At 41.7% G+C, this 144,179-nt stretch overlaps 2 protein-coding genes and 2 long non-coding RNA genes across 8 annotated transcripts; 2 read left to right on the top strand and 2 right to left on the bottom strand.

The window, feature by feature from the left end:
- Positions 1 to 19,809: 19,809 nt before the first annotated feature.
- LOC142836003 (uncharacterized) lies at positions 19,810 to 28,464 on the bottom strand. Its single transcript, XR_012907982.1, has 2 exons — positions 28,267 to 28,464; positions 19,810 to 20,358 (listed from the first exon to the last, which is right to left on the bottom strand). It is a non-coding gene; the product is annotated as an uncharacterized LOC142836003 (long non-coding RNA).
- Positions 28,465 to 28,621: 157 nt separating this feature from the next.
- On the top strand, positions 28,622 to 43,085 carry Trim13 (tripartite motif containing 13). Its single transcript, XM_075949904.1, has 3 exons — positions 28,622 to 28,740; positions 29,029 to 29,128; positions 36,788 to 43,085. Exon 3 carries the CDS (start codon positions 36,794 to 36,796, stop codon positions 38,015 to 38,017), a length of 1,224 nt encoding a protein of 407 aa, XP_075806019.1. The 5' UTR covers positions 28,622 to 28,740; positions 29,029 to 29,128; positions 36,788 to 36,793; the 3' UTR covers positions 38,018 to 43,085.
- On the top strand, positions 39,882 to 47,732 carry Kcnrg (potassium channel regulator). Of its 2 annotated transcripts, XM_075949906.1 has the most exons (3): positions 39,882 to 40,459; positions 44,514 to 44,564; positions 44,666 to 47,732. In XM_075949906.1, the coding sequence occupies exons 1-3, from the start codon at positions 39,882 to 39,884 to the stop codon at positions 44,898 to 44,900; spliced, it is 864 nt and encodes a 287-aa protein (XP_075806021.1). In that variant the 3' UTR covers positions 44,901 to 47,732. The 2 variants fall into 2 exon arrangements, with proteins under 2 accessions (XP_075806021.1, XP_075806022.1); XM_075949907.1 differs by lacking the exon at positions 44,514 to 44,564.
- An 896-nt stretch (positions 47,733 to 48,628) lies between these two features.
- LOC142836002 (uncharacterized) lies at positions 48,629 to 108,516 on the bottom strand. 4 transcript variants are annotated; one of them, XR_012907980.1, is made up of 8 exons: positions 108,168 to 108,516; positions 95,603 to 95,674; positions 76,570 to 76,605; positions 76,113 to 76,243; positions 70,809 to 70,904; positions 63,031 to 63,094; positions 57,857 to 57,930; positions 48,629 to 53,154 (listed from the first exon to the last, which is right to left on the bottom strand). It is a non-coding gene; the product is annotated as an uncharacterized LOC142836002 (long non-coding RNA). The 4 variants fall into 4 exon arrangements; XR_012907979.1 differs by having other exon boundaries at positions 48,629 to 52,770; positions 76,490 to 76,605; XR_012907978.1 differs by having other exon boundaries at positions 76,490 to 76,605.
- Between the last annotated feature and the right edge of the window lie 35,663 nt (positions 108,517 to 144,179).

The following is a 144,179-nucleotide window of genomic DNA, read 5'->3' on the forward strand; positions in this document are numbered from 1 at the left end:
TCCCTTTTCTGTTTAAATAAAAAGGAAAGAGGACAATGTGCCCTCACCATGTGGGTGGGCATTATCAGTATGTTGTGGGTGGAGAGACAGTAAGTTTTCTTCTGCAACATATACTTTCTGTGGTGTTTAGACTCCAGGTTTGTCCTGGGCTAGTTTTTTGTCAAACTGATACAGGCTAAAGTCATCTGGGTAGAGGGAACCTCAGTAGAGAAAATTCCTCCTTCAGATTGGCTTGTGGGCAGCTCTAAAAGGCATTTTCTTAATGAAATGATTGATTGATATGGGAAGGCCCCATGAGCTGGTGGTTGGGGGTGTAAGAACACAGGCTAAGTAAACGGCACATCTGCATGGCCTCTCCTTCAGTTCTACCTCCTGCCTAGTTCCTGCCTTGCTTGCATTCCTGCTTGGGCTGTGAAGGCCAAATAAATGCTTTCCTCCCTGAGATGCTTTTGTTCAGTGTTTTATCCCAATAGGAAACAAGCTAGAGCAGAGATTGGTGCTAGGGACTGTTGCTGTGACAGACCTGACCATGGTATGGTGGTAGAATTGCGAAGGAGTTTAGAACTTTGGGCTGGAAAAGCCAGTGAGTGTTCAGAGTTTATGAACGTTTGTGGGAATTTGAAAGATAAGAACCCTGAAAGCGGTGGAAAGGGTGGTTTGTGATGTTTCACGAGAGGCGTTTGAGAACCTTTCAAAGACTCTATTGGGGCCCTTCCTGTGATATTTTGAATTAAGAATCTATGGTTCTGATGAGCTGAGGCTGAAGAATCAGGTGTGATTAAGAATAGTCCAGCACCAGCCAGGTAGTGGTGGTGCATGCCCTTAATTCCAGCACTCAGAAGGCAGATGCTGACAGATTTCCGAGTTCAATGCCAGCCTAGTCTACAGAGCTAGTTCCAGGAGAGCCAGGGTTACACAGAAACCCTGTCTTGAAAAACGAAAACAAAACAAACAAAAAGCACCCAGCATCACTGAGGTGAAATCTTCTTTGAGTGTTTCCTCGGGGTCAGCACCCTGGAGCTGTGGTCCAGAGTGGGCCAAGGCTGCATCTTGTACTCAGAGCTGAGCTGAGTGATGTGTAAGAGTCTCCCACATGATTGTGGTACTGGTTCTTAAAGCATAGAAGGGTCTTGAATAATAATTGAGGCTTGGCACTCTGGGAGGCCAGGAGAGGCCACTGAAGAAGATGCAACCTCAGTTGCAGTGGAAATCCAGGATTTAAGGTCTTAGAGAGAGAGGTTAAGGCTTGGCACCATGAGGCAGAGTCAGAGTCCCTGAAGAGAACCCAGGAGAGGCTACTGGCAAATAGCAAAGCCTGTGTCAGATAACTGAAAGAAATTCATCCTTACAATTTTGTTTCTCTAGAACCACTTCAGGTACCACAACTGTATTCATCAGGTAATAACAAAATCCAAGGGGAGTCTAAGACTGTTAGACAAACTCAGGTAATGGACTTGCTTTTATGCACAACTACAGGAATCCAATGTTACACTTTAAAGCAGCATGAAGTTGTGTATGTGTGTGTGTATGTACATGTGTTTGTGTGTTTGTGTACTACGTGTATTTATGTCTGGTGTATGTGTGTGTTCTATAATCTGTAAGAGATGAGAAATTGTCAAATAATTGTATTAACTTTTGCTGCCCCCATAGTAGGGAGTGAATCCACATTCAAGATGGGTTTCCCTGCTTCAGTTAATCCTTTCTCAAAGTGTTATCGTAGTTAGACTGGTATGTTTTCTTGGTGAGCCTAAACAAGATGGCAAAGAAGGTTAACCACCAAAGGAGCTGTTTCAGTTACTGTTCTGTTGCTGTGCAGACTCAGGACTGAGACAACTCACAGAAAAAGCAGTTTATTGGGCTTACAGTTTCAGAAGGTGAGTCCGTGACCATCATGGCAACAGGCAGGAATGGGGCTAGAACAATAGCTAAGACCTTACATGTTGAGACAACAACCATTAAGCAGATAGAGGACTAACTCTGAAGAGCATGGGTTCTTGAACCTTAAAGCCCACCCCAAGGGACACACCCCCTCCTACAAGGCTACACCTCCTAATCCTTCCCAAGCAGATAGCTGTGGACCAAGCATTCCAATATACAAACCTATGAGAGCCATTCACATTAAAAGGACCACAGTGGCATTTCAAATTCACAATGGTTCCCACTGATGTAACAACTTAAACATGAAAAAAGGATGAATGAGAGAAACTGATGGAAACATGAACTTTATAAAGTCCTGTTTGTTACTGTTCATAATGATACTAAGAGTCGATTGCTCACAAAGACTACTGCTAGGGCATCAGTTGGTTATTTGTTTTTTGTTGCTGTTTTGGTTTGGTTTTTAGTGGTGCTGGAAATTAAACCTGGGTTTTTTTGTTTTGTTTTGTTTTGTTTTGTTGTATTCTAGGCAAATACACGACCACTGGTCAACCTCCCCAGTCCTCACTACTGTTGAAGAAGCCGTGTTTCCTGCCTTTCTACTAAAATACATTCTAGGCAGGGCTAACTCCAGGGACTGTGAGGCTCTGGGTAAATACTTTATTGGGCCCTGTCTATATGACATAGAAAATATAATACAAAAATCCATGGGCCCACATGAGGAACAGAAGTGTATTTATGAAGATAAACAATTGATAGGTAATAGGCACTTACATATTTGTTTATTCCTAATCAATATGTAATCAAACATGTAATCCTCCTCAAACATGTAATCCTCCTGCCTCAGTCCCCCAATCGCTGGGGTTATAGGTGTGCCACCATACTGAGGTCTCTTGTAGATATTCCAATTAGAGGCCAAATGATACTTTAATAATTCATTAATTTTTTCCTATAAAGAAGCATTACAAAGCAATAGCCCTTTTTATAATTGCATGAAGGATATTCTATGCTTACTTATAAATATTACCCAATATGAAATAGTATTACATTATACATGCATTTGCATCTACTACATAGATATTCACTTAGAGTCAAAACTAAGGGAGAAGTCTCAAGCTGGGAGGAACAAGGAGTTGCATCTCCTCCAGTGCACTGAGCTATGTGGCTGTGGTCACATAAAACACTCAGTGTTTACACGGAAACTGGCAATCCACACAGTAGAAACTGTCAGTGAAGAGACAGGTTAATTCATCTACTAGAAGACATCTTAAAGATAGCAAGACCATTTGGGGGGCTGGAGATGGGACTGTGGGGGTTAATCATTATCCTATTTTTGTATGTGATGAAAATTTTGCAAAATAAAAGCATTTAAATGGTATTTTAATGACATCACAATGTCTAGGCACTGCACAGATGTAACAACCGGAGTCGCATGTTCTAAAGCCAGAAACTGCAACTTAAATGAAGACAAGTATACTAGTGTAAATAATTATATTATTTTGTGAGAGATGTTAGAAAACATTTTTAATGGTTTCTAATGCATCTTTAGGAGAAATGGCCCCTTTGGTCTTGGAAATTTGACTAGCCTGAGGATTAGAAAAAAATGCAGAAAATACCCCAGGCCAGGAGCCAGTCACATGCGCCTGAGTGGGCAAGCAGAAGATGGGAAGGCAGGAGTACATTTCCTCCTGAGTGTCGGTCAGCGGAGGGTGTGAGAGGGAAGGGGAGGGCTCTGCTAAAGCTGTGAAGCCTGAGAACTGCAGTCAGCTTTTGCCTTGATGTAGTGATTTAGGGTGATTTCGTAAGACAGTGCCCGTATAGTCCTGTTTACCTTTACTGTGACACTGTGAGTTCCCCTAGATGTTTAAACCTGTGCTCCAGACACTCTGAAATTCCAAACCTTTGTCACCCTCCTCCCACACAGAACCTTACCTTCTTAACAGTTAGGAAAGGCTTGAGTTGTAGATCTGTAGAAGAGCACGGGCCTAGCCAACTCTAGGTTTGATGGTTAGCACTGCCGAAATGAATGGATGGATGACTGGATGGATGGATGGATGGATGGATGGATGGATGGACGGACGGATGAATAAAATTACTGGGGTTTTCTAACATAATAGTAATAACATTCAGTATCGTAGCAGGAAATCGGGATACACAGATACAAACATTTATGACAACTTGAGAATTTACACTCAAGAGTTATACACTTAGGTATATATAAATATAATTTTAGTAGAAATAATTGTAGCATATATTTAGCTCTAGTTTATAACATACATACATTAATTATTTAGGGAAATGTCTGCTGATGACTATAATTTACTTTTGAATGCATAACATAATATGGATTGACGAATGCAGAGGGAAATTAATAGACATGATAGTGCAAGAAGAGTTATGTTTGTCGGCTAGATGGTATGCACAATAAAATTCCTTCAACTTTGCCTATTTGTAACCTTTTTTTATTGGTCTTGAGACAGAGTCTTGTGTAGTCCAGACTGGCCTAGAACTCAGTATGTAGCCAACGATAGCCTTGAATTCCTGATCCTCTGGCCTGTGCTACCCCGGAGCTGGAATGACGTGTGAATGGTCCAGCCTGGCTTATGTTTGCAAATTTATATTCATGTATCAGGGAGGGGCTGCTTGTTCTTCCCAGCCACCGGACTAGCTTACACCTGAATTGATCACACAGAAACTCTATTAATTAAGTCACTGCTTGGTCCATTAGCTCTAACTTCTTATTGGCTAATTCTTACATCTTAATTTAACCCATTCTATTAATCTGTGTATCACCACGAGGTTGTCTCCGGAGGCAGGTCCATAGCATCCCTGATTCTGCCCTTCTTTCTCCCAGCATTCAGTTCCATCTTCCCCGCCTAGCTGAGTTCTGCCCTATCAACAGGCCAAGACAGTTTCTTTATTCATTAATGGTAATCACAGCACACAGAGGGGGTTCCCACATCACATTAAAATGTTGGAAAAAGATTTAGAAGTATGATGTCACCTTAGATAAGCAGGAAAAAGAGGTCATGGAAGTAGGCTGTCTTCTGCTTACAAGGGCTCTGGAACATTATATAGTTAGTGCATTCCGAGCACTGATCTCTTATCCTCTTTCTGTTTTGGATTTTCTGGTTTATCTACTGATAGTTAATTTGAAGTGGCTCTTGACCATTACCAAGACCATGGGTATGGATGAGGGATACGGTTCTGTTTGTACTCCTGTGGAGCTTCTATGGTTAACCCAGTGACCAGTACCACTGACTCCTTAGAAACAGAGGAATGCTGGTTGCCATATTTTTTAAATGAATCTGTTTGACAGACAGAACCATCTTTTATAATTAAATTTATTTTTATTTGGGGATGGAGAGATGGCTCAGTGGACAAGAACACATTCTGTTCTTGCAGAAGACCTGAGTTCAGTTCTCAGCATCTAGTTGGGTACTTATAACTGCCTGTAACACCAGCTCCAGCATATCCAGATGAGGTTATCCACACACGTTTTTATTTTTTTTTTATATTTATTTATTATGTATACAATATTCTGTCTGTATGCCTGAAGGCCAGATGAGGGCGCCAGACGTCTTTACAGATGGTTGTGAGCCACCATGTGGTTGCTGGGAATTGAACTCAGGACCTTTGGAAGAGCAGGCAATGCTCTTAACCACTGAGCCATCTCTCCAGCCCCCCACACACGTTTTTATTTGTGTTTATGTGTATTGCCTGCTTGTCTGTATGTGCACCGCCTGGTTCCCTGTTCACCAACCAAGGTCCTTCTGATTCCCAGAAAAGGAAGTGGTATTCCTTGATTATTTCTGGTCGCCGCTACAGTGGCTTCTCAAGCAGCTAACAGTCTTATGACTAACTGCTTTGTTAACTACAGAGGTCTAGCTCCCTAGGAAAAACAGTACTGGTATCCTTTTCCTATGTACAGGAGACTAATGACAGCTCCTTATAAACGCTGAGTTGACTCTGAATCTTCATGACCCTTTGCACCTCTGTTCTGCTGTATTCATCTCAGTGACAATGAAGAAAACGAAATGCTTCTCCGATGGAGACCCCACATCTCACAGCACAGGACCTACCCCTTTGTCTTTGTATTTTCCGGTATTTTTATATTACTGTTTTTAAAAGCTATAGGGTGAAACAGGTAGGTAGATAGGTATATAGATAGGTAGATAATAGGAAGATGTGTGAACATGTATTTCCATAATATATATATATATACATATATATATATATGTATATAAATAAAACAATCTTATTCTGGAAAACTGTGACTAACCTTAATTCATGACCTCTGGATGACGACAAAAGGCACATCAGTTTTGAAAATATGTTATGTTATGTTATGTTAGTAAGATGAGAATGTGAGACAACCATCTCCAAGCTCCTGAGTTTTGTGTAGTTGCTGTGGTTTTCCAGCACTGGCACTTTTGCTATCTACCTATCTCTCTGTCTCTGTTCATCTGTCTCTCAATGTCTACTCATCTGCCCCCATCTCATGTTATCTATTTATCTCTCTGTATCCTTCTCTATCTAGCTCTATCCCTCTCTCTATATTATATATATTCCATATATATCCATCTGTCTCTCTTCATATATGTATTTATGTCTATCTTGCAATATCTGTATCTATCTATTTATCTATCTTTGTATATGGTATCCTTTTACCTATGTGTGTGTGTGTGTGTGAATGATCTCCCCACACATAGCCTCCATCCCATGTGTATCTCTTCACAGCAATAGGACAGGTGTGTTCCACCTTCTCCTTCTGCTGACCCTGCCCTCTGTTCATCTCTGGTGGCTGCGCTTTAGGAGTGTCCGACAGATGCTTTCGTGCTTTACCGTCCACTCTTTCAGAACGTCTGTCTTCTTAAATGCATGCATGTCTTACATTTGAATTGTAAATTTAAGATGTTGCTGATGTATCTCCACTCTTCTGTTTGGCAACTCTCTCCCTCCTTCTTTCATTCTTTAACTGCCTGTATTTACCACTTCTCTATTTTCCATCTCTCTCCTTCCTTCCTACTTTAACTACCCATATCCCTACCTTTCTATTTTCCAACCCTCTCCTTATTTTTGACACTCTCTCTTTTTGAAAAAAAAAAAAACCAGGTGTTTGGGGGCTTTGTTTTCAGACAGGTCTCACTGTGTCTCCCTGACTAGCCTGGACCTTGCTTTGTAGACTTGGCTAGCCTTGAACTCACGGAGTCCCACCTGCTCCTGCTTCTGGAGTCCTGGGGTTAAAATGTCAATCATCATACCCAGTTGTTCTCTCTCCCTTTTAAAGTGTGTTAGCCAGGGTTCTCTGGAGTAACAGAACTGATAAATCCATACATTAAAGGCTTACACAATGTGGTCTAGGCAGTTGTGCAATGGTTGTTTCACACTGAGAGGCCGAGAAGCCACAGCCAGTGAAGTCCCAGTATTGTGCTGACGACATGGAGGATCCTTAGCTGCTTATCTTTAGTCTGTGTAGAAGCCCAAAGAAGTTGGTTCTACCATCTGTGGAAGGATGCAGCAGCAACAGAATAGATGAATTTGCCAGCAAGAGTGAGGGCAAGCAGGCAAAAAGCAACACTTTCTGTCTTCCATGTCTTGATCGGGGTTGCCATCAGAAGCGCCGCCCACATTTAAGAAAGGTCTTCCCACGTCAAATAATCTTATCAAGAAGTGCCCAGGTTACCTTTTAGTTTATTCCAGATGTTCAAGTTGACACCAAGATTATTCATCACCCACTCACACAACTCTTAATGACTGAGCCTACATCTAACCTTTCTCTGCAGTGCTTTTGTCTTTCCTGGGGGGTGGCTGCCAGGACTGCAGGGCTGCCAGGACTGCAGGGTTGCCTCGGTCCGCAGGGTAGCCTCGGTCTGCAGGGTAGCACCCATGAACTGTGTTGCCCTTAGGCAGCATGAGTCATTCCTAGCGACAGAGCCCTGCATTGAGCTGTATGGTTCTTGAATAACTTGGAATAGAAAACTAATGGGAATTCGCGAGGCAGAGCTCGCCCTAACTCTCAAGTGTCAGGATGCTTGGATTGGGCGTTCCCCATCACACTATGAGACCTCTTAGAGCTGGGGAGCTGTCATTTGTCTTCGTATGCCCAGCCCTAAATCTGCCTTCCTAGTTTTGGGAGCAGTAAGTCGCTGTTGCTTGAAGGCAAAATGAAAATTCTTTGCTCTACGGGGAGCGAGGCCCCTTGCTGCCGAGTGTGTGCTCGTGGCCGGCAGAGGGCGCGCTTGCACCGGTGGCGGAGGCGCTACTTGAGCAGGTCAAATCCAACAGGCTGAGGCTGTCCAACGTAAACCTTCACAAATGCATTAGAATAATCGGTGTACATAAAAAACCTAAATTATGATTCCTCTAAAAGACACAAGACCCTCATAGGATTATTTTAGAGAACACAAAGCCATAACATCTCACCAAGTGCAGTATGAAGTTTCCAGGTCACTCCTCCTGGAGATTTTAATTTCTAAGTTGGAAAGCTCTCGACGTTCTCTTGGTGAGCCCCTTCATCTTGCAGAGGAAAATGGGGTTTATGAAACTGGTCCTTTAGACTCGAAAGGATATAAGTGCAAAAAAGGAGAAGCTGCTCTCTGAAGTGGAGAGGTGGCTAGCGGGAGAGGAAGTCAACCAAGTTCTCTCGCTGTTTCTCTATATATGTGCATTTAAGTAGACCTGCCCTTTCCTTGTCACAGCCACCCTCGTCCCTCAAGGAATGACGCGACCACTGGAGCTCTTCTTGCTGCAGTTTATTCCAGGACCTTTATTCTCTCTCTCTCTCTCTCTCTCTCTCTCTCTCTCTCTCTCTCTCTCTCTCTCTCCCTCTCTCTTCCTCTCTCTTTCCTTCTCTCTCCGTTGACCTCTCTCCTTTTTTCCTCTCTCTCTCCTTCCTCTCTCCTCTCTTCCCTCTCTCTCTGGGCAAACCTCTCCCAGCCCTTAAGTAGGCATTGGCTGCCAACCCTGAACTGCCAGGTGGGCACTGCCCATAGGTTCACGCATATGCAGGCAGCTGATAATCATTGCGTGATCATAGCATAGGTCAGGCCTTAGCCATCTCAGGAGTTGATTATACATCTCCATCAGGTGTGACACCACGCAGCTCGCTACATTTCCTGACATTCCTGGGATGTCGTCCAGGAATCCCCCGAGGATGGTGTTAATATCTTGTTAGGATTCTGACTCTCTAGGGCCATGCTGGGAGGAGGAACCAGAATTTTCCATTACTGCTTTGCCAACAAACTCCTGAGGCTGCTGGTTCTTAGATTCCTGTCGTTCCTACCTCAGGATGGAGAGAACTGAACAATAGAGGCCATGACAGAGATTCAGCTACAAAGCAACTATGTGGAGGGGGGACCTTGAAGCACAGACTCAAGGCTGCCTTCCAAAGTCCCAAACAGTCAAAAGGATTATAGGAGTCTTAGCGTGAAAGCCCCAACTCCAGGAGTCCCAAAAGAGCAGGCGTGGCACCCAACCCAACCTACTATGCCATTAAAGAGGGGATTGATAGTGAAGGACAGTGACCCCAGATAAGACATGGACGCGGTATGGACTTGATCTCAGTCAAAAGGCTGAGACTCCGTAAAGGTGCCGGCTTTGAGATGGTACCTAAAAGTTGTTTTTAAAGATGAGACGCAGGGGCAAGAAGTGTGCATAAGTAAGCAGCCCGGCCCAAGGTGTGGCCCGTGGATCCTCGGCACGTGGTCCAAAGAGGCTGTCTCTGTCATCACTTGGGGCACAGCCTGGTTCCCGCAGGATGACTGTGCAGCTTGGGCTGATAGAATATGGAGATCTGTCTGATAGAATATGGAGATCTGTCTGATAGAATATGGAGATCTGTCTGATAGAATATGGAGATCTGTCTGATAGAATATGGAGATCTGTCCGTGAGGCTGTGCTACTCCTACACTCCAAGGTAAGCCAGCCTTGAGGAAGGAGGAACTTCTGGGACAGGCAGCCTAGCTTTCAGTGCATGCCAGCGGTATAGGCAGATGCTACAGGCAGTCAGGCAGGTGACTGACCCTAAACAGAGATTTAAAAATGAAGGCAGCCACGTCAGGTTTTCAGCTTCGTGGGTTCCTGTAAGGAATCAGCACTTTCCAGCCAAAACCGGTTCTAACCGGCCATTTTCAAAAGATTTGAGAGGGCCAAACAAGTACAAGAAGGGATCCTAGATTTATTGAGTCCCATTGCCACCTCCCTGGGGCTGAAAAGAAAAAGAGCATCTTTCATTGCAGTGGGGGCCCAGATCTCCAATAATCAGCGAGATCTGGTGAGACAGAGAAAACGTGTCAGAGCCAGGCCTGCTGGCTGGTGTCTGTAATCCCAACTGGGAGAAGAGAGAGGAACTGAGACAGGAGGATCAAGAGTTTGAGGACAGCCTGGACAGTAATGTGAGACCCTGTCTCCAAAATAGAGGGAGTGGGTAAAGCCCTTTCAAGGGCTGTCTCTCAGAAAGAAAGAATGGAAGAGAGAGGAAATCCCTCAAGGGCCCAAATACTGCTGAAAGTCCATACAGACCACCGTGGGGAGGTTTGAAACTTCCAGGGTTACCCCAGCCAGACGGCCTCCTGAGAAGGAGCTAATGGCAACACAGGCTGCAAGCAATTGCACTAACTTTAGACCAGCGTTCAGGGCAAATGAGGACAACAGCAGCCAGGGAGGGCTGGGCGACGGAGCGCAGCCGGCGGGCAGATTCTCAGGGAACAGGTAGCTAGCCGGTATTGACCTGGATGGGGCTGCTTTAGCTCTTAGCCTACTCAGTGCGGCCTGTTTTAAAGTCTCGTTGTGATTCCAGGTGTATGTTATCTGTTTTGGCTGATTTTTTTTTTAATCAGCAGAAGTTTGTAATTTCAGCTTTGAGTCATTCCTCCGAAGTGCTCAGTGAACAAGCATGACCCGAAGGAGCCTCCAGAGCCATTTGCAATGTGAGGAGGCCTTTCATTTATCTGTATGAAAGTTCCGTGTTCCCCGACTACACAGCAGAAATGTCCTCCTCAGGAGGGGAGGGCTCACAGAACAGCCGCGTTGTCCCCTCAGCCAGTGTGGGATGAGTATTTCTGTCATCCTGTTTACTGACAACGCAGGGAAAACACATTTCTCTTTGGGGCAGCGGCATCTCCGGAAGGGAAGGTTGGCCCGTGTGCTCTACCTCCTTTCTCGTGGCGTCAAGCTCATCAAGGCTCAGGAGGAGACCCAGCTGGAAGATGGCGGTAGCTCTTTCTCTTCCTCTTAGGCCCAGTCAAGGTCCTCACAAGTTCTGGCAGTCGCCACCTCAAAACACAACATGGGGACTTCACCTTCCTTCCCTCCTTCCTTCCTTCTTTCCTTCCTTCCTTCCTTCCTTCCTTCCTTCCTTCCTTCCTTCCTTCCTTCCTTCCTTCCTTCCTTCTCTTTCTTGCTGTTTTCCGATTTTCCAAGCTGCTGCTCATGCTGCCCTTGCCCTCAGCATCCCCTCTCCCCTTGGCCACAGAGGTCTTTTAAGCTGTAATCTGCTCATTTGCCTTGATACCTTCCTTCACATGCAAAAATAAAGCCATCAATAGGAACAGGGCCGAAGGGCGAGAGACAGACACAGCACTCAGTTGCCTGGTGGCCTGAAAAGCTCCTTCATCTTTTAGGCCCCTCGACCAAGTAGAACTGGCTCCTTGGCTTGGACACAGAAAAGAACTCCAAGGTGAGCCAGTGTGAAGTGTGTTGGGGTTTATTAAGATTTTTTCAGATGTTTATTTTTATTTTACTTGTACGCAAACTTGGCCTAATATGTCTGTGCACCACATGTGTGCAGGATCCCAAAGAAGTCAGAAGAAGGCATCAGAATCCCCGGGACTGGAGTAATGGGGTTGTGAGCTGTCACGTGGGTGCAGGGAAGCAAACCTAGATCTTATGCAAGGGCATCAGTTGCTCGTATCTGCTAAGCCTTCTCTCCAGCCTCCTTAAAAATATTTTTAATATGGATTTTAAGCATGAAGATTAGAAGAAAGAGAGAAGCTTTGGGAAGAAAGTGACATGTCAGAGCATGGGCTTCTCTGGGACAGGGCCTTATAAAGGATTTGAGGCTGTTGTCTTCAATGGCTTGTTCGGAACCTAAATGAGATCACAGAGTGGATTCCAGAGGAGCGTCTGATGGAGTTACACCTGCTAGTGAAACACTCTTGCTCACGGGGATGCAGAAAGGAGACATGTCTAACTGGAAGCCGTCTCGGGCTCACAAGATGGCTCAGCACGTAAGAGGTACTTGCCACACAAACCTGGCAGCCTGAGTCCATTCCTAGAACCTGTATGTGAAAAGAGAAAACTGACCACACACACACACACACACACACACACACACACACACACACACACACACACAAATGGTTTCAAACTTTCCAGGAAATTCCTAGGGAAATGAGTGAGGCCCCACTCAAGGTTGTGTGCATTTAGGTGTTAAGCCTCTTTTGTTAGTATTTTAATATAATATACCTACCTATATATAAAAGAAACACTATCTCTGTGTCAGCAACCGTCCCAACAAATGATAATTGTATGGAATTTTCTTCTAATCTACTACTACTCTTTTTTTAATTGACAAAAGTTTTTTCATATAACATATTTTGATCATGTTTTTCCCCTCCCCAAGTTGCTCCCAGATCTTTCTCATCTCCCTACCTACCCACACAACTTTATATTGTTTTTTCTCTCTTAAAAAAAAATTAATCAAACATATACAAATCTCTACAAAAACTCAAAAGCAGAAATAAAAATAAACATTTGTATTTTAATAAGTGAAACTTGCCTGAGGATCAGAAAAGTAAAACAGCCACACTGGCCAGCCTTACAGACCAGGCAGCAATGACACACACCTTTAATCTCAGCAGCCACACTAACTTGCCATAGAAACCAGGTGGTAGTGGCGCACGTCCTTAATCCCAGAACTAGAGAGGATGATAAAACAGGAGGAGACAGCTCTGAGGCTCAGTCTCATTTGGAGATTCCTGGAGGCAGGGTCTCTGTTTTGAACTGAGGTAGAGGTAAGAGCCAGTGGCTGGCTGTTGTGCTCTTCTGACCTTCAAGTTAAATCCCTAGTTCTGTCTCTGAGTTTTTATTAATCGTGCTTCAGACTAGTGTGAGATAAAATCCCCAAATAGTTTTAATTTACATTTCCGTGATGACTAAGGATGTTGAACATTCCTTTAAATATTTTTGAGCCATTTGTGTTTCATCTTTTGAGAACTCTGTTTAGTTCTGTACCCTGTTTTTAAATTGGGTTATCTGAGGTTTTTTGATGCTCACTTTTTTAGTTTTTTAATATATTATAGATACTAACCCTCTGTGAGAGGTATAATTGGCAAAGATCTTTTCTTATTCTGTAGGCTGTTGTTTTGCCTGACTGATGGTGTCCTTTGCTTTTCAGTTTCATGACGTCTTAGTGTCTGTGCTACTGGTGTCAGGCTAAGAAACCCCTTTCTTGTGCCAGTGAGTTCCAGACTGTTCCCTTCATTCCCTTCTGTCATATTCAGGGTGTCTGGTCTTACGTTGAGGATTTTCCATTTGGAGTTGAGTTTTGTGCATGGTGATAAGTATGCATCTTTTCAGATACATATACATGCAGCCATTCAGGCTGACAAGAACCATCTGGTGAAGGTGCTGTCCTTTCTTCAGTGTGTAGCTTTTACTTTCTTTGTAAAAAAAAAATCAGGTGTCCATAGATGTACTGACTTATGTATTGTCTTCAATTTAATTCCATTGATCAATATGTATGTTTTTATGTATATGCTATACTATTCTTACTACTATAGCTCTGTAGTCAACTTGGAATCTGGGATGGTGATAGTTCTTTTATTATTAGCTCTTTTATTATTAATTCTTTTATTATTCAGAAATGTTTTAGCTATCCTGATTTTTTTTATGTTTCTATGTGAATTGAAAGTTGTTTTTTCAATTTCAGTAAAGAATTGTGTTAGAATTTTGTTGGGGTTGTGTTGAATCTGCAGATTTTTTTTTTAAGTAGAATGGCCATTTTTATTATATGCTTTCTACTGACCCACAAGCATGGGGGATCTTTTCATCTTCTGGTGTCTTCTTCAAAGTCTTAAGTTTTTATTATATAAGTCTTTCATTTGCTTGGTTAGAGTTATCCCAAGATATTTTTTGAGGCTATTGTAAAAGGTATTGTTTCCTTGATTTCTTTATCAGCATGCTTATCTTTTATATAAGATTTCTGATTTCTGTGAGCTAATTTTGTATCCTGCTACTTTGCTGCAAGAGTTCATCAGCTATAGAAATTTTCTGGTGAAATTTTCAGAGTCTTTTATTATGTATAAATAATACCATCTGCAAATAAAGATACTTTGACTCCATTCTTTCCTATCTGTATCCCTTTGATTTCCTTCCATTGTCTTATTACTCTATCTAAGACTTCAAATACTACATTGAATAGGTAGAAAGAGTGGACATTGCCTTGTTCCTGATCTTAGTAAAAATGTTTTGATTTTCTATCCATTTAAGATGATTTTAACTATGGAATTGAATCAGCTATATTATATTGAGGTATGTCACTTGAATCCTTATCTAGGACTTTTATCATGAAGAGGTATGAGATTTTGTCACAGGTCTTTTCTGCATTTAATGAGATGTTCATGTGTTGTTTCTGTTTAATGTGATAGATTATGCTTACTGAGTTGCATATGTTGAACCATCCCCAATATCTCTGGCATGAAGCCTATTTGATCATGGTGGAAAATTGTTTTGATGTGCTCTTGGATTCCGTTTGCAAGAATCTTGTTGAGAATCTGTGCATCTGTGTTCATAAGGGATAATGGTCCATAAGTTTCTTTGTTTTTGTTGGACCATTGTGTGGTTTAGATATTGGTGATTGTGGCCTTTTAAAAAGAGTTAGAAAATTTTCCTTCTGTTTCTACTTTGCAGACTACTTGAGATGTATTAGCACTGATTCTTCTTTGACGGTCCGGTAGAATTCTGCTCTAGATCTATCTGGCCTTGGGTTTTGTTTTGTTTCCTTCAGAGACTTTTCCTTGCTGCTCCACTTTCACTAGAGATTAAAGGTCTGTTTAAATGGCTTATTTGACCTTGATTTAACTTTGCTAGGCTGAATATATCAAGAAACTCATCTATTTATTTTAGACTTTTCCAGTTTTGGAGAGTCCAGCGGAAGAGAGGCTTCTCCTAGGACCCCAGAGGAAGCCCTTTTATTATCATATTTCCACAGTTTCCTGTTTTTCTGTCCTGTCTCATTTGTGAGGATTTCTCCTCTAGGCCACTTCCTGTTGCTGTGTGAACTCCTCCTCATTAGTCCATTAGCATCTTCACTCACCAGATGCTTGCTGAGGGCCTACTTTGTGCCGGGTACTGTTCTAGCCACGGGCATGCCGTTCCGGTGCAGAGACTGGAATTGAGATAAGTGCAACTGCCACTTAGAACATTTCCTGCAAAGTAAATGGAGCAGGGATGAAAACCAGGCAGTGTCCAGTGGCAGGTGAGGATCATGGAGGGAGAACAGGCAGTGTCCAGTGGCAGGTGAGGATCATGGAGGGAGAACAGGCAGTGTCCAGTGGCAGGTGAGGATCATGGAGGGAGAACAGGCAGTGTCCAGTGGCAGGTGAGGATCATGGAGGGAGAACAGGCAGTGTCCAGTGGCAGGCGAGGGTCATGGAGGGAGAACAGGCAGTGTCCAGTGGCAGGTGAGGGTCATGGAGGGAGAACAGGCAGTGTCCAGTGGCAGGTGAGGATCATGGAGGGAGAACAGGCAGTGTCCAGTGGCAGGCGAGGATCATGGAGGGAGAACAGGCAGTGTCCAGTGGCAGGTGAGGATCATGGAGGGAGAACAGGCAGTGTCCAGTGGCAGGTGAGGATCATGGAGGGAGAACAGGCAGTGTCCAGTGGCAGGCGAGGGTCATGGAGGGAGAACAGGCAGTGTCCAGTGGCAGGCGAGGATCATGGAGGGAGAACAGGCAGTGTCCAGTGGCAGGTGAGGGTCATGGAGGGAGAACAGGCAGTGTCCAGTGGCAGGTGAGGATCATGGAGGGAGAACAGGCAGTGTCCAGTGGCAGGCGAGGATCATGGAGGGAGAACAGGCAGTGTCCAGTGGCAGGTGAGGGTCATGGAGGGAGAACAGGCAGTGTCCAGTGGCAGGTGAGGATCATGGAGGGAGAACAGGCAGTGTCCAGTGGCAGGCGAGGATCATGGAGGGAGAACAGGCAGTGTCCAGTGGCAGGTGAGGATCATGGAGGGAGAACAGGCAGTGTCCAGTGGCAGGTGAGGGTCATGGAGGGAGAACAGGCAGTGTCCAGTGGCAGGTGAGGGTCATGGAGGGAGAACAGGCAGTGTCCAGTGGCAGGTGAGGGTCATGGAGGGAGAACAGGCAGTGTCCAGTGGCAGGTGAGGATCATGGAGGGAGAACAGGCAGTGTCCAGTGGCAGGTGGGGGTCTTCTCAAGAAAGTAACATATGAACAGAAACAGCCCTCAGACAGTCTCATCCTGAGATTCCTGGAGGCAGGATGGCCATTTTAGACTGAGGGTGAGGTAAGAGCCAGTGGCTGACTACTTTGCTTTTCTGACCTTCAGGTTGAACCCCAATTTCTATCCCTGAGTTTTATCAATCTTGCTTTAATTGGTGACATTGTTGATGCATTTATTGCCTTTATATATTGTATATAGTTATTGTACTTATTGTATATAGTTTTCATTTATTAGTTACAGCGTTTTTTATTTTAGACAAAAAGGGGAAATATAATGGCATTTCATTTGTATTTTAATAAATAAAGCTTGCCTGGGGACTGGGAAAATAAAACAGCCACACGGGCCAGCCTTACAGACCAGGCAGCAATGACACACACCTTTAGTCCCAGTAGCCACACTAGTTTGCTACAGAAACCAGGTGCATGCCTTTAATCCCAGAACTAGAGAGGATATAAAATGAGAGGAGACAGCTCTCAGACACAGTATCATTCTGAGATTCCTGTAGGCAGGATCGCCATTTTGGACTGAGGTAGGGGTGAGAGCCAGTGACTGGCTGTTTTGCTTTTTGGGTCTTCAGGTTGAATCCCAGTTTCTATCCCTAAGTTTTTTATGAATCGTGCTACACACTGGGGAGAGGATAGAACAGGGAGGAGCTTACAGTCCCTCCTGCCACTCTCAAACCAGGGCCTTGGACTTTGAATTGGAGGGAGGTGGGAGAATCTGAAGCAGGGCAGGCATGGCTGCAGACAGGCTCAGCATGTCAGTCAGAGCAATACCTGTGTCTTGGCCAGAGTGGTTTGGGGGAAGGAGAGAAGGCTGGGATGTGGCTCAGAGCATAGTGAGCGGATGACACCTCTGTGCTGCTCCCCCCACCCCCGCCCGCAGTGACGGAGCCAAGATGCTCACTCACGCAGCTGTCTATCAGCCCCTGATCTCAGCCACCCTTGTGCTAAAAGAAGACTAAGAAGGCCGAGGAGTTCAGAAGCTTCCTGCCTCTGAGATGCTGTTGGAAAAGACAGAAGTAGAAAACCAATTCCAAGACAAAAACATTAGGAAAGATTAAAAAAAAAAGAGAGAGAGAGAGAGAGAACTTGTGTCTTAGTTAGGGTTTCTATTGCTGTGAAGACACACCGTGACCACGGCTGCTCTTAGAAAGGAAAACATTTAACTGGGTGGCTTACAGTTCAGAGGTTTAGGCCATCATCATCATGGCAGGGAACAGGCAGACATGGTGCTGGAGAAGGAGCTGAGAGTTCTGCTCTTCATCTGCAGGCAACAGAATCAACTGTGTTGCATTGGGTGCAGATTGATTATCTGAGACCTGAAAGCCCGCGCCTCAGTGACACACTTCCCCCAACAAGGCCACACCTCCTAATGGTGCCACTTGCTATGGGCCTCTGGGGCCCATTTTCTTTCAAACCAGCACAACAAAAATCCAAATCCTCCACCACAAAAACCAAATCCCTAACTATGTGTCTCAGTTGCCTTCTATTGCTGTGATATACCCCATGATCAAAAGCAGCTTGGGAAGGAAAGGGTTTATTTCAGTTTCTACTTCCACACCACAGTTCATCATTGGACTCAGATAGAAGCTGACGCAGAAGCCATGGAGGGGTGCTGCTTTCTGGTTTGCTCCTCATGGTTTGCTCAACCCACTTCCTTTAGCAGCCAGGACACTGGCTGAGGGGTGGCACCACCCACTGTGAGCTGGGGTCTCCCCCATCAATCATCAATGATGAGACCTCCTCTCAGTTAAGGTTCCTCTTCCCAGTTAGCTTTGTGTTAGGTTGAAAACAACAAACAAAACCAAGCACTCTGTGTGACAGGGTACAGTCCCGAGACTTGAGTGTTGGCCTGTGTGTGATTCGTTTTCAAGGGAATGCAATAAACAAAAAAGGATGCGACTTTAAGTTATCCTTCATGGGAGAGAACCTAGATTAGAAGATTAAGGCTCCAACACCAACCCCCCATGACCCGTGCCCTCCACCCCACCAGCCTGCTAGGACATCTTCAGCTTCCTTCGGTGCCCCTGGCCCGGGGTGGGGGTGAGGTGGGGGCGCTAAGGCTGCTCTTACTGTAAGCAGTGCAGAGCCGACTCCAGGTGCTGCTTTTCCTGGGCTATCAGCTGGATGCACTTGAATCCTGTCTCTGTAGACTTGTTTGCTTCTTTTGGAAGTATTTCTTCCTTGAAAGAGGCTTCAGAAGCCAGAGCCGAGGGCTGCAGCTGCAGAAAGCATGCTCCTTCCAGACAAGATGAAAACCATGAATGTTCAGAGGATAGCTTCCATATTGAAACCAACCAACTTGGTTAAGTTCTATTTCTTAATACAGGATCCTGGGGGTAGGGTGAACACACAGCCCAAGCAAGGAGTCAGGGAGGTCCCATTAACATCCTGAAGTGGATCACTCAGAGGCAGAAAGCTATTTGGCCTGTTACTTTCCTAATCTGTGAAATTTGTGTCTCCAATGGTGGGATCCCTGTGGTAAACTGGAAGGCTGCGTTTTTGTCGCAGGGCGGCTTGCAGGTGAGAGTCCCTGGCAGAGCTCATCTTGCTCTGCTGCCGTTGCTGTTTAAAGTCCAGATCCTGACTCCAACTCACTGTCATTAGGACTGAATGAAAGAGAATGGCAGACACACGCCGCGGGACAGGACAGAGGACAGGACTCTGTCTATGGGACTGGTGTATGATCCCTTACGCTGGAGAACAGGGAAGAAGCAGATGGGTGGCCAGGATGTATCCCTGTGGTAACTGTTGCTGTTGGCTAGTTAGGAACTTCCTCTTTGAAAATACTGGGAAAGAAAGGCATTTTTTCCCCTCCTCCTCCCACCTTGTAATTTGGTAACAGGCCTGTCTGTGGGCCCAGGTTTTTCTGAGGAGACGAGCATAGCGTGGAAGCCGGGCTAGGCTGAGGTCCCAGCATGGAATCATAGGAAGGCTTTCCTTGTGAGTCAGACCACAGAGAGCCATAAGAACATGCTCTTTCTTTTTGTTACTTTCCAAGCTAGTGAAACCCAAACTTACAGGAATTTAAGGATAACTGGCATTATTTTAAAATATCTATTCCCAGGTCCTTACTGCAGATTTTCTGCCTCCAAGGTCTGTGGAGTTCTTTTTTTTTTTTTTTTTTTGGTTTTTCGAGACAGGGTTTCTCTGTGGTTTTGGAGCCCGTCCTGGAACTAGCTCTTGTAGACCAGGTTGGTCTCGAACTCACAGAGATCCGCCTGCCTCTGCCTCCCGAGTGCTGGGATTAAAAGCGTGAGCCAATGTGTCAAGGACATCCCTCTATGACTTTGCAAGGTTGGGGGGATGTTGCCTTAGGGCATGTGTGCATGTGTATGTTTGTGCATGCACATGCATGTGTGCTTATGTGTGCGTGTGCCTGGGTGTACATGTGGTTGATGTGGGGTGTCTTTCTTGATCACTTCCTACCTTATGAACTACTGACACAAAAAGCATAACTCTGCCTCAGAGGGTTAGATAGAAGAGTTTATTCTGGAACTAAATATGAGCGGCCTTGGTCTGGGAACACAGGTTACCTCAAATTCCATATTTCTCCACGGTAACAGTTTGATGAAGTTTTTAGTAACAGAACAAAGAAATCAAGGTGCTTCTCCTATACGTTTGTGGAAATATAAATTAGGAGGTTACAGCAGAGCAGAGAAACTCCCTGGTGTAGCCTCAGGTGCTGTCTGGCTACATTCTTACCATCTGGTTGGTGGAAATGAGGGTTTTATCTTTTAGGCACAGGATGTGAGCTGAGGAGCAGACACAGGTGGGTGGGGATGGTTGTGGGGATGAAGGTGCTCTCTGCAGCATGCTAACCCTTCTGGTGTCCCTGGAGTGCGAACGAGTCCATCAGTCTTCTAGAACAGTCAGCTGAAGGCTCACATTCTCTGATCCCCAGTGGGGACATCACATTTTGGGCATGTGCGGCCAGGGGAGATATAATACTATTTGACAAATACAAATGATCCATTTTACATCTAGATGAGGCCAAGTGGTGGGCAGGAAAGCGGCCTGCAGGAGGGAAGAATAACTGGTAAAATGATTAAGGAAGAAACTTCTGGCTCATATCATTAAAATCTATCAGCCTTTGTGGGCCACATTGTATTTTTTTAATTCTTTTGATATGATATAACATGACATATATTAAGAGTAATATACCAAAAGTTAAAATAATCAAGAATACTGCCTGGCCTAATGGAGTGAAGGTAACAAGTAAAGGAAACAGGCATTTAAAGAACCACAATTTGCACACTGAAAAAAACTACTGGATGGAGTAGCCAGCCTGACCTACACAGTGAGCTCCAGACTGCACGGGCTCCACGCGGGCCAGCCTGACCTACATGGTAAAACTCTGTCCCAAACAATCAATCAAAAAGTAAGCTCTCTAAGAGACTAGACTGACTCTGTCCCCTGCATTGCAGTCACATGCACTCGTGACTCCTCCAATGATGACCCATGCCATGGCAGTGTAAGCCCAGATGCACCCTTCTCCTCCCCAGGTGGCTGTTGGTCATTCGTTTATCATAGCAATAGAAACCCGACTAAGACACATAGTTAAGGATTTGGGATTGTGTTGTTATTTCTTAACTTTCCAAATGTTTTCGTATGTTGGAATTAGTTTTTTTTTACTAATTTCTGTCCTTTTTAACAGCACCCCAGAGGTCCCTCACTCTTCCTTTACCCTGATGGTTGCTAGCAAGAGATCATCTTACTTACACTGGAGTATGTAAATAAACTGTTAGGTTTTCATTTCAGTTTTTCTTTCGTTCAGCTTGATCTTATAGTTGTAACTGTGTTGTGGGATAATGCTGCTGTACACTGTAAAGATTTATCATTTGTATTGGTTTAATAAAATGCTGATTAGCCAGTAGTCAGGTAGGAAGTATAGTTGGGGAGACCAGACTAAGAGAATTCTGAAAGGAGGAAAGGCAGAGACACAGTCATCAGCCAGACACAGAGGAAGCAAGATGAGAATGTCTTACTGAGAAAAGGTACCAAGCCTTTATTATTAATGGCTAAACATTAATAAGAATTATGGGCTTATTTAAGTTGTAAGAGCAAATTAGCAATAAGCCTGAGCAATAGGCAAAACAGTTCATAATTAATATAAGATTCTGTATGTTTCTTTGCAACTGAATGGCTACAGGACTAGGTAGGAAAGAAGCTTCTGTCTACATAACTGCATGTTGTGTAGCTAGCTCTCCTAGAAAAAAGTTAGTCTTTAATTTTTAAATTATCTTAATTCTTACCTGTGGATACTGATTTGGCCGTTGTTTTATATTGGTATTATACCAGATTTAATTTGGAAAAGTGAAAAACTACATTGTAGAAGAAATTACAGAAGAATATAGTATTCTTTTAATCTGTTTGAACAAGATTGTCTTTTCTTACTGTGACAATACAGATAACAGTGATAGAAACAAGAGCTCAGACTTGTTAGAAGTCAGAACTTTACAGTCCTTATAGACATAACCAAACCTTATTTCTTATTTTAATGGTTAGAATTTGAAATAGGGCTTTACAAGGAGGCACTTCATGCTTGATGCCTAAAAAGTTCAAAAGAGGCCATGAGATCCCCTGGAATTGGAGCTACAGATGGTTGTCTGTAGCATGAATTCTAATTGTTCTTAATAAAAACCCAGAGCAGGTATTAGGGGGTGAAAGCTGAGAGATCAGAGAAGCAGAGCAGCCACTAGAGACCTTTCACTTCTACCAAATCCTCAGACCAAAGGGGCGATGCTAGCCTCAGACTGTGTTTCCAAACTGTATGAGCTCTTGTCTCTTTCCGCCTAATATTCCTCTCTCTGCCCAGCCATATCCTTTTGTGTCTGCACCTCCCTAGTGCTGGGATTAAAGGTGTGGGCCACCACCATGTGGCCTCTAGTGGCTTAGCTCTGCACTCTGATCTTTATTAAAGGCAAGTTTTATTTTTTAAACACAAACAAAATATTACAACATTGTAAGCCACCACCATGTAGATGCTAGGAATCATACCTGGTCCTCTGCAAGAGCAACAAGTGCTCTAAACCATCTCTCCAGTTGTGTATCTCATCTTTTACAAAGAGTTTTTACTGTTAATTTCCCTTGTAAACAGAGACTGCTCCTTCGTTTCCCAGCTGTCCGTCAACCTCTCTGAAGTAACTGGTGCTGCTAGAAGCAGACATAGCTCATTATTGAGAAAAGTCTAAATTTTAAAAACATTTTAAATGCCATATTTCTTAGTATACCTATACATCTCTTTACATCTAGAAAACCTAACTAACATGACAAGTTTGACTATTATAAATGACTATTAATCCATATTTTTAATTGTACATTGTATTTTTATTTTTTATTTTTTTATTTTATTTTATTTTTTTTTTTTTTGGTTTTTTTCGAGACAGGGTTTCTCTGTGGTTTTGGAGCCTGTCCTGGAACTAGCTCTTGTAGACCAGGCTGGTCTCGAACTCACAGAGATCCGCCTGCCTCTACCTCCCGAGTGCTGGGATTAAAGGCATGCGCCACCACCGCCCGGCTACATTGTATTTTTAAATGAGCTGTACAAACACATGATACCTTAAGCAAGAGTAGAAATATACATATAACAAAATTGACCTTAAATTTTGTATCAATAAACCAAAGTCCATACCAATGCAAAGTATTCATTTCTATATCATATTCCCCATATTTTTTTCTTTTTTAGAAATTAGCAGAGATCATTAGACATTTACAACCAACCCTTCTAAAATGAAAATAAACATTTATAAACAATCATTTTGGGAACTTGGTCACAGTTTTTTTTTTTCAAACTGCTTTCTTCTGTTTGTTGGGTGAAGTATTTTTAGGGTTTATAGAGACCTTTTCAGGGGGTCTTGTTTTATCAAACCATATTAGCCTGGAAGGAATCCATAGTTTCTCATCTTTTGTAGAAACAAAAGCAGAGGGGGCTGGAGAGATGGCTCAGTGGTTAAAAGCACTAGCTGCTCTTCCAGAGGACCCGGGTTCAATTCCCAGGAATTGAACCATCTGTAATGAGATCTGGCGCTCTTCTCTGGTGTGGGGGCATACATGGAGGCAGAATGTTGTATACATAATAAATAAGTAAATAAATAAATAAATAAATAGAAACAAAAGCAGAACCTCTTTCTCAAAGCAACATATCCTTAGATCCAAATTTTGAATTCAAGTTACCTTTATGTTGGTTTAGCTTAGCAGCCCCCAGAATTAAATGTTTTTCTGCAGTCAAAAATGTAAAGAAAACACAATAATATACATAATCCAGACTCTCTGTGTATATTTTATCTTTGTGTGGCTTGTTTTTGTTACTCCTTTAATCTATGCCTGTCTGTACTTTTATGTATTTTACTGTCTCTTTAAAGACGTTGCTTTATTTTTTATAACTGTCTATATTTTTCTCTCTCCCAAGCCTATGTACATTTGTTTTTAACACACTGTGTCTCATTTAGAGGTCTTTTATGTCTGAATTTGTCCTATTATGTGTTTGAAATCCTTTTCTGACAAGGAGCATTTGAAAATGGTAAGCAGTGTGGTCGTGGCAGCCCTGGATGCTGGCTCTGCCTCTTTTGGCCTAAAATACAATGGAGGTTTTTTATTGCCTCTGCAAGCCATGCCCCCTGCCCCAGCTCCAGGGACGCAGAAGGTCTATGTTGCCTTTAAGCTCACAGACCCCATCTACGTGCTCTATAGTTGGATCTCCTGAAGCGCCAGAGCTGTTGGTGCTGCCAGTACAGACCAGGAAGCCAATTTTTAAAGGAGCTGCTTCTCTGCTTGCAGCCCGCAAGCAGAGCCTATCAGAGTCTATTTGAAAATGAAAGATATAGCTACCAAAAAGCTGCACTTGGCTCCCGTTTTTGTGGGTCCAGAAGCTGCCCCCTTTTTAAGAAAAGCTTTTTGAGGCTTTATGTGGATGTACATTGCCCACCCTGGGTGCCATTCTGTAAATGGAGACTGCTCGTTCATTTCCCGGCCACACAGAAACTGTATTGATTACAACACTGTTTGGCCAATATCTCAGGCATATTTCTAGCTAGCTCTTATAGTAATCTGTGTATCGCCATAAGGCTGTGGCTTACCGGCTAGGTTCCAGGTCTCTCTCCTTTGGCAGCTACATGGCGTCTCCCTGACTCTGTCTACCCTCTCTCTATATCCTTTCTAGCCTGGCTATATTCTGCCCTGCCATAGGCCAAAGCAGCTTTATTCATTAACCAATAAAAGCAACACATATACAGAAGAATATCCCACATCATCCCCAAAGAATGAGCTAGGACCATTAACCACCTCTACTGGTTTTACCAAAGTTGTCATATTGATGATTGATATTGATATTGGTTATTGTGATGGCTATTCTTGGTTGTCAACTTGACTATATCTGGAATGAACTACAATCCAGAAATGGAGGGCACACCTGTGGACCTTATTTTGAGACAGGCAGACAACATGCTTTTGATCCAGATCTTGAGATAGAAAGACACACCTTTATTCTGGGCCATACTTTCTGTTGGAAGTCTCTATAAGGACAATACTTGTTTTTCCTCCATTGCCAGCACATCCATTCCTGCACTGGCATTGGAGCCTACTTCCCTGGGCTTCCAGCATATACTGAAGACCAGCTGAGACACCTAGCCTCATGGGACTGAGCAACTACTAGATTCTTGAACTTCTATTTATAGCTAGCTGTTGTTGGATTAAGTGGAATGTAGCTTGTAAGTCATTCCAATAAATTTCATTATATATAATGCACACATATAAATGTACATAAACACATATAATATATATACATATAAATATAACACACACATATATACGCACACATATATGGAGAGAGAGAGATTCATTCTGTAAGTTCTGTGATTTTAGAGAACCCTGACTAATACAATTATCCTTTCTGTTATTTTATCCCTTTAATCAGCATACTGGACATGTGGCCAAGCTACTTAACCTGTTTGGACAACTGGGGTTGGGATTTTTTTTTTTTCCCTTAAAATTTTACTTTTACTAGAAGTCAAAAGGAAGTTGGGCCAGTTTAACAACTTTTGTTTACATGGGCACTTACAAGCCAATTTAGTATTGAGTAAATGATATAAAAACATAAACACATATAGACAGTCCATGTAAGGATAGATATTTTTACATTATCAGTTTGTATGAGGAATACATATATTGGAGTCTCGGCCATCATTGAGATGATTAAGACTCTTAGTGCTCTGGACTGGGCCAGGGTTGGGGGCTCTATTTCGGACCCTTGCAGTCACTTGGGGATACTTTTCCAAGTGTGGCTGTGGAGCTGGCCTTTACTATGAACACTATGATGTCCCCATATCCGCGTCCTATTGGTACTTCTCGGTCACATACTTACTTCTAGCCAGCTCCAGCAAGGGCTTTCTCAAGCCATCAGTAACACAACTGGAAGATTTTAGTCATTTTCAAGGCCCAATCACCTTTTCTTCTTTCTGTATTTTTAAATTTAAATTTGAAAAAGAACAGATCTGTGTCTGTACATTATTCCTGGGGAGTCTCATGTTTAGATGCATATACAGACATCAGGCAAGTACACTGTTCTCTTTAAGCATGGATGACAATGGTCTCCACCTGTTGACGTTCCCAGGGCAACACTGTTCCCTGTGATAGCAGACCGGCTTGTTCTTGTCATCTCTAGGCATTCTGGTTCCACCCCCCCCCACTTATGCCGCCTTTTCCTGTTTCTTCTTCCTGGTTCCAAGATTATTCCTGTGCCCACACAGAAGATCACTCATTAGATTTCGAAATCTCTGCCACATTAGTGAATTTTAAAAGGCTGTATCAGTGCTTTGTTTTGCATTTGATTATCAGTAATAAAGAACTGGTTTCCTCAGGATTATTGCTAATTTATATTTTTATAGATGTGTGATTGATCTATTTTTGAAAACTTGGCCTTTATTTTGTCAACCATTTAGCGAAGTTTAAATATATATTTGTTCCATTTGACTTTTTTTTCTGGTTTCTTTTACAAATTTACCTTGCTTTCTTTTTTGTTTACATTACAAAAGTAATAGAGTCTGAATGCAAAGTTTTGTTTATTTGCTTGAGGCTATATAGGCCTGATAGGCCTCAAACTCAGAAATATGCCTGCCTCTGCCTCCTGAGTTCTGGAATTAAAGGGATGTACCACCATACCCAGATTTAAACATTAAAAAAATAAAAAAAACAGGCCAGGTGGTGGTGATGCACACACACCTTTAATCCCAGCACGTGGAAGGCAGAGACTAGTGGATCTCTGTGAGTTCAAGGCCAGCCTGGGCTACAGCTGAACTAGAGTTTCAGGACAGTTAGGTCTACACAGAGAAACCTTGTCTCAAAAAACAAAACAAAACAAAACAACAACAGATTTAGAATAGGCCTATATATGTTGAGAGTCTCATGTAGGTTTTACTCATTGTACAGCCAAGGCCAACCTTCAGCTTTTAAGCCCCCTGCCTTTGCCTTCAACACCCAACAAAATAATTTTTAAAATACTGAATGAAGCCAGGCAGTGGTGGCACATGCCTTTAATCCCAGCACTCGGAAGGCAGAGGTAGGTGGATCTCAGTGACTCTGAGGGCAACCTGGTCTACAGAGCGAGTTTCAGGACAGGCTCCAAAACTACAAAGAAACCCTGTCTCAAAAAACAGAAACACAAATAAACAAAATACTGAATGAAGTGGGCGTTTGTGGCACACTCTTTTAATCCCAGCACTCAGGAGGCAGAGGCAGACACGTCTCTGTGAGTTCAAGGCGAGCCTAGTAGTCTACAGAGTGAGTTCCAGGACAGCCACCGGGTCTACACAGAGAAACCCTGTCTCAGAATACTGAATGAATATTGAAAATGTCTCACATTTTAGTATAATTTCTTTTAGAATTTGGCACATATATATGTTTTTTCCTACCCACATTCTACCAATTACATTTCTTTTCCAAACTGAAATTATAGCATAGCTTTTAACTTGAGTCTTCACTAACTGTCCAGTCCATTGTACCCTGATTCGTGCAGCAATGCCTTGTTTCTTTATCTAAAGATTATGATTACTAAAGTGTGCGTGAGTGTGGGCAGGCAAGTGCCATGGCACAAGTGTGGAGGTCAGAAGACGGCTTTTAATAACCGGTTCTCCACCTACTGTGGTTTCCGGGAAATGAACTCAGATCGGCATTCTTGGTGGCAAGCACTCTTAATCTGGCTCTTTATAGTCTTTCTAATGGTTATATACTATTATATGATACGTTTAGTTTTTAACATGTTTTTATATTTTACCTCTATATCATTCAGTGTTCTTCCAGTCATTCAGGAGATCAGTTCAGGGTCTGAAATCGCTGGAAGCACTCTATCACTGAGCCACACCCTCAGTCTCGTTCAGCCTTTTTGTTTTGTGTTTTGAGACAGGGTCTCACTTCTGTAGCTCTGGCTGTCCTGAAACTATGTAGACCAAGGTGGCCTCAAACTCACAGAGGTGTGCTTGCCCTTGCCTCCAAGCCCTGGGATCTAAGGCACGTGCCACTATACCCTGCTGCCAGCATATTTTCAGTGACGTTAATTTTGTGCTGGTCTGGGATGAAGTTTTTATTTGCACTGACGTTTTTGGTGCTGTGGGAAATTCCTGTCCATGGAATTTGATGTCCTCAGAAGAGCTGTCTCTTGTTTTGTTTTTCTCCCGTGCAGAAAATCTGTTCGTTTAAAGGATAAGGCTCTCGACTCCACTGTACAGTGCTCTCATGAGGACTAAGCTAGAAATGACAGGGATTTTGTTCTGCGGAGAGGTGCAGCTGGGGATATACGCACCGGGGCAGCGGTGGGGCGAAGGGACTTTTTATTGACCTGGAAATGCACTTTTTCCAAATTTGCCCTCCTAAAAGCCCAGACCTTCCCAAGCAGAAGTGCACGTTCTCCTCTGCCACCTCACCCCGCATTACCTCATTTCCTCGGGCTTTGAAGTTTGGGTAGGAGCCATTTTTTTCATCCTTTGTAACCATACAGAGCCCCTACATAAGAGATGGACGTCAGGATAGTCAGGGCAGTTGCTACCGACAGAAATTTAGAAAAAAAAACACTTAAAAGTTCTTTCTTGCCTCGGAGGGGAACCTCAGTAGTGCTTTTTCCTACAGTTTGGCCAATGGTGTTCGACCTAGCGATCGCCGGGCCAGCGGGTCCTGAGACGCAGGCAAAGCGGTGTGAAGGGTTCGGTTTTGTTTTTTGTTGTTCTCCCAAATTCAAGGATCAGCAACCAAAAGTACAAGAATCGAAACCGTCTCCTGTCTCAGTCACGGGAGCGCTAGCAGAGGTGGGACGAGCAGGGCGCTGCGCAGGCGCGGGGCGGACGGCGGCAGAGGGCGTGGCCGCCGTGTCCATTTTGCTGCGGGCCCGCGTGGTCACAGCAGTCCCCGGAGGTGAGCGGAGTCCTGGGGGTGGGGGTGGGGTGGCCGAGCCGCTCGCCGTGGGCCGCGGACACCTGCGTGGGCGGAGGCGGGCAGCGCGGCGTGGCCACAGTGGCCGGGTGTCACCGTCGGGCAGGTCCGCTGCTGGGGAGGCGCCCCGGTCAGAAAGCCGAGATGCCGCGAGCTGGCTTTTTTTTTTTTTTTGGTTGTTGTTGGGAGGGGAGATTAAAAAAAATAATGAAAATGAAGGGTTAAAAATGTTGATACATGTGTATAACACCCTTTCTCCTTTCTCTACAGCATTGTCTAATTTTACAGTTAAACGTGGGGGAAAAACAAAACTGGCTTTTCCCAGAGAAATAGTAACCTTGCCGAAAACACCTGCTTCCCGGGGACAGAGGTAAACGTATTTTCCTTTATGTTCTGGTGTTTATTTTATTATTATTATTTTTAAAAAGCCACATTTTATTAGTCCTGGGACCATTCCAGATCGAACTGCGGAGAATATGTCCACATCCACCCTCCTTCAGTGATAGGTGGTCTTTGTTCTTTCCATATTTCAGAACTCAGACAGAATCCATGCTTGCCATTCTTTTCTTTGGCAATTACTATACATAATTTAATACAGCTATGCCGTAAAGGAAGAGAAGGGATTCGGCAGCATTTCTTTTGTGAGGTTTTTCTTGAGTTGTCCAGCTACTGGGGCAATAGAATGGTGTGAGTTTCCTGCAGCTCTCGCTACCTTTGCATGTTGGGCACTTTAAAAGTAGAATGCCATTGTATAGACATTCTTTCTGCTAGAACTCTGGCATGTTGGCTGGTTCCAGGTTTTGCTTTAGAGTGATCATTTGTTGCTGGGGAAAGAACCCAGGACACCTTGGGGTATGATAGCCAAGTACTCTACCTGTACCTGAACTACACCAGCCAGCCATGGTGGATTCTTGATGGAGCCTGCTGTGCTTTGTTGGATGTCTGAGTATCAGTTTGACACAGCCTAGGATCACCTGAAAACAGTCTCAGTCCAATAGTTTTTCAGGTTGGTCTGTGGATATGTCTGTGAGGGACTGTCTTAATTCACACAGGAGGGCCCAGCACATTGTGGGCAGCTCTATCCCTGGGCAGATAAGAGGGCCAACTAATGAGTTTGAGGTCAACTTGGTCTACAAGAGCTAATTCCAGGGCAGGCTCCAAAGCTACCCAGAAACCCTCTTTTGAAAAACCAGAGGTGAGGGGAAGGAAGGGGAGGAGAGGAGAGGAAGAGAGAAAGAGTGCCTGAGCCAGCTAAGCCTGTTATGGGCCAGCGCACAGCCAGCCAGCCATGGTGGATTCTTGATGGAGCCTGCTGTGCTTTGTTGGATGTCTGTGAGTTCCGTGGTAGAAGGCAGTGTTGTGTGGAATAACAAGCAGTCTTGCCTTGAGTTCCTGCCCTGACTTACCTCAGTGATGGGTTTTATCATAGTGACAGACATGCTCATCCCCAGGAGATACGTTTCTTCAGGCTTCTTTCCTCCACTAGTACTTCTTTAATTTATGTGTTTCTTGGTTTACCTTCTACTTTGTATCAGTTGACTTAATTACTGATGTGTCCTTATAACTGCAGACTGCTCTTTCCATCTGTGGGCTTGCTTTTTGTTGGCGCTGGAATCGCTCACACTGCAGGTGCTTTCCTCGGCCTCAGCTCTGCCCTGTGCATGTGTGACAGGCTATCTGGCTACTGTGGACAATGGTTTGTACCCTGTCACTAGTATTATTTTAATGAAATGCTGATTGGCCAGTAGCCAGGCAGCAAGTATAGGCGGGGCAATGAGCACAGGAGAATTCTGGGAAGAGGAAAGGGTCAGTCTGCTGTCCTAAGCCAGATGCAGAGGAAGCAAGATGAGAATGCCTCGCTGATAAAGGTACCCAGCCACGTGGCTAACACAGACAACAATTATGGATTAATGCAGGATGTAAGAGTTAATAAGAAGCCTGAACTAATAGGCCAACCAGTTTGTGATTAATGTAGACAGATCTCTGTGTGTTTCTTTGGGACTGAACGGCTGTGGGACTGGGCAGGACAGAAACCTCTGGCAACATCTGGCCCTTCTTTGGTCATGCTTCTGTGTAGCTGGTACCCAATGTTTTTGCTTTGGAATCATTGTCTAGGAGTATTAAGCTCTGTTGAGCCCTGTTCTTTTGCTCAAATATAACACTTTATATGTCTATAATTTCCATAGTATTTATATACTGGTATAGTTGAAGTTTATATTATGGTTTATGTAAATTTATAAAATTTCCTTTGTATTTATTTTCCAGTAATATGAAGACAGTACTATAGATAAAAGTTATGTGTGAAAACCATAGAGTTTTAGAAGAGATTTTTAGAAGTTTTAGAAGAGATTTTTAAACTTTGTTTTTTTAAAGATACTGAACTAATTCCTCCACCATGTTAATCCTGGGGATGGAAACCAATGCCAAGTACATTCCCTACCATTTGCTATACTCTTAGCTCCTAGAATATGAATTTTTTTCTTTTTTTGTGACAATTACCTACGCTGACCAGGCTAGCTTTGAATGGATCTGCCTAACTCTGCACTCTGAGTGCTGGGATTGGATGAAAGGCGTGTGCTTCTGTGCCTCTGCTGGATACTGAATTTTTGACTTTTGGATAGGGCTGCATCCTAGAATTTTGAAAACCTCAAGGTCTGTGCTTTGGTGGTAGAGGGGCTAAGTGAGTTGGGCTCTATGCTTTTATTTACAAAGTTAGGGGTTAGCTACATTGGTTTTGAGCCCACAGTTTACATTTCATCCCTACCCTTTTGTTCTCAAGATCTATACTGTTAGGATTTGGGCATTATGCTGGCCCCTGTCACCTGACAGGATGAACTCAGGCAGTACCCTAGCCAGCTCAGGGGTCCTATGGCTGTTACTTGTGCTCAGGTGCAAAGGTCCCTTAAGAGACAAGCTCTGCCCACTCCTGATCTCTTTTCCACTGCCCTTCTGAAGAAGCTGGCTGGTCTCTTTCTCTCTCACTGTCTCTTCCTGTCTCTCCCTTCCCTTCCCCCAGTAAAACTTCCACTTCAGTTCCATCTATCTGCCTGGCCATGTTTGTCTCACCCGTGTGGGCTTCCCACCAGGATTCCCCCTTGCACTGTTTACAACATAGAGAGGATGTGTAGGTGCACACTAGTGGTGACTGATTTCAATTGTTTTACGCTTAAGCCCAGGTGAGTAATCCAAGTGCTGGGATGAAAGGCATGCACCATCATGCCCAGCTCTACACCCTTTCAGAAAGACACTTGGCAATCTGTAGAGTTTGCAAATGGCTTGCTAACACTGTTCCCAGGATCTGAGCTCCGTCTACAGGACTCAAGTGGTAGAAGAGAACCAACGCCCATAAATTTCACTCTTTTTTTTTAAAATTTATTTATTTATTATGTACACAGTGTTCAGCCTCCATGTATGCCCGCACGCCAGAAGAGGGCACCAGATCTCATTACAGATGGTTGTGAGCCACCATGTGGTTGCTGGGAATTGAACTCAGGACCTCTGGAAGAGCAGTCGGTGCTCTTAACCTGTGAGCCATCTCTCCAGCCCCATAAATTTCACTCTTACTTCACACATATGCAACATGCATGCACACGCGCACGCACATACACAGAAACGTACAAATAAAATTTAAAGATGGCTTATTCCTTGATCCGGTATTGCTCTAAGGGAACTATCTAAGGAAATGATCAGAAATTAAGAGGTTTTAATTAAAACTTTTCTATAAGGCTTTTAAACAGTACCATTCTAAAAGCAAACGGAATGACAGGTAAACAATTAGAAAGCATATCTCTAAGGTGGGCTATCGTGTGTTTGAAGAACAGACACTGAAAGGGAAAATGTATATTTGTAAGTAAAAATGGCAACAGAATTGCATCATACTCTAGTGTTAAATAACAAGAACAAAGGTGGTCAGAATGAAAGAAGAGAGAGGGAACCAGAGGCAAAGAAAAACTTGTGGGAAAATGGAGAACACAGTAACAGGGAACCGGAAATTTTAAGGCAGTCAAATAAAATGAGAAGGGAAATGTGAAATTTACAGTAGTCATTCAAAGTCATAAGCATACTGTAAAGGCTACTCATGCATTCATTCTATCCTAAAACTCGTGATCTTCTTGCCTTAGCTTCCCAGGTGCTAGGATACAGACTTACCCCACCCTGCTCAGCTTCGCATTCATTCTTACGTACAAGTTAATCTTCCCCTTAAAAAATCTCTTCTGGGAGCCTGTGAGGTGGCTCAGTGGGTGGAAGCACTTGCAGCCCAATGTGGCAACCTAAATTCCATCCCCGGAGCCCATGTGGTAGGAGAACTGACCCCCGTAAACTCCATCCCTGGAGCCTGTGTGGTAGGAGAACTGACCCCCGTAAACTCCATCCCCGGAGCCCATGTGGTAGGAGAACTGACCCCCGTAAACTCCATCCCCGGAGCCCATGTGGTAGGAGAACTGACCCCCGTAAACTCCATCCCCGGAGCCCATGTGGTAGGAGAACTGACCCCCGTAAATTCCATCCCCGGAGCCCATGTGGTAGGAGAACTGACCCCCGTAAACTCCATCCCTGGAGCCTGTGTGGTAGGAGAACTGACCCCCGTAAACTCCATCCCTGGAGCCCATGTGGTAGGAGAACTGACCCCCGTAAACTCCATCCCTGGAGCCTGTGTGGTAGGAGAACTGACCCCCGTAAACTCCATCCCTGGAGCCTGTGTGGTAGGAGAACTGACCCCCGTAAACTCCATCCCCGGAGCCCATGTGGTAGGAGAACTGACCCCCGTAAACTCCATCCCTGGAGCCTGTGTGGTAGGAGAACTGACCCCCGTAAACTCCATCCCTGGAGCCTGTGTGGTAGGAGAACTGACCCCCGTAAACTCCATCCCCGGAGCCCATGTGGTAGGAGAACTGACCCCCGTAAACTCCATCCCCGGAGCCCATGTGGTAGGAGAACTGACCCCCGTAAACTCCATCCCCGGAGCCCATGTGGTAGGAGAACTGACCCCCGTAAACTCCATCCCCGGAGCCCATGTGGTAGGAGAACTGACCCCCGTAAACTCCATCCCCGGAGCCCATGTGGTAGGAGAACTGACCCCCGTAAACTCCATCCCTGGAGCCTGTGTGGTGGTAGAACTGACCCCCGTAACTTGTGATCCCCCCATGTATGCACACAGAATAAACAGTAGTTGTAAAAAAAGAGAGTAAAACTGGGAACAAAAAGAAAAGCTGCTATATTATGCTTTGTGTCTTTGGGGTTTGTTTTTCAGTGCTGGACATTGGACTCGGGGCTTCAAGCATGCTAAGCAGGTGCTCTTCCACATAGCCAGAATCTAGGCCTCCCGCATCTTGGGGATTTCCATCTTGTCTTAAGGATTTAGGAATTTCAAAACTGTTTAAATTTATCAGCCAGGAAGGCATCTTGGAAAGTAACTAAGTTAGTAAACTACTTGGCTTATAGAATAAAGGACTGAGTTCAATTCACAGAACCCACCGATAAACAAAAACAAAAAGCCATGTGTCTCTTGAGTGCCTAGATTTATCTCCAGCTTCCCCTCTTTCTGCCCAGAAGTCCTGCCTATACCTCCTGTCTAGCTGTTCCCTCTTTAGCTCTTTATTAAAGATATATCCGCAGTATATCTTCACAGTGTACACATACCCCACAACATTGGCCTGTGACAGGCACGTGCATGTGTACCTGCACACACACCCATGGATAGAATTACTGTGGCTGGGCATGTGTGTAGCTCAGTGGGAGACTCTGGTCAGCACGTGCACTGTGCACTGAAGGCTTTAACCCCAACTCCGACCCCCAAATTATCTGATGACCAGTACAGTAGAGAGTGTTCTATCCTATTTTGTTATTTCGGTAGTTTTTATGTATCCCTAAGTAAATTTGGGTTAAGAAGTACTGATTGCTGATTTTGGTTTTAGGTCTTTAGGGATTAAGGCTCGTAACAGATTTGCATTGAGAAATAGTGTTTTTGACCTCCACATACTTAAAGACTGAGGATTCCAAGGTTTATTATGTACAGAGTCTAGTTACTGACTATATTAGAAGTGAACTGAGGCCTTAAAAACACGTTAACTCATTCAAAATAGCACCGATAAAATCATTGTATGTCACCAAACAATTTAGTAAAAATACCTCCCCCCATTGTGATGAGACATTCTTTATAGGTCTGTAGCTTTCTGCCTTTGGGGGAGTCTCAGGGGTCTCCACCCATGATTAGCCTAGGGCCTTGAACATGTCAAGTGAGCTTTCTACCAACCTTTGTGCTATAGCCCCAGCCCTGGATGCTTATTTTATTGAAAACAACTGTTCTGATTATTTTGATGAGCATATACAAGGGAAAATTTGCATCACACAAATTTGTGGTTGATAAATGGAGTAGTATTTTAGTAGCTTGTTGCTCTTCTTTAGTAGTGTGCTGAGCCTCAACAAATAGCACCATTCCTTGCTATACTGTAGTGCATGGGGTCATATTTATTGTGAGCCTATTTGTCTGTGTTCCTTTTTAGATTTATTTCTGCAGTGTTAGGAATTGACCTCTGGGCCTTAGCAAGTGTTCTACCACTGAGCTACACTCCAGTCCTTTCTAATATTTTAAGAGTCTTCTCTCTGTGAATGATTTATAATATTGACTTGAAATAGATCACTGTTTCATAGACCTGCAGTATTGACTTATTTTATAGTAGCCTTCATATTTATTAAGTTCACCATTTATCAAAATCTTTAATGGGATGCTTACAAGAAATAGATATACTTTGCAAAAATATGAATTTTAATGTAAAAACCAAGCGTTTCCATTGTTGAAGTACTGTGTTCTGGAAGTAGCAACTCCTTCTCAAGATGTTCATCAGCTACCTAATCTGCATAGTGCTAGCTTACTAATAAAAGCAGCTGGCCTCTCTTGTAGCTTGGCCGTGCTTTTGTGTACAGCTCTTATTTGTCATACATGTTTAAAAGCCATAGACAAGAATCGGGATTTGACAAAATGAGTAATTTTTGCTGAATCGTCAAGATTTTATTATTTGTTTGTTTTTGAAGTCGCATCTCATAGTCCAGTCTAGGGTGGACCTTGCTTTGTAGCCCTGTTGCCTTGAACTCATATCCTTCCTTCTTTGTCCTTCTGAGTACTGGGATTCTAGGTGTGTGCTTGAATCAGCCTGGCTAAGAGCCTTCTCCCTGACAGTGGCTCCTCCCCTCTCCTCTGTGCCCCTGAAGGACAGTGAGTGGGGATGCCCTTCAGTGCCTCTTACAGTCTGGCTCTATTCCTGTTACAGCTCAGCAGGGTCTACCTCCGTTGCTTTGACAAAGTCGGTGCAAACATCAGTCAGCAGGGCACATCAGTATGGAAATTCTTTTGGTGAAAGAGGGACACTTAGGTTTCTGCTCGTCATAGAGAGAACTACTGCTGTAGTGTAAAGGATATAGGATGAATTTGTTTAAAAACAATGAATAATAATTAAAAAAAAAAAACCCACCCAACCAATAGCAGAAATCCACCTCATTCAATTCCCTAGGCAAGGTTTAGTTCAGTTCTTTTGTGCTTTTTAAACTGTGGTTCTCTTAAATGACTGTCATCTGTTCTTTGAAATAGAAAATATGCCAGTTTCCAGTAAAAGCTGGAGTAGAGTACATGCTTGGATTTCTATTGTGTGCTTCTGTCTTTAAGTAGCATACCATTTTATACTTGTGGGCCCAGCGTAAAGAGCCCATTCTGTTGCAGACACTGAGACTCTGTTTCTGGCATCTAGTAGTCAGCTCTGTTTTAAAACAATGCTGGGTCCTGTTGGCTCAGTGTGCAGTTGTCCCAGTCCTAACCCTGTCTTAGCTAAGGCTGTTGTTGGGAAGCTCTCACAAAGGCCTTGTGTACAGGAGTGTGCTCTTGTCCCAGTGAGTTCAATATGCTTTAGTATGCATGCCTTCCCCAAATTTCTTAAATCCTTTGATTATGTCAGCAGATCATTCTATTGGGAAGATAGTGTCTTGTAACTACTTTAGAGGGGCTTTCCAGAGCTAAATGTTTCTTTCTCTGTGGCAGGATGTAATGGAGCTACTTGAAGAAGATCTCACGTGCCCCATTTGCTGCAGTTTGTTTGATGATCCCCGAGTTTTGCCCTGCTCACACAACTTCTGCAAGAAATGTTTAGAAGGGCTTCTAGAGGGGAACGTGCGGAATTCACTGTGGAGACCATCTCCGTTCAAGTGTCCTACCTGCCGGAAGGAGACTTCAGCGACCGGGGTCAACAGTCTGCAGGTTAATTACTCCCTCAAGGGTATTGTGGAGAAATACAACAAAATCAAGATTTCTCCCAAAATGCCAGTGTGCAAAGGACACTTGGGACAGCCTCTCAACATTTTCTGTGTAACTGATATGCAGCTCATTTGTGGGATCTGTGCTACCTGTGGCGACCACACTAAGCATGTCTTCTCTTCTATTGAAGATGCCTATGCTCAAGAAAGGAATGCCTTTGAGTCCCTCTTTCAGAGTTTTGAGACTTGGCGCCGGGGAGATGCTCTTTCCCGCTTGGATACTTTGGAAACAAACAAAAGGAAATCCTTACAGTTACTCACTAAAGATTCTGATAAAGTAAAGGAGTTTTTTGAGAAGTTACAACATACATTAGATCAAAAGAAGAATGAAATCCTGTCTGACTTTGAGACTATGAAGCTTGCAGTTATGCAAGCCTATGATCCAGAGATCAACAAACTCAGCACTATTTTGCAGGAGCAGCGGATGGCCTTTAACATCGCCGAGGCTTTCAAGGATGTGTCAGAACCTATTATATTTTTGCAACAGATGCAGGAGTTCAGGGAGAAAATCAAAGTAATCAAGGAAACGCCTTTGCCACCCTCCAATTTGCCCACAAGCCCTTTAATGAAGAATTTTGATACCAGCCAGTGGGAGAACATTAAACTAGTCGATGTGGATAAGCTCTCTTTGCCTCAAGACACCGGCGTGTTCGTTAGCAAGATTCCCTGGCGCTCCTACCAGCTGTTCATGGTGGTGGTTCTGCTGGGTCTCCTCGTATTCTTTGGTCCTACCGTATTCCTGGAGTGGTCTCCATTCGATGAGTTAGCAGCTTGCAAAGACTACCTTTCAAGTGTCAGCTCTTACCTGACTAAGTCAGCTGACTTTGTACAACAGTCTGTTTTTTTCTGGGAACAGATGACGGATGGGTTTTTCATTTTTAGTGAAAAAGTCAGAAGTTTTGGTTTGGTGGCACTGAACACTGTGGCAGAATTTGTGTGCAGATATAAGCTGCTGTAAATCAACTACATAGCTCTGTTTCTTGGTGGGAGTGTCAGAGAACACAGGAATAACGCAGATTTGGGCAAGATTCCAGCCTGTTGTTTCTTTTAAAAGTATTCCTTTGATAATGTCTTTTATATGTTATTCAAACATCAGCATAAAACTAAAAGTGAAGTTTAGTAGTCCCACACTCCCCTTCTTTTGAACAGAGTTCTAAAATAAGTGCTTTCCCTCTTTTATTGGCTGAATTTGTCCTGTGATAAACGGCACATGACTGTATCTGTACCTCGTATCTCTTGAGCCTGGGACTTTGAGACCAGCCTGGGCAAGAAGTAAGTAAGCAAGAGTTTTAACATGCTATCCATGACGTAGCGCACACGAGCTAACATGTCATTGGTACTGAGTCATCGAGCAGACTGTCACATTCCAAAGTGAAGACCAGGAATGTATGGGTTCCCAAGTTTGCTTTAGAGGAGTCTTTCTCATGACACCGTAAATCTTGTAAGTTTGGAAACCCAATCTCTCCGCCCTCTTCTTTTTGCCAGGCCTGACCTGGTAGTCCTACCTCAAATCTCCCAAGTACTGGCATTACAGTGATCTTTGGGAACTCTTCACTGAGGTGACACAGCTCTTAGGGAGCTGTGTATACAGGCAGGGCAGCAGTTGGGAAAGCCATCTTTAACTGGTACCCAATGCTGCGGTTGTGCTGTCAAGTGCATAGCAACTGTACAGCCAACCCAGTCCACCTGCCTGTCGTCAGACTCGGCTTCCTACATCTGTAGGCTGTAGGCAAGTGGACTGGGTTCCTTCCACAATTGCCGTCACGCTAAAGGATAAAGCCATCAGGTAAAGACTTGACCTCTCTGCTCATTAGAGAGAAAGATGGCCACAGGACAGAAGTACGCAATTTTCTCACCTTGCTTAGAATTCAAAGAAAACAAATCTTAAGACTGTTTTAGTCCCCTTGTTTCTGCCATGGGAAAATGGGCCTTCGGAAGCCCATTAAGTTGGGTTTTAGAGAGCAGTTACCTCATCCCTTGATTTGGTTGAGAAGAACTAAAGTGACCAGGGATGAGAAAAGCTGGCAACACAACAGTCAGGGCTGTTACACAGAGAAACTGTTTTTGGAGGGAGGAAGGGCTGGGGAGATGGCTTAGTGGTTAAGAACACTGGCTGTTCTTCCAGAGCTGTGTTCAATTCATCCACATGGCAGCTCATACTTGCCTATAACTCAATCAGACACTCACATAGACAAACATGTAGGCAAAACACCACTGCCCATAAAATAAAAATTAAAAAATAAAGCAGAGTATCTTCCTCAGCTACTAGTCATGAGACGGTCAAGTTGAAGGTGAGGTAAAGGCTGTTTATTCTTAGCCTAACTCACGGGTTTTTTTTTTTTTTTATAAGCCTTTCCTCAGCCACGAGGGCTTGGTAAATGTCTGTGGAGAGAGTGGTTTTCTTTTCCTAGTGATTTTGCTTGAGATACAGATTTATGTTAGGGTTTCATGGAGACTGATTTCTTCAGTGCTAGAGATGGAACTCAAGTCCTCACACATGAAGCAAGGGCTCTACCCCTAAACCACACTCCTATTGCAAGACTTTGTTTTGTATCTAGTAGATTACAGGACAGGGATCTATTTGAAATCATGAGGTATATTGACATTCTGTTTCACTTGCTGTTTCTGTTTTATACACTGCAAGTTCCCAAGCAACTCACATTTGCAAACACAGCTATGGATCCACTATTTGTCTTGACAATAGTAACCTTGGAATTTAGGTCGAGTTTCTATCTCCACTTCCCGGTTTCTTAATCATATATAACATTTATGGTAGCAGGTTGAGTTAATGGTTTGTAGCCTCTAATGAGAAGCCAGGAAGAATGAGTAGTGAGGACCTGGTCACTCTGAACGTGGGAGGGAAGATCTTCACAACAAGGCTCTCTACCCTAAAGCAGTTCCCTACCTCTCGGTTGGCAGGCATGGTAGATGGTAGAGACCCAGAGTTCAAGACAGCTAATGGCCAGATTTTTGTGGATAGAGATGGTGCTTTGTTTAGTTTCATTTTAGATTTTCTGAGGAATCGTGAGCTTCTATTACCGTCTGACTTTTCAGACTACCTTAGGCTTCAGAGAGAGGCGCTTTTCTATGAACTCGATTCTCTTGTTGAGCTCTTAAGCCAGCACCTGCTACAATCAAGACCTGCTCTCATGGAGGTGCATTTCCTAAACAGAAATACTCAAGCCTTTTTCAGAGTGTTTGGCTCTTGCAACAAAACCATCGAGCTGCTAGCTAGAAGGATTACAGTGTTTGTAGAGCAACCTACAGGACTGGCCCGGAGCGGTAACCCCTTCCCTCCTCAGGTGACTTTACTTCCACTGCCTCCACAAAGACCTTCTCACCATGACCTGGTTTTCCACTGTGGCTCTGATGGCACTATTGAGAACCATGCTGGAGTCAGGTATTTTGAATACTGAAGTGTCTCCTTTATTCCAGTTTTCTGACATTTTCTCTCAAAACTGAAAGTTCTTTATGCTTAATACTCTTTCTGGCCCAAAAAAAAAAGTTTATTCAGACTAATGTTTTGTTCAGCTAGAACAAGTAGGTATTTTCTAAACTTGGGTCCTTTCAGACTAAGAAAGTATTGTGGGACAGGTAATAAACCAAGACTGCCCAGGGAAATAGAAACTGTTTTCAGTGTAGTTATAAGAGTAACTGATTCTGTAGATTATATTCCATTGCTAGTGAATGGCTTAGACTGAATCAGCTTGTTTCTGGCTTGCACATAGGAGATGTTCTGTGCTTTGACCTGATTCCTTTACACACTATGCTTTTGTCTGTCTAGAACTTAAAAAGGATGACTGCCTCTTTATTTTATTTTAGATTTCTTTTTTGTTTTGTCTTGAGACATGGTCATATTATGTAGCTCTGGCTGGCCTGGAACTCTGCCTCTGCCTCTCTTGTGCTAGACTGAAAGTGAGCACCACCACTGCACCTGCCTCTCCTGCTCTTGGCTGATCCTAAGGCTGATTTCTGCTCTATAGTCAGGGATACACTACCTCATCCTCTGTTAAAAATGTCTTAATGCAGGCCAGGTGATGGTGGTGCATGCCTTCATTCCCCAGCACTCTGGAGAGGCAGGTGGATCTCTGTGAGTTCAAGGCCAGTCTGATATACAACAGGCTTCAAAGCCACAGAGAAACCCTGTCTCAAAACAAAACAAAAAAACAACTTAATGCTGTGTATGATTATTACCAACTGTAAAAGCTGGTTAAGTTTAGGAGGAAACAAAAAACTTTTTGTGTTCTGTACTTTCATCATTCAAAATCAGGTACTCTTGAGAGACAGACATATTTTAGAGTGCTTAGTCTTTACAGTAGTGGTCAGGAAGGAGGCCAGTGGTTGGTATTTCTCCCACAGCACACCTCTTAGTCTCAGCTACCAACTGGTAAACCATGAGCAGTATAACTTAGAATGACAATAAATCTATATACTTTCTATTTCCTGGTCTTCCAAAGAAGCTGAAATGTCATCTTAGAAATGGGTACCAATCAAATAAACCACAAAGAACATCTAAGGTCCTGTTGTTGCCAAACTGCTTTACACTCTGCTCTTCGTTTTCATTGGGGGAAGAAGTACTTAAATAAGAGAAATAATGGAATTTTTTGCTTAAAAAAAATTTTTTTTCGAGACAGGGTTTCTCTGTAGCTTTGGGGCCTGTCCTGGAACTAGCTCTTGTAGACCAGGCTGGTCTCGAACTACCAGAGCTCCGCCTGCCTCTGCCTCCCGAGTGCTGGGATTAAAGGAGTGCGCCACCATCGCCCAGCTTAAATTTTAATTAAATGGAAATGACCTTTTTTAGCATCCCTTTTCAGAAAGTTAGAAACTTAAGGACAAATGGCAACCTCAGTTTTAGGAAGACACACAGTAGGTGAAGAGAAATCTTGGAAATACTAAATGTTCTTTTAAAATTTGGAGGAACAAATTATCTTATAAAACAAGATTAGCAACTGAAATTGGATCATTCTTTTATATACACTATCAAGTGACCCCCCCCCTTTTGTTACGTTTCAGAAACAGCACAGAATGTTTTCTTTGCAAATCATAACAGATAATTCTAAAACCAGAGCTATTTCTTTAGTTACTATTTTCTAAAGGGTCTCATGTGTCCCTGGCTAGCCTGGAACTTCTGATTCATTTGTATCTGCCTCCTGAGTGCTAAGATTATAGACATATGTTCCCTCACCCAGTTACTATGTGGCGGCATTTTTGGTTGTTTTCAGTTTGGAATTCTTCTCAATTTACATAGTGCCAGTTTCAGAATAGTGATATATTATCTATTTAAAGTGACAAGGAAATAAGTGGTGATTGGGTGACAGCTCTGGTCAGAACCATTTTTGAGTAGATGTTGGCAGTTAATCTGTAATTTTTGCTAGTCTCTGGTCTGAGTATCTATTCAGATGTTTGTGGATGGTGGATATGGTAGAATAAGCCTGGCTGACTTATAAGCATCTTCAGTATGTTCTTAGCAGGCTCAGTTACGTGGTTATTCTCTCTGGTCCCTGGCTTGCATCTTTAGTTGCCCGTCATGTAACAACATACTACTTATACTTAGTTCAAGTCATGGTCTCAGAATTCTAGAGTATCTTTTGTTGTCATTTTCTCATATCTCCGTTTTATATTAAACTAGATGGAAAAGTATAGTTGACTGCAACTTTTTAAAAATAAGGTGTGATGGAACTTAGTGAAGGAGTCCTTGCCTATCATGCACTGGAAGCCCTGGGTTCTGCAACTAGAGAGAAGTGCAGATTTTCTGTTAGTTCATCCCTTTCTTGTGTCTTGAAATCCCTTTTCAGTTTGGCTTTACAGGGAATCAGTTAACATAGTTTTGGCTCAATGGTTCGTCAAAGTACATTCTACCTTTTTTTTTTAATTACTTCCTATTTGTATCTTAATAGTCTTGTGATATTCTGTAACTTTCTGACAACTGTTTCTAAACCGTATAATTTAGATCCAGACTTTGGAATAGATGAAATGCTTTACTACTGTTAAAATCTTGCATCAAACACAATAAACTTTTTTTTTGAGATGTGCTTTGTAGATTGATAATCTTTAACTGTTAGTTTTTTTCTTTGCCACTAGTGAGTTCCTGAACATAACCTCAGTTAGTAATAACTAGGGATATGCTCATTGTTTTACACTCATGAAACTACTTACAGCTTTGGTATCTGCTGGGAACTAACCTAAGCCGTTTTTCACATTTTCAGAACAAACAGCGGGAAGACAGAAAAACATCCTTGATGGCAGATATCCTCCATATTATATTGCTATTACTAGAGCAAGCATGGGCAGGATTTTCTGGAGCCATGTGCTGGCTTTGTGGAGTACTAAGAGATGGATTCTTTGTGTAGCCTTGACTGTTCTCTACTCTGCAGACCAGACTGGCCTTGAACTCAGAGAGATACACCTGGCTATGCCTCCTGAGTGCTGAGATTAAAGCTGTGAGCTACCACTGCCTTTTCAGTTTCAATCTGGTTTTTGACTACCATGTTTTGCTTTCCAATAATAGGCAATTGTTGATGAAAAGGTAGCAATAAAATGGAGTCTTAACATTTTATATCTTCAAATTTTAACCTGAAAAGGCTGGTTTGATGAATAAACCACGAGTTATAATGGCAGTACTAATAATTAGGTTCAGTAGAAAATTGTGAAAGCACAGTATTAATAAAAACAATTTAACAATCATTTAGTCAAATTGGGTAAAAGCAAACTGAAAAAAATCCTGGAAATAAGTTACACACTTTCAAAAATTAGGGCAGTTCTTTGACAAAATTGCTGCAGAAAATAACATAAGGCAACGATATTAATTATATTCACAAATGTAACAGATGATTTGGAATCAAGTCTCTAATATATTTAGTTATTGATTCAAATTTGAAAAGGAAATCTCAAAAAGAAAATCTGTTAAATGTTATGGGTCAGTTTGAGACCAGCCTGGTCTACATAATGAGTTCCAGGACAGTAAGGGATAAAAAGTAAGATTATGTCTCATAAAAATATGTTGCCAAGCCCGGAGTGCACACCTGTAACCTGTAATCCTAACATTTTGTCTGAGGCAGAGGATCATGAGTTTGAGTTTCAGACTTGGGAAACATGGTTTAGGTACCCGTTTAACAAAGCAGATGCTGGCATCCAAGTTCTTCCAGCATCCCTTATTCCTGTTACAGGGTTCTCCTGGCTGGCATACCCTTCCCTATTTAATCTATCCATTTTGGTTACCTGGTCCTTTTTGTTTACTCTCTTGGGCCTCCTGGCTGCTGTACCTGGTTCCTCTAGCCCCACTCTCCCTAGTCTCTATGCCCCTCCCCCATCCTCACATGACTCAGGGTCATGTCCACTGAACTCTCCCACTTGTCCCTGCCTCTGGCTGTGCTCTCCCTTTTATCTATAAACTTTCTCTTCCATTGTATGTAGGAGCAGTCATGTTCCTTTCCTTTTTCTCTTTTTTCATCAAGGCCATCCATCATGGGCTACACAAACCCTGTCTCGAACAAAAAAAGAGAAAGGTATGATGCCTTTATCTGAGGTTGTAAATAAGTTTATATGTGTAGTTTTATTAGTTATTAATGGAATGCTTTGTAATCAAACACTTCTTTGTATGTCCCAGGTACATTTCCATAAAGCCTGATAACCGAAAATTGGCAAATGGAACAAATGTCTTCGGCTTGCTGATCGATACTTTATTAAAGGAAGGCTTTCATCTGGTCAGCACTAGAACACCAGCCTCTGGAGACAAAAGTGAATGCTATGTCTTTGAAAGGATAAAACGCCCTCAAGTCCTTGGGGAGAATAAAACACCAAAACCAGAAAATACCACCATACCACCGCCATCCCAGAAGTAACACTGTAAAAAGACAGTAAAGGGAACATGCTCTTCTTGTTTGGAAATTCCATACCTGGAGCATGTGTGCTGTCAGATTTGGACTTGGTCTGACTTTGGATGTTCTCTTCTACCTGCTTTTTTGCCCTGGGCAACCCAGCCCGTCAAGCTTAAAGTTACCCTGCAGACTCTCTCAAAACAACACTACACAGGGGGTTTAGCACTTGCTCCTTCCATGAAATCCCATAGCTTTTAAAAATGGGCTCTGGACTGTGTCTGAGTCTAGTCTAGTCATTTATTAGCTATGTGGCTTAAGTGAGGCATTTCTGTGTTTCAACTTTATCTATTAACTAGGGAGAAAAGAGTATCCCCTCATAGATATGAGAGTGTTGGTTAAAGGGAACAAAGTTCTCATGTTGCCTGGCATGTGGTAGGCACTCAGTAACTGTTAATAATGATAATGATCATGGGTCACTTGCTTTCAAACCAATCTCTTCTCTGAGACCTTGTTTTCTCCCTTCCCCTTGTTTACCTGCAGTGTCAGTGACTGAAACCTCTATGACTAACCTGTACTCCCCAGCAGCTGATCATTCTGCTTAGACTTGTATATCATAATAAAACCATATCTCCCTTACTTAAATATAAGATGTTTGAGAAGTTTCTAATGGTACTATATATACAGTATTGTGCTAAACTTATAAATTATACAGTATCTAAATTTGGTGAAGTTTTAGAATAACATTTAAAACATACCTAAATGACTTAGTTTCTCTCATTTTATATTTGTTATTTTTAAGCAATAGGATAACACCTAAAAAAGAAATAACTTCATCAAAACTTGTAGTGTTTGCTTATAGTTGAGTGAAAAGCTGTTGTATGGAAATACTTCAAAGTTTGCAATTCATTCAAGAAAATTTTTTTAAAAAAAATATTTGTATTAGTTAGGCCTTCTGTTGAAGGAAGGTCATTGGTTAATTAAATAAAGAAACTGCTTGCCCTGATAGGTTAGAACATAGGTGGGTGGAGTAAACAGAACAGAATGCTGGGAGGAAGAGGAAGTGAGCTCAGAGAGGCCATGCTCCCCTCTCCCGGGCAGACGCGATAGCTCTGCTCTCTGAGGCAGACGCATGAAGCTCAGACTCAGGATGGATGTAGGCTAGAATCTTTCCTGGTAAGACTGATGCTACACAGATTATTAGAGATGGGTTGATCGGGATATGAGAATTAGCCTGTAAGGGCTAGAGTTAATGGGCCAAGCAGTGTTTAAAAGAATACAGTTTGTGTGTTGTTATTTCGGGGCATAAGCTAGCAGGCAGCCGGGGTGCTGGGGACACAGCCCTGCTGTTCCTATTACAATAAAATGGCGCCCGAAGTGGTAGCAGCAATTTCTCGGGTCTACTCTGCTTGCTAGAGGCAAGCAAGTGCCTCATCTAAGAGAGGCTTCCTGACTCAGCTTTAGCTGCAAAACCCTGCAGCTCATTGAGAGGTCCTGCCACGAAACACTTAAGTCAGTGGTGGCACATACCTTCAATTCTAGCACTCAAGAGGCATAGGCAGGCAGAGCTCTAAGTCTGAGGTTAGTCTGGTTGATCTATAGAGCGAGTTTCAGGACAGCCAAGGCTACACAGAGAAATCATCTTCAAAATAAGACCAAAAGTTCTATGTTAAAGATCATCACATGGAAGCTATGGTGAACCTTTAGTGCCAGAAAGACAACCCCAAGGTGGTGCTAGCCTTCAACATGGAGGATGGGGGAGTTCTGATGGGGCTCAACAGAAAACACAACAAAGAGACTGGAGGCAATGTGGAACCTCTGATCCATCAAGAGAAAAAAAAAAAACAACGTGCAGTTTTGATGTTGCACCCTGGCATGTTGTGATGTTACCTGATCATTTAATTAGAACTGCACCCATTCTGATTGGCATCCTAAGTTCTAGATGCCATACCTTGCAAATTGCAGCTTTCATATTCATGGTACCAGCCTTATTTTTGAAACATCATGGTGCACATGGCGAGGAGGAGAAAGGTTAAAACAAAACAAAAATAAGTAAGTATTGACAAGGAAGAAGTCATACCTGAAAGATTGCATGTGTACACCAGGGATTGTGGCCACTCTGGTGGCATAGTGAGACCTATTGTTTCATAATGACAGAGGTTTTACTGTGCCACACCCTTCCTGGTCTACAGAGCGAGTTCCAGGCCAACTAATCCTACACAGAAAAACAGTCTCAAAAAATGAAAAAAAAAAATTGGTAAAAATGTTGACATTTCTAAGAGTTGCTTCTGAATTCTAGGTTGTGGGAAACAAAAAAAAAAAAACCTTCAACTTTTAGTAATTTATTAAGTTAGTGACTGATAGAAACTTTCCATATGGTAACTTTTATACTACTAAACTTTGCTTTTAACAAATCTTTTTAACACTAGCAAAATTTCTAGTGATCGATACTTCTAATAATGTAACTGTTCCTGTTATTAGAATCAGCACAAGCACAAAGCAAAGTTGAAGTTTGTTAGATGCAAACAGTATAGAAGAAAAGTCAGACACGAGCAAACTAATTCTCAAGTTTGTCATAAAGTTTTCTTCTGCTTAAGACTTTTTAGTCTCAAATTAGATCCTGTTTTTTCACTATGTAAGGACTCTTTGTAGATAAAATTAAGTTCTAGTAGCACCTCTCAGAAAACTTTTACAGGAATAACTCCAATTCACTTTATATACCATTGAGTATAGTGGTATATTATTTGTGTTTTCATAAATGAGCTTGAGAGATGGCTCACAACTACCTGTGGCTTCAATCCTAGGGGATTCAACACCATCCTCTTGCCTCTGTGCGTACTGATATATACACACAGACATGCACATAAATAAAAATATTTTAAAAACAAAATAAGCAAATTAACTCAATGAAGAAGAGTTGATTGGTCCCTACATGAAAATGTTTTTTGTTCTTACACAAGAATACTGACTTTCTTGTGGCACGAATAACCTACACCATTTTATGAAAACTGTATTGTCTGTCTCCCATTATGAAAGACCCATACCTACATATTCCAGTTAGTGTCCCACTCAATATAGAGTGAAACCAAGGAACTCACTGAGATGAAAGATGTTTCCAGTTGGGATAAGTGCTAAAATAATTAATGAAGGAACTCTGCTCACAAAACAAAAGCAGAATCCATAAACGAGACGATTTCCAAATTCAGGGCAACATGAGTACTACGGATTGAGGCTGGTAATATCTAGTCTTGGTACTCTGGGGTTGGGCAAGCAGTTAAAATTCAGTACAGGAAGTATAAAGAACATAGCGAGTGTTAAGGAGTCACATCTTACTGCTGCAAAACTGTTTCTTTGTGAGGTAAAAAGAATTTCTGGTTTCATTGCTATGAAAAAGCTTACTAACCCAAGCAAGCTTGACACAAGAGTTTGAAGCTGTCTTAATAGAGAAACCACAAAGTCAATCACAGTGAAATGAAAAACCCAGCTTACTTAAATATATTTATACTTTAAAAACCCTTAATCTTGAGGTGGTAGAGAAAACTGGAATTCCTTATCTGCAATGTACGTTAACATTTTAGAAAGAACATCTGTGAATGTTATTTTACTCTGCTACACTTTCCTAAAGGATCAGATTAGATACATACTGTCAGATTCTCATAGTTTTGTAAATTTTAGCCATCTCTATTAGAAATAAAGAGCCCTTGTGTGGCTTATGAAATACTGTTCCACAAGCTTCATACTTGTCATTTCTTTCATCTCGTCTTTCAGCAAAACTGATGTTGGTAACCTATAAGTTTTACTTAAACAAGGCCTGAAAATTCTACTGCAGACACAATTTCAGCAAGTTGTTCTTATTTGGATAGCCAACTACTAGAGTTATCACTGTATTCTAATGAATAACAGAACTAACATATTTACTGATGGTGTGTGCAATTAAAAGCCCTATTTAAAACACTGATCATCAAATAAGCTAAGGTACCCTGGGCTCAATCTGATTCCATTAACAGGCTAGTAGGAGAGGACTATAGAAGCATATTATCATACTATTTATTACATAAGAAAACTAGCTGCATAATAGGTAAGGTGGCTTTTCTGAATCAAGACACCCCCAAAGAACTTCTACATGTTAAGTAAAACTTTCCATAGTATTTAAAAGTTACTGTGAAAGGCAGAAAGACAGCAGCAATTAAGCACTTCTAGAAAATGATTTTGAAAGCGTAGTTTAGCCCATCAATGGCAAAGGTATGTTTTCTCTTAGACAATGAGCTCCCAAAGAGATTTTTAAGGTAAGAATTTTCATGTTCAAGATGTGTCACATTTCAAGAGATGCCTTTAAAATGTTTTTTAAATTTTATTCCACCAATTCTAAAGACCTTATGAAGTAGTCATTAACATAATTATTCCCTTATTTGCCTCCCAGAGCTTACTCAAGTCACTTTTGTCCTTCCATGCGCTAAATAAATCTCACTCCAACTCTTTAGTTCCTTTGGCTATTCCTTAAGACATAAGCATTTCAAATTTTTTCTTTCTTTCAATACATTATTGGTTTACATCTATACATTTTACATGTGATTTAACATTAGTCATACATGAAAGACTTCCAATCACAAATGATTTGGGAAAAATTGTTTATTAGCAATATTTTAATTTGAATAAGTGAAGAATTTATGCTAAGTTTTTTAGAACCGTTATTTACAGAATTCAAATTTAATCCTTCAATCTAACCATACAGAAACCAAGGCAATCTGATTTAAGAAAGTGTGCACTATTGAAAGAATTTAGTTTTTTTTTTTTGACAGAAATCAAGTATATGAAGGTCATAACCACTCCATCGTATGACTGAGCAGAGAATTTTTATTGGAGACATGAAGGAAGAGTATAGCCAGAGGCATCTGGAAGAGTCCAGAGCAGGGAGAGAAAGCAGTGAAGCTGGGGTTGGGGTAGCTGGAAAGGAGGACTAAGACAGGGAGCCAAGAGCAAATAAATAGCCTAGATGGCAGGATTACATAGGGATGAAATGCTGAGAGAAGCCAGGATACTGCCCAGCTTGGACTCTTTTTGCATTTTCTGAAAGATCTATCTATCTGTTTAATATGTATACAGTGTTCTGTCTGCACTCCAGAAGAGGGCACCAGATCTTACTACAGATGGTTGTGAGCCACCATGTGGTTGCTGGGAATTGAATTCAGGAACTCTAGAGAAGCAGCCAGTGCTCTCAACCTCTGAGCCATCTCTCCAGCCCCCTTAATCAGATTTTTTAAACAAATAAATAGCTTATTAATAATTTTTTATCAAGTTGAGTTTGAGTTTTGTAAAATAATTTGAAAAAAAGGAATTGAAATATTTGCTTATATTCTAAATGAGTCATTCAGAGAAAAACTTTATTGTAATAAACTAAACTTACCCATTTTATTGTTGTCATGTTTACAGCTTATAACCACAATTATAGAGGTGAGGCGGAATTGGACTTTATGCATGCTATATAAACACTGGGCTGAATGTTTTTACAACACCAAATATAAATTTCATTTCACATTTTGATGAACTTAATGTGGTCACGGAAGTACAAAACTTAAGGACCTCCTTCCCCTCAAAGTACCTTTCACACCATGGGAAGCATAAGCAGCATGGTAAAGGAAGAAGCCACACAGGAAACATGTTTTACCTTTCTATATTCTCAAACTCAAATTTAGAATTATTTCACTCTTTTTACATTATGTTTACAATACTATTATATAGCTAATGATCTTTTAGAAATAAACTTTTTTCTAGAAGTTGGGGCTAGAAAAACTAGGCTGTACCTTAGGAACCTAGGAAGCATATTTGAGGCCCTAGGCTTCATCTTTAGCAAAAACCAACCAACAGGAGGGTTGGGGAGAGTGTTCAGCAGTTAAGAGCACCCAGATTTGATGTCCAGAATGCACATGGGGGTTCACAACTGTCCATAACTCCAGGAATCTCATACCTGTTTCCCATCTCTTAGGCACAAGGCACACAGGTGGTAGACAGACATGCATGCAGGCAATATACACACAAAACAAAAATAAAAAGATAAAGAAAAAACACACCAGCAAAAGAACTCCACACATGTCTAGAAGAGCCTAAAGCTAAAGAATATTAGCATTAAGAATGTGTTTGAGTATGGTCTCACTCATAAATCTTCTCCTGGGTAGTTTACACAGTTTTACTAATCAAATGTCACTTGCAGGGGGGCACCCCCAAGAATACTTTCGAAAGTACTTTTGAAGATATACTTCCAAATAACAGTAACTATATCACTTGTATCTTGCCTAATTCATTTTTTTCCCACAGAACATAAAACTATCAATTTTTTTCTTCATCCAAGTATCTATCCACTCTCCACCAGTACTGTAAACTCCATGAAAACAAGGGACTTAATCTGATTGGTTTTGTGATATTTTCAATATTTAAAAATGGAACAAAGTAATATTTTTAGTACAAAAATGGAAAAATTCTCAAGATGTCTCCTAGACTGTCTTGAACTCTCACAGATCCACTTGCTCTGCCGTGAGAGCCAAGATTAAAGCTGTGTGCCACCATGCCTGGCTATTTTTGTACCTTATTGGCTTAAGGAGACAGGGCTGGGATTACATGTGGGCACATCTGGCTTAAAATATATTTTTAGTGCTATTTGACAAATATTTAACATTTTCAGATGACTAAAAATGAAAATATAAAACTTTCATATAAAAATCTAATTAAAATTCAAATTTTCTAAATAAACAATTTAAACATACTATTTTATTTTAGCACAGTACTAGACTTCATTGATTCAAACTAAAATGACATTTTAAACTTTGCATATTAAAATTTTACATATAAGTATTCCTAAATATAAGAAAAATGAAAACTAGCATTTTCCAAAGAAATTACTTAATAGAATCACCAAAGGCAAACGGAGGAGCAGGGAGAAGCCTTACTAAAGGATGATTCATTGGACATATTAATAAGTTAAGGCTGAAGAACATTTGGCAGAAAAATAGTTTCAATAGTTCTCTTTTTTGGTATTGGGATGTTTTAGAAGTAGAGCACTTTTAGAAGTTCTGAGTTCAACTCCCAAGCACTAAAACAAAGAAGCAAACATAAAAAGAAAAGGAAAAAGAATTAAGTGAAGAAACGAGAAAAGTGAAACGCCCAGGATATATTTTATGAATACACAAGGCAAGAAGGATTACAATTCCTTAAAGTTTCTGATGGAGGAACAATCTGTGTATTAAAGACTTCAAGGTATTAGAAATAAACTATCCCTTATAACTCTTCGCTAGATGGACTGTATTAATAATGCTCTTTCATTTATTTTCCAAGGAATATATTTACTGAATCCAAATCTACCCCCCTCCAAATTAGGACCCTATTCTTTCCCTTTTTCAATAGTATTTAATGAGAATCAACTCAGAAGAAATGCTTCCCCAAACCCCTGCAAAGAGAGACAAAAAAAGCCAAAAAGCAATTTTAATTAGAATGTTAACTTGTAAAACTGAGCATGTAAAACCTAAGAGCACAAAAGAACATCCATGTATAATTTCTTCTTTGAAAGATGACTATATTATTATTAATGTAAACGGGTATAACTTTAATTTTACTACTAGCTATTTGTTTTAAAATTAGTCACAAAGATGAATTAACTCCAGATTTCCAAGTCAGTGAAAATGTATTTAAAATAATACACTTAAATGTGTATATATGAAAAGAAGTTATGTACAATTAAAGTAATGCTTAGTGACTTTTCTGTTGCTATCAAGAGACACCAGGACCAAGAGAAATTTATCTAAGTATTTAATTTGGGGCTTACAATTTCAGAGGATTCGAGCCCGTGACCATCAAGGCAGCAGACAGGCACAGCATGGGAACAGCAACTCATAACTCACATCCCCATCTGCAAACAGCAGGCAGAGAGGGAGCTAACTAGGAAGTGTTCCCAGTGACACACCTCCTCCTACCCTTCCAAACAGGTCCACCAAATGGAGACCAAGTATTCCAACACATGGTCCTATTTCTTATGCAATCCACAATTCCCTTTCCATGCCCCTCCCTCCTGCAAGGATCAAACAAGTAGCACATATTTTATCACCAAGTTACAACCTAGTTTGAGTACAATAAGATTTCTTTGGTTCTTGTTGGTTTGTTGCTTAGAATGAGCTGGAGCTGAAGTTGACTTTCAACTCCTGATGGTCCTCTCTTCTCCACTTCCCGAATGCTGGTATTATAGGGTTGTATCACCTATTTTCTTTCTAGCCATAGTATTTAAAAATTTCTTTAGCTATTTTTAGAACGGAAAACAAGAATTAAAAATTTTATGTGGACAACATTGGACAAACTATAAAGTCATTCAATAAATACTTCTAAGCAGGTTTTAATAGAACAAACTATAGATTTATAATTATTTAGTAATTGTTTTTCATATAATGGCTAAAACAAAGAACAAAGTTCAGTGATTAAAACAAAACCTTATCATGATTTCTATGGAGATCAGAGAATAATTCCGTAGGGTTGGTTCTCTCATTTCTCCTTTATGTTGATTTCACAGTTGGAACACCAGCTGCCATGCTTGTGCAGCAAATGCTTACCTCAATAGCCGACAAAGACTTGCAAAAGAACCACCATTCTCATGTAAAAGTTATTATTTTAACTCTGACCACAATAGGTATGATCTCTTACTACTTTAATTATGGACAGCCCCACCAGAAAAAAGTGGTTGTTCTTAAATATGTATTTTATAGTTAAATAAATTAGTTGAAATTAATTTAATTTTACCTTTAAATTAGAATTGAGTAGTAGTTCCTTTGAATATTAATCTTGAAAAGTAACTGTGAAATACATTAGGATTTCCACAGCACACAATATTAGTTAGTTGGAATCCATTAAGAACCTTTAATCTGAAAAGGTTAAGATGATCCTTACAGGAAGTAATGACAGTTAAATAATGACCTAAACAGTCCAAAAAAGGAATACAGATAGTACAAACATTTCCTTTGAACTGTAATTAAAATATTCTGACTATATTTACAGTCATAAAATTAATAACTAAACCACAACTTGGTTTAAATCTGAAGTTAAATATTAATAAGGTAAGAAGCCCTTCAGACTTTGCCTTATTAAATGTCCTCTCTAAGAACTTAAGAAAATATTTTAGTAAAAATTAGAAAAACAGCAATTATTAGTTAGAAGACATATATCATCTGTCGCAAATTAAATTTCAGGTTGTTTCCTCAGTTATCCAATGAAAAGGCTGGTCATCTCTAAGGATTTTCCTACAATTGAAGTTTAGAAATTCAAAACGTATTTTAATGTTTTCTCTCCATTTAAAATTAAAAATTCTGACACATTATACTAAAGATTATCTTCTAAATTCTGTTCAAAATCAGGAATACTTTAAGATAAAACTTCAAGTCAAGAGGAAAATTAATAAATTAATAAAAATTAATATTTATTTTCCTATCTTAAGTAATAATCTGAATTCACATTCATATAGGATATAAAAATACATTAAAATAAATTCTATGGTGCTTCTAAATTCTCTCAAGAAACTTTTAATGGAAATGCTGGGGAGAGATCTCAGGACTTGTCTGTACTAGGGAAATACTTTACCGCTTTAGTTAATAAGAGACTCTTGAGGGCATTCAACAATTTAAAAGACATTAAATCAGTTACAGTTAGTGCTCCATCTATAGATTCAACTGACCAGATTTAAAACACTGGAGTGGCCACCAAATGTGGAGGCACACCCTTCTAATTAAAGCACTTGAGAGGCAGTGGCAGGTTGATTTCTGAGTTCCAGGCCAGCCTTGTCTACATAGTGAGACACTGTCTCAAAACATCAAACCAACTAAACACTTTTGTTTTTGGTGGTGTGTGTGGGGGGGGTGTAGAACTGCATTTGTATGTTTTTTTTTCTTGTCATTACAGGAATAAGCTAAATAATACAATGTATCTGTGTAACATAACAGCGCATTGCACATAAAAAGCAATCAGAGATGGATTTAAGTATAAGAGGAATATACACCGGTCACCAGCAGACATACTTTTTTTTTTTTTGAGACAGGATTTCTCTATGGAGGACATTATACCATTTTACATATGGTACTCATCTGAGTATCCCTGAAGCCCTAGAATCAATTCCTCCTAGACACAGAAACAATTATCTGCTTTTTTTTGGAGACAGATTCTCATGTAGGTCTTAGACTTGTTTTGTGGCTGACGATTACCTTAAATCTGATTCTCCTGCTTCCACTCCTGAGCACTGGGATTACAGATGTGTACCTGGTATGTAGTGGTGAGACTGGAACCCATGGCTTTGTGCCTGCTAGTCAGAAGCATGCTACCAACAATTACACAGCATTTTAACAGACACAATACATGTGGGAAGCTATTACATTATTACAGAATTATACTGAACAAAATCACTAATATAGAAAATGCAATCAGAAAAACTTGAAAACATACCGGTAGAATCAATATACATTAAATTATAGTTGTAGAGTATGGCCAACCTTACTTCAGCAGCACAGTTAATACTGGAGATAATTTCAGAATCTTAACGCCAATATTTACGTGCTGCTAAGGCACTGCTGACATTGCTATCATAGGAGCTATGAACATAAAACACGTGTTTTCTTCAGAAGATCAGATCCTTGTATTTTGAGGCAGCACAATATGGCCTGCACCTTTTCAAAATCCACAAACCATTATGTGCTGCTACTTTACTCCAAGGTTTTTTTGTTTTTGAAAACACAATAGCACCTAAATACTAATTTACAAAAACTCTTTTTAGGAAAAAACAGAATATATAAGAGCCATGTTTGAAAACCCTAACACTAGTAAATGCATAATTTTATAAGCTTTGAGTAGAAAAAAATTTATGTCCATATCATAAATTTAATAAAAGCTTACTGTGTACTTAATATAGTGCTGTAATTTATAGTAATCATAAAAATGAGGAAAGCAAGCCATTTTTCTGTACCAACTTAATAAGAATGATTTATTAATAGCCAAACTTTTGAAAATATTTAACAAATGAAGCAATTATAAAAGTTGGCTTTTACCTTACTAAAAGGAACACACCTTTCAAAGCCTAAGTCATAGGATAAGGTAAGTTAACATTTCAGAAAAAACACGAAACATACAAGAACTCAGTTTCAAGAAATTTATGCCAACAAAATACTTAGAAAAAGACTAAAAGTGACTTCAAAGTATTTTCATACTAATAGCAATTATGTCTCTGTATGTGTACAGACACACACACACACTATGTAGCCTCCCCCAATTCATACATGAACACTCATTATCTCCATATTGGAATGGTTATTACTGTAAATTCAGTGTTATTTAATATATATTACCCAGAATAACATGTCTTAGGATAACATGTCAATTTGGTTTCCTAAAAAGATATAAAACAGGCATCCTGCAGCTCAAGGCTAAGTGACCATTTATTTGTTTTTCATTAAAATGGCTATTCTGTCTTAGAAATTTCTATGCTTTACATTACAGGACAAATCTGTATCAACAAACTGTGAAATTTTCATCTCTATTCTAATCAGTTATAGGAAACAGTCATATTTCATTCATTCTAATGTCGATAAGCAGTCATATTCCATTAGTTATATATTTTATCTTCTATTAAAATTATATAGATCATTTTGTGTATAAGCAACTGCTGTTTCACCCATTTCTCCATTATTGCCTAAAGTTTTAACACAATGTCTACATCTATTTAAGATAAATCAACACATACTTCAGTTTTTCAGTGTCCTAGTTTGTTTTCCACTGTTGTGAAAAACACAATCATAAACAACTTGGGAGGGAAAGGGTTTATTTCATCTTATAACCTAGTATCCATCACGAAGGGCAAAAACTCAAGTCAGGAACCAGGAGGCAGGAACTGAAGAAAAGGCCATAGAGGAGTGTTGTATACTGACTTGCAATGCTTTCTTTTGTATCACCCAGGACCATCTGGCCAGGGATGATGCTGCCCAGTGTGTAGCTCTCCCACATCAAGCATTAATCAAGAAAATGCTCACTAGATATATCCACAGGACAATCTGATGAAACTAATTCCTCTACTGAGATTCCCCCTTTCTAGATGTCTGTAAGTTGCCAAACTAATCAGCATGATCAATCAGTTACATGGAATTTTAGGTTCTCCTCAAACCTATCTCATTAAATTTTAAACATACATGCTTATTTTTCACTTAAATATTTTACTGAACACCTACTCTGTTACCACTATCCCATTTGTTACACTGTAGTTGGTACAGCAGTACACAAAATATAGTTTCTCTATAATCCCAACACTTGGGAGATAAAGGAGTAGGATCAAGATTTCAAGGCCATCCTTGGCTACACAATAAGTCTGAGGGCATCCTGGGCTACACGAGACATTGTTACAAACATACACATATCAAGCTCCCCATCAATGTTCTTTGTCCCTGTACAGAACGTCTACACATTGAATGATTATTCCAATGTCAAATGAATGATTTCAAAATTAAGTCCATCTTTTGTGTGTGAAATCCTACTTTTAAAGCCGACAGCCAAACTTGAAACAGAATGAGTATTTACATTCATGCTCATGTTTCATAAACATTAAATAAATCACAGCGAGAAATGCCCTTTATTTCTAAAAACTGGTCAAGCATATTTAACAAAATGCAACACTTTATAGATCTCAGGTTGGTGGAATTAAGTGCATTTATACCCAAACACCGTCAACTCTACCACTTTTCTCACCTCCAACCCATACACTTTACTCATTAACACCAGCTGCCAAGTCCCATCTCTTAGCTATAAGAAATTAACTTTCTGTTCTGTCTCCTGAATTTGCCATATCAGACAATAAAGTCAGGAGGAATTTATATTTTAGTTGCTTCACTTATACAAATTTTAAAAGATTTATTCTCAAGCATATACTAGAATCTTGTAATTTCTGGGAGTAAAAACATGTGTTACTGTAACCAACTTACCATGCTCTACTTAGTGCTGGAAATTAACTGAGGTCTTCTTGTTTATACAGCAAATGCTTCATTATTCCCCAGCTCTAATTAAAACAAAAACACAACACCCTTTATTTATGTGTGTGTACCCAAGTATGGGCAGTGACTAATATCCCTTAGAACTATAGCTATAGATTGTGAGCCACCTGATGTGTGCTCAAGGAATACTTGGTCCTCTGCAAGCACAGAAAGTACTCTAAACTTCTAAGTTATTTCTTCACCCCACCCCTTAAATATCTATTTATGATGCATGTATGTGTGCACCACTGAAAACAAGTGGAAGTCAGAAGACAACCTCAGGTATTTTCCTCACCTTGCTAGAGTGAGATAAGGTCTTTTATTCGATGTTACTTTATCTGGCTTATGTAGGTTCTAGGAATCCAAACTCAAGTCCTCTGTGTAACAAGAACTTTATTCACTGAGCCATTTCCTCAACCCCCAGTTTTAGTCTCATTTTGGAGCTTTATGAAATTTTTCTTTGATAATGTGTTCCTTTGAGGCAGAATCCTACTAGTAACCCAGGTTGGCCTGAAACTTGCAATCCTACTGCCTCAGTCCTGCCCCCCAACCTGGCACTACAGGCATAAGACACTATCTCTGGGGACAGTATTTCTCTATGCCTCAGTCTCCCATGTGTGTGTATTTAAACTACATTTATTTGTGTATGAGTGTGAATGTCACCACCATGCACATGTATGGAGATTAAAGAATGTCTTGTGGGAGTTGATTCTATTGCTTTTCTATTTTTCTATTCATCCATCCATCCATCCATCCATCCATCCATCCATCCATCCATCCATCTATTTGTGAGCCAGGGTTTCTCTGTGCAGCCTTGGCTGTCCTGGAATTTGCTCTGTAGGCCAGATTGGCCTCGAATTCAGAGATCTGCCTGCCTCTGGTTCCTCATGCTTCTGGGATTAAAGACATATGCCACCAATGGTGAGCAACTTCTCCCCTCCTCTCTTAAACCAAGGTTTCTCTGTGTATCTTTAGAGCCTGTCCTGGAACCTGCTCTGTTAAACCAGGCCGGCCTCAAACTCACAGAGATCCACCTGCCTCTGTCTCCTGAGTGCTGGGATTAAAGGCGTGCGCCACCCCTACCCGTCTACTTAAGGGAGTTTCAGTTTTAAACTTTTTTTAGTCTTTGACTATTTAAAATGAATTTTTATGCACGGTAATGATGTCTAGCTTCTTTTTTTGTGGGATTACCTAGTTTTCCTGACACTATTAAAAGGCCGTCTCTCCCCTTTCGTGAGGGACTCCATCTCTTGACAAACAACAGCTTTTACTATTTCATTTCTACCAAATTTTTGATTCAAACTGGACTAGTTATATAGCAACCTACTCCTAGTATATATGGTCCATGCCATTTCTCAATTCCTGTACCTTAGGTCACTTGAAATATCATACTGTCTTTAAGTCCTCAAATCTTTGCTTTCAAGTGTGCCAGCTAAAAGAAAAAGTATGAAAATCATTACATTACAGGTAAAAGTTAGTAAAAAATATTGTTCTTTATCTTTATTCAATTGTTGTAATTTTAAATTCAGTAGTTTATATTCTGGCCCAAGGACCATTTATTTTCTTTGTTGGTTTTTGAGATAGTTCAACATTTTACTTAAGTTCTTAGGAGAAAAACTAAGTAATACTGAAAGGTGAGATAAAAATAGGTAAATTAAATGTTTTGTTTAAAGAAGTAAACTCTATGGGACTTTTTATAAATACTTAAATTAATATTCCTTGTGTAATAAAATAGAATAGCAATTTAAAAAGACAGAGCAATCCGCAATTGTCTGACCTTTCCCAACTCTATTGTTTCCATTATTTGTTTAGAAATATTTACTACTTTTTTTAACTTTAAAAGACTTCTAATATTAATTCATTTCACAAAATTTAAGAGATTTTAGGAATGTTGTCTTGACTGAATTTTTTTAAAAAACTTATTAATAAGCATCATAGTTTGTTAGAGGATAATGACAGAATACAGACTGTGAGGGCAGAACCTTGGCATTCTATCCCTTAGGAGACCTTACTCAGTTACTCTAGTACACTGACCCTGTTCTGGTTCCTTTAAGGTAAAATGTGACAAATGTCTACCTCATTTAAATTTATACCTTAAACTTATATGAGCACGTTTAATAGTGACTAGATGTTCATTAAATGCCTATTCAACCTAAGTTCTCTGTTGGGTTTGCATTTCTGACGAATTCAGTGTTTCAGTGAACTATTTCATTGCTAACCTGATATAGTTCCTACATGGGAAGTGGTTTTATCGTTTTTATTTTTACCACATAATCTGAGAGTAGTCAAATTGAATAGGTTTCCTAAATTAGGAAGTAACTGGTTTCTGTCATTATTAAATTACAGGATTATCAATACTGACAGGACTGAATGTGAATTTTTCTTCATATTTCCTTTCTTTATTAGGTTAACATCTTTGCTGTTTTATATTTAAGATAAGTGTAATATTCTTTTGTTTGTCTGGTTTGTCTTTGGTTTCCCTGGCTGGAACTCACTCTATAGATTAGTCTGGCCTCAAACTCAAAGAGATCCGCCTGTCTCTGTCTCCCGAATGCTGGGATTAAAGGTGAGCACCACCACTGCCTAGCATAATATTCTTAAATGTGAACAACACACACCGCAAGGTTTTAATCAATATAAATTTTCTGTGAATGTATATGTAAAATATGCCACAAGTATGTGGGTGCCTGCAGAAGGGAGAGTGCTGGTTCCCCTGAAGCTGGGAACAGTTTGCTGTGAGCGACCTGATAAAGGCTGCTGTAGATTCTGGGAATCAAACATGGGCCCTCTGAAGAGCAGCAAGTGCTCTTAACCAAAGCTCAAATAATATATTTTAAATTTGTATAATATAAATAGGTAATTTAAATTTATATAGCTAAAAATGCCATGTGAGAAATAAAAGCATTTATAAAAAGAAAACCAAAGAGAAAAAGACTTTTGAATTTCTTTTTTTTAAAAAAAGTTTTTATTTATTTATTATGTATACAATGTTCTGCCTGCATTTATGCCTGCAGGCCATAAGAGGGCACCAGATTTCATTATAGATGGTTGTGTGCCACTATGTGGTTGCTGAGAATTGAACTCAGGAACTCTCAAAGAGCTGTCACCTTAACCTCGGAGCCATTGAGACTTTTGAACTTCTTAAGTAACCAAAATTTCCTATTAGAAATTTAAACTGGAAAGTGATATTAAAGAAATCTCTTTATGCAACTTGGAAAAATGAGAGCAACACACTACCACTATTTAATTGAGAGCACGTAACATACTAACACCATTATGCCACTTCTAGGACACCCATATTCTACAGATGAAGGGCTAGGGAGATAAAGTGCTTGCCTAGATTCCCGTAAAGCCTTGGGTGCCATCTACAGCACTGCAAGAAAACAGAAAAAAAAAAAAGCCACCTCTATCAACAACAACAAAAAAAACCTTTCTCTCTTACATATACTTCATAAAGGAACAGTTTAAAAGAAATTACTGTTAAAAGAAACTATGGTATTAAATAAACACTAAAAGAGACAAAAACCACACAGTGTCATGTAAAGTGGGTCATAGCAGGAGTCTACACTAGCAGTATAGTATCAACTAGAAAACTGTCTTTTTTAGTAACTTAAGTTAAAAGGAAGGCTGAAGCTGACTTCCAAGGTTTCAGTTAAGGAATCCAAGCCTGGACTGTGTAAAATTCTTTAGGGATTTGCAAATATTTTCACTGAAATTTCCAAGAGATAAAAATATGAAATAATTTTATATAAAAAGGTAGGATTTTGCTGCTAGTAAAACAAAGTTTTCAGTATTTAACTTATCTCCCCTATGTACCCCTCCCACTTTCCCCACCAAAGTAATTCCATCCTCACTACTTGAGTTGAATGGTTGATCATCTTGACGGTAAGTCATCTAACATACACAGGTTTTAGATTACTAATGCAATGTGTGAACAATGGACAGGCAGCATCTGAAGCACTAACTTTCATTTAAACTGGGTCACCCAACCCTTAACACCATTAGGATTAGAAATGTGAGTCTGACTTTTTTTGAGAGATGCAAAATTAGCTCAACGAATCTTTTTTATTTTTTTAGGTTTTTTTTCTTTCTTTCTTTCTTTTTTTTTGGATACAGGTTTTCTCTATAGCTTTGGAGCCTTTCTTAGAACTTATTCTGTAGATCTGGCTGGCCTCGATCTAAAGAGATCCATCTGTCTCTCTCTGCCTAAAGTGCTGGGATTAAAGGTGTGTGTCACAACCACCTGGCAATTTTACAGTCTTGAATACTTGCATAGAAATAGTTATCTGTGAGCATTAAATATGGCTTATTAATATGCTAGCTTTTCAAGAGATATATTTATTTCAGCTAACCTGTTAGCATTATTCTGCTGTAATTTATAAACTTTCCAAAATTTAAATAAGTCAAGAAAAATTTTAATGTGTGTAAATGTGTGTATATTTGTGTTCGTAAGTGCACAGACAGAAAAGGGATTGCTTTTGCTGTTTGCCCTATCTCCTGAAGTTTTAAGAGCTAAATGTAAAAAGCTTCTCACAAAGAAGTCTATTTTCAAGTTATAAAACTTTAAGATCAATAAACCTGAATAATGATAATAAAAAATACCATTACTGGGGCTAGACAGATGGCTCCTTGGTTAAGAGTACTTCTTGCTCTTGTAGATAGATACCAGGATTCCCAGTACCCACATGGTGGCTCACAACCAACACCCTAGAACTGGGGTTCTAAGGGATCTAATGTCTTCTGGCCTCCATGGGCACCAGGCACAGTACAGATATGTAAATGCAGTGAAACACATATATAAAATAAAAATATGTAAGCCTTTAAGAAAGATCTTTACTTATCTGTAAACTTTAATGATTTAATATTGTGACCCTCACACTTGGAGATAACAGGGCCTTTACTTTCCACACTAGTAAAATACTTTCCACACTAATCAAGTTGCCTAAGGCAAAGAAATAATTCTCGCTCTAAACTATTAAAATCAAACATCAATAAATAGGGAGCTAAGGAGAAATTTAAGTTATTCTAGAATAGATAGAAAAATCAGAAATGAATGGGAACGTGATAGCAAACAGTAAGTTTCTGTAGTAATAGTGGTGAGGAGAGAGCTGGAAGCTAATACTTACAAAATAATTGTTGAGCTACTTAGAGGGCTGTTTTAGTAATATCTTCATTTTATCATTGTTAAACCTAGGAAAAAAGAGTGAAGACTTTAAAATTTGAGCTTATTACATAAGCAAAAGCATTTTCAACTGGTGTCGGCACTGTTTTCTGGTTCTTATACATTACATAATAATCACAGATTACAACTTGCCAGCAGCACTGTTTGCGATTTCAATCCAGTGCATTGTCATTAAGTCTGTAAAATGTGCTTTCCCACTAAAACTACCTTTTGAATATTTAAAACTCAAGTGTGTCAAGTGTAGCTAACACTGCCGCTTTGGTGTCTAACTTGGAGTATGCTGAGTTTCTGAGGACATCATAAAATTCCAAGTATTTTACAATTTTACAATTCAAGGTCACATCCCAAGATTATTTCCCCTTTTCTCAATTCACAGCACACACAAACCCATACACACAAAGTCTACATGAACTCTAATACAATGTAGAAAACCACGAGTTTAAAATGTGTTGAAAAAAAATCAGTGGAACTAAAACATTTGTGCTATGACCACAACAAAAGAAAATATTGTTCAGAAATTGAAGCAAAAAGTGAAAGAAGTGATAAAGAAATTGTTTTCACGGCTGTACTTTACCTTGCAGAGAAAGGATTCAAAACCCTTGGAGTATAATTTTGGTTGTGAGCCTAGCCTTTAACGGCTGAGCCATCCCCCTCTAGGCCACCCTTGAAGTATAGAATACTAAAGCCCTGCCTTTAGAACATCCCAGTAACTTCGCTGGTATTTTACTTCTGTAAGACATTATAAACTGTGCTTTTATTTTTTAAGACAGTCTTGTTACTACGGCCCAGCTTGGCCTTGAACTTGAGATCTTCTTGCCTCACCTTCCCAGGTGCTGGGATTACTGGAATATGTCAACATAGCAACATACAAGTACTTATTACAAGATACAGTATAGAAAGAACACACAAAATCTTTATGATTTTGCCAGAGCATTCCAAGTATATATTACAGATTACTTTCTCACAAAAGGGTCAGCATTTTTTATTTTAAAATAATCTATTTCAAAATCCACCAATTCCCCACTCCAATAATGCCAATGTGAATCTCTACCCCAAATCCAGCTCTATTGAAATCTAGACAATATCCCAATTATACATAAAGATCCTGATGTGCCAAGCTCAGATCTCATTCCATTCTTAAGATGCAACTAGTCTTGAATTTTGTATTTATTTTCCATGCATTTTTTACACTATAACTACAAATTTAACTGTTAAACATATACGTATTTTCCTCAAAGGTTTATTTTTTTGCTGAATTCAGTCATTCAGAATAATATACACATGCAGTGTATGAGACTATGTCCATTGTATAGTGCGGGGGGGGGAGGGGTCTACTATAAGTTCAACAGTACTATGACATTGCCAAGTACTCTACAAACTAAACAAAAACTTTTGTATTTTCCCTGACATTTGAAAAATTCATTTAAGGCTGGGCAGTGGTGGCATATGCCTTTAATCCCAGCACTTTGGAGGCAGAGGCAGGGGGATCTTTGTGAATTCGAGACCAGCCTAGTCTACAGAACAAGTTTCAGGACAGGCTTCAAAGCTACAGAGAAACCCTATCTTGAAAAACCAAACCAAACCAAAATAAAATAAAAATTAAGAAAAATAGCTACTCCTGTGTAGAAATGAACATTTTTTTCCCAATGAACATTTTTTTAATGTTGAGTTTTTATTTTTTATCTTATTCTTGACATCTATTATGTGTATGGGTGTTTTGCCCAAATGTATGTCTATGTACTATTTGCATGGCTGGTGCCCACAGAGGCCAGAAGGTGTCAGATTCCCTAGAACTAGGGCTGTGAGCTGCCATGTGAGTTCAGGGAACTGAATCTAGATCCGCTGCAGGAGCTAGGCAGTTGAGCATCTCTCCAACAGTTCTCAAGTGATCCATCTCTTCTGCTCGCAAGTGTGTATCTAACATAGGGACAAAATTTGTCCCAAAACAGTTTCACAAAAATGAAAGTTGTGAAAACAGATTGCTCTTCATACGACTGAGAAAATACCGAAACTTAGAAGTGTTGTAGAAATGATAAAATTTCTAATTAGATACTGAACTTTGTTAGATCCAAGATAACCAACCAATAGCTGGGGATGGTGGATGGGCCAGATATAAATGGTTTGGTATGAATAATCCTTCCCACCCCTGCCACTGTACTGGCTCATTTGCGGTGCTCCTTAAAAAAGAGAAGGGGGGCAATCCTTTAGAGCTTGTAAAAACTGTAAATTGTAAACATCTAGGATCAGAGATTTTGATTAAGCAGATCAGGAAAAATGTTGTATTTTAGCTCATTCTAGTAGTCAGTCCACAGACATTCAGCAGGAGTCCATCAGGGTGGAAGATATTTTCAACAGAGGATTATGTAGCTAAACTTTTAGGTTAAACATGTGCAATATTAATGTCTATCTGTCAAACTACATCAACATATTAAAAACAGTAGTAGCCTAAAAAAGCAATTTCAATTTACAATTGACTATGCTTAATTTCACAATACCAGAATAGACTGTGGTCTCAATTATTAATTCAGATAATGCCATTTTTGTTAGTAATACCAAAGAAATGATATTCTGAGTTTACTCTGACTGGTAGAGCAAACATTAAGCATGGAGATGGATCAGAAGTGATTTTAATGAAGGTAACCAAGGAGCAACGATGGTTCTATCTTTTAAAATACAACTGCAAATGTCAGACTTTAAATTAGGACACTGGCTAACACAAAACTTGTAGTTTTCTACCAAAGTTTTATAAATGAAACCAGAACTTTAACAGAGGTCCACTATTAACTTATCCAGCACTGTAATTATATAGATAAAAGGGGAGAACAACATATGTAGGGTATGCAAGTTTGTGCAAATAGAAGTATACAAGTCTACAAAACCAACTTACTTGAAATTACAAAGTCTAATTTTAAAAGATGTAGAATATAACATGGTATCTTTTTAAGAACTCATAAAAATAGTTTAAGGGTTTTCACCTATGCCCTATGTTGGTTCCAATTACTGACAACATGAAGAATAGGATGTCTTTATTATAGTGAAACTAACAATAATTCAGGCTTCATTATATGAACTATAAAAGGAAGATCTATGCCCTTAAAGTAAAGGAAATACTCCTGTATGGCCACAACTTTTCTTTCTTAAACATATATCTGAATTTGTGGCATTAGCAACCTAGCTACTAATACGTTTTACTATTCTATTAGCTTAAAAGTAAAAAGTATGGAGCAGCACACATACTTCTAGAATTCTTCAACTCTAACATTAAATTTCCTGACTAAAAATTAAATACACCACCACTGAATAAATGGTTAATAAAAGTTCAAGAACCACAAATATTTACTATCCTCTTAAGGGTGCACTGGGAAGAAAGTATCTTTCAAAGGAACTATTCTGCAAACCACACATGGAAAACCCTTTCCACCTGGGTGCAAACTCCTTTGGCCACTCTTATCCCACACTGACAGGACTCTGCAGAATAGCCAGCTGACAAACAGCAGTGACTATTCAACTCCAGTTCTTAAAAGGGACAAGAACAACTGCTATGATGGTGATACTTACTTCTTCACCACTGATGCTCCTACTACTGAAAAAGCACTACTCGAGAAAAGCATATGCAGCTAACTCAGAGAAAGAAAGTACTTCAGTACAATTCACTTGCCAAGTCCATTTGTATCATTATTTAAAAAGGAATTTTAAAAGGGAAGGGTGAAGAGAGAAGACAAAATTAATATTTTGGTTAGAGAAGGGAACCTACAATGTATCTAAAAAAGCTAGTAACAAATAACAATTTCAGCTTCTATGGCTATATTTAACTACTCAGTTACCAAAACTCTCTTAAGAGTTTTAATCATTTGTCAGTGATCAAAGAGTACCTTCCCTAGTGGTACAAATTCTAATCAAGACATAAAATTACACTTTTGCTCACAAAATATCCCTGGTTCCCTCCCAGGCACCACGTACTGAATCACTATCATATGCTGACTTCAGATACTACTTAGAAAAACAAAACAAAAACAACAACCGCCCCACCCCTGAGATTTAAGCACTGGGTATATAGTTCAGTGGTAGAGAATATGCTAGTATAAGAACTTTGATTCAATCTCTAGAATAATAAATAATAAAGCATTAAGACTTCAGCCAATGACTTTTTTTTTTCCTTTGGTGGTTTCAGGGACTGTTCTGGGGCCGTGGCATGCTAGCCAAGTGCTCTAACACCAAGCTATAATATTTCCTAGACCTAGCCTAGAAGAGTTAACAAAAACTATAACTGAGGCTGGCAATGTGACTCAGTGGGTAAGGGTAGCTACTCTGCAGTCCTGACAACCTTTGAATCTCATCCCTGGAACACACTGAAGTGGAGGGAGAGACTGGACATAATGCTATTCTCTGAACTCTGTGCATACACTACCCTATCACACACACACAATAATAAAATAAAAATTTTAAAGTTCACAACTAATCAAATATTTTCAGGTGCAATCTATCTTAAATGTATATTATGTGTATTATAGAGGGAAAGCCTTACTTAAGTCCATAGTATCAATTTGTAAGAGAAATAAGTGTTTATTGTTAAAATGCTTTAAATAAAATAAAATGCTGTCTACAGATTTACAACTTTAAACGCAAGTCATCTTTCAACACTGCAAGCATTGCTTCAGAAAGACCCAAAACATAAAAGTTTGAATATTATTAAAAAATAAAAAATTAACAGATTAGAATTAGATATTAAATTTACATAATACTTAGTCTTGAATGCTAGTTTTGAGATTAAAAAATTAAAAATGTGAAATTGGAGCAAAATAGTAAATTTAGTTAGTTTGCAAAAAAAAAAAAACCAAACCCTACATGTTTTATCAAAATAAGATGTCAATGAAGAATGCTAGAAATAAAAAATATATATAAAAACCCCACAAAATTAACAAGGTAATTTTGAATAATTTTATTGTGAAAGGAATTCAAAATTTAATTTATGAAATTTAGACATATAAAAATAGTAATCGAGTGAGTGATCAATTGCAGAAATCACATTTAAAACATGTCACATTTTCTTTCAAGTGATTCTGACTTTCGAAATAGCAAATTAAATGTCCAATGTGGTTAAATAGTGCTGAGAACAGAAGTCCTACTTTAAAACCACAATTTTAAAAAATTTAAAGCCTTAAACTAATTAAATATTGCCTACTGAAAAAAGCTGATCAGTAAAATATTCAGTTCTGATTAGGCATTACTTGAAGAAAAACAATATAAATAAATTAGGAATGTTATTACTTTTAGAAAACCACAAAATATATACATGTAGAAAACTGCTTCAAATAAACATTTAAAATGTTTACCTTAATTGTGTCTATTATTAAGCAAATCTTTGCAATACTTTAAAATCTCTACCAAAGAAAACTTGCTTCCACTGATGTAAGTAATGTTCATGAACTAGCATTATATAATCAGTTAATAATTTAAGGCCCTTTATCAACAGATATTAAATTACCCCATCCTAGTTTATTAAAGTACTCTTTAAATAAATACTCCACTAAGAAATATAGAAACGACAGTACAAATGTTCTTTAAAGACAATTATTTTTCCTGAAACCCTGATAATGCCTTTAACTGAAATTTATAAATCTGTACTTGATGATATAACTCTATCACTGGGAAAAATTTAATTAAAAAATTGAAACACCAATAAATCTTTCCTCAAATTCTTACCTAATAAACTAGGTATTAAGAGGATTGGAGAGATTCGCAAATTTGAAGTATTTAAACATGTCCTTTAAAGGGTGATTAAAGGACACATAATCATATATAACTGTAATAGCTTTTATTATTAGCCAAGTTATGGTCTCTTACCCTATCAGAAGTAATCAACTATAAGAAAACTTTTAATATCTATACTAATGCTTTTAGGTACTAGATTATTTAACAAGCTAAATTCCTAACTTCATAAGCTAGTAAAGAGAACAAGAACATGATAATGTCAAATATTTGTGTTCAAACAGTAAATTCTCTGAAACCCTCAGGTATTATAAATCTTGAACTCTATATTAGGAATGACTGTGCATTTAAATCTTTATCTACACTATCAACTCATATATTGCTTTCTCCCTCATTTAACTCATTAAAGCTCTGTGAACTATCTGGATTAAAAGTGATAAATAAGTTAAAACTCAATTTTTTCCCAGACACTCCATTTACATGTTAATACTGTCTAACATGGAAAACATTGGCTAAGATGGGGCCGAGTTTTTATTCATTTTTCACCCATTAAACCATTTTGTTATAATGTTTAAGATCAAAGTTATAAAGACACTCTATTCTTCGTATTTATCTAAAACAATCACCATCTAATATAACATCAATCTAACATAAAGCACCAGAAATTGTCTGATTTCTATTTAGTTTGAGCATTTCATTTTCACCTCAACTATTAACAGATATGCATTTCTGGACTGTCTATCTCATAAGCATCAAGTTCTAGTTTTTTAGTATTTTAATATTGTCTCAATATTCTAGCATTCTTAAAGACACCTGAAAATTTGTTCTAAAATGTTTACACCATTTAAAGTTAAAAGTAAATTTATGAGCAGGAAAATTATAATTTACTCTTAAGATTACATTACACTTAAGAAAACAAGCCTTTGGGATTTTCTATTTGTTACTTACATATTTTTAGTTAAGAAATTCTAAAGAAAATTGTAGTTACATTTCAGCCACTCTCATTTTATTTAACAAATATTACTAAAACTTATAGTTAACACTACACTAGAAAAAAACCTAACCAAGTAATACTTAGTAATAATGCTCAGTAAACTCCCTATTACACCAGAATGCTACCATCTAGGAAACAAAAATTGTTTAAGTGAATACTTTCTGAAACGCTCAACTAAAACTATAAAAATCAAGTAAAACAAACATTAGAAAATGGACTATCATAAGTATTTTGGAGGTTAAGATAACAGTCACCAGAAGTTTAAGCATTATATTATATTATCATTAGACTGCTGTAACTTTTGATATTAACAATGATTGAGTATCATGAGTAAGATAGTTTCTGCTTAAGAAAGTAGGTATTTCAGTTTCAACCAAATCGTGACTTTTGGTTAGGACAGTACTTGGAATACTTCAAATTTTCTTACAATATTTTCATTAATCTTATCTAATTTTTAGGCTGTACCACTTATCCACTTGTCAAACAGCCAAGTACCAAATTCCACTTGACTTAAACACTTCATTTTGTGAGAATAAAGTCCACTACATAATTAAATACCTTACATAGCACACTGTAGTAACACCCTTAGGGGGGAAAAAAAAGACAAAACATCATGTGTACTATTGGGGGGAGGGGATAAACTGAGGTGGATCTACTACAGCACTATAAAAGCCAACTATATTCTTAAAAATCTAGAATTTGAACAAGCAAGACACTTTGATTCTGCCAATTTACCAGATTTCTGTTTATTCTTTACTTATATGACTTAAACATTTCAGCATTACCATCAATTATATTACAAATTATAATACAATGATATATGACAGGTTTTAAAACTTCATTACTACAAAGCAGACACACTGACACATATTTACAATCCCAGCACTAAGGGGAGGTCAGGGCAGGAAAATCAGTAGTTCCAGGCTAGCTTAGGATACCTAGCAAGTTTCAGGTTGGGCTGTAGAGTTTAAGATAAGTGACTTCAACAAACAAAAAAAATGAAAAATACATTAGTATACCTTAATCCTCTATCTTGTTCCAATGCATTATGTCAGTATTCAGTCAAAGAAACTTAGCTTGTTTTCCAGAATTGGTTCTCTTCTAAAGGTTAAAATCTGCAATAAAAATGTCATATATTATTATATAAAGACACTCAACAGATATAAATCTCTTGTACTTCTAGTTGATCTCTGAACAGAGTTAAATCTTGAAATTAACCCATCATGCAATGCTTAAAGAACCTGTATGAAAATGTTATTCAAACAGAAAATAACTTATTAAGAACACCTGTGATATGCATTATTACCCAAAGCCTGTTCAAACAAATAAGTTTCTGCTTTCATTTCTCTTTAAGACATTCATTTTTATGACATTCATTTTTAATCTATGGATGAGTATGCATAGGTAGCTTTGAAAGGAACTAAGGAAGATTATCAAAAAATATTCTTTGTGTTTCTAAAATCCTAATAGCTTAAAAACTATACAAGGAATAGGGATAAAATTTGACTACCTTTTCCTGAAAATTACTAAATGTATCAATGACGCCAAATTACCATTATTCTCAACTTTGGTCTTGTTATACCCGAGTGAACATTTCTAAGTATTTTATTACAGTTCTAACCAATTTAAAAATTTTAAAATCAATAGACCACTACTAATCTTTGAATGCTTCCAAATATAGGCGAAATGCAACTTCCCCCCCTTGGTTTCTGGATCTTAAAAACTGAACTGACAAGTACATTAAAATACAAATTATTAAATTACCAAAGGGATAAATGTACTACATATGAACCATAATGCTTTGTGGGAGTTAAGAATGGCTGAAAAGAATGAAAACCAAAAGCCCCTTTATTCCTCTGTTGCTAAATATTTGATTGTTTAATAGAGAAAATAAAATAAAAACTCCACACCATCTTATGTCTAAGAATCACCAGTTCAAATATCTTATTTTGAAAGGTTAAAAGAAATTTTTGCATTATATTTTTCAAAAGATAATGTCAAAAATGAGTGCCTTGAAATATAAGACCACAAATTTAAAACAACAAAGAAATGATAGAAGATTAAATGTTAAATTTTAATACAGTAATATATGTTTTGAAGTACTGTAAAAATACTAGACACAAAAGAGGTTTGGATATAAAATATAATTTGTATGACTAAAAGAAAAATCTCTGAAAGTAAAACTCAAATTATTAGTTTATTTAGAAAACATCAACAAATATTTCCTGTATAACCTTTCTTTGGTGAAATAAAATAGGTTTAAATAAAAGTACACTAAACTCAAAACTTCCCCCCAAAAGTATTAAGAATAAAATTCAATACACACACGCACACACACGTATTTACTATTAACTCTATTATTTGAAACTTTTCTCAAAGAAAAATCCTTTAAAGCATCTTTTATACAGGCAAGAAAAATAAAAAAGTTATGTATGTATCAGAAAGCATTATTTACATAATTTATGAGTATTTATATACATTAACAATCAAACATGTATTAGTAATATATTTTAAAATAGACATCACATTTAAAATAAACTATCAGTTTTAAAATTCTAATTCTGTAACCTCTTAAGAGGCTTAATTTCATTTTCAACACTTTGTTGAAATAAAGTGGTATTTTATCACTGATTTCCTTTGGTTTTTATGAGATTTGAGACCACAAAGTTACAGCAAGTCCTAGTTTGAAATCTAATTATATGCTAAAATTAATTGTAAAGCGTACAGTGTTTCTAAATTTGTGTAATTAAAAAATAAAAAGGACAAACCATGTATAGTCTTACAATTCTTTCTAAAATGTGTTGTTCTAATTATAATCATACTAATCTGTTTCTCATAAAAGGGGTTAAAAAGAAATCAATGTAGGGATTAAGTGTCATCTAAACAAAATAAAATTAAAAAAGACTAAAGCCACTTTAAGATTGGAAACATTTTAAGATTTGAGGTGAATTTTTATAAAATTTCCATAATTATAACTTTATAATCTAGTTGTTGAAAGCTTATTGAAGAAATGTTAATTTTTTTCTTTCTGTAAACTAAGTCAGTTGACCAATAGTTCTTCTATACTGAAGGTTTCTTCAACATTCTTAAGTTACTACAAATAAATACATAAATAATAGAAATAAAGCTGTACACAGACTTCAAAAAAAAACCCGAACTAAAAAACAGCACACAAAAGAGACGGAAACATGGAATCTACAATGTGAACACTACTTTGGAATTTTTATCCTTAGGTGTGGTTCCTGATAAACATTAAAACATATACCAGTGTAATCGCATACAAAAACCTGAGGCTATATTGTACAAATGTACAAGGAAGACAACAGTTTTTTAAAAATTGTCTAAAGTTAGACTTTGAATTGGAAACAGTGTGAAGAACAGACAGATGAACATCAAAGCTTCCAGGGAAGCTGCACTTTTCTTCCCTCTCCTTGTAGTATGAATGCAGCGCCAGAAGAACTGCTCCAGCAGCACCATTCTCCAGGGCTGCTTCCCTGTGCTAATAAATGACCTCTGCAGCCTTCACAACAGAATACAAAAATCGTCACCAATTTCTGCAGGAAAACACAGATAACTGCACATAAACAATTAAATAAGTAGGTATATACCTTCTGGAATTCTTCCTCTGATCTGGCATTACATAAAAGACAAACATATTTTGAATGTTGTGGAATTATATAGCTGCTAGTGTATTCTAAAGCTTTAAGTAAATTAGTTTAATAAATAAAGAATCCATTACTTCTTTCAAAAAGTTGGTAAAACAAACAGAAGGGAAAAAATAAAGCCCTTCATTCATCACCCTCAAAACAAAATAAATCCCATAAACCAAAGTGCCAAAAAGCATGTTTTGGTGGAAAGTAAAGCTTTCCCCCACTCCCAGAATTCTCCCAGTCACATAATTTGAATAAAAATTAAAATTCAAAAACCAACAGTAAAAAACAAAACTTTAGTACTAGCACTTGAGAAATAATTATATAAAATAAAAACGAGATCTTCTAAAATTTTAACTAAATTAAAATTTATAGTTAATTTCAGGAAATATCCAAACTATTTTGTGAAAATATCCAAAGTAAGCAGATTCAGAAAGGATTGTGGGTTCAGTAATAATTATTATGAAAGTAATACAAAATAGAACATATTTATTAATAGAAATGAAAATGTTTTCATTTGAACATTTCTAAATGTCCATTTTAAGACAATGTATATTTGTCTTAAAGTGAAAATAGAAATCATGTCTCAAAATTTCAATTATTTATAAAATATAAAAATTCCTTCCAAAAATCATCTGCTCTTTCAAAACCACACCGTCTGTTATCAAGATGCAGCTAAAAGAAATGGCAAGCAGGGGAATAAATACTGACGACTGTTTCAAGCAACACTAAACACTAATTGAAACCAACCAAATAAAGCAACATATATGTACTACTGTATATAACACACTTCCTCTTAATGGATTTGTCAGAGGAATGCAATAATATATAAGCTCACCTGTACATACTTACCTGTTATATTTGCAATTAAAAAACATAAAGGTCTTGTAAATTAAGTTTTAAAACACTGCAATGAATGGCTGAGTTAGAAAAACATTTTAAAATAGATTTTCAAAGTTTTAAGAATATATCCAATTTTCATGAAAAATGTGTAAGATAATTTAAAGTTTACTTTCATCAAAATGAAAGAAGCAATTTTCCCATGATCTGCATCCAATAAAAACATGAAGACGAAGACGAAAAATTTCTATCAAAGGAAAAAACAAACAGCATAGACCTTTGGCGCAGTTTTCAACCAATGAAGAACAGAGAGAAATATGTCTTGTTAACTGCAACAGCAGAAATACAGTTTTCTGAAAATTGTTTCTCTAGTTTTACTTTTTAATACACGTTTCAGAACGGTCAGAAAAGCTTTTGTGGAAGAAACAACTCTACTAGGCACCAACTTTGTAAGAAATCTCCAGTTTTACTTTTCCGTATCTATCTTGAGTAATTCTCTGACTAAACGCAATTTTCCGTAGGTGGAGAACTATCAGCTCCGCGTTCCACATTCAAACCCCCCAGTCCCGCTTCCTTCCAGCCAATCAGGGGGGAAGAAGTGCGGCGTTGGGGAGCTCCGTTAGACCCAGTTTGAAAAACCTCGCAGTGCGCTCTCACTCTCCTGGAAGGGATCGAAATGAGGGCGGGTCCCCAGGCTCCTCAGACCCGCACCAAATCCCTGGTTCCGCTCTAATCCCTGGGAGAGACTCTGCAGGGGGCCTGCCGGGGACAGCAGGTCACCGAGGTTCCCAGGGAGCCTTCTCTCAGCGAGAAAACTGAGGAGCCGCTGCAGGAGCATCTCCAGAATGTTCCCAACCCAGACCCGTGCGACCCTCCCGCGGAACATCACGTCAGCACGGCCGCAAAGGGTTAATCTAGGGGCGCTCTGGGTAAGGATGGGGTTCAGGACCTCACGGGGGTACAACGTGGACTCTTCACGAAGCCCAGTGCCCGGGGGACCTACAGTCAAAGCTGTCACTGGCGGACTCGAGTTGTCGACGCCGGCTTGACCAAAAGCCAACAGCTAAGGAAAAAAAGAAACCCCTGAAGGGAAAGACAGCCCCGCTTTCTTCCGCCTCGGCGACAAGAGTTCCCAAGCCAGGGGGAGACCTGCGGAATTACCGTTAAATCGCCGCGGCAAGAGCTCGCCCGCGGGAAACAGCGGGTTTCACACTACTTTCCCTCGAGACGCGCGTTTCAAGGGCTGGAGGAAAAAGTCTCCCAAGATCGCGCCGGGAGGGAACGGCAGGCTCCAAGCCCCATCTTTGGTCTCACCCCGACACCCCACCCCCGCGAGACCGAGCTGGACGCGAGTGTCCCGACCCCGGAGCGGCCGCCGGCCGGCGCCGCCTCCGCCCCGCCGCGCACACCGGTTCCCGCGGGCAGCCGGCCCTCCCGCGCGCGACCCGAGCTGCCCGTCCGGGGACGGCCTCGGCCGCCCTGCCGCCCCGCGCTGTCCCCGAGTCGCGGGTGAGTCTGTCCCGCGCGGGCCCAGCGCCCCGGTCGGCCGGTCCGTCCGTCAGTCGCGGTGACAGGTCGGGCGGCGGTTGCTCGGCCGCGTCCCGCTCAAACCGCGCCTCCCCTCCCCCCCCACGCCGCTCCGCGCTCGCTCCAGCCACCGTCAGCCGGACGCCGCCCCCTCGCGGGTGGACGGACACCCGAGTTCCCGGTCTCCCGGGGAGTCTGCGATAGAAGGGGCGGCGGACGCCGAGTCCGGTGCCTGCGTCCCCCACGGTCCGCGGTCCCCCCCGCGGCCACCTCCCAGACCCGCTCCGCTGCACTCCGGGCTCTTACCGTCTGCGCCAAACTTGCCGAAGCTCCGCCGGCTGCCTCCTGGCTTAAGTTAATTTTTGGCGATTTTTGGGGGATTTTTCGGCGCGATCCCGGCGTCGCGCTCCGCTCGCACAGGTTTCCCTTCCGTCCCGCTAGATTGATGAGATCAGGCATCACTCGAAAATGGCGCCGAAAGCGCTGCGGCTCCTCATTCAAATTCGTTAGAGCCAACCCCGCCGCCCCGGGGCATGCCGGGAACGCGGGCAGTCTCCACAGCTGGCCGCCGTTCCCCCTCCTCCCCCGGCGACCCTGCTGCGCATGCGGAAAACTTCTAACCCCCCACCCCCCAGCCCCACGCCCCGCACATGCGCAGAAACGTCGTGGCGCAAGGCTCTCACTTCCTCGGTTCCAATCCCCCGTGTCGTGCGCGTGCGTGTGTGTGCCAGCGTCGCCCTTGTGCCGCCTTGGAGATGTTCACCTTTCAGACACCACTCCGGTGACACAAGTTCTCTACCTTTGGAAGGAAACAAATTAGGGTCCATCTTAAGCGTTTCGTTAAAAAACAAAAACAAAACAAAAAGCAAACAAAACCCGCCTTTAACGGGACTCCTAACACCAAGGGTGCCTCTGAGGCTTGCGCGGCTACACAGGAACTTAAAGCGCGCCGGCGTCGAGCCCTCGCCCTCCGCCAGCGCCTCACAGATCTGTCACACCTAAGCCTCGAAACCACTTCACGAGGTAGGAACTTGACGCTCCGTCCGACGACCAGTGCGCAGCTGTCACACCCCGCCGCCTCCCTCCCTCCCCCCGGACCCGCAGGCGCGCGACCCGCCCTCCGTCCGCAAGCCTTTCACCCGAGCTTTCGGTTCTGGTTTGGAGACGGGGGCTGTACAGTCTTTTGGACGGCACTAGAGTGCTTTTCAAAAAAAAAAGTTTGTAATGGTGCAGTAAATTATGGATTCGCAAAGATAGTGGTAACAGTCGCGGGGCACTGATAATGCAGGGCTTTGTGGAGTAGACCTTTTCACTGCCCACACCTCTAGGAAGCATATAGTATTTTTGTTTTACAGATGCTACCTGATGTTCAGATTAGAAATTCTGCCGCCTTACAGCTGGTGAGAGCACAGGCGCTAGGCAAACCGCCTGTTAAGACGGACACAAAATAAGTTACTATTTTAGCGCTTTGCTTACAAAAGCATCTTTTGAGTATTTGCTTGCATGACATCGTCCCTACCACTAGGCCAATTAAGATGAAATGTTTAAAAAGAGAAACTGCCATTGCTCCTAAGTGACTACAGTTTAGGGTTATGTTTGGTTACGTTTTCCTTAATTCTCACGGATTTTTAAGAATTATTTTCTCTGTATAAGTGTTTTGCCTACACGTATGTATGTGCAATCCCATATGTGCCCTCGAATGTCAGGAGAGGGTGTGGGATTCCATGGAACTGGAGTTAGGGATGGCTGTGATCCAGCGTGGGTGCTGAAGCCAAGCCTCTGCAAAATCAGCAAGTGCTCTCAGCTGCTGAGCCATCTCTCCAGCCCTAGCAAATGATTTTTTTCTTAAAAAAGAACCCAACTGTTTAAAAACCAGGAATATTAGTTATGTTTGCTCTAGTTTTTATTATAAAACAGCTTGTGGTGACTCATAACTTTAAAAAACATATCTTATTATGGAGTTTAGGCTGGCCTAAAACTCAAATTTTGTAGTCCACGCTGATATCCTCCTGCTTCATTCAGTCTCTTGAGTGCTGGGATTTTAGGTTTGTGCCACCACACCCTCAAGTGTAAATTTTGAATATAAAAAGATGTACCCTGAGCCGGGCAGTGGTGGCACACTTTAATCCCAGCACTCAGGAGCCAGAGGCAGGTGGATCTTTGTGAGTTCGAGGCCAGCCTGGTCTACAAAGCAAGAGCCAGGCAGCCTAGACTGTTTCTCTGAGAAACCCTGTAGATGTATCCTATTCTTATGAATGTTCAAACAGTAGATAGGAGACTTCCTTAAGTACTAAAGAGTAAGGGGATTGGAGAAAGCGGCCATGATTTGCATTATTGAGGCCCAACTGGAAGAGAAGTGGATTTTAGCAATCAGATCAAGAACTGACATGGCTGAACAGTGTTCAGTCATCTACATTTTGCTCAGAATAAAATTTACGTGGTGATCTCTTTTAAAATATCGGAGTCTAGTTTTGTTTAAAATCTTATGTAGCAAACCATGAGTCCTGAGTCACTAAAATGGGAGAAAGCAAAATCTAGTCACAGAGTTCTTGCGCCTTAACAGAAAGCCAATTATCTTTCCACCACAAGAGGGTGCAAATTCCTGGGCTAAATTTCCAAGGGAAAAAAGCGTGATTTTTTTTTTTTCATATCAGATCATCACACTCCAGTAAAGACCTTGGAAGAATATTCAGTTTGACTTTACACCCCCAAACCTGCTACACCTTATGAGACTAAAGGTCCCATTACTTAGGTGGTATTTGGTACCTGAGTACCAGGGCATAAATTCCCAGCTGTCTTCTAGAAAGGCTTCGTCATCTGTGTCCTGCCCATTTCCTTCCACTTAGTTTTAGCTCTGTGTACTCTTGTGATAGAGTACAAGTCATATTTAAAATCTGAGACTTTTACTTTGGTACATTGGAATGCAATTGCCAACAAATGAATGATAAATGTGGGCCTTTTGGAAAACATGTCCTGAAATCTCAGGGCCTCCACCCCCCATACTGTTTCTAATGAGTAAGCTTCATCTGAGGGGATACTGGCTTCCACATGCTAACTTCTTTAGTTAAGACTGTAAAAGCATCATTGCTCAAAAAGAATCAGACATCAGGAAGCATTTTGAACAGTAACTTGAAAACAGAACTCACAAGCAAATTGTTTAAAAACTATTTAGCAATTTGCAGTTTTCTTTCCTTTCATATCCCCCACCACCCCACCAAAAACACCCCAGACAGCCTCTCACTGTGTAGTTCTGGCTGTCCTGAAATTCACTATGTAGACCAGGCTGGCTTTGAACTCACAGACATCTATCTGCTTTTGCCTCCCCAACACACCACTACACCCAGCTTATGTAATGTTTTCACGATCCCTTTATGTCTGTTATTTCTTTAAAATGAACTAAAAGAAAAAGTAATATCAATTTCAAATTTATAAGAAGTTACAAAAAGTTAAAAGATTATCCGTGCCATTTGCTGCCTCTCTTTCTCTCCAGATAGATGTATTTTCAACCCCGCCCAACCTCCCTTTTCCTGAACTTTTCTCAGCTATCATGGGTCCTGACTTCACTTCTATATTCCTGTGAGTGTATTTCCTGACAGCTTGGCAAACTTAACTTACACTTGAACGTATACTTTTTTTTAAGCATCCCATGCTTTGGAAAACTTCCAGTCTTTGTCTTTTAAGTCCTTGATGTATTTTAAGAATCCCGTTCCAAGTCGTATTTGAAGGGAGCTACACACTTTTTGGGGGATATTCATTCTGTGTTTTATGTTCACTCACAGCTGACAACTGCACAGATTCTGTTGCATGTTTCTCACAGTACCGCTTCTAGAGCATACATGATATCCATCTACTCACTGATGGTTGTAATTTTGATAACCTTGTCAATGTGTGACCCATACTTTCTACTGTGCAGTTAACTGTGTCTTGTTTTGTGTTGTTTTTCCCTTTCTGGAAATAGCAATTCGTGAGGAGATTGTATCCTGCTCATCAGAAGTTTCCTTCATATTCAACATTCATAATTGCTGGTACAGTTTATACAGTGGATGCACAATGACTGAACAATCTATTAGCCTCTCCACATTTTCAGCCCACAGCATTCTACTGTAAACAAAGCCCTTCTGTTTCCCTACTTACCTATTATCTACAGGAGTAGGTCTGAATTCCTGCCTTTCCATTTCTGTATTTGCTTAATCTCATTTATGATTTCCCTCTACAACACACACACACACACACACACACACACACACACACACACACACACACACTTGGTTTTTCAAGACAGATTTTCTGGTTGTCCTGAAACTCAATGTATGGCCTCAAAATCAGAGATCCAACTGCCTTTGCCTTCCTAGTGCTGGGATTAAAAATCTGCAACATTTTTTTTAATTTGTATTTTTTATATGTATGAATGTTTTGCCTGTGTGTATTGTGTGTACACCATGTGTGTCTTGTGCCTTTAAAGGTCAGAAGATGGTATCAGATCCTCTGGAACTGGAGGTAAATAGGTTGTGAGCCACCCTGTGGGTGTTGGAAACCAAACCCAGGTCCACTGCAAAAGCAGGAAGTGTTCTGAACGGTGAGCCATCTCTCCAGCCACTCTACCAGTATTTTTATTTGTGCATTTGTGTACTGTTTTTCTGAATCATTAGGGTAAGTTACATACATCATTACCTTTCCCCTCGAATGTTCAACTGTGTATTTAACTATCTGATATTCAAATTGTCTTGTGTGTAGCTAGTAGCAGCACTTCCTCTTGTGGCTTCTGTCAGCATTACTTCATTTTTAAACAGCACTTCCTTACTTGCTTGTATTATGAAGTAGAACTTGTTTATCTCATTCTTACCTTGCCTTAGCCCTGGAATAAACCTTTTTTCTAAGGAACCCAATTCCTTTTTAAAAGGCCTGTTTCCATGTTATTGGAAAATGGTATTAGGAGACTAGGGTTCAGTATGCTTATTGATACTGTATTATCTGCTTCTTGGAACTTATAGGAGACAGAGCTGAAAAATATAAGCATGTATATATTGTATATATATTTGTATGTGTGTGACCACAAATATTTATACATAATTCTTGCAATATGTGAAAGATATAAATTCAATTTTAAATGATCTTAAATATAAAAGACTATTATAGTGACATTTATAACATTCTAGATAAAAGAAATAAAGTCATAGGCACATCAACAGATTATATAGTTTCCATGTTCCCTTTCAGTCATTGTCTCCTAGTTCTCGTAATCCTTTTTCACTTAACATACCATAAACATATGAGTTACTATGTAATTTTCACAATCTTCATCTTACGTTACTCTGAAATATATCATTAGAAGTTTCAATTCCTGAACATTTGGCTTATTTCTAGTTTTTTCTGTTATGATTTTGAAAAGAACATTTTCATACATATGCCCTTTTAATTTAATGCTTTAACAATTGGTTGGAAGATTGTAGAAGCAGACATGTGATTTCTCATTGTGGGTTTTAATATATGTTCTCACACAGAATGAAACATTTACCAAAATTCAAATTAAAATCAGTGACAGAGATTAAAAAGAAAAAAACCAGTAATCTCTTTTAGTAGACAGTTGAATATATAGTGAAAGATAAATTCCCAAACAACTACAGCATGAAAAATAGAGAGGAAGACCATGTCATCCATGGGAACGGATGACTCAGGAAACTTTTAGAGGAGGTGGTAAGGATGCTGTTTGTTTCAAGACACCTTGGAAGGAATTTACCAGATTGGGACTGGACTGAGTTATGTTGAGTTAGCAGGGAAAGGAGAAATGGGCCATAGAAAGCATTTTATGTAGAATCATTAAAGTGTTAGAACGTGGAACAGCTGGGGAGAAACTGGCATTTCAGATAGCTGGATAGTTTGCTGTGATTGGTAGCTGGGTATCTTTGAGAGCAATGAGAAAGGCTGGCCTGCTCCACTGGATAGGGGTTAGGCCATGAATAGCTTATGTGCCACTTTTATACTGGTGCAGTTAGAAAATCTTAAACCAGTTAATATGAGGTTTGTATTTTAGAAATGTACTTAATGAAGGGCTGGAGAGGTTAAGAGTACGTGCTGCTCCCAAAGAGGACCCGAGCAGCAGGCATGTCTGGAAGCTCACAACTGCCTACAATTCCAGCTTATCAATGCATTCACAGTCACACAGACACACAAATATATATGTAAAATATATTTATTAAAAATAAAAATTAGCCGGGCGGTGGTGGCGCACGCCTTTAATCCCAGCACTTGGGAGGCAGAGGCAGGCAGATCTCTGTGAGCTCGAGACCAGCCTGGTCTGCAAGAGCTAGTTCCAGGACAGGCTCCAAAACCATAGAGAAACCCTGTCTCAAAAAAAACAAAACAAAACAAACAAACAAAAAAACACAACCAAAAAATAAATAAATCAATAAAAATAAAAATTAATCTTCAAAAGCCTCACAGAATTTCCTCAATGAGGGTACTAGAGGGCAGAAGTGTGGCAGCGACCTATTCGGAGACAGCTGTATCCAGGCGAGAAATAATGAGCACTTGAACTTGGGGGCACAGGCAATGAGAGTGAAATGAGGTATACAAGAAAGAGGAATTAATTGTTCAGTATACAGGTAAATATTCCTAGGTAACTGCTTAGCACTTACTCTGTGCTATGTGTATCTTGTATTTTTATTAGTTGTTGAGTATGTTAAGGGCAAACAACCACTTTTTCCTCTTATGGTTTAATCTAATGAGAAAAAGCAGGTATAAGTGATCTTACAAATTACAACTCTCAAGAGTTACAGGAAAGTACAGGGTGCTGTGAAAACCTCATACTACGGGGAGCTAGCACTGGATCTAAACAATTTGAGGAGCTGGGAGAAGGGTAAAAGTGCCATAGAGTGGGTGCATTTGGAGGCCACCTCAGTTCTGTTTCTATCATGTGGTTTTAGGCATTTAACTTGAGCTGTTAGGCTTGGCAGCCAACACTTCACCCCACTCAGCTACTGCTCTAGCTAGTAAGTTCAGAACAGTGGAGAGCTAGTAAGTTCTTTCTAAGATGGGGCAAGACTTACGGAGAAACAGAAATTAGCTGGACCAAAAGGGAAGAGAAACCATGCTGGGAATGAAGGAGACAATGTGTTAGTGTCCTGAGCAGGGAAGACCGCTGTGATTCAGTGTCCAACTGTGAGGAAGCCAAGGGTAAGACTGCAGAGGCTGAGCAGTCTTGGGCTATGGAGAGTAGCAACAAGGAAGTTCACAAGAGTGACTCCTCGGGATTTGGTTATGGACAACTGGGTGGCTGCTGGTACCGTTTCCTGGGAAAATTTCAAATCCTGGAAAGCCTGTCTAGGGAAAAGGATCTGGGAACAAGTCATACAGGAATATGTTTATTCCGCATTAAATATATTAGCAAAAGTGGGGGTGGGAATTGATGATGAAATATCTAATGAGTTGGGGTCTTTGTCTGTTATTGCCTTTTAGTAAACCGAGAGAAAAATCTACTGGGTTTATTAGCATCATCAAAAATAATGCCTGTTAACACTGAAGAATGGCCGGGCGGTGGTGGCGCACGCCTTTAATCCCAGCACTCGGGAGGCAGAGGCAGGCGGATCTCTGTGAGTTCGAGACCAGCCTGGTCTACAAGAGCTAGTTCTAGGACAGGCTCCAAAGCCACAGAGACACCCTGTCTCAAAAAAATAAAACCACTGAAGAATGTTTACAAATCAAAGTATGAAGTATAATTCGGATGACTACAACTACTTATAAAAACAGAAAGATACAAGAAAAATTTCCAACTCAAACCCAGGGTTTTTTGGTTGTGCTTTAAAATATGTCTTGGAAAGCCACTCTACATTGTGCGCTGACGTCGCCGTAGAGTGCTGTGAAGAAACTGGGTGTTATTAAACTGTGAAAGTGTGCATGTGAACAGTCTGCAGTCTCAGGGACGGATGATTGGCTGTGGGGTTCTAAAGAAAGCCAGAGGGAAAGCTAATTGTACATATGGTAAGCTGAATGACAGCCCAGGAATGTTCAAAGGTGGCTGTGTCTTCACCTCTGGAATTTGAATACATAACGTAACAAACATGAGGGAGTTCGGGAGTGAATGAAATTAAGACCACTATGTGGTCTAAAACTTGATTATCCAGAATCTCTGTAGACCCCTCCCCATCATTATAGGGTCTGGTAAGTGTAGTAGAGGAAGCATGAGAGGTGGCAATGGTAGCAGGAGAAAACAGGCTTTGCTGGTTTGAAGATAGGAGGCCTGGAGCCAAGGAATAGCTCCCAAGAGCTAGCAGCTGAAAAGGGGTTTCCTAGAGCCTCCAGAGGGAGCACAGCTCTGCCTTCATCTTTTTTATGGTACTGAGACTCATTTTGGATTTCAGACCCTCAAAACTATAAGGTAAAGCATTCCTGTTGTCTTCAGTCGTTAGCTTTATAATTATGTAATTGTGTAGCAGTAGGAAACGTAAACAACCATACTCTTTGCTTTTTAGAAACATTTATGTGTATATGTGTCATGGGGAGGGAGGTTCATGTGTGCCAAATGCATATGAAGGTGAAAAGACAAGATAGAGTAGTTGGTTCTCTCCCTATATCACGTGGGCCCTGGGGTCAAAGCAAGGTTACCTATCAGCCTTGACAACAAGTGTCTTTACCACTAAGCCACCTTGTTGGCCAACAAACTGCCATTGTCCATGTGGTAGTATTTAAAAATATAAATAAAAAAATATCCTTAATATTAAGTATTTTGCTGTACTTGTTTAGAAAAAATCATAGGGTATTTTAAAATTGCTTTTTTTAAGGTCTATAAAGTATCAAGTGAACAACTATTATAGCATTTAGTCTACTACCAAAATTATATACCTAGAGATCACATAGTAATTTGTTGGTAGGAATGTGGAGAGCTTTTCCTGTAAATTTATTCATCTATGTATTCTACTCAAATCTGAGATTTACTTTAGGTTGATATTTTCTTTGTTCAAATAAGTTAGATATTATGTTCCCTATAGTAGCTAATGGTACTTAGAAAGAAATCCTTCTTAGAGAATATTTATATGGTATGGGACTATATGTTTTGTCCTGTGGTGATGCAAGTTGTGAATTTCCCTGTGGAGGCACAAGGACAACAATGGGTGTCATTCTTTGGGCCCTGTCCACCGTTTTGTTTGTTTAGTTTGCCGAGTCTGAAACTGGCCACAGGGATGTACCTATCTCCACTTCCCAAGTGTTGGATTACAGCTGCACACTACCATGCCCGACTTTTTTTTTTTTTAAATATGGGTTCTGGGTGTTGAGCTCGTGTCCTCCGGCCTTCAAGCCAAGTACTTCACCAAGTGAGCTGTCTCTGTAGACTTAGAACTGTATGCTTTAATCAGTGACCAGATGATGAGAACATAGTGTTTAGATGTAGATTTATTGTACAAGTTGAATGGATTTGTTTCATGAAAGATCAGTGTGCACACCTTACCTTTTGTCATGTGACTCCTAAAGGTGATTAGACTCAGCTACATGTGTGTGGAGGAGTGTTTATGTATGTGCCAGGAGGTGTATTTCTGTCTTGGGACATGAACCTTGCATCGTTTATAGCTCCAGTTTCTCGAAGTGCAAACTCACATGTACAGCGTCTCCAACTCTGCTCAGTGTGCAGGGCTAAGAGTTTCTCACTCATCTTTTCCTGTACACATCATTTTGCCTTCACGTTACCACAAGTCACCAAGGACTGTAGTACAACTCATTTTCAATTAATAGCTGAGAGTCAGAGCTAATTAACTTCTTAAACTCCCCACCAGTACAGACAACTAAAAGGGGACAGCCCCTTTGCTTGAGTTACCTACTTTCTAAAGTGGGTGTGACAGTGCTGGCTTTGAATGACGCAGCAGAAGTAGTGCTTTGAAACTCTGCCCTTTAACGTAAACTCTTGAGAACTTACTAAAAGGAATTGAGCCTATTCAGGGTTGGAACCATAGAATCCTAGAGTTAAAACACACCTATTGTCCAAGTACCCCCGAAGCTATAAGAACAAATTTGTCCCACTTGGAACAGCTCTTTAAATGTGACCATTATTACTTTCAGCGCCGATGACAACAGAGTCCCCACTTGCTAAGGAGCCTTAATAGGCTCTTTAATGCTTCTTTAGTAGTTTTATAACTTAACCCTTCAGAGTCTAGGCTTTCTTCTGGTTAGATTAATTTGACAGGACCCCTCTTACAAGGCGACAGCCAGAATTATATATTTGTTTAGAAATATATACCAGGAGTTGGCATTCACTTTTTGTCCCATCTAGTAAAATTCCTAGATTTTGGGAAGTAAATTTAGATTATAAAAGAGACTCAGAAATAATAAAAATGAACCTGTCCTTGACAGCTTATTAAAAAAAAAAATTGAGGCCCTTGAGTATTCTCGCTGATGAGGCCCACTGTCAATCTTGTTGACATCTGTTTTAATCTGTCTTACCCTGTTGCTTTGGATAAAGTTACTTGCTACTTTTGCAAAAAATAATGTCTAAAAAAGTGGAGGGGATAAAGGTGCTTGCTGCCCAAACAGATTGAGCTTAATCCCCATATACATTATCCCACACTCTGCACACATGTACAAAATTAATAAATGTAAAAATACTAATTGGGGGAATAAAACTTTATGTTGGGTAGCAAACTTCAGATTATACCTGATTGACAGAGAGATTTCAGTGATTTGGGGTGCATTTGGTCCTGAGTTGAGAAGGACAGGAAATCAGGAGTCTATGAGCTTGACTTTCGTAATTGATTTTTAATACACAGAAGTGAAATTGGAATTATGGTTCCTGGGATCCACGGCTGAGAACATGTGACCAGTTCTTCAGGACAGCTGAGTGGAATGCTACATTTCTATCCTCACTGTGCAGGGTTTGTTAGAACAAACCTGTAGGAATCAGATAAAATGTGTAAGAACCCCTACTGTTTAAAATAGGGTGACTATTAAAGACAGACAGCTCTGAAGAAACTTATGCAAACCGGTGAGTTTATAGCTTTTAAGGGAACACTATTTATTTATTAATTTATGTTCATAAGAACCCTATCTTAATTTGGTCTTTAAATTTTTGCTGTTGATGTTTAGTTAGCTGATGACCCCATACTATTAACTATTAAGTCCCTGTGAAGTCAGGAAAATAGATAGAGATGGTACGCCTAATTTTAAAGAAACAAAAAAACAAGATAAATCTGACAGAAAACAAGGCTGTATGTAACAGTTATAACATAAAAATAAATCCAACACATTTAAAGTATACAGTTTAGAGGTGTCAAATACATTCATAACGTTAATAACCTCATTGCTCTCCACCTCCATCCAGCAAAGGTCTGTGTAGTCATTAAGGCTACTGCACCTCAAATGGTTGTGTGGTTTTTTTTTTATTTTTGTTTTTTAAGCAAAAGTATGGTTACTAGGAGAGTGAAAAGGTGCCTTAAAAATCTGGCCCCAGACTAGCTTTTCTTTAGCTTTAGGTTTTGTCCTAAATTTAGCACGAATGCTCCATTGGTTTAAGTATAGTGATTATGCCGTTTTTTTTCCAAAGTCTGAGTGTAACATGATGTTTTAGAAGAGCCCCCATGTTTTTTTTCCTCCTCTAGTGGCTTTTAATCCTCTGGGTCCACAGAAACAGTCCCATTTCCCACCCCTGCGGTAGTCCAAGCTGGATTCTTAGAGGCAAGGTTCTAGGCCATTTTGTGGTTGTATAACATGTCCCTTTTAGTTTCCTTTACAGCTTAGCCAGGCTATCTATAGAAGGCTGTGGAGTAGAATAATTGATGCCTATCTCCCTTGAACATGAGTGTGTCACAGAAACTGAGAATCAGAATGAGTGTTCAGAAGCCTCCCTTTGAATTACTGCACACTTCATCATTACGCGTGCACAAGACAGTCGTGCTGTGCAAACAGAGTGACTTCACGTGACGACTAGGGCCATACCTCACCTTCCAAGGAGTACTGATTTTTTTCATCTGTCTATGAATAAGGAATTTTGAGATGGGGTCTTTGTAACGGAGGCTGGCCTCTAAATCACCATCCCCCTGCCTCAGCTTCCTAAACACTGAGATTACAGGCTTGTAGCACCCAGCCTTGCTTTGCAAACTGTCTGGCTGTAATAACTTTATTCTTTATGTCCAAGTGTAACATCGGGGGACTGCGGCCCATGCTGACAAATGATGGCAACGCTGTAGTAAAATACGGATTCAAGCACCACACTGAGGGTCTTTCCAGGTCTAAGAGACTCTTTGTACCCTCCTCAAGCCACTCACACCATCCAGTGCATAACTAGTCTCTTCCCTTTCCTTTCCCCCAACTCTTCCCTTCCCCTTTTTGCTTTCCTTTCTTTTTCCTTCTTTTTGGGGAAATGTAACTTTTAAGACCCCCAATTCTCACAATTAATACATTAAGAACATTTTGGTATACTTAAAAGCCTGTTAAGAGGGTAGACCTTACAGTGAGCATACTACCATAGGAGTCACACAGACAAAACTTGGGGTGTTTCCCAAGGAACAGAGCAGAACATGAGAATTTTCTTGTCCCTAATGCTTAGCAAATCAGTCATTCAGCTCAGGTCAGGATAATTTTAGAAAAAAATAAGAGGCATAAATGTGGTATTGGACGTGAGAAGCCTAGAATAAAAATTCCTCTTTTGTTGGTAGAAGAAAGAATAGGGTCACAAAACCATTCAGCAGAGTCTGGGTTTTTATTATCTATTTCTTCTTCTTCTTCTTTTTTTTTTTTAAGCTTTGGCTTTTTGAGACCTGGTTTTGCTGTAGCTTTGGAGCCTGTCCTGGAACTCACAGCAATCTACCTGCCTCTGCCTCCCGAGTGTTGGGATTAAAGGCGTGAGCCATCATCGCCAGCCCGGTTTTTATTATTTCTAAAAGGAAAATGTAAAAAGGTAAAGGGTTAAGCCCAGTTACCCTGTTTTATTCTGTAGAAGTGATTCAATTGCAGCTGGTAGGCCAAACAGAGATTCTCCTGTGATAAATGTTTGATTGAGTAAAACAAAAGAGCTTCATACAATGTGTGCATCCCCTAAGCTAATATTTCAGGGGAGAGAAAGAGTAGACCCAAGCTTGTTAGAGACTAGATTTTGTTCAGAACATTAGAATTTGCCATCAGCATATGCTTAAGAATAATTCTGTTGGCTTGTGCCCATTCAATGGTCTGCTGTTTGTACATGAAAGAGTTAGGTAGAATTTAATTTTAGTACTGGAATCTGTTTAGGATAGCATTATTATTAATATTTAATTAAAAACAATAGAACTCTAGTATTAATAAGCTCGCACATGCAGATAGAACCAAGCAAGGATCTTACGAGATAGTCTCCCTAAGTTGTGACTGTCTCAGGTTATTCATTTTTTTTCTTTTTTATATGTCTTTAATTAATTTTTTTTCTTCGAAAGGGGTTTCTCTGTGTAGCTCTGGCTGTCCTGGTTGTCCTGGAATTTGCTTTGCCAGGATGGTCTTGAACTCAGAGCTCTGGGTGCTTTTGCCTCCTGAGTGCTGGGATTAAAGGTGTGTGTCACCATGCTTTCTTTTTTATTTTTATACATTTTTAATTAAAATACAACTATATCACCTACCCCTTCCCCTTTCCACCTTCTAGGCGATTCATTTTTAAACCACTTGGAAACTATGAGGCAACAGGAAAAAAGACAGTATCCAGTACAGCTGTACAATTCTCTTGGCTTCTGCATACTTTAGTTTGGTAGGATTAAGTTGCAATGTATGGTCAAGTCTGTTCCCCATGTCTATATTTTTAACACTATATTCACAATTTTGTGCACTGCTTCAGGGCAATTCTAAATCCAAAGTCACCTTCACTCACAAAGAACTTCTGGAATGTCCAGTGCCCTAAATTTCTCATACCTAAATTTTTCAGAGTATAATTATTTTTGTTGGTTCAGAGCATAATTTTTAATGAAATGATGTCTATCTTCATTTTTAAAATCAGAAATGGTATTAAATATGTTCTAGGATCAGTTAGCAAGCCTTTTGCTTATCTAAATCCTAACTTTAACAGATTACCTTGCTGCATTTATTCAGCCATTGTATTCCTCCCTGCACAGTGAGCTGTAGACTGAACTCTGATAAAATTAAGACCAAAGGATCAAACCTTTCTAAGTCATGTAACTGCAGCCCAGAATAAAGCTTAGAAATGTTTATAGAAATAGAAGAATGTCTAGCAACATGCCTAGAATCTAATTAAAGACTATTGGATATATAATGAAGCTGAGAAAGTGACCCATAATGAGGAGAACAACCAATCAAATGAAAATGGCCTTATATGGACATGTGTGCCCAGAAAGGGCCATAAAACAGTATTATAATAATGACATGTGTTTGAAGAGTAGAGATATAGAACATATTTTTTTAAAAATTGAGGGATGAAAACTGTAATATTTGGGATGGAAAAATTCAACTAAATGTGATTCAGAGCAAATTAGACGTGGCACAAGACTAGTAAACTTGAAGGCCTAGCCACAGAAAGTATCCACAGTGAAAGAATTGGGGACTAGAGAGGTGGCTCAGCAGTTCAGAGCGGGTACTGCCCCTGAAGTGGGGACCTGAAGTTGGTTCCTAGCCTCCACATGGGACAGCTCACAGCTGTTTAGGGCCTCCAGCTCCAGGTGATCTGACACCTCTTCCGAGGTCAGAGGTCAGTCCACCCACCCACCCGCCCAAACAATTAAAAGTAAAATGTTACAAACAAAAACTTAATGAAAGGTAAAAGCATTAATTTGTTTGTTTGTTTGTTTGTTTTGAGACAGAGTGTCTCTGTGTAACAGTCCTGGCCATCCTGGAACTTGCTTTGTAGACCAGGCTGGCCCCGAACTCACTGAGATCTGCCTGCCTCTGCCTCCCAAGTGCTGGAATTAAAAGTGTGTACCAACACCGCCTGGCAAATATATTAATTACAAGAGGATCAATGAGCTGTGAAATAAATTTCCAGGGATCTCATATACATGTAATTGGAGCAACAAAAGGAGATGAGATACACTGGTAGAAGAAAAATGAGAAAACTATTAGCCCAAACCTTTGAATTTGCTGAAAACTATTACTGCACAGATTCAAAATACTCAAAAATAATAAGAAAACTAAGCCAAAACATATATAATCATATTGTTCAAAACCAGTGATAAAATCTTGAAAAAAAGCTAGGAAAAATTCTCAGCCAAAGGAATATTTTAAAATAAAGATGTGTTTAGAAATAGCCAATGTAAGATAGCTCTTCATTGTAGGCCACAGTAAAGAAATATTTAAGTACTTCAGATATAAGGAAAATGGGAGCTGGGGAGATGGCCTAGTTGTCACGTGAAGTACCTGTGGGTCAAGGACAGAGCCGAGATCTCTAGGACACACATCAAAGCCAGTTATGGTAGCTCACACATGTAACCTAAGCACTGAAGTGGGGTTAGGGCAGGGAAATAGACAGGCACAGTTCTTGGAGGTCTCTGGCCAGCAGCCCAGGGAGTCAGCGAGAGACACTGCCTCAGAAAAATAAAGGAAGTGGAGGGCAGTCAGGAAAGACCTCTAGCCTCCACAGGCATAAACACAAAGGAGAACGACACTGCGGGGGACTATGCAGATGTACACAAAGGGACAGAAATGGTTAACTACCTTGGTAGGCTGTGCTGGCTAGTTTTTGTCTCAGCTTGACACAGGTAGGGTCACCTGGGAAGAAAGAATCTTAATCAAGAAAATGTCTTCATAGGATTGGCTTGTAGGCAAGTTGATAGGGCATTTTCTTGGTTGATGTGGGAGGACCCAGCCCATTATGGGGGGGGGCAGCCCATTATGGGGGGTGCCACCCTGAACAGGTGGAAGTATAAGAAAACAAACTGAATAAGCCAGGAGGAACAAGCCAGTAAGCAGCACACTCCTTCATGGCTTCTGCTCCAATTCCTGCCTTGAGTTCTTGCCATGGCTCCCCTTGGTGATGGACTTACAAGCTGTACAATGAAATAACCCCTTTTCTCCACAAGCTGTTTATAGTTATGGTGTTTTATCACAGCAATAGAAACCCTAACTAAGACACAGACATATAAGAGTTGTTCTTAGTATTTAATTCTCCTTTAAGGCAATCAATTATTTAAACAAAACTACTAAGAGTGGGGTCAACAAGATGGCTCAGAGGATAAAGACACTTACTGAGAAGCCTGACAGTCTGAGTTTCATCACAGAACCCACTTCTGAGGGCTGTCCTCTGACCTCCACATGTGCTCTGTGGAATGCTCATCCCCACATACATACAAATAAACAAATGTTTAAGAAAATAACAATAGTGGAAAGACAGTGGCACAGACCTGTAGATCTAGTTACTTGGGAGGCTGAATCAAGAAGAGTTACTTGAGCCAAGGAATTTGAGGTCAGCCTGACAACACAGCAAGATCTTGTCTCAAATACAAATAAACAACAGCCAGGCACTATGGCACATGCCTTAAATTGCAACACTCGAAATATAGGGACAGGCAGATCTCTGTGAGTTTGAGGCCAACCTAGTCTACATAGTGAATTCTAGTAGCTAGTGAGACCCAGAGGAAGGGAGGGAGGGAGGGAGGGAGGGAGGGAAGGGGAGAGAGAATTAGTGAATGAATATGAATGGTGTTGTGTGTGTGAAGGCCAGGGGTATATGTAGGGTATCTTCCTCCGTTACTCTCTATCTTAGTTTTTGAGACAGAGTCTCTCACTGAATCTGCAGCTTGTCAACTTGGGGGATCTTGGTGGCCAGTAAGCCTCAGGGATCATCTACCTGTTCCACCTCCAGTATGCCCAGCTATTTTTATTTTTTTTATGGTGTACATGTTTATGTGCCTTGGTAAGTTTAGGTGCTCAGGAAGCCAGAAGGCCTTAGAGCCCCTACAAATGGAGTTCCTAGTAGTGATGAGCTACCTGATGTGGGGGGTCTAGGAACTGAACCCAGGTCCTCTGCAAGAGCATTAAGTGCTTTTAACTACTGAGCTATTTCTCTAGCCCTTTGTGCGTGAATTCTGGAGATCTCAACTTAGTTCCTTGTCCTTATAGGGCAAGTACTTTACTGATGGAAGCACTGTAGTGCCAAATCCCCAGCCAGATTTTGACATCTCCTTCAATAAATTGCTAGAACAAGTATAAACATAACAAGTTAAATTGACACTATTAACCGGATTACAATTTTTACTTTCCTGGAGCAGCTACTAACAATAGCAGAAGGTACATTCTCTTCAAAACAGTGTGTAAAACACAAAGTCACCAAACTAAGGCACAGTAGCCTCTCCAGCCTGTTTTTGTATAGGGTGTGGACAAAGAATGCTCTTAATATTTTCAAGTTTTTTTTAACAAAGAAAAGAAAATATATGCCAGAGTCTATGTGTCCCATAAAAATTAAAATATTTACCAACTTAACCTTAATAGAAAAAATTTACCAGGCTATATTCTAAGCCATAAAACACGTCTTGGTAAATTTTAAGTAATTTAAGTAGTGAGAAGTATGTTCTCTGACCACAATGGAATTAAATTAGTAATCAGTAACAGAAAGTTATATGGAAAATCTCAGTATTTTGAACTAAAATACATCTAGGTAACCTACTGATTAAAAAAGAACCCAGGGCAAAATCTGAAGGCATTTTTTCCCAGCAGTGGTGGCACATGCCTTTAATTTCAGCACCTGGGAGGCAGAGGCAGGCAGATCTCTGAGTTCGAGGCCAGCCTGATCTACAGAGTAAGTTCCAGGACAGCCAGAGCTACATAGAGAAACCCTGTCTCGGGGGAGGAGAGGGCATTTTGCATTTTGAACTGAATGAAGATAAAAACACAAATTTTGTGGCATTTCACTAAAGCAAAATGTGAAGCGTGACATTTAAAGATAAAATGCCTGTGTTAGACAATGAACTTGGCTCCTACCTGATTAAAGCAGAGAAGTTAAACATACACCCAAAGAAAAAGGAAAATCAGTTAATTGTGTCAATGAAGCACTGATTTTTTTTAATCAATGAATTGATAAACTTTTAGTCAAGCATGATTAGAAAAAATAAGAAAGGCATTGACAATATGAATGGTGGTGTGGTGGGTTATCTATGATCCCAACACTTGGGAAGTTGAGGACAAGAAGTTACAAGTTAATCACACTGGCCCTGGAGGCCAGCCTTGGCTGCAGGAGACCCCTTCACAAACGAGCAAAAAGGATTAAGGTGTTCTGTTATAACTTCATGGTAGTTTAAATCACAAGGGATATTATAGAAAGTTTTAGGAGATAGACCTAGAACTTAGATGAAAATGGATTCCTTTATTTAGAAGTTCATTCAGGAAGACAGAGATAATCTGAAGAATTTTGTGAAAATCGAATTTCTAGTTAAAAACATTCCCACAAAGACATTCATGGATTTTTCCAAACATTAATGTACCAGTTATGCACAAACTTCTAGAACACTGGCAAGGGAGGTTACTTGCTAGTTTATTCTTTGAGGCTAGCATTATCCTGACACCCAAACCACATGAGGATATTACAAAAGAGAATTCCAGGCTGGTTTCTTTCACGAATATAGATGTGATAATTCCAAAGAAAATATTACGAAATCAAATTCAGCAATCTCTACAAAGGGTAGTATTCTTACTAGCTGATGTTTAGCCTACGAATACATGGCTTGTTTAACAAATTCAGGGCTGATGAGATGGCTCACTGGATGACCTGAGTTCAGTCCCTAAGATCCAAGGGGTAGGAGAGAACTGATCCCCACAAGTTGTCCTCTGACCTCCATGCATATACCCTAACATGCATGCACACACACCACAAAAACATTAAATTCATGATAGTAAAAAAAATCTGATTACCTCAACAGGAAGACAAAACCCTAGGACCTTTAAGACACCGCCTCTCAGGCAACTAATAACGTACTCTGAACCCATCTAGCATCTACAAAGGCCTATGTGATACAGGTATGATCTCCAGCTTGTGGGACAGCTGGGAGGTGGTAGAGCCACTAAGAGTTGGGACCTAGTTAGAGGAAGTTACATCATTGAAAGCATGCCCAGAAAGGGGATCCCCCCCCCCCCGCTTTCTCTTTGCTTCTGTCCTGGTACACTGTGTTACTATAGACCCAAAGGGTCAGGGTCAAATTACCACCGACTGAACCCTTTGAAACCATGAGCCAAATAAAGGCCTTTTGCCTTTCTTTCTTTTTTTTCCTTTTTTTTTTTTTTTTTTTTTTGGTTTATTTTAGAGACAGGGTTTCTCAGTGTAGCTTTGGCTGTCCTGGAACTCACTCTGTAGACCAGGCTGGCCTCAAACTCACAGAGATCCGCCTGCCTCTGCATCCCCAGTGCTGGGATTAAAGGTGTGGACCTATGCCTTTTAAGTTGGAATTTTCAGGTATTCTGTCACAGTACTGGAAAGCAAACTAAAATGGACAGGTACTTCTTCAGACACAAAGACCTCTACAAAGTCTGTTACAAAGACCTATCTAATGATGTTTCCCCTCTAAGATCAGGAATGATACAAAGTATCTGTTCTTACTCAAAGTCAGTCAAGAAAATGAAATAAAACTGATGGAATCCATCATCCCCCAGCATTCCCAACCTCTTCATAACCTTTCCCCTCCCACCCCTCTCCTCGAGGATCATTGCTTGGCTGACTATAGATTTTAGTTTGCCTGTTTTAGAATACTGTGATTGGGAACCATGTGGTATGCATGCAATTAGTCTGAAACTGATAATCTTACAATCAAAGTTCATAATGAGCCATTTGATGCTCATTCGATCCCCTCTTCAGTTCCTGGAATTCCAGTTTTTCTATTACAGTAACTTTCATATGTTTATCAAAAGGTCTGATAGCTTACCATCACTGTTCTCTCTCCTCTCTTCTCTCCTCTTCCTCACTCCACACCAGGATATCTCTTCTAATTTTTCAACTGTTGATGACAAAATTTTACACCAAGGTTACAATCTTTGTTGATTTTATTATTTTCTTTCCCTCCCATGGATAAAGATAAGCCATTGCTAAACTTGTTTCTCCTTGTAGTTACCTCTTCCTAACAGCCTCTTGCCTCTTGGTACCAACCCTTGAGCCTTACCTTACTATACCTCTTTCTCCTTCAACCAGTACAGGCAGAAAATGCTTTAATCAGACACCCGAGGGAAGTGTAGCTGGGCGCATAAGGAAAACCTGCTTCACTGGAAAAAGTGAGTAAGTATGATAATTTCTTTTTCCTTCAGTGACTACACCAGGAAAGAAAGCAGAACCGCCAGCTGGCCTCCAACTCTTTATACAGCCCAGGCTAGCCTCAAACTCTTGTTCTTCCTCTGTTAGTCTTCTGAGTGTTGGGATTATGGATGTGAGCTAATGTGCCTAACTTCCAGTATTTATGCCTTTCAGAATGCTTGGAAGATAACTACTTTCTTCCTCCTCAGCAGTTTTGTTCATTGCTATGTCTAGTGTGTTGAACAACATACTAAGCAAACAGTCAGTAAGTTTGATTATCGCCAGGTAGTGGTGGTGCACGCCTTTAATCCAGCACTCGGGAGGCAGAGGCAATCGGATCTCTGTGAGTTTGAAACCAGCCTGGTCTGTAAGAGCTAGTTCCAGGACAGGCCCCAAAGCTATAGAGAAACCCAGTCTTGAAAAATAAATAAATCTGATTATATTTTTTCTCTGGTAATCCAGATCCATCACTGCTTTAAAATTAGACACACACATATACACACTGTATTACTTATATAAGTCTGCCTGAATTGGGTGTGGCGGTTTACTCATGAAAGGCTAAAGTGAGAAGATTATGAGTTTGAGGTAGCCATGGATCGATATAATGACACCTTATCTAACAGAAAAGCCCTTTTCCTCTTCCCTATATTTTCCGATCCTAGTAAATTTCAGTTTTCAATCACTTCATATTATACACTGTTAGCAATTATTTAGAGCTTTTACTTCATTTTCAAATTAACATTCTATTTATAGCTTTATTTCATTTTACATGCATGTACTTTCCTTATATACCTATCTACTCTATATAGTACTTCAAGTATCATATGCATTGTGTGTGCTTTAATGTTGTGTGTGCGGCAGAAAAGTGGACACTGACATTGATGGTGGGGGTGCCACCTGTAATCTTACACTCAGGTGGTATAGGCAAGCAGACCAGTTTACATCCGGCCTTGCCTACATTATGAGTTCGAGGCCAGTCTGGGCTATGTGAGATCCTCTCTTAAAAAAAGAAGTAGACACTATCAATAGACAAAAACAGGCTGCCTTTTTGTCTTCTAAGATGTTTTCCAAGTCTGTGGTCTTTCAAGGGAACTTAGATACAAAGATTCTATAGTTTTTGTTATATTATTCATATTATGTATGATTTTTTAATAAATTGCTCCCTCAATGTTCAGCTTCAAAACAAGAAAGTTTCCTAAAGAAAAGCATATGAAGTTATAAAATCATTTATATGTTGGTAAAAATGTTTCAGAAACAAAGTAATATAAAAACTGTACACTCGTCATTTAAGTCTTGGCATTTTCATAGAAATTTTGATGGGAATCATGTTACATAGTTAATATGAATAATTAGCTTTAGGAAAATCCCTAGTTTACTCTTTACAGAGAAGCAAGGAAAAATTACCCTGGATCTCTGCAGTACTTAAACTATCCCTTGTTGCCTCGTGAAGGAATCAGTGCGGTAGTACACAGCAGAGGGTTGCTGAGGCGTCACAATAAGACCAGAAAAGTGTAACTCATGTTTTCTACAATAGCTTTTCAAATAGCTAAAGTGAGAGTAAGTCCTTCTCTGGCCCCTCTCCACCCACTGTCTTCCAACAACACTAGAGTCAGGCAGCCAATACTGACGCGGGTTCTAGTGGTGGCGCCAGAACAGCAGTTCCATTAGTCATAGCCTCTCGGTCCCGTCCACTGTCAGAGTGCCAGCGTGCAGGGTGTGCACAGGTCTTCCCCCGTGTGCCACGCTGTCAGAGTGCTGCCGTCATTCTACGTCCTTTCTAGTGCACACAGAAGCACACATCAGCATGAAACTATGGAGAAGATAAAACCTCAGCTACAGAATGCTTTGTTTTACCGACATTTATATAGCAGACTTCCTGTTTATAATTTCAGAAGTTTGGCCATGCAGTTCTATTAAAACCTCAGTTGCAGGATAGTTTGAGGATTTTTTGTTTTGGTAGCCACTTCCCAGTTGAGAATTTGTGTACCGGTAGCGGCGGTGGTGAACACCAAAGCAAATAACAGTTCTAGACATCAAAAGTCATGTTCTCACTTTTGGCCATATAGAGAACCATCATATGTTATTTTCCCTGTTAGGTATAGTCATTATTTGACTAAATTATAGTTAGTGGAGTGCATGGAATGATGTCTGTTATTTTGAGACCCCCCCCAAGAGACTTTCCTTCTGGGCTGTGAGTGTAGCTCAGTTGGGACAGTGGTTACCTAGCATGTTCAAAGCCTTGGGCTTGATCACTAACACCTCTAGGTAGTCAGGGAGTTCCAGGTCATCTTCGGCTATATAAATTCTAGGCCAGTCTGGGTTACATGAGACCTGTCTAAAAAACAAACAAACAAAAACAACAACAACAAAAAAAAACCAACCTTCAAAACTCTCCTTCCAACATACTAAAACAGAAGATCCCAAGGAAGTCTTGGAGCATTCAATTTTAAAAGGCTAAGTGAAGAAGTGCCTTCAAAACTCCTTGTTGAACTATTGGTTTTCTTCAGGAAGAAACAAATATGATATATAAAATATATTCAATGTCCTTATAGCACACAATTTTGGTGAGTACCATTTATATTATAACACGTGAATGTATTTCCAGTTTAGAGGCTGTGGGTATGTGTAAACATTCCTTCCAGGAGGGGTGTGATGCACTTAGCCACACTGACTCTCATTGCTCATGGGTTTTATTGTGGACAAGCACCAAGGAGTGTAAAGGCAGTTTGTGTGTTTATAGTAACAACGGTGAAATGCTACTCACTATAAAAACCCTAAAACAAAGGCTGGAGAGGTGGCTCAGTGGTTAAACACTCGCTGTCCTTCCAGAGGACTGGGAGTTCTGTTCCCAGCACTCACACTGTATTCCGGGCTTCAGGGACTCTGACACCATCTTCTGACCTCCATGGGCACCCAAATATACTCACACATACACTTAAAAAATAATTTAAAAAAATAAAACGTCATTATAAAACAAATTTAAATCTTAAAAGAAAATCTAAGAAGAAAGTAAAAATGAAGTCCCAAATCAAATCTTTTTCTTGGATTTGTTTAGTATGCAACCATCACTGGTTTTTGTTTTGTTTTTTGTTTTTTTTTGTTATTTTGTTTTTTTTTTGTCTGTAACAAGAATGTTAAGAGCCTCCTCTACTGAAATAGCCAGGTAGGTATATCGGAGCATACAGTTCTCGATTATACAGCTATTTTTCTCAGCTCTCCTAACAAGCTGATTGCGTGGCCCCGCAGTGCCCTTCTTCTCTAGCATTCTATAGGACATGATTGCAAGTCTTAGCGGAGCCATGCTGCGCTGGAAGTCATCGTTAACTTGAACGCTCCTTCAGCTTCCAAACTGAGAGCTGCCTAGTAGCAACTTCAAGATCTAGAAACGCTGTGTTTGAGGGAAAGTATGTGCTGGCACATGCTGATGCACGGGTCTGGAGTCAGAGCATAAGTTTTGAGAGTTGGTGCTCTCCTTCTACCTTGGGTTCCAGAGACTGAACTCAGGGCATCCGTCAAGCTTGCATGGTGAAGCTTTTACCCAGGAGTCATCTGGCAGGCCCAAGAATAGTCTCTTAAGTGCTAATTTTCAGTAAAAATAGAATTTTTTTTTTAAGATCTAGGAACTTTGTCTGCTTACATATGTTCATGTACCACGGGTGTTCCTGGGACCCTCTGGAACTATAAGTCCAATTAAATAGTTTTATAAGTTGCCTTGATCATGGCATTTTATCACAACAATAGAGAAGTAACCATTACAAACTATTTTCTAGATAACTTTCCTCTTCGCAAATGTTTAGGGGCTGCCCCTCCTCACCCCTGGCCAGGTGTGTCACCCACCCACATGACATGTTTCTGTTTTGTTATGTCTATGTTTTAGAAGTGTTAGAATTAGTGTTCTGTCCCTGATCCTTCTGAGTTCTGGATTCTGATTCATGGGTTTGGCCAACAACTCCACTTCAACGTCTAATAAAGACTTCTGAGCTAGACATTTAAAACACATCTTGTCTCTTCTATAATTCATTTTTTTCTCTGTGTCTTGTCAGATGTAAGTTTCCCAATTTTAATCAAGTGATTATGTTTAAAATCCGACTTGAAATCGGTATCCTCCTCCTTGTGCTCATGTCCCTTCTCAGCAGTCAGCCCTCGCAGTAGAGCCTGCTTCTGTGCTGCTGTGGCGGCTGCTCTGAAAAATCTCCTCCTACTTCCCCAACTGAACTCTTTCTATGTCCCATCAACGATGAATAAGGAGAGGAGGGGGAAAGTCAGACAACAGAAAGAACCTAAAAGCACTGCTTCATTTCCAGTCCCCAAACACCACCCCAGCTACCTCTTAAGTACAGGGGCAGCAAGTGGCAAGCACTTCCCCCTCCCAGCTCTCCCAGTTATCCTCCCTCCCCCCTTTTTCCCAGTAGCAAGAGCAGTAGCTGCTAACAGAGGTTACTCTTACTTTAATAATGTTTTTCTTTTTCAATCCTATACCTGTTTGACCAAATCCTTCTCCTTCCTCCATTCCCTTGCCCTGAAATAGGGCCTCACACTATGTGGCCATGGCTGGCCTGGAACTCACTAAATAGACCAGATCGACCTCAGACGCATAGATTCACGTGCCTCTGCCCTGTCTCCTGGGTGCTGGGATTAAAGGCATATGCCAATATTACTTGGCAAGGTACAATCTTTCTACTCTGTGGCAGGCAGCTCTTGAAATATTGAGCAGCTCCCATCAATATGTTTCTCACATTTAGAACAAAACCCAAACTTTTCTGTGGCCTACAATTTTTGTGATTAAACCTATTTCCCTAGTCTCATCTCCCATCTTTTCCCTTATAATTCATTTGACTTTTAAAAAAATTATTAATGTTGTTATGAGACTGGAACCAGGCTTATATCCATGCTAAGTAAGCTCTCTACCACTGAGCAAGACACTTGGCCTGTTCTCCCTCTGTCTTGAACACAGTGCTCTCCCCTGGGCCTTTGCAGAAGCTATGCTCAGTATCTAAGTTGCCTGGGTCTTTGCCTAGTTCACTAGCTCTCTGTATTCAGTTCTCTTCTCAAATTAAGATTTATAGCCTTCTAACGACTCTGTCTAAAGCAGTGGTTCTGAGCCTTCCTAATGCTGTAACCCTTTAATACAGCTCCTCATGTTGTGGTGATCTCCAACCTTAAAATTATTTTGTTGCTACTTTATAACTGTAATTTTACTACTGTTATGAATTGTGCAGTAAATATCTGATATGTGACCCCTGTGGGGGTTACAGTCCACATGCTGAGAATCACTCAAAGTGTCCCCTGCCTTCTAGTTTTTATCTGGGTTCTCCTCACCACCACTCCCTGTCACACTCATCTGTTTCATCACTGCAGTACAAACTTTATAGAGGCAAAGGTGCCTGGCACAGGGAGCAGGCGCTCAGTAAGTTCCAGGAAACAGGTAAATTGCATGTATGCAGCAATTGCAACAAATGAAGAAGGAAACAGACCAAAGTAACTGCAAAGAGGACACCACACAAGTCACACAAGTGACACATTGCAGTTTCACTCATCTAGAACATAATAAAATAAATGAAATAAAAATGTACTTCAAGATGTAATAGAGTTTCAGAAAACTAGTGAGAGAACAAGATCTGCAGAAAGTGTTCAGAGAAAACGGGTATATAATCTTGAATGCTGGTTAAGCCATTTTTGTTGTGTGAGTAGGATAAGGTCTCCTGTAGTCCAGGCTGATGCTGACCTTGATCTCCTGATCTTCCTGCATGTACATTTTGAGAGCTGGGATTCTAGGCTCCCATAGCCAGCTGTGGGATAAGCCGAAGATCATAAGAAATGAAGGAAAAACCTTTTCAGACTTCTGGGCAGAACACACAATCGCTTAACAGGAGGAGGACATCATGCTGACCTTCTCCTTCCTCTAAGCAATATTTATCAGAAAGAGAAAAAAACAGAAAAAAATTACATGTTTTTTTTTTGGTGTGTGTGTGGGTCCAGACAGGGTTTTTCTGTAGCTTTGGGGCCTATCCTGGAACTTGCTCTGTAGAACAGGGTAGCTTTGAACTCACAGAGATCCGCCTGCCTCTGCCTCCTGAGTGCTGGAATTAAAGGTGTGCGCCACCACCACCTGACAAAAATTTGCAGTTTTCAGCAAAGGCAGCACAACCCTAAACTGTTAATCTAAGTAACCATCACCCAAGAGTTAATGAAAACATAGCCAACACAACGGTTCAGTGAGTAAAGGTGCTTGCTGCCACGTCTGACATCTCAGTCTGTTCCCCAGGACCCACATGGTGGAAGGAAAAGACCTGACTCCTGCAAGCTGTCCTCTGACCTCCACGTGTGCACCACGGTACACGCACGCGCGCGCGCGCGCACACACACACACACACACACACACACACACACACACACACACACGGCAAATACAGTGCCTGTGAGCCTATGCTGGGGAAAAGTAGCCAGTGAAGAGCAGAAATGAAGCAGGATGGGGCTAAGGTTTGTTGAGAACATCAAAATTTTAAATATAGCTCAGAGCCAAACCACCAATGAAATTAAGATTACAGAAAAGAACCAAACATTATAAAACATCTAGTAACCACACTTTTCATGAAGGTGACTCTAATTTTGAAACATGCAGATATAGCATTTTTTTTTACTTTCAGTATGTAATAACTAAGGTTATTTGTGGCACAGAAATATTTTCCTATATGCTCAGCAATTTCTTCAGTTTCTATTCAAATCTCCACCCATGAATTTTTGGTCATATTCATAAAGGACATATCAAGGCTTATGCGTAATGTAAGACTTTGTTTACATGACGAAGAAATACGTGTTTTAATTGACTTTTGAAATATTCCTTTCAAAAATAAACTGTAGAACCTGGGGAGATGGCTCAGTAGGCAAGAGCATTTGCTGCCCAAGCAAGAGGACCTGAGTCTGAATCTCCAGAACCCATAAACTGGGTGTGACCACACTACCTCTAAACTTGTGTTGACACGTAGAGACAGCAGATCCAGGCAGTCTTGCCAAAAAGGCCAGCTTCAATGTTTAGTGAGAAACTGCCTCACAAATCAAGGTAGCAAGCAGTAAAAGACAGCCAACACTCTCTCTGAGCTCCACAAGCTCATGCATGGGTGCACACACAGGTGCATACCACAAACACTCCAAATTGTATTTTGAACTCAGAAAGGTAAAGGAAAATAACATAAGGAGTTTGAGTTATTCTAGTTAATGCAAAGACCATACTTGGCTCTTATTACCAGTAGCTAGAACATTGCTGCTACTAGCTAGTGTGGTTAGGTTTATTGCGGAGTTCACTGCTGTCCTTTTTCAGATTTATGGAAGTTAGGTGCTGGTTAATCTCATCACGGAGCTCATTCTCTTCCTTTGCCAGTCTATCCAGACGTGCGAGGAGCAGCCAACCAGCATTAGCATTTTCCTTACTCTTCCACAAATTGTCGGAAGCTTTATACACAGACTCACCAAATCCGTTGCTTCTCACACATGGTGGATCAGGAAAATCAAATTCATTTGTCTCCTGAAGTTTGTAAAACAGTTCACACCATGAGCTCTCAGTACTCTCCAAGCTCCCAGGGGAGGCTTCAGTAACTTAGGTCTAAGTTGGCAAAGCGCAAAGCCCATTCCAGATGTTTAAAAAAATCCATCCTCACACTTCTGCTGCTCTAGAACCACTTCTGGTACCCAAATCTGTGATTAGTCAGGGTTCTCTAGAGGAACAGAACCTACAGAGCGAATCTATGTATGTGTATGTATAGAGTGGCTTACAGGCCATCGTCCAGCAAGGCCAACAAGGCTGTTTACCAATGGAAGGTCCATGAATCCAGTAGTTGTTCGGCCCGTGAGGTTGGATGTCTCTGCTGGTCTAATGCCAGCGAAGGAATTGACTTGCTAGGGAGTGGAAGCTGGCAAAGAACAAGAAAGCTTCCTTCTTCCACGTCCTCTAGAGGCTGCCAGCAGAAGGTGTGGCTCAAATTAAAGATGGATTTTCCCACTCAAAGATCTGGATTAGAAGTGGATTAGAAACCCTCCCACTTCAAATGGTTTAATTAAGAAAAACGATTCCCTCACAGGTATACCCAGACATTTGGGTTTTAGTTAATTCCAGATGTAGTCAAGTTGGCAACCAGGAATAGGCCATCACACCAGGGTAGCAAGCATTCTGGCGTGTGGAAAAACAGCATGTGCAAATCTGTGTGGTAGAGTTTGGTTGAGGTCCCTCCTTCAGGATGGCATTATGTTATCTGGAAGTGTTTACTTAAGCTCCCCTGGGCTGCCTCCATGGCAGCTGTGTGAAGTCACAGAGAAGTTGAACTGTCTGGGGCCCGATAACAAAGTATGTTAATGCAATGTGAGTGCCGTGTGCATTAAAGACATCCCTGCTGTAGGAGACTTTAAAAACAAAAGGACTTAAAAAAAATCATTAAGTGATCCACAAAGGGCTCATAAATATGTATTTGTCCACTATATGTATATACTTGATTTCTTAAAGATCTACTTTTATTATTTTTAACTGTATTTTGTGTGTGCATGCACACGCATGCACGTGCATGTAAGTGCCACAGAGGCCAGAGGTATCAGATGTCCTTGGCATTGGAGTGACAGACAATTCTGAGTTTTCTCAGCAAAGGTGCTGAGAAGCAAACTCCAGTGCTCTGGAAGAATCGTACATGCTCTTAACAGTTGAGCCATCTCTCCAGCCCCTGGATGTACTTACTTAAAAATGTACATATTATGAACTTATAGTGCTTTTGACTCATAATTATGCAACTATAAGAGTATTTTTATCTCCTTTAGAATATGAATTATTAAAATAGCCCAACCACTATTTCTATCTCTAAAAAAGGAAGCATATTTAACCTAACACTAAAGACACATAAATAATAGAAGCTTAAAGAGAATTATAAAAGATACCAGTTTCTAGAGGTTATGTGATTTACCTTGATTATTCACATAAAGGTGGTACTTTTAGTTCCCTAGACATAGTTAAGCCCATTTGTCAAGTAACGGTTGATTTGAAAGAAAAACAACTCAGAATGTACTGTAAAAATGGGAGGAGTACATGCAACTCTTAGGATTTCTTTTTCACCAATAGTTTAAGTCTTTTCTGTCCATTTTGATTTTGAGACAGCTATGTTCTGTAGTACATTCTGGCCTTGAACTCCTCTCAAATGGAGGCTGTTACAGGCACTAGACACCATGCTTGGCTCTTTGTGGTCTTATGAAAGGAGCAACAGAGTTCTCTTTATTCTCAGACAGCAGGACTGATGTTATGGTAGCCAGGAACAAAGGACACCATCACTTTAATTTAGCTTCTTTAAAGCTCCAGACTTGCCCTAACCCTGAGTATTCCCAGAGTTCCTGGCTAACTAGATAGCCTCCTCCTGGCTTTAGCTACCACCTACATTTCAGAGACCACAGAGAGCCAGACTCCAGCACCCCCTGGGAAAGTTTAAATGATGTTCTGCTTCTCCTGCCCTGAGATCGGAGCCTCCTCTCCCACCCAGAGACCAGAGCCTGTGCAGCTCTTGCCATCAAAGAGCTAATGGCTTCTCTTGGAATCATCGTTCCAGTCCTCCTGTCTCTGGGCACACGGCAGAGGGTCTAGCACGTTCTTTCGTAGCTCCCAGTTCTTTTACATTCCAGTTTTTAAGTCTCTAGGATCCTGACAAGGCAGGTGACCACCGTTTCCAGTAAACACCTTCGGGTTTTTCCTTTCTAAAGGTTTTGAGCTGAGACATCACAATAGTTGACTCACAGAGTCGCCCTTGGAAATTCTGTGCTAAATTTTGTTGATTTGTAGGAGAGAAAAAAAAAACATCGCTTTTTTCCTATCAAGAGGATATCTGTTCACCCTGAAATGCTAAAAATAAAAATTTAGATTCAGGCACTAATACAAATTCCTCAGCATGATTACTCTGAATAACGAAGACCTGACCATCTATTTGTCCAGCTTTCTTCCTACCACCATCCATTCCCACATCTATCTAGCTGACTGCAGGCCCCAGTGTGCACTCCGCTTTGTTCTCTTAGGATGCTCTTTTTTATTCTTAGCTAACCTAACTTAGGCCACACAGGAAAACATCATCTTTCTTTCAAGAGACATGCCAGGTCACACTACTTATGGGAAGCTGTGCAGGCTAAAAGAGCTCACTCAACTCTTGCCTCTGGCTGGCAGCCTTACCCTCTAGCATATGCCTCCTAGATTTCTAAAGCTGGGGCTGGAGAAGAGTGTGGGATGTAAATATTAAAATCATGAAACCCAAACAAGCAATGACTTGTGTGGCGTATTTACACACTCGTGAAGAAATGCAGGGTATAATACACACGTTTCCGTTGCACTTTCTTGGAAGAAATTTGGTGATAAACATGAAAGGTATAATTCCACCAGGGCAGCCTTTTGATGCTAGATAAATGTCATGCACACCTTCCTGTTATAGAATATTGTGTAGGGTCATTGTCAGCATTTACATTCCCCTGATGTCATTCTCTACAATATGGGTATTCTATGCTTCAACTCTCTAGGAGAGACACTGGGTCTTTACTCCTGGTTCAGTAACCTCCATCCAAAAGGCAGTTAATGGTCATGACAGTTCCCAAATTCTCCATTTACTCCGGAAAATTCTCCATTCACCTTGTTCTGAGTTGTCACCTGAACAGTGTCTTACTTTTTTTTATTATTTTATTTTATTTATTTATTTTTTTTTTGAGACAGGTTGTGTAGCTCTGGCTGTCCTGGAACTCAACACGTACACCAGGCTGGCATCGAACTCACCAAGATCCGCCTGCCTCTTGCCTTCCTAGTCCTGAGATTAAATGCCTGTGCCACCACCGCCTGGCTACAACACATATTCTAAAAACCAAAGTTTTCTTTCGGAAGACTTAATTGTTGCTTCTTAACAGACAAGAGATCTTTTCTGTAATAGGGCGGACTGATCCTAGCGAAGCGTATTTCCCTGTTCTTAACTCACCTACCTATAAATAGCGCTCACCGAGCTGACTCACCAGAACCCAGAGTTTCCTCAAAATAGCTCGTAAGGACTGCTGGAATTGAGTTGCTCCAGTGGTGAGGACTCTGACCACACACCCACCAAGCCGGGCCGTGGAGCCCAGCCACAGAATGGGTTCCTAACCACCTGGCGCCCAGAGGGCGGGTCCGGCGAGTGAGACCCTAGTTCCTCGGACCTCTAAGTCTGGACTCAGGATCCAGCTGGTGACTAGACTCAGCCTTGACCGCACAGAGCCCTCCCCGCCCTGTAGGAGCAGGGAGCCGCAGGGGGCTGGCACCCGGCACCACCCGCGCCCACTGAAAGCACAATGGGGCGAATCGAGGGGTCGCCTGGCTCCAGCTTCAGACCCCCGCGCTGGCCTCCCAGTTGCTGCCAAACCACCTGATGACCTCAGACGACTACTCAACCCTCTCAGGGTGCCAGAAGCTGAGGAGCAGCCCTGGGGGAAAGAAAACGGAAGTGCCACCCCCTGCAGGCAGGGTGGTGACGTCACCCCTACAGTCAGCCTGTAGCGGGGGCGGCTGCCCGTCACGTGATCCACGCCCCTCCGAATCCCGCGCGCGCGCTCCCCCCCCCCCCAGCCAGACTCCCACCTCTCCCGCCTCCTCTCCCCAACTTTCACCCTCCCAGTGCCCGCACGGCTGTCAACAGCGCCAGCTCCGCCCTCTTCCTTGACTCCGCGCCCCCGCCAAGGCGACGCAGCGGTCTCCCTAGCTCAGGTCCGGCCCCCGGAGCGCAGGGTGCCCCCTCTCCCACCCTGCCCCCAAACTCCGGGTTCGCAGGGTGCGTGGGCCCCAGAGTCCGGGGCGCGGTGGCAGCGGCAACAGAGCGCCTCACTGGTTCCTCCCTCCGAGAACCAGGCGGACCCTGCAGGTCTGCGCCCAAAGCGGAGCCAGAGGCACACACGGCCTCCTGGGAGCCCCCTCCCCTCACCCCGCGGCCCGCCCTGCACCCCCTAGCCCTGCCAGCTGAGCTTCGTCTCTCCTGGGGGCCGTGCACAGATCGCCGCCTAGAGCCCCTCACTCATAACCCCCTCCCCGTGCGCGCTGCTGGGGTTACAGATTATTTTGGCTGTTCCTGCTGCGCCGCGTTCTATTTTCTGCGTCCCCCCGCGCACGATTCCCTTCTAAAAGTGGAGGCTGGAGGAGGGAGAAAAAGAAGCCAGTGTTGAAAGGGGCGGCGCGCACTGACCTGTCAGCGGCGGAGGAAGACCCCTGGTCCGGGCAAGCTCTCCAGCCAGCGGGGGCACTGGAGCGCAGGGCTCGAGCGGAGCGGTAGCTGCGCTCGACCAGGTGTCCCCTAGTCGGGTCTGCGCCGCCCCCTCCCTCGGCGTAGCGCTCCCCGCCCCAAAGCCGGGGACCAGGGAACCCCCCAGCTCGATTTTTTGTGCAGTTTCAGCAAAGCTCCGAGGAAGTTGGTCCTTTTGTTCCACTATTTATAGATTGCGTCAACATTGCGAAAAGAAGAAGGCGGAGCGGTGGCCCCTCCCCCGCCCCTCGGCAGGCTCCCTGGAGAGAAAAGCCCCAGCACACGACCTAAGTACACAGCGCGCCAGCCGCCCGCCCCCGGCCTCCTGCTCGCCACGTCCCCCTCCCCCAGCTTGGGCCCGGGCGCTGCCAACCCCGTCACGTGCCCTCTCGGGAAAACCAGCTCCCCCGGGCTGTGCGCCTCCCGCCCGGTTCCGTGGCAGCGGCCTCCGCCCAGCTGCGCTCCCCAGCTCGTGGCTGGGGTCGCGAGCCCGGGTGGTGCGCACGACCTGGGTACGGGCACTCTCGCCACCCGACGGGGGATTCTCGCACGCACGCCTCGTGCGGAGTGGCCCCGAGCGTCCTGCGCGCTCTTGCGTCTCTACCCCCCTCGATCTCTGGGAGCGCCACCGCCCTGCTTGCAGAGTGCGCGCGCGTTTGGGCCTCGCCTGGGAGCCCAAGGCCTGGACAAGTCCCTCTGCCCCCCTCGTGCGGCTGCTAGGCGTTGGGTGCTAGGCCTCGCTGCCAGCACTGGTGGCCAACAGGCGTGAGGGGTGCGGGGGTGGCTCGCCACCGCTCCCAGGCAAAAGCGCGGGGCGCGGGAAGCGCGGGAAGGACGTTCGCCCTCCGCAGGTGCAGCTAGCTTTGCGCTAGCTTTTTTCTTGCTTAAAAACGGAGGAGTTTGCAGACCCGATCCTTGACAAGGGGAATACAGTTATTGAGGACTTACTGTTCCATCACAGGGGTGTTTGAGGCAAAGCATTAAAACTTGCCTTCCCTCCCTCCCGCCCCCCAGGACGACGTGATAGGCCCCCTCCAAACCCCGAAGTGAAACTGAGCTCCCTGCTGGCCTAAAGCCTAGGCTGAGCTCGGTGTAAACAAGAAGGGCGGTAAACACACGAAAGGAAGGCCTCACAATAAAGGCAAACACAAGTGGCTAGTTTAAGCGTAATTAACTTCCGTGGCTTCTGGTCCTTTTCCGAAGTGGTTGTCTTAGAATGCAGTTGGGCTTTTCGAGATGAGAATAAAATAAGTTAGCCACCAGATCACTGGTTCAGGAAAACAGGCTGAGCTGAGATGAGGACAGGAAACGTGCCGGACCTTTCCCGGCAACTGGAGAGTGACGAACAATCTAGAAGGACCTCCCCTCCACCCCAAGTTCGGGCCACCAGCTCTTGTGAGCGGGGCCCCAACACTTTGAGCGAAGCTTCGAAGTTGAGTAGAGGGGCGGGTCCAAACCTGGCAGCGCTTTCCCAAGAGCCAGTTGGGGATGCCATAGGTTTGCCTGGAGTTGGGAAACCTTTCCAGATTTAGGCCCGCTTTCTTTTCCTTTTTAAGGGAGACGACCTTAGATTCTAAGGATTAGAACGTGACTTTCAAGCTTGTCGTGTGTGTGCTTGCTTAAAAAAGGAAGCGAGACAATATAAAGCGAACTTTTGTAGTGGTCGCTTCCTTTCCCAAGCTTGGAGCTGCAGGCCTGACAGGCTTTGGTCGCCCACTCCTGGCGGTCTGTAGAGTCAAGCGCTGAAGCTCATTTCCTTCCGTTGTCTTTGCAATTTATCCAGTGGCCCTAGCTGCTCACCTTCCCGCCTTTCTACCCCGATCTGCTTTCAGCATTTGGAAAACAAACCTCTTAAGAAAGTAAATTCGTTTCTTTGACAGTTTGACGGCAGCAATATCTACAAATCACGTTTCTTTGCCTTTATTAAACAAGTCAGGGCCTCTTGATCCTTCCCACCCTTGCAAGAATCAGAGCTTGTCAAGGCACGGTCATGGTTCTGATCCCCTGTCCCCTGGCTAAGTCTCAGTGTCTGGGCTATTTTGTCAAGACACCCGCTATCTTGTTCCACGTTGTTCTTTCGCGGTCTTCCCAGCCGCGGAGAAGGGGGAACGAAAGTAAAACGAAAGCACTCGGAGCGCGTCCGTCGCAGCCACTTCCCTCAGGGCTTTAGACGTAAGCCAGAGTGTGGGGTCACGAAGATTGGCCGAGGTGGGGGTAGGCTGTTCCTGGAAGAAGCCCAGGAGTTGCCAGGATCTGTCCTGGGCTGCAAGGCTTCCCCCACCTCCGGAAAAGCAGACGTGGATACTATATCAGTCTTCCTTGGGAAGTGGGGTATGGGTCTTAAAGTTTGAAGACTGTTTGGGACCCTGCAGAAGTAAAGTAGGGTGGCACAGAAGCGAGTTTGGCTTCCGGTGGCAGAACCCTGCGGAGTCTTGGCTAGGAGAGCCAGAGCTCGGCAAGGTCGCGCAAAGGCCTCTTGGGACTCAAGGCCCACGGAATTCTTGCTCCGCTGAAATTGGATAAGCACTCCGCCCACACGCAAACAACCAAAGTTCTACACAATTTAAAAGACTTAACGAAACTCGAGGGGGCATCCCTCGTCCCTCCTGGGAGTCTCTGCAGCCACAAAGGCAGCCTCCACAAGTTTGAAAGAGGCGGGTGGGCGGCCTTACAGACTGAAGATTTTAGCAGTTAAGGGAAGGCATCTTCACGAGGTGAAGGTAACCAAACACAACTGGTGTGCTCAGGAATGGCAGCTGGTGTCAATCTGGTCAGCTAAAACGTGTCCTTGCTTCCCCTTCTCTCCCCCCACCCCCACCACAGAGAACCAACCCAGACAGATCCGCCTACGAGCCTCTCACACTGGCTTCACTCTAGCCCCACCCCCATACTCCCCTTAACTCACTCTCTTACTTTCCTTTATTATTTACTCTAACACCTTTGTCTGTAGGTCCGGACAAGTGCTAGGAAGAGCCTAAGTCAGTCGAAAGTGGAAACCGTTTTCTCGAGGGCTCAGTTGGCTCACCCACACCTGATGAAGGACTTAGCAGACGGCCATTACCCCTCCAGCTGCTCGGAGGCGCTTTCGCACTGAGGTCATTCGCTCTTTAAAACCGGAGACAGGAGTCGTGTTTGTATCTGCATTGTTCAGACGAGGCTTCGCCAATAATTTATTTAACCACAGGACTCCAGAAATGGCCTTGCCTTTCAGAGCCGCGGAATGGAGTTCTCTAGGTCGAACCTTGAGAAGGCAGAGTTGACTTCCAGCTAATGTTTTGTCATTCCAAGTGATGAGTTGGTTTTTATTTCTACCCTCGTTACCACATTGGTAAATATCAGACAGCCCTAACTGAAAAAGGAAGGCCCACTCTACCCACATTTCTCTCCATATTGGTGAGGCGAATTTCCCGTGAGATAGACCCTTAGGCTCTCCTTCTTAGCCTTCCTTCATTTCTTAAAAATAAAATTACTCAGCGAAAGCTGGTTTTGACTCAAGAGATTATAAAAAAAGGTCTGCGTTCACCAAGCTCGCCTTTTAGTTTCGTATATGGCTACTTTTCTCACTCTCTTGCAAGTGACATTTTCGTGAAAGGGTTCCCTAGGGTGTTGCAGCTAAAGCAGGCGTCTGTAGTTATGAAGTTCGTCTTCCTCCTCGGTTCCCTTTAAACAAACAGCACGCTCAAAAAAAAAAAAAAAAAAAAAAAGCCCGTGTCTTTTTTTTAAATTCAAGACTGTCCGTTTTATAGTAAAAAATTACAACAAATGCTTTGACTGAGCTAAGATTAAGATTTAAATTCACAAACTTCTGTCCCTTTATGTCATCGAATGCCCTATTCTCTGAGTTTGCCACTGGAGCCCGCATCAGAGACCTTGATGTGGAGTCCAGTTTGGAAGCAAATCCACGCCTCTCGAGGTGAAATGGGAGCATGCCCAAGCGATGGATCTGGCTTTAGATTTTATGAGGAATATGATCTGGAAAAGGGAACGCCTGTTTCAGCAGGCTGCATGCTCTGTTATAGTCCTCCTAGAATTCTTCCTGCAAACAGCGCGCCTGGCCTCGACCCACAGGGCCTCAGGCGACCTCTGGGCGCTGGGCTTTCAGTTAACCCCACAGCAGCTAGCTCTTGTCGCGGCCTCAGCTGGGGTCGCTAGCCGCGGCTGACTTTTTAACCAAAGGAGAAAGTTTAAGGTTGTAGAAAGGGTGTCCTGAAAGGGACTGGAAAAAGGGAGAGTCTGCGGTTAGCGCCAAAACCTCGGACACCTCGCGCTCACTACGAGGCGAAGAAAATTCCCGTGGGGGAAGCACTAGCGTTCCCGAAACTTTGCCAAACTCTCCACAGTCCTGGGGTAGCGTTCCCACGTCCGCCCACCACCGGGTTCTTTCGCAATCGAGCCTGTGTCTGGCGAGGACTTCTGCACTTCTGCTGGGCTAGGGGCTAGGGAGAGGTGCAGCAGTCGAACCCTCAGTTTCCCGCCTGCTCAGCCCAGGAAACCCCGAAGCGGTTTAAAAAAGGCGCGGCGCAATGGGGCATGGGGAGGGTGACACGGTTCACTCGCTGTGGGGGTAGGGTTGGGGGGGGGCGGGTGGGACCAGAGGGGAGCAAGCGGTGGTGGCAGGCAGTCCAGGGTTTCTGCTCTAGGGGGCTGCTTCCAAGCAAAACGCGGCGAGGAAAGGAAAGGAGCCCGCAGCAGGGAGCCCCTGAACCGGGTTAAATCAGGAGAGTGCTCGGGCACCCGCTCGCTGCCGGGAGAGGAGAGACTCCCCCGTGGGCTTCTCCCGGAGTTGGGCTGGACCGGTGCCTAGCCCGGGGCACCGAGGTCGCCTAGTCGCCTTCAGAGCACAGAGGCTGTGCTTTGCCATTCAATGTGGAGGAGAGGGAGGCTCGTCGAAACTAGCACCCCTTGCCTCGAGGTCCTTTGCTCCTCGGAGAGGGAAAGGGGTCTTGGCAACCAGGAGAAGCTCAGCTGAAAACAACCTAGAGTTTTCAAGTTTGTAAAGTGACCCTAGAATCTTGAAAATCTCACAAAACTACGCCCATTTCCCCTTCCAGGAGAAAACCAAAGCAAACCTAAAGTCAGCCCTCCGGGGTGGCACACGAACTTTGCGTTCCCACCCCGCCTGCCCCTGCGGGCCCCGGGGCGACACTTTTTGAGTAGCGGGCTGTAGGGTGCCCGCACCGGGCTCAGGGCCGGTCACCGCCAGGGAATCACCGTAGGAAATGCTTCCTCAAGCTTTCCATCACCCAGTCAAAACATTTGGTTGAATCTGGAGATAACTTTTTTTGGTAGTCCAGAAGAAACAAAACCCCAGCACAAATAGAATCACTTTCAAATTTGCACCAGACAACCATTTCCCCGGAACTATAGTGAGATCCCCTTCCCCCATTAATTGCAGGAACTGAAAATTTGAAGATTTACCTTCTTCCTTCTCATCTGATTCTCTCCTTTTCCTCTCCCCTTTCTCCACTATTAATACCCCCTGCATCATGCTTAGCCCTCTGAGCTTAGATAGCCTCTATGCCGCATTTTATATACCCTCACAAAAACGACCAGGGTTTTGGTTCGTTTTACTGCACAACCATGGAAAATTATGCATTGTTTGAGGGTGAGCGCGCGCTCTCTTCCTTCCCTCCCCCAACAACGATGCGGTCCCAATTACAAGCTTGGTCTCCTCTCCAATATAGACAGGGCTTTATTTCTGCGGGGACTTAAAGGACTAGGAGGAAATCACCAAGCGCTAAGACACAGCTCCACTTTTATTTTTAAAGACAAATATCAACCTTAAACGCTGTAATCAGTTTTTGAAAAACCTTAAATATTATTAAGTATGGATCTTTTCATTAACTTTGACTATTTTTCACTTCCAATAAGGAAGTGTTAAAAACGAATTATTGCGAATAAAATTAAATTATGTAAGCTGTACATCTTAGGTTTGGAGGAAAAAGATGGAAATTTCAGGGTTTTTTTTTTAATAAAAAGATGTTTTACGGAGGGCAGTTATTAGTATGAAATAAAATGCATACAGCTAGTCCTATCAGGTGCCTGCACGTAGTAGGTGCTTACTGAGCATTTAGTCTCCTTCCCTCTTGTTATTTCTTTCTGCCCTTAGAAATGTTGGCAGAAGATACAGGCTTCCCAGTGTCTGAGGAAATTATGCTAAACTTCACTTCTGGTCAATGTACTCTCCACTCACATAAAAACTCACCAAATTCATCCAGGGAATTTTAATAAGATATTAAAACTTAATGGAAAGAGCTAGGCAGAATAAAAGTACTGTGATTGCATACATATAAATCTGAAACACGTTAAATTAATTCGACTTTTTCAGTGGCAGTAATAGTAATAGTATACCTTCCCCTATTTCCTTAGTAGGGAACGAAATTTGTGGGTTGTTACTCATTTCTAGCCTCTCTGCTAGAGCAGCCTTTGCCCACTGCTGACCTATCTTGCCCTTCTATCTGTCAGAGTGCAATTTTTAATCTTTAAGCTATTTGGCTGATTTTCTTTTGATAGAGGTTTATGTGCATTTTTAAAACATAAAATCAGAAATTGGAGAAAACGTTTGGCACCCACGAGCGGAGAAAACCTACCTAAGCGCTCCTCCGCTCCTCCTGTCCTGGGTGCGGAGACACTGGAGGCTGAGAGCTTGCAGGAGTCACTTGGTAACATCGCTCAGGGTCATCTAGTCCTGGATCATTTTCTTTTTTTTCTTTGCGGCCCATTCAGGGCAGTAAACAGACTAGAAGCTGAGTTTCCTGGCAACTTTGCACTGCTCTCTAACTAGCATAGAATTAACACAGTTTGGCTTTTTTTTTTTTTTTTACTTTCTGCAGACTTTCCTGTCCCAAATAGTTGAGTAATAAAAAGTGTTCCGCCCCACTCCTTCCAAATGACAGGGCGGATATAGTAGGTGACCTCTTCGTGCAACAGGTCTCAGTGCTCTGGATCCGGGATAGCCCACTCGGGAAAGAAGAGTCGAACTTAATCAACGTGGAACTCTTTCGAGATGCGTGCTTGGACGCAGTGCATTTGTCTCAAACAGTACACCGAAGTTCGCAACGTCACGTGGGATAAGAACTTGAGGTGTCAATTTTTTCACACACGCGCGCCCTTACGAAATCTGTTCACACACTGAGGGGCGCACTGGCAACCTCAGGACCATCTCTTTTGAGGCTTTGCTAGTTCTAGAACAGTACATCACACACCAGCTTTTTGAACTTTCTCCGGTCTCCACTCCAGTGATCTGCAACCCGAGGCTCGGCTGTGACTTGTCCGGAGTAAGGTGCGAGAGTTTCTACTAGCTCAGAACCTTGAGCGCCGCGAGGCGCGGCGCGGAGGTCATGGTAAGTTCAGAGCAGCATGTCCGCAGAGTAATTGGAAAAAAACCTGAAACATTTGAGTCATTCACGCCGGAGTGCTGTCAAAGTCCTCAATGCGCGAGAACCGTGGATCCCTGTGCCTTGTTCAAACTGGACGCCGCGCGGGGAGGACCACTACACAATTACATACGGTCAGTTGGGGTCCTAGCATCAGCGTGACCCAGACATATTCTTCTTTTTGCAAACTGAGATTTGAGCTCATCCCTGGCCTCTACCCGACTCGTACAGTCCAGGTTGCTCTGGAAGGACTTCCCACTAGAGTTCTTTAGAGTCCGAACTGGTCGTGGCTGCCCGAACCGAATAGTGCTCTTACCTCCCTGCCTGGCACCTTGGGCGCTCCGCTGCCGTGCAAATATCCGGACGGAACCAAGGGCACATAGAAGCGACAGCCAGCCGAGAGAAACCTATGTGGCTCCCACGCAGCGGTATTCGAGTCGCTTGGCCCGAGAGTGAGGGGCTCATAGGGGAAACTGCTTTTCAAACTTCATAGCTCAAGGAATTCTGGTGGGAAGAAGGGAGAGGGCGGGAAAGAACTGTCTTCTGCCAGTCTTGGCCAGTCCGCAGAAGTACTGGGAAGGTTACAGAATCCCTGAAGCCCACCGGGAGGGGGAAGGGAGCCTTGCCTGCCCCCAGGCAGCTAGACAAGGCAGTTAGCCTAAGCCTTCTCGGTTCTGGAGAAGGTCTGGCCTAAAATCCTCTCGGATGAGGGCTTACCCGGAAGCCTCAGGCACCAGACTAAATTTAGGCAGAGAATTCAGGAGGGTATTTCCAGGACCCAATAGCTCCTGGGCAGAGGTTAGCTCAAGTTTCTTCTTTTGACCAAGACTTACCCAAGTTTTCCAATTCTGCCCACCGCCTTCTTAGAAGCCTGTGTTTGGGGCTGTCCAAATACATTTGAAATTTTGTTCTCTCCTAGTGAGGGCTGGGTACGGGCCCACTTTCCCTTATAAATACAAGCAAGTAGTTACTGAGAGAGTGTGTGTTGTCTCACTGCTGAAATGACCAGGAGAGGTCCTGCCTGTTTTGGGCAAGGGGGTTTCCTTCTTGTCAGAGGCCTCTATGGCCCACTTGGAAGGGAGACCCTAGGAGAGACATGAAAATGTCCAGCAGATAGGACTGGGCCTCTGTGTGTGTGTGTGTGTGTAGGGAGGGATGGGTGTAGTATTATGAGCACGGGCCCCTTATTCCATCCAGCCCTGCTAGCTTATGCCCGAAATAATCACACGGAGATCTGTATTAATTAAATTGTTGCCTGGTCATTAGTTCTAGCCTCTAATTGGCCAATTCTCACATCTTGATTAATCCATTTCTAATAATCTGAATGCCACCACAAGGTCGTGGCATACCAGGAAAGATTCAGCATGTCTGACCTTTGGCTCCATGGCTGCTCTCTGCCTGCCTCCCTCCTCCCAGCATCTAGTTCTCTTCCCCCCCCCCCCCAATCTAAGTTTTGCCCTATTAACTAGGCCAAGGCAGTCTCTTTATTTAACCAATGAAAGTAACACATAGACAGAAGACCCTCCTACACCAGATGGGGCCTTAGGACAGTTCTTGCCCGGTGTCAGATGTCTGGAGCTAAAAGGAAGAGTGGTGAGCCCATCTAGAGGTAGAGAGTGCTGGGCCAAAGCCGATACCAAGCTCAGACTGAAGTGCATATGCTCCCGACCACTGAACATACTGTATTTTAAGCTTCTTTTCCACTTATCCACCCTTTAGTCAATTGTTCTCCTCTCCCCCTACCACTTGCCAAATGTAGGTAATTCAGCTAACAATTGCATCATCTATTAAGAAGCTGTGGCATGGGCTTGGGCACGTGAACAAGATAGCTCTGACTGCACAGTTGACAATCCAGATTCTTTTGTTTTTCCTAGACAGCAATATTGAAGAGTTACTATGAAAGGAGATAGATAGGCATAACCAGGGTGAAGTGAGGATGGCTAACTTCACTTTGGTCTCCTTGGAACACAAAGACCGCAGAGTGGAGATGCAGGGGAAGGGAGGGGATTCGCCTGTGTCTGTAAGTTCAGCCTGGGAGCTCCATAATGCCACAGGAGGTGAAGCTGGGAGGGCTATGATGCGGCATTGGGCCCACAGGTTTGCTTTCTACAACTGTGATAAACACCACGATCAAAAACCATCAGGTTATAGTACAGGAAGTCAAGGCAGGAACCTGGAGGTGGGAACTACACAGAAGGGTGCTGCTTAGTTGCTTGCTCCCCTTGGCTTGTTAAGCTTTCTTTCTTACAGAACCCAGAGTCATCTAACTGAGAACAGCACCACCTACAATGAGCTGGCCCCCTCCATGGCAATCACTAATCAGGAAAAGGCCCTACAGCCTTGGACTTGCCTTGCCTACAGGCAATCTTATGAAAACATTTTCTCAATTAAGAATCCCTCTTCCACGATAATTTCTAGGTTTGTGTTGGACAGACAAAGATGTTTGGTTGCAGGAACGCGAGAAAGGCAGCCTGTCACCTTTCAGCAGAAGGAAGAGAGCTCACAGGAAGTAGGGTGAGCTACAAAACCTCAAGATAGGATCCGGTGACTCACTTCCTCCAGGGAGGCTCCTCCTCCTCCAGGTCCCATAACCTTCCAAAGGATAGCCACAAGCTGGGGGAGGGTGGGCAAGGGTTCAAATACATGGGCATGTAGTTATACTGTGGGTATATATGTCACATTCAAAACACAACATGGCCAAAACAAAACAAACACCACCACCACCACCACAAACTCCACCAAACCAAACACTCCCCTGCCCCCAGCTCGTGGTCCTTGACAGGATTGAAAGGATGTGGTGCTGTCCTCCAGCAAAGAAAGATAAGAGGGTAAGCACACAAGTATGGTTAGGGAGGTAGCTGGGGTGTGAGAAGGCTGATGGAAAACCCTCAGAGTGGGTAGAGATGGCATAGGTTAGAGCATACTATAAAATGTGCTGAAACAGGTCTTAGAAGTCTATTTAGATCTAGGATTATACTGAGGTGTATCTATCCAGGTTGTTTTTGTCTCCCGTTTCTTAAACTTGGAAGACATCCGGGTAAGTTGTTAAACTTGTACAATTCACTTTGCTCCTCTAGAGGCAGTTTTTTTTTTCTTAGAGGTGGAGCTTGGATTTTTCCATTAAAAAAAAATAAGTCCCTAAATCTTGTCTATCTTGGAGGCCAGAGGCCGGAGGCCCAAGGAGCGTTGGATCCCCTGGAACTGAAATTAGAAGTAGTTGTAAGCTGCCCATGATGGGTGTTGGAGCTGAACTCAACTTGTGTCATCTGCAAGAGCGGTATTCACTCTTAAATTACTGGGCCATTTTTTTTTTCCAGTCCTCTCAAATGAACTTTGAACAAAAGGCCAGCGCTCGAAGAAGAAGAACTGCTAAGGCTGAGGGTGACCAGGAAGACCGTGGGTTTTTAGACAGGGCATATCATTGGCCTAAGAGGGACCAACCAGTCTTTTTTTTTCTTTGTATTGTAGACCCGGCACCACGTCACCACACACGAGGTGCGTGGTATTTAACAGCTGAGTAGATAAATGGACAGAATACCGTCATTTCGAATCAAGTTGTAATCACGGAACAAAACAGTAACACTTTCATCAGTGAAGATCAAAGGCAAGACAATCCCCCTGGTGGTTCCTTTCACCAACAGATTCTAAGGCCACCCACAGGCTCATTTACTTAAACAGAAACCTAAGAGGCACTTGGTTCTTAAGGTCTAATTTCCCATAACTGTTTGCTGATGCTCACTGAGGAAAAGAGCTCAGTGAAGTCAGGAAACCTGGAGAAATGCAGGCTGCAAGTTTAGGACATAGGGTAGCAGTCAGGGCGCATTGTTAGGATAAAGGGGGAAGAAGCCATTTCTTTGGAAGAAGCATGAGTTCATTGTTCACCTGCTTAAGCAAACATATTTTCTTTGTAGAACGTTTGAATAATGCAGAAGGCCACAAGGAAGAAAATAAAGTTTAGTTTTTGCTTTAAAATTTTGTTTTCGTTCATGTGTTTGTCTGTACGAGTATGTGTCCAGGTGCTCATGATAGCCAGGAAGGGAACTGGGTCCCTTGGAGCTGGAACTGCAGGCTTTTGTGAGCTGCCTAAGGCTGGGCAGGATCCCAGCTCTAGCCCTCTCCTCAGAGCAGTGAGCGCTCTTACCCTGAGCCAGCTCTCCTGGCCCCAAGTTTCCTTCTCTTGCTGGCATCTAGACCAGTGGTCCTCAACCTTCCTGATGCTGTGACCCTTTAATACAGTTCCTCATGTTCTGGTGACCCTCAACCGTAAAAGTATTTTGTTGCTACTTCATAACTGTAGCTTTGTTACTGTTATGAATCATAATATAAATCTCTGATATATGATCCACAAAGGGGTCATGACCCACAGGTTGAGAATTGCTGACCTACAGGTAATGCCGCTATTGCTGTAAACCTTCCTTCCTTCCTTCCTTCCTTCCTTCCTTCCTTCCTTCCTTCCTCCCCTTCTCCTTCCTCCCTCCTTCCCTTCCTTTTTCTTGCTTCTTTTTTCCCTTCTCCTTCCTCCCTCCTTCCCTTCCTTTTCCTTCCTTCTTTTCCCCTTCTCCTTCCCTCCCTCTCTCCCTCCCTCCCTTCTTTCTTTCCTTTCTTTCTTTCTTTCTTTCTTTCTTTCTTTCTTTCTTTCTTTCTTTCTTTCTTTCGTGGTTGATCAAACTCAGGACTGCGTGCGAGCTAGGCACGGTCTTCTCGTTTGTATCTTACAATGAAGTGTAAGCAAATTTATCATCTAAATATGCTTTTAACTTTATAGGTTTGCAAATGACTTACACTGTTTATTATTGTTAGTTTTGTATATGACTTGCATTATTAATTATTGCTCAATAACATAGTTTTTAGATTTCTGTACCATAATCTAAGGAAGAAGGCACAACATTTTATTTTTATTTATTTATTCATTTATTTATTTATTTATTTTGAGACAGAATCTCACTATGTGACTCTGATGGCCTGCAACTTACTAGGTAGCCAGACTATCCCTGACTTCCCAGCAGTTTGGATGCTAAGATTAAAGGCACACGCTACCACATATGCACATATATGTGTGCATATACATGTGCTACACTATATATATTTGGTACCACGCTTTTTCTAGCAAGATTCTTCTTATTAAATGTTTGGGCTACTTTCTAGTCTTGTTCTATCGTGACTAATGCTGCAATGAGTATCCTTTATTTACTGTGTGTGTTTTCGTCTGAGTACTATGGTAGGCGTAATTTTTCAGGCCTTTAACTCATGAGGCCAGATTGCCTTCAAAAATGGCTGCAGACAATACACCTGAGTTTCCTTCCTAAGCTCACTTCTGTAGGATTGCTCCTGTCATCCTTTTAGCCTTGGGACGAAACTGAGGGGTTAAAGGTCCTGCGTAACTGTTTTCCAGAATTTACAATTGAAAGTTCATCTCAGTTTTTTTTCCCCACAAAACATTGAAATATGAGGGAGGCTGATTGGCTTGTTACGTGTTTGTAAAGCTCAGCCTGCCCTGAGTCCTGAAAGCGGCTGGCTTGAGTTCAGGAACTCCGTCTCTACTAATGGGGAATTACCCCATGGTGGTGGCAGTGACAGTGGCCTCTCTTGCCTCTGAGCAGCTATCTCTGGCTGTCAATTTGCTTTGGGGACCCTTCTAAAAGTTATATTTACTTACTCTTGTGTGGGCCAAAGCTACTCATTTTGCCATACTTCCGATGCGTGTCATGAGGGACTAGAGATTCAGAAGGGACATGCGGCTCCTACCTAAACCACACAGCAAGGAGATCTCAGCGTTTGTAGCTGGAAACTATTTCTTCAGATCTTTCTCAGTTTAATCAGGGCTAGGTACTTTCTTTTCCATGTTCTCACAGGAAGCAAGAGAGAACAAGTGACAAAGGAGGAATCGGGGGAATATTGAACAGGAACCTGACGTGTAACTGATTCCACTAGGTAGAAAGGCACACAGACACACTCGGCCCGGTTAGAGAAAGCATGCTGACTCTTCTTTCTTTGCTTACGAAACTGAAAACCTTTAACTTGCTACTTAGCAGTATTGCAAATTAAAGGCAGGAAAAAGCCAAACTGGGTGAAAATGAAAGGTCTCTCCACACCCCCAGTTGCAGGGGAAACCATGCCATTTGTACACACTTCTGTTGTTTTCTGCTTGGTTTCTCACTAGGTTCACTGGCACCCCCAGAGTCAGTTCAAGTTCCCCGGGGGAAGGGAGCTGTGGCCTGGTCAGAGTGGGGCTCTTTTGGCCACTGTTCAATATTAATGGATACTGCTTTAATTGGTTTTGAAATATTGATTGGAGAAATATACAGTGTGGTCTTATCCAAGCTTCCCGTGTCCATCTTGATCACAAACACGTAAATAGACCTATGGCTTGGGAGATCAATACCAGACATGTTTGCAAATCTGTTTTTCTTTTTCTTTTTCTGTGAGTTCCTGGAACATTCTTGGTGCCTGGGATATACTGTGACCCCCTGCACCCTGTGAGTATTCATGAAGCAATGACAAGGTCTCAGGTAGCTCTGGCTAGCAGTAACTTGCTGGGTAGCTGAGGATAACCCTGAATTCCCCAGGCATCCTGCCTCTCAAGTGCTAGGATTACAAGCACGTTCCACCCCATACTTGGCTGCTGTCTCCGTGTAAAAGCCTCACGTGGCAGAAAGGCCATCTGAAAATTTATCAAATACTCTCGCTCTCAGAAGTACCCATTTCTTGAATACATATTTGATTTATTTTTCCAATGGGGATACATTTTCACTTTGTGCTCTTCCCTGTTAGTGGGTTTAAGGACACATGGGAGGCCGTGCTAGCAATGTTCTGATCTAGTCCAAGGTATCTGGACAATGTTGCTCAATTTTGAGGAGCAAAGAGGTGTCTGTGTGAGGCAAGTGTCTTACTGTGTAGCCTCGTTCTTACAAATTAAGTTAGCAACTAGAACAGAACCACTAGGGCCTCTTTTTAAAAGTAATTAAGCAATAATGTTTACTCAATAGTTTGAATTAAGCAAAACTATCGGTTTCCTCTTTTTCTTTTCAGAGTTTCAGAACTCGGTGAGACTTCCTTCTTCTTCTTTTTTTTTTCTTGTCCCTCTCCATGTGATATGCCTTAAGGGGTGAAATCCTGTGTGAGAGTGGGAGTGGCTCAGCGGGCCAAACATTCCGGAAGTCAGGAGAGGGACTTGATGCCCTAGGCCATAGAGGTCCTGATTATTTGGGGTCAGGGCTGTGAACTGATATAAACTGAATACCTTTTGCACAGTTGCACACTTTAGCAGGGAGATCCGATGGCAGCCCTCGCCACGTCCCGGACTGACAGCTCGGCTGTGCCTCTGCCTCATTGTCTGTTTCACTTGTTATTGTCATGGCAAACAAAACAAACAGGACTTTAAACGCTCAGCGCTAGACTCTTTTTCACTACTCAAACTGTGTCCTTACATGTGGTTTGCCAGTTTATTACTGGTTAAAATCTGAGCTACATTGATTGGTGCATCCCCAAAATAGAACAGAATCCAGTTGATTTGTTTAGCAGGCATTTGATGACATTGTAGCCTCTGCTATGGGTTATAAATAACAGTTGTTGGGGCTGGGGAGATGGCTCAGCAGTTCAGGGTGTGCACTTTCCTAGCAGAGCCCCAGAGCTCAATTCCCAGCCCCCACAGGAGCAGCTCCACTGGGGTCCCCTGGGATCCAATGGTCTCTGAGGTAAGGCCCTGAACTCACATCCGCACACCCGCATGCAGACATGCACACATACATATTGTTAAAGAACAATAAAAAGAAAAGTTAAAAAAATTCACGGGTGGGGACTGGAGAGATGGCTCAGCGATTAAGAGCCCTGGCTCTTCCGAAGGACCCAGGTTCAATTCCAAGCATCCACTTGGCAGCTCACAACTGTCTGTTACTTCAGTTCTAGGGGATCTGATACCTTCACACCAATGCACATAAAATAAAGTTAAGTAAAAAAAAAATAAATCAGGGTTGTTGCTATGCATCTCTGGATGGGTAGAGAATGTAAGATTATACACAAATGCAAATCTGGTGGTGTAACCTGTGTTCTCTCAGTTTGAGTGTGATGCAGACCATGCTGAGTCCCGGTTTAGTGAATTGACCAGGTTTCTTATTTGAAGCTCACTTGATTGTGATTTACCTCTCATTCCTTTCCCCTCTATTTGTTTACTCTTTGCTTGCTAAATAAATGAAGGCGTTTGTTGAATTTTTGCCTCCTCCTACCTCAAAATTTGGAATATATGAAATGAGACCGTGACACTTAATTGTAAAATATACATTTGTATGCCACTATTTGGACTCTGTGCTTGGTATCTTTCTCAGTCTTGGAGTGTTTCTTCCAGTGTTGGGAATGGAACCCAGGGCCTCATGCATGCTAAATAAATGCTCTAACATTCTACCAGGAAGATGTCTCTTTCTGGTCCAGAGGTCGTTAATTTCTGTCTGGACCTGAAAAAGTCAACACTTGAGGAGAAGATAGGCCTTTATTTTCTGAAATGTCGAGTTGTCTGCTGTGGATGAATACCTAACAGGATGGCACTCTGCACCTGTCACCTGCCAATGACTGCTCAGGATTCACCAGGGGGTGATGCTCCAGGTAGAAAAGCTAGGTTTGAGCCCCCCCCCCCTTACGTAAGAGGATGCGGGATGCACAAGAACAGGCCCCTGGACACTGTTGAGATCCAGAGTGGCATTTGCCTTCGAGACACACAGAGCCCATTCCAGGTTTTCACTAGTAAAGATGAAGGTGCCTAATACCCTGTTCCAGCAAACTGAATGTGAGGATGAGGATTATGGATTTTTTTTTTTAATTTATTGTCTCGGGAGAGTGAATGGGAATGTTTGGTAAGAAAAGTTGTTTTGAGGACAGACTCTGGGGAAGTCTGAACCTGCAGTATGTCTCTGATAGAAACGGGGTGTGAGCCATGAAGCCGTGCATCCCAGCGTCCTCTCTGTGTGACCTTTCCTCTTTGGGTTTGGGTCACAGCCTTTGGGGAGAGGGTGGGGGAAAGCAGCAGAATTGATATTTATTCCAGCGATCTGGATTGTAGTTAATTAAAGTCTGCTTGGGAGGATGGCTGCGCCTGTAGCACTTTACGAGGACGAGTTTCTTAATGAATAGCTATTCTTCAAGCATGTTCTGGCTCCAGGAGGGGATATGAGGAGTAATTAGCTCTGAAGGCACAGTCAAAAGTATAAAGTTTGCACTCGAGCCAGGAACTTTATTTGCATATCAAATGAATGGCGGGGTTACGTTCCTGTCTCAGCGTCTCTAGTTATCCTAATCAGTAAAGAAAATGAAACCAGATGTTTTCGTTTAAGGTTTGAATTGTGTTACAATTAAAATAAAAATCAGGCTGAAGTATCTCCCTCTAAACCCAACCTAATCATTCCTCCAGATAGAGTTCTCTGAAAGGCTCGTGGCGTTTTTGAGAGTAGAATCCAGCGTTTTTGCTGGATTTTGCCGTTGGCTGTGAGCTGCGCACACATTTCGACCTTTCCTGTCAGTTGCCTCAAGTACTGTTTTCGTTGTGGCTTCAGCAACTCTCGCTCAGAAGGGAGCAGGACTGAGTCATGGAAAACACTAGCGAGGGCAGTTAGAAGAGACAGTTCTCATCTGTGGTCATCTCTCTTCATGGAGATCTGTGCTTCGGAAAAGTGGTCCTCTCTCCGGTTAGATGCGGAGTCTTTAGGAGAACTCGCACATCAAGAAAGGGCCAGATGCAGCATGTTGATCCCTAGAAACTGGATAATTTAAACTTCAGGGCAACACTGCCTTGCAGCTAAATGTGAACGTCTGACTGGGAATGAAGCTTGCCTAGCACAAGTGAGGCCCCGTCCTAGCACTGAAAAATAAAGAAGTAAAGGTGGATGTCCATGATAGAAACGCTAAGAACTAATAGTACTCAAAAAAAAAAAAAAGAATTCCATGAATTAACTAAATGTACAACTTAAAAAAAAATCTATGTGTCTTAAGAGTAATGTTTAACACCTCTTTTCTGTTATATAGCAATCCATGTTCATTCCAAAAAGTTTCCAAAAAAATCAGAAAAAGAAAGAAGAGAAACTTCAATTTGATTTAGAACAAACCCCTAGCATTTTGGTACATTTCTGTTCTCTGTGTTTTTCTTTTATGTCATATGTAGTTTATGTTTTAATCATAGTCTTTCTACTACTTTGATTGATTTCTCTCACGTTAGAAAACTGTATGAATTGCTTCCCACATCCTTACTCTGAAAGTCCGTTCTGATCTTCTGTTTTGTGATTGTGGGTATCAGCTGGATTGGTGCCACCTTTTCCTTAGGACAGAAAGCTTACTGTTAGGTGATGTATTGGGATATAGGCATGGAGTACCCCACTGTGTGTGTGTGTTTGTGGGGAGGGGTTTCAGTTTATGGCAACAGAATGCAGCAGTAACTAGTCACGAACGAACAGCGATCATGGCAGGGCAGGAGCAGCCCCGAGCCAGCGTGCCTGTGTTTGATCCCTGGCCTTGTACTAATTGCTGTCCTGCATTACCGTGGGCAGGCAAAACCATTTCTGACAGTCCGTGAGTTGTAAATAGCAATATAAAAACAGGTCGGTATAAGGTCCCAACACTCCATGACTGTTTCCTTGATAAGATGACCGCAATTCAACCAGGCGGAAAGAACGACCCACCCTTGTTCCATTTATGCGGAATAGACAAGCTTTTACTCCTGTCATCTGAATTTCTCCAGCTTTAGGAAAATGTCGGTGCCGATACAGTGTGATTCAGACTCTGGACACTTCTGCTTTTTCTTCATTGAGCAGATTGGACATGATTTTATGTTGCCTTGGTTTACAGTTGGGGAAGCTGGAGAGGTCAGACTGGGGGCCCAGTGCGAGGAGCCCACCCTCCATCTGGCATTCCTGGATCCCGCACCGCAATGGAAACAGCCCTGTCAGGACCTTTCGGTGCCCCAGTGGGAGACGAGGCCTATCTGTGCTATCATTGTTGCCTGACTGTCTTCCCATCCATGGAAGTTGGACAGAGACAAAAGCGAGGTTTCGATTTTGACACTATCCCTCGCCTCATCCATCTGGATTCTTGAATTTCATTATGCTACTCACACATACCTTTAGCCATTCATTCTACAGATGGCAGCAATTTGTTCTTGACAACTGATTCGAAATATCTTTCCAATTAGTGGTTAGGTCCAGTATCTGCACGATACGATGATAAATTAAAGTCACGTTCCAACTACGCTCAACTCACAGACATATGCAGGAACATGTGTGCATCTGTCACCGAAGCACCCTTCTGGGTCCTTAAGAGTAGAATCTGGCCTACAGTGGAGATATAGAAAAAGTAAAGTGTATACTCGGGGAAGGCATACCCGAAGGAAGGGAGGGCATGAGGTGCGATTGTACCTGAGAAACAAGGGCTTGAAAACACTTCTCTTTGTTGCTGTACTTCTAGTCATTCATTCATTCATTCATTCATTCATTCATTCATTCATCTTAATTTTAGGTCTATGGGTGTTTGACCTGCGTGTGTTTCTGTGTATCATCTCCATGTAGGGTGCCTTTGGATGCCAGAAGAGGGGTTCAGATTCCCTAGAATTGGAGTTGGTTGTGAGCTGCCAGAAATCAAACCCAGGACCTCTGCAAGAGCAGCCAGTGCGTTTTAACTTATGAACCACCTCTCCAGTTCCTACACTGTGATTTCTATTTAATAAATTTTGAAAAAAAAATGTTTTCAGGGAAAACTGCTATGTGGTACACATGGCTGTGTTCTTTTAGGAATGGGAACCCAGCCGCTCTTAAACACTTGGGCATTTTCAGGACTTTTCGGTTGCCCAGGATTTAAAGCCAATCTGCAGAGTGCATCAGAGCCTCTTGGGGGCAAGGGATAATAACTATGCACTATTGCTCGATGAGAGACTGGGGTAGAGTTAAGCCGGGCGTCTCTAATATTTGCATCTGTCGTTGGATAACTGATGACTTACTAGAGATTTGCGTTCTTCCAAGTCAGTCAGCATGACCCACTGTTTCTCTGCGGCTGACGGGTGCCTTGGCAAGTGTGCGTTCCAAACGTGAGGCGAGGCAGGCTTCCACAAAATATACAACGTGATGTCATCCAATGGCAATCATGAAAAGATAGTGAGGGACGTTTCTGCTAGACACTGTGGAAAACTCAGAATGAGGCTTTTATTCCCCAGATGCTCTTGATCCCAAGGACCATTCTGGGGTACTGTTCCTCAGCATTCACTCACCACCCCGCCTTGCTCGCCTAGACGTTGCTTTTCGGTTCTCACTCCCACCTCCAGTCTCCTATGCTGCCTGGGCTTAGTACACTTCCATCGGGGAATTCTCTTCTATGGCTTTTTTTAAAAAATACATTCCATTATTATTATTTTTTAATTGCGTGGGATACATGTGGAGTCAGATGGGTCCCCCTCTCCACCATGTACGCTAGGAGCCAGGTGCTTTCCTTTAACTGCTGAACCTTCTCCTCTGTCATGTTGGCCTCCGTGTCTAACACAGCTCCCCTCCACAGCCCCCTGAAGCTAAAAGTCATTTCTTTTCACCCTCAGCAGCCAGGTCACAGTAGGTCATCAGTCTGTATAACATAACCCCCATGAACTTGAAATGTTTCCTTGAGCTATGGAGGCGTCTCTGATACCTTAGTGTTTCTGCAGGCATCTGAGCTGCAGGCAGCCTTGGCCTTCTTCTGGGCTCTCTTGGGGCTCCTGTTCCTGTTCTAGCCCGAAACCACTTAGATGAAGGGTGGGCTGCTTGTACTTGTCTCCTAGCCCCTCTCCTCTGACTCCTCCAGTCCTAAACCAAAGTGGCACCATGTTTAAGAAGAATTTGCTTAATGAAAGAATGGATGGGAACAAAAGATGTAGATTCTGAATCATTTATTGTGCCAGGTGGTGGGGGTGCACACCAGCGTTTTCCATAATTGATCTATAACATTCTCTACAAAAGAGTAGCCATTATTTCTGACACACACATACCCTGTCTTTCAAAAACTTAAAGGAAGAAGTTTTTGTCATATAAATAAGTTACATAAATTGAGAGAAAAATGTTTGAGGATTTCAGAAAAGAAAAGTAAAGTTTTCTGCATTTTCTTTCTTTTTTTAAAAAATATTTATTTATTTATTTGTTGTATATACAATATTCTGTCTGTGTGTATGTCTGCAGGCCAGAAGAGGGCACCAGATCTCATTACAGATGGTTGTGAGCCACCATGTGGTTGCTGGGAATTGAACTCAGGACCTTTGGAAGAGCAAGCAATGCTCTTAACCACTGAGCCATCTCTCCAGCCCTGCATTTTCTTAGGACTCATTTATGTTAGGAAGAATACCCTGAAGATGTGTGTATGAATCTTTCATGTGTAGCTATAACACACAGTGATTTATACTGGAACCTTCCCCCCTTTTATGGTATTGGGACTGAATCCAGGGCTTGCATACACACCTGCTCTATGACTGAGCCACATCATAGCCCTTTCTCATTTTGTATTTTAGGACAGAATCTTGCTAAGATGCCCAGGCTGGACTTGAACCTGCAGTCCTCAGCCTCTTGGATAGTGGGAAGTACAAACCTGGATTTCCGGTCCAGCTAGGTGGAATATCAAAGAGAATATTTAGTTTAGTGAGGTGAAGGAGTCTTTCTAGTCTTCTTGACAACTCCAAGTTGTGTTGGCATGACGGCGATAGATATATTAATGTAAACAATACCTCAAGAATGTAAGTCTAATCACATAGACAAAAACATCCCCATATGTTACTTATAATGGAAATCTTGCCTTTGAAAATTTAGTTTATTTTCTCTATATAGCAAAGGGGGTGGAGGTTCCTGCAGGTGTCAAAGCAGTCAGGGATCTGCATAGAGGTGAGAATAAAAACTTGGTTCAGATTGACTTTGTCAACCTGTTTCAAACGTCAGGGAGTCTGATGCCAGTATATTTAAACACAATATAATCTGGAAAAAAGTTTTCTGGTTTAATACAATCCCCAGTGCACAAGAAAGCATAATTATATTACAACTCAAGTGAAGGTAAATGTCATTTCTTCCAAGAAGATGGGTTCTAGAATTAGGCTATCTGTACTGGCTTAAGGTCCCATGGAAGGGCCTAGCCTGGTCTCAGTCATACAGACAGTGTACAGGTCTTTTGGGCTATTAGTCACCTCTGGTCCTGGGTGAGGGAGCATGGGGGAGCCTCTGGCTGTACAGATAAAGTCATTTAAACTATGAGGTATCTTCAGTCTCTGTGTCAGAGCTCCTGGCCCTGACTGTAAGGATCATTTCAATTACTAGCTACCCCCAGTCCTGGTTGTAGGAGCTTGATTTGGCCTGGCCCAACAGATCGTGCTATTCATCACTTCCTAGTCTCAGTTTTCTGGATGGAAGAACAGGTTATACATCCATTTCTTTCCGAGGACGAGCCTGTGTGTTTAACACTCTTGGTTTCCTTGGAGATCTGCGGACAGACACAAGGACCTTCACACTCCCAACATATAACCTAAGAGATCTTGACATTTTAAGGACAGGGTTTTCTTTTGGCAACTGTAGAAGATGTGTTATTTAGGCACACTCTGGGGGATTTCAACATTTTCCTTCTCTATCTTTGTGGAGATGCTTTCTTTGTCTTTTGTTGTTGTTGTTGTTTGTGTGTTTTTAATGGTAAACAAGAAGACAACAACAACCTGACATACCAAAACCCCAGGGGCCAGGGAGGTAACAGCTGGTTAATCACTTGCCGTACAAGCGTGAGGATCTGAGTGTGGAGTCACAAGACCCATATAAGACATGAAGTACAGAGAGTTTGCATCTGTCACCCCAGCTCAGAAAAGGCAGAGATTGGCAGATCTCCAGAGCACAGCAGTGTCTTGGTTAGTGTGTGTGTGTACTTGACACAAACTAGAATCCTCTAGGAAGAGGAACCACAACTGAGAAAATGCCTCGGTCAGATGGCCGGTAGGCAAGCCTGCATTTCTTGACTTGGGAAGGCCCCGCCCACTGTGGGCAGGCCCACTCCTGGACAGGGTGGTCTTGGATGGTACCAGTAAGCAGCATCCATGGCTTCTACATCTGTTCTTGACTCCAGGTTCTTGCCTTGAGTTCTTGTTCTGACATCCCTTCGTCATGGACTGTGACAAACCCTTTCATACCCATGCTGGTTTTGGTTACATACAGCAATAGAAAGAAAGCTAGGACGTCCAGGTTCAGTGAGATTATGTACAAATACACACACACAAGCATCTATATACACATCTCACTCTCAAACAATACCCAGATATTCGCATTAAGTTTACCTTTCTGTGTGTGAGTGTACTTACATTGCACAACAACCCTCTGGAACTACTACTAATTCCCTTCCCCTTCGTCTTTGACAACCCCTTTCAACTTTCTGTGTGTGTGATTTGGGGCCACTTTATATACTCCATGTGAACAGAACCATGGGGCATTTGTCCTTCCGTGCTTGGTTTATTTGACTCGGCATAATGGCCTCTAGCTTCATACATGCTGTATAATCTGACAGGATTTTCTCTTTTTCAAAAGTTGTTTAATATTCCCTCCATATGAAAATACCATATTTTCTTTGTCTATCTGTCATTCATATGCATATTTGGGTCGCTTCCACCTCTGAACTATTGCCAAATAATGTTGCCGCGAATGCGGTGGGAGTCCCGTTATCTCCTTGACATATTGATTTCATTTCCTGTGGGTTTTGGTTCAGTTATAGGATGGCTAGGACTTACGATGGCTCCAGTTTTCCTTTCTTGAGGAACTTTTGTACTTTTCCATAGTGACTGCGCTGGAGTTTCAGCTTCTCTTCCTTGCTCTCTCTTTCTTTCTGTTCTCTTGGCAGCAGCCCGTCCTAATCCATGTGAGATGGGAGTTATTGTGATTCTGATATTTTCCTTGACTAGTAGCATCAAGAATTTTTTGTTACCTTTTGTTTACTTTCAGAAAAATGTAGACAATATTATGTGTGCATCTGAATGTGTATGTGTGAGTATACATGCTTATGCCACCATGGGCATGTGGAGGTCAGGGGACCACTTGCAAGGGTCAGTTCTCTCCTTCTACCATATGGAGTCCCGGGGATCAACTTAGGTCGCCACCATTGTCGTCAAGTGCTTCAACTGCTGTGCTATCTTGCTGGTCCCCATTTATATATCCTTTCTTGTTTGTTTTGGGGAAGAATGTCTCTCCTTTGTCCATTTAAAGCTGGGTTACATTTGTTGCTATTGTGCAGCTATTCAGGCTTGTCATCCTCTCTAGATGTTCTCTTACCTTTGCCAGGCATCTACTGTTCGAATAGTTTCTCCCGCTTTGTGGGTTTCGTTTACACTCTACTGCTTGTTTCCCTTGATGGTCACACAGTTTTAATTATTACTTTGGTTTTTAAGTACTGACAGTTTGAAGAATGACTAATAAAATATTCTTGGTTATCCAAATATGTTTATGTAAGTAAAATAATAATAAAGATTGACTCGGTGTTAGGCTTTGATCATAAAGACATGCATAAAATGTACATCAACCCAAATATAAACCCTGGTTTCTGACAGTTTAGGTGAAAGATTATACTCTGTGTGTGTGTGTGTGTGTGTGAGTGTGTGGGTATGAGTGTGTGATTCACTTTAATTTTTAAGAACAAGTCACTTTCACTGAACTCAGAAGTTACTATTTCAGCTAGACTGATTGGCTAGGCCCCTGCTCCCTCAGTCCCAAGTTTTCAGTTTCTAGTTACCAGGCCAGGTTTTTGAGTGGGTACGGGATCTGAACTCAAGGCTCAGGCTTGCGCAGCAAGTACTTCATCCACTGAACCAGATCCCTAGTCCCCTACTTTAGTTTTTTTTTCTAGAGTTTTTTTTATTTCAACCACTTTAAAACAGTTTGAGATTATTCTATCTATCTGTCTGTCTGTCTGTCTGTCTGTCTGTCTGTCTATCTATCTATCCTAGTTATTAATTTATTTAAAACAATAGTGTCTTGAAGCCTTGGCTGGTGTTGAACTCATTATGTAGTATGAAGTATGTAGTATATAGTGTGTCCTTGAATTTCTGGCCTCCCGCCTCCACCTCCACTGAAGCTCTAGGCCTGTACTACCTACCGTACATGAGTACATACTGGGTATGGAACCCAGGGCCTTTCACATGCTTGTCAGGCCCTCTATGAATTGAGCTATATCTCCAGCCCTAAAACAATTACAAACTTTACTTCAGACAAAATGAAAGCAGGGCTGGAGAGATGGCTCAGCGGCTAAGAACATTGGCTGCTCTTCCAGAGGACCAGGGTTAAATTCCTAGGACTCAAATGGCAACTCACAACTGTCTGTCATTCCAATTCCAGGGGATCCAACACCCTCATACATACATATATACGGGCAAAACCCCAATGCACATATAAAAAATAAATTATTTTTTTAAAAAGATGCCCGATTTATAAAAAAATGAAAGTAGCCTTTTACTATAAACATTATGCTAATGAATGTGACATGTGCTCTTTCTTTTTTAAAACATTTCCTTTAGTATTCCAGTCAAACATTCTTTTTTCTGAGAAGTGGTTGCAAGTAAAGACACACCTTAGAAGCCCAGGAGGGCCTGGGGTTTAGTTTCCTGTGAACCCAGCCTTTCCTTTCCCTAGCAGAGGCAGATGGACTTGCTTTAACTTGGTGAACATCTGAGGAACACAGTCTGATGCTCTTGGGCCTTTCTATAGTTCTTTACTACCTCATTGACCCGTAGGTACTTCAGCAGTCTGCTGGGGTTAGAGTTTTCTTCTGAGGAACAAAACAAACCAGAGAGAGCCCAGAGCTCTGGTGCAGGCAGCAGAGATCCTTTAACTCCTCTCAGGATGGGCAGATAATGGATAATGCTTGGCCAACAATCTTTACATACCCCTTTCAAACCAGAAAACTCATGTGTTACAGAATACACATACACACACACACACACACACACACACACACACACACACACACACACTGTGGGATAAAGCTCTTGTACATTGTAAAGATTTGCCACTCATACTGGTTTAGTAAAATGCTGATTGGCCAGTAGCCAGACAGGAAATATAGGCGGGACAACCAGACTAGGGGATTTCTGGGAAGAGGAAAGGCAGAGATGCAGTCATCACTGAGAAGCAGAGGAAGCAAGATGAGAATGCCTTACTGAGAAAAGGTATCAAGCCACATGGCTGAACATAGATAAGAACTAGTTAAGTTGTAAGAAGAGGTAGCTAGTAACAAACTTGAACAAAAGGCTAAACAGTTTACAGTTTATAATTAATATAAGCTTCTGTGTGTTTCTTTGGGACTGAATGGCTACGGGACTGGGTGAGACAGAAACTTCTATCTACAGACAAACACACACACACACACACACACACACACACACACACACACACACACGCATGCATGCAACAGTTTTGGCTGTCCTGTAGACCAGCTGTCCTTGAACCCACAGAGATCCACCCGTCTCTGCCTCCTGAGTGCTGGGATTAAAGGCGTGCGCCATCACCGCCTGGCTGTTCTTGGTTTTGAGCAATCTGCTGACAGGCTTTCCTGACTCCTGAAACCCAGTTCAGAAGAACAAAGCTAGAACACGTGACATGTCCTGCAGGCTGATGGGAGAGTTAGGACTTGTGCACAGGGTGTTCGCTCAGAACTGCAATGCTGTCAAGAGAGTGTGTTCAGGACTCAGAGTTGGCTAACAAAAGACCCCAGACTCCAATGTTGGCTTTGTTTGTTCTGTTTGACGGAATCCAATATCATCATTCCATTTTCAACTCTTATCATAAAAACCACGAAATCAAGGCATTTGCTTACCGCTGATTTCCATCTGTCTTAAAGACTCAGAGTAGCAATTTTATATGGGATTCTGTCTTTTGTTTTTAATGTGCATCGATGTTTCACCATGGGTGTCAGGCCCCTGGAACTGGAATTACAGACAGTTGCGAGTTATCATGTGGGGGCTGGAAATTGGTCCCAGGTCCTCTGGAAGAGCAGTCGGTGTTTAACCACTGAGCTATCTCTCCAGCCCTTGGGCAGGATTCTGAAAACTGCTGTCTAATGATCAGCCGTAGCCCAAACTGGGGAAATGGAAATAAACCGTGCCAGAGCAAACAACAGTGTAAAAACTAAAACCGTTCAACTCAGGACTTACTTTAGCTCCCATAACAGAAACCCCTATTTTTAAGTAACCGCTCCACACATTTAACCTGGGAAATGTGAATGTTTCTTCCAGGCAGGTGTCAGGTCTGACGTGTTAACCAGCAGTTCACGTGTTTAGACCCACAGGGTTTAGGGGAGAGTTTCTCACAGATTGCTGGCACATGGATTTTTTGTGGTTTCTCTGTCTGCTTTTTTCAGAGCGTGTCCTGCTGATTCTACCTATAACAGCAGAATAATAAAGTGTCTGGAGGTTATGACCATGCTATTGATCATGCGCTAAATATCTTGGCTAAGACAATAATAAATCAGGCCAAGCCAAGTATATTTTAGTTTTTAAACAAAGATATGTCGTTACCTCCTGTTCTAATGAACACTGCCTTACAGGATTAAGGAGAGGCTAGAATGATGGGAAATTACTTTTAAAGGAAAATACAATGATATAGAGAGTTAAAAGGCAGCCATAGAAATTATTAAAGGTCCAGCACAAGTGATATCCAAGCCCAATAAAAGCCTTGTGCATGATATGTTGATTGTTATTAGTTTTTAGCCTTCGCCGTCTTCGGGGACTTTGCTGGCATGGATTTCTCATTTAGCAGAGAGCAGTTAGCTGCATTGTGCACGGTTCTATGGGGCCATTGTGCTCCGTTCCTATTTACCTCATCCTTGTGGGCAAACATCTGCTTTCCTGTCTTGTTAGAACTGCAGCTGGATTTCTGGAATTCTGTGGCTGTCTGGTATTTTCTTCTGCATATTAATAAGATTACATTGCATGCAGGGATCTCGCTGTCATTTCAAAATAAATACCCCCTAATACTGTAGATCATGAAAATTATATAGGTTTATGATGAAATATTTAAGCTATGAAGAGTAGAGACATTAGGAACAATGACAAAAATCCTACTGCATTAAAACTAGTTATCACTAGTTATGACATATTGGTGATCATCTTTATAGGTGTTTTTCCATGCATACGTATTTACATAAAATGTGAGTAAATTACATATTCATCTAAACTTAACTGTAAACGTGATTTTATGTGTAACCCTTTTCCACACTAATACCTACATCGTTATTTTAATGGTTGCACTGTGTGTATTATATTTAAAATACAACGTTGCCCTGTGTAGACCGTTAGTCAATAATGTTGAATGAATGAACATTAGCTTATGTACTCAACGTCTGGGGCTGATGTAACTGAATGGTAAAATATTTGCCTACTTGCCTTCCATGTCTGAGGCCCTGAGTGTAATCCCCAGCACCATAGAAAACCAAAACGAAGACACCTGACCCCAATCGCCTACTCCTGGACATGGGTGATCTCTGAGTTCTCACTCTTAAAGATAACACACCAGTGCACGCCCCTTTGCCCCTTCTATTCAAGTAAAACTTATCTAAGTTGACTCAAAGGCTAGAAACAGTGGAGTTTGCTGCTAAATGCCCACATATGTCCTAGCCTCCCATTTACCGTTATCAACAAAACACCGTGTCTGTTTCTTCACATTTTCCCCAGTCAGCTCATTGTTGTAGGTCTTTTTAGAATTTGCCATTCTGAAAAAAAAAAAAAACTGCTTACTGGTTTTCCTCATATTATTGCTGTTACAAGCAAGACCAGTGTCTATTTATCTGAATTTTAAAAACACATTTCTGGCTCTTTGCCCAAAGGTTTTTCTCTTGAAACTCTAGAGACCCATTTTAATAAGATCATTTAATTTTATAATCCTAAAATAGAATACAAAATACTGCCTCCACCCTTTCCCCTACTCCCATGCAGAAGTCTGAACTCAGGACTCAAGTGCTAGGCACGCATTCTACCCCTGAGACCTCCAGCCCAAACACTTCTTTGGGATGGGTGTGCTGACGAATGAATGAATTGATCCACAGTTTTCATTTGTTCAAAGAGCAAAAAGATAATTTAGAGATTTTACATCTCAGTAAAGTGTCTCTGGCTGAAGGATTCCTGCTAAAATCAAGAGAGTTCTTAAAAAGGCAATAGTTATTTGGAGGCAAATAAAACAATAAAAATAGTTATTTGGAGGCAAATAAAAAAAAAGAATTCAGTATCTGAATTCTAACAGTGTGTGGGAGAAGCAGCCCATCATTCTTCTCTGTCCAAATGGCAGGCTTCCTTTTCCAGGCAGTAAATATAGTGCTTATATTTTTGTTTGTTTCAGCTCCCCAATACTACAGCAACCATGTAGTTGGGGGGGGGGTGGTCAGAGACCAACGTCAGGTATCCTCAGGAGCCATCCACCTAGTGTGTCTCTATCCTCACCCCTGCTCCTGGTACTGGCTGAATTAATGAGGGGTTTGTCAGTGACAGCTGTCCTGGAACTCTTGTACAGAAGCAGATGAACAGAAAACCTGGCTCCCTGGTTAGTACTGGGGTCTCTTGGCAAAGCATCTAAGACCTGAGAGTCCAGGAGCCTTGACTGCCAGGCCACAGACATTGGGAAGTCAGGAAGTAGGGAAGGAAGTCCAATTCCCTGAGCACAAGGTGCTGGGGAACATGGCTGGCGAGTTCGCTGAGGTCAGGCAACCATATCTCGCCTGGGACATCAGGAAACTCCTGAGAGGAGCCAGGACCCCAAAGCTTAGCTGTGAGCGAAGGGGTCAGAGAAGGGAGCAGCTCAGTCTTCAGGAGCCAAGTGAAGAAGAAAGTTCTTAAATTGGAGGCTGCCCTGGGCTACAGTACGGCGAGATTCAGCGTCCGGCATCTTCATGTCACCTATGACAACAGCCAGGGCCATCCCCTCAGCCACACTAGTCATTCACGGTCCACACACACAAAATGCCGTCATAGCCCTGGACCTGCACCCTGCTGGAAGTCTCTGGGTGGGTAACCAGCTGATTGCGGTGGTGCTGGAGGGGAAATCTGGGCTGCAGAGAGGGCGGGTCCTCGACTTTGCTACTGATTAGCTGCTTCGCAGGCGCCCTTCCCATTCGCTGTACATCGCCACTGATTCTGACAGTACCAGATGGATGTCTGGACATCCTCTAGCACACTTACAGGAGATGAATCTGGTACCACACAAGCCCCAGTTCCCAGATGTCAGTGCATGTCTCATGGCTGTGGAGGGGCGGATGAACTCATTTCCCTGTGTCTGGTGTCTGTCCTCTTCTGGTGCGGCTTCTCTGTTGACTTTCTTCGTCATTTTGCTGGAGGGCGCTAAGGGTTCAGAAGATGAACCCATACTCCCTCTATGCCATGGTGAAGGCCCCCACAAGCACCTGGGAGACACTCATTCCACTTTATATTTTGAGAGATTATCTCTCGCTGGGACCCAAGGGTTGATGATTGGGCGAGGCTGGCCGGCCAGTGAACCCCAGGTATCCAATTGTGTCCCTGCCTTCCCAGCACTGGAATTATAAGTATGCACCTCTTAACCCAGCTTTATGTTGGTTCTGGGATCAAATTCAGGTCCTCATGTTTATACAGCAAGGACTTTGCCAACTGAGCTATCTCCATAGCCTTCTTTGCCCCAGCATCATCCACCAACTACGTCTCTAATTACCCCTTGAGATAGTTTGAATATAATTGGCCCCATAATCTCATAGGGAGTAGCACATGTAGGAGGTGTGGCTTTGTTGGAGTGGATATGGCCTTGTTGGAGGAAGTGTGTCACTGTAGGGATGGACTTTGAGGTTTCCTATTCTCAGGATACTGCCCAGTGTATGAGTCTACTTCCTGTTGCCTGTAAGATGTAGGACTCTGAACTATTTCCTGAGTATCAGATCTGCCCGAATGCTACCATTCCCCCATGATGATAATGGGACTGAACCTCTGAAACTGTAAGCGAGCCACCCCAATTAAATCTTTTCTTACAAGAGTTGCTGTGGTCTTGGTGCCTCTTCAGAGCAATAAAAACCCTCTTTCCTATACTCACGCCCCCAACCCCTTACTCAGTTTAAATACATTGCACCCAGGTCAAAACACCAGGCAATGAACCTAAGTCTCTTGGTGGTAGTAAGGAGCTAGCCTCCAGTGGATGCTAGATGTTTCACAGCTGTGCCCCCCTCTTTCAGAGCTCCCTTGTACAGTTAGCCTTGCGTTAAGGAGTGTTTGTAGGGTTAGTACTAAGGTATCTGTAGGAACCAGGACCTAACTTCTACTCAGGTAGTTGCGCCATCAGGTAGCTTGATCCACTGCGTTTTCCCAGCCAACTGCTTTCTTTTCAAACTCATTTAAGTGGAAAAAGGTGAACGCATGGCTGCAAGCCACGTGGGAACGGTCTAGTTGACAGAGCTCTAAATCTCCTGATTCTAAATAGTATATACCTTTAAAATTTACTTTAGAATGTGTCTAAAGCAATGTCAAAGTACAGTTTTAACTAGAGTGCGCAATCAGTGGCGTCAAGCACATTGACATTGTCGTCACCACCGTCCGTCTCTAGAACTCTCCTCATCTTGCAAAAATGAGATGGTGTCCTCTTTAAACCCTGATTCCTCACTCCCTCTATCAGTTACTGACCACCACTGTTTTCCATAGAGACGTCTTTTGGAGGGGATGCTTGTTCTTTTCAAAATAAGACAAAGATCTATTTATAAGGAATAGATTTAGGAAAAATCCTACCTGGGCACCCTGTCAGGTAATCTTACAATTATACATCTTCTTGAAATGCATTTTAAATCATTTCTACTTAAAATAAAAGCAAAACAGCACACACATATATGATACCGGCAGTTCTTGCTAATGTTTTAAAGCCATATAAATTTTTTTTTTTGGTTTTTCGAGACAGGGTTTCTCTGTAGCTTTGGTGCCCATCCCAGAACTAGCTCTTGTAGACCAGGCTGGCCTCGAACTCCCAGAGATCCGTCAGCCTCTGCCTCCCGAGTGCTGGGATTAAAGGCGTGTGCCACCACCACCCAGCTTAAATTTCTTATTAAGGATTATGCAAAACACCCTCCTGTAAATCCTGATAGTATTACACTGTCCTCCCAAACATCAAAGCATCAGAAAAGATATATATTTTTTAAAAACTAAACCAGATTTAGCTGGCTGCCCCACTTGGCCACAGAACACTAAAGAGTCTGAACGCCATCCTGCAGCCTCTGCGTACACAACACTGCCATCGACTCTGATGAAGATTTAGACATGAAAGGATTCTAGGATCAGAGGTCAGCTCTGTGGGTAGCTGTGTCTGTCTTAAGAAATCCAGGTTTTCTTTTTTCTTTTTTGTATTGGTAGTGAAAACATTTTATAATTCTTTTTCAAAAATTCCCCAAACTTTACCCAAACAGGCTGGTTGTGAAGTGTGAAGGCATCTAATTGGACTATACAACAGGATCCACAGCAGAGAGCGACAGGAGGAAAAATATCCCCAAACTGTGGGAATTTTGGTTAAATCAATTGTAGTTGACAAAGAAAGATGCTGATGCATCAGCAGAGGGAATAATTCATTGTGAATGGCTTGGTTATCAAGCAAATGTGGAATAAGTTAAAACAAAAACCAGTGAATTCTTATTGTTGTCTCCTAGTGACTGATGCTGGCAGGATTCACACAATGTTTATATTCCAAAATATTCATAAACTAGGAAACCATGCAACAGTATCTAAATTGAATAGTTGTGCAGCTGTTTAACTGCGGAAAATTTCTTTACGCTGTGTCATATATATGTTACTGTGATTGGTTTAATAAAGAAGCTGATTGGTCAATAGCTGAGCAGGATAAATTTAGGCAGGAAAGCCAAACTGAGAATGACAGGAAGAAGAGGGGTGGAGAGAAGTTGCTAGTCAGATGCAGAACATTTTGGACACGCAAAATGAGATAAAGGTAAAAGCCACATGACAGATGTAGATTAATAGGAATGGGTTAATTTAAGTTGCAAGAGCTAGTTAGTAATAAGCCTGAGCTATTGGCCAAGCATTTATAATTAACATTAACCCTCTGTGTGGGTTATTTGGCAACTGGTGGGTGGGACAAAAATTCCTTCCTATTTTTAGCTGCTATTTATATATGTTAATGATGTATTATTATTGTTATTATTTTTAGCTTGTAGTATAATTATATCATTTTCACTTCCCCTTTCTTTCTTCAAACCCTCCCATGAACTCCTTTCACTCTCTCAAATTTGTGGTCTCTTTTCCTTTAATTGTTGTTGGGTACATATTCAGATAGACTCCTACATTTATAAATGCAACCGACTCAGTCTACATAATGTTACTTGTATGATTTCAGGGCTGACTGCTTGGGTTGGATAACTAATTGGTCCCTAGGGAAGACCATTTCTAATCATTCCTCAGTTGCCTTTGTCTAGGCTTGAGGGTTTGTGAGCTCCTCCTCCCTTCCATGTTAGCTTTCCGTTGATGTCATCTGTGTATAGTTCATGTTTAGGCAGCCTTGTTGATGAGACATTGTGGGTGTAGCTTCTCTGACTATATTTTTAATTAAAAATTTTATGCATATGGGTGGTTGGTCTGTGTGTAAGTCTGTGCACCATGTGCATGAAGTACCAACAGAGGCCAGAAGAGGGCACTGGATCTCAGTCTGACTGGAGTTAATGTTTTGTGAGCAGCCATATCAGTGCTGGGAACTGAACCTGGGTCCTCTGGGAGAGTGTCAGTACTTTTGATCACCCAGTTATCTCTCTAGCCCTTAACTGCTATTCATTAACTGATTTGAAGATAAATATCTTAAAAACATTTTGAAACCTTTCTATTATATTTTGTGTTTGTGGTGTTCTGTTTTCATGTATGCCTGTGCACCACGTGTATGCAGTACCTGTCGAGGCCAGAAGAGGGCGTCATACCCTTTTATTGGGGTTATAGACAGTGAGCTGCCATGTGGGTGCTGAGAATCAAACCCAGGTCCTCTGGAAGAGCAACCAGTGCTCTTAACCACTGAAATTCCTTTTCAGCCTCCAGGAATAGTTTTTTTTTTAAAAAGAAAGTCAGATATGATTCTATGTATGAACCTTTAGAATTAGAACTACTTGGTATTTTTGTGATTGTACTCATTCATTAATCCAGCATTTCTTGGGCACTAACTATATGCTCACTGTTAATCCAGTTGTTTTCTACAGTCTCAATTAGGGGAAGTGTCCGAGGAAGTAAATGACATTAAATGATGACGTAGGACATACTAGCCGATTTGTGTTCTCAAATGACTTCTCAGGGGTAAGTTTTCATCAAGCATTTTCTCTAGCTTTCCTCGGAATGTACAAATTTTGATTGGTAAAAGGTTTCTGTGACTGGCCCCTTAGGAGTAGCTCTTGTAATAGTATCCTGATACATGTATGGGGACAGAGAGTGTTGTGTTGAACTAACGTACTAAGCGCATTATGTAATTGGGACACTGATTCAATGTTATTAGAATCTTGCTCTTCAGTGTTCTAATTGTATGAGCCAGGGAAAGACTGATAAGGGAATTGCTCAAACCGTTTGCTTGTATTTTCATGCAGTTGGGTTTGACACTCTTCTGCCACGGGTTGGGATGACAGTAGTCGATGGGACACGAGAGCTCACATTTTATCCTGCACTCTTGTAAACCTGTGAGCCACTTTTAGTTTCATTATCAAAAGTGAATAATAGTGTGTCACAAACAAGAGTTACTCCCACATTTAAAGCTTTTCTTGTATGTGGATTAAGGCCTCAGAGAATAGCGCTCAGGAAAGAGATGAAAACACCCATCCCTGGCCCCTCCTTGTCTGGGTCTACTTAGCTCTGCCAACACTGTGAAGCTACCCATCTCAAATGGTAGCACATAGATATTTACTGACCTCCTGGAAAGTACCAGGTTAAAGGTTGTAGACAAAATATTTTACTTTTATTTTTTGGTGTTGGTGTGTACATGCACAAATTTATTTATATACCCCTAGGTCTATAGAAATCAGATATTTCTTTTCCCAATTATTATAATTTTTATAGGGAGAGTTTTGTTTTCTTTTTATGTGAATATGTGTGTGTGTGATTGTTTGTATGTATGCAGATGTATGTGCAAGGGTACATTGCGTGTGTGTGTAATCAGATGTATGTGCCTGTGCAAGGGTACATTGCGTGTGTGTGTAATCAAATGTATGTGCCTGTGCAAGGGTTCATGTGTGCGTGTGTGATCGTGTGTGTGTAATCAGATGTATGTGCCTGTGCAAGGGTACATTGCGTGTGTGTGTAATCAGATGTATGTGCCTGTGCAAGGGTGCATTGCGTGTGTGTGTAATCAGATGTATGTGCCTGTGCAAGGGTGCATTGCGTGTGTGTGTAATCAGATGTATGTGCCTGTGCAAGGGTGCATTGCGTGTGCATGAGTGCGCGTGGACATGTGGAGGCCAGAAAACAATGCTAGGTGCTATCCATATTATTTTTACTTTTTAAATGTAGCATTTTAATGTTACGTGAGCTTGTGCACATGCACACATGCATGTGAATGTCATGATATACATGTGGAGGTCAGAAGTCAGAGCATAGTTTAGAAGGTTTGGTTCCCTCCTTCCACCATGTGGTTTTCTGGGATCAAACTCAGGTCTGTCAGTTTGATGGCAAGCACCTTAATCTGATGAATCATCTTCCTAACTCCCATCTACCTTGTCTTCTCTCTCTCTCTCTCTCTCTCTCTCTCTCTCTCTCTCTCTCTCTCTCTCTTCTCTCTCTCTCTCTCTTTCATTTTGGTTTCTTTTAAGTTAGGTTCTGGGCAATGAGCTTAGGTCTTCGTGCTTACAAGGCAAACATCAGCTTACCTACTGAAATCCCTAGCCCTTAGGTTTTATTTTCTGAAGTAATGGAGAAATAGTTTGTTTAAATGGATCTAGAAAGCTCCGGGGAAATAGTAGACTGAGAAGCGCAGAGTGGGCGGGACTGGCAGCAACTGCTCTGATTCCAGAATCTCTTTTCTGGCTGTTAGAGTCAAGTTCTGAGATTCTTCTTTGGTGTGATTCTGGCCACTGCCAGCAGGAGTAGAAAGAACTGTAGGGAACACCCTTCCTGCTGTTGCTAAGGTGCTAGTTTGTCCCTGTAGAGCTCAGCGCACATTTGCCAGGCTTGCTAAGCAGTTCTCTGAGACTCATACAAGTGTTAACAGTGAAATCCAGAGGAGGAAGGATGGTCCTGAGAATATGTCTGTACCACAAAGCATGGGACTTTGGCAGTGTGACCTAGCATAAATATCCCAGAATAAAGTCTTTTTATTGAGGATGAAATGATAGAAACAATGGGAATAGCTCCTGTCAAGAGGTCTCAAGGGTCACTGAAGACAAATGCAACCTATTTCATAGCCTGAGTTGGAGTTCAGTCTTCACAGTAGCTTTTCCTGAGCAATTAAAACGGTTCAGCCAGGGGAAGGGGGAAAGTATCATAGCAAGTCTTCATTCTCTTGTTGGAGGCCACCTAAGGCACTTGAGGGCCAAGAGAATTCAAAAGCCAAGCTCAGACTGAGTCTTATACGTGTGAGAAGATCTCAGGAGTCCAGTGAGTGAATAGTCCCTAGTCTAGACTCCG

The sequence above is a fragment of the Microtus pennsylvanicus genome, chromosome 15 (genome assembly GCF_037038515.1).
Source record: "Microtus pennsylvanicus isolate mMicPen1 chromosome 15, mMicPen1.hap1, whole genome shotgun sequence".
NCBI lineage: Eukaryota > Metazoa > Chordata > Mammalia > Rodentia > Cricetidae > Microtus > Microtus pennsylvanicus.

Excerpts from the sequence above, each read along its gene's own strand:
- Kcnrg (XM_075949906.1), top strand. The coding sequence starts at position 39,882 with ATGAGTAGTGAGGACCTGGTCACTCTGAACGTGGGAGGGAAGATCTTC. Across the intron at positions 40,460-44,513 it reads GAGAACCATGCTGGAGTCAG|GCCATCCATCATGGGCTACA; the intron begins GTATTTTGAATA and ends TTTTTCATCAAG. Across the intron at positions 44,565-44,665 it reads TCGAACAAAAAAAGAGAAAG|GTACATTTCCATAAAGCCTG; the intron begins GTATGATGCCTT and ends TGTATGTCCCAG.
- Trim13 (XM_075949904.1), top strand. The coding sequence starts at position 36,794 with ATGGAGCTACTTGAAGAAGATCTCACGTGCCCCATTTGCTGCAGTTTG.